Source organism: Gobio gobio (assembly GCF_949357685.1).
Source record: "Gobio gobio genome assembly, chromosome: 5".
NCBI lineage: Eukaryota > Metazoa > Chordata > Actinopteri > Cypriniformes > Gobionidae > Gobio > Gobio gobio.
Genome location: NC_137101.1, coordinates 19381517 through 19525695, shown reverse-complemented (window position 1 = coordinate 19525695; position 144179 = coordinate 19381517). Strand labels below are relative to the sequence as shown.

At 38.0% G+C, this 144179-nt stretch overlaps 7 protein-coding genes across 11 annotated transcripts; 5 read left to right on the top strand and 2 right to left on the bottom strand.

Moving 5' to 3' along the window:
• Window positions 1-40748: 40748 nt before the first annotated feature.
• On the top strand, window positions 40749-47404 carry rint1 (RAD50 interactor 1). Its single transcript, XM_079818303.1, has 13 exons — window positions 40749-40998; window positions 41140-41381; window positions 41487-41660; window positions 41748-41888; window positions 43092-43248; window positions 43420-43530; window positions 43960-44185; window positions 44267-44404; window positions 44485-44684; window positions 45495-45712; window positions 45923-46103; window positions 46688-46806; window positions 46882-47404. Exons 1-13 carry the CDS (start codon window positions 40774-40776, stop codon window positions 47090-47092), a joined length of 2343 nt encoding a protein of 780 aa, XP_079674429.1. The 5' UTR covers window positions 40749-40773; the 3' UTR covers window positions 47093-47404.
• Window positions 47314-79624, bottom strand: cfap54 (cilia and flagella associated 54; the record flags this gene model as incomplete). The annotated part of the gene is made up of 69 exons (XM_079816484.1): window positions 47314-47569; window positions 51227-51313; window positions 51421-51559; window positions 51724-51830; window positions 52096-52191; window positions 52271-52440; window positions 52573-52731; window positions 53021-53147; window positions 53257-53316; window positions 53404-53524; window positions 53972-54083; window positions 54165-54329; window positions 54961-55081; window positions 55278-55424; window positions 55519-55679; window positions 55761-55923; window positions 56062-56191; window positions 57746-57897; window positions 58126-58241; window positions 58328-58478; window positions 58586-58639; window positions 59310-59432; window positions 59528-59614; window positions 59709-59894; window positions 59998-60064; window positions 60138-60308; window positions 60858-60945; window positions 61041-61244; window positions 62126-62281; window positions 62450-62555; window positions 62653-62788; window positions 62937-63130; window positions 63473-63685; window positions 63777-63946; window positions 64205-64395; window positions 64653-64844; window positions 65242-65327; window positions 65531-65627; window positions 65713-65839; window positions 65934-66026; window positions 67464-67590; window positions 67683-67811; window positions 67979-68101; window positions 68290-68445; window positions 68546-68693; window positions 69055-69197; window positions 69275-69460; window positions 69581-69673; window positions 69794-69976; window positions 70076-70197; window positions 70267-70344; window positions 70425-70572; window positions 70681-70806; window positions 71017-71075; window positions 72277-72424; window positions 72576-72713; window positions 72796-72881; window positions 73147-73264; window positions 73340-73452; window positions 73535-73630; window positions 73705-73897; window positions 73988-74089; window positions 77432-77545; window positions 77660-77803; window positions 78561-78619; window positions 78706-78874; window positions 78981-79124; window positions 79255-79360; window positions 79476-79624. 69 exons carry the CDS (start codon window positions 79622-79624, stop codon window positions 47450-47452), a joined length of 9045 nt encoding a protein of 3014 aa, XP_079672610.1. The 3' UTR covers window positions 47314-47449.
• Window positions 79625-81253: 1629 nt separating this feature from the next.
• On the top strand, window positions 81254-84925 carry LOC307126145 (uncharacterized protein). The gene is made up of 4 exons (XM_079816543.1): window positions 81254-81863; window positions 82207-84130; window positions 84249-84438; window positions 84761-84925. Exons 2-4 carry the CDS (start codon window positions 84052-84054, stop codon window positions 84804-84806), a joined length of 315 nt encoding a protein of 104 aa, XP_079672669.1. The 5' UTR covers window positions 81254-81863; window positions 82207-84051; the 3' UTR covers window positions 84807-84925.
• A 6394-nt stretch (window positions 84926-91319) lies between these two features.
• Window positions 91320-94107, top strand: sco2 (synthesis of cytochrome C oxidase 2). The gene is made up of 2 exons (XM_079816894.1): window positions 91320-91381; window positions 92072-94107. The coding sequence occupies exon 2, from the start codon at window positions 92083-92085 to the stop codon at window positions 93001-93003; it is 921 nt and encodes a 306-aa protein (XP_079673020.1). The 5' UTR covers window positions 91320-91381; window positions 92072-92082; the 3' UTR covers window positions 93004-94107.
• ncaph2 (non-SMC condensin II complex, subunit H2) lies at window positions 93378-101914 on the bottom strand. Of its 4 annotated transcripts, none has more exons than XM_079816892.1 (19): window positions 101612-101773; window positions 101073-101189; window positions 100880-100972; window positions 100015-100076; window positions 99853-99928; window positions 99700-99765; window positions 98590-98669; window positions 98241-98407; window positions 96781-96899; window positions 96597-96671; window positions 96385-96454; window positions 96155-96256; window positions 96007-96051; window positions 95844-95914; window positions 95319-95415; window positions 95032-95171; window positions 94841-94942; window positions 94564-94713; window positions 93495-93940 (listed from the first exon to the last, which is right to left on the bottom strand). In XM_079816892.1, the coding sequence occupies exons 2-19, from the start codon at window positions 101184-101186 to the stop codon at window positions 93797-93799; spliced, it is 1773 nt and encodes a 590-aa protein (XP_079673018.1). In that variant the 5' UTR covers window positions 101187-101189; window positions 101612-101773; the 3' UTR covers window positions 93495-93796. The 4 variants fall into 4 exon arrangements, with proteins under 4 accessions (XP_079673017.1, XP_079673018.1, XP_079673016.1 ...); XM_079816890.1 differs by having other exon boundaries at window positions 100880-100981; window positions 101612-101770; XM_079816891.1 differs by having other exon boundaries at window positions 93378-93940; window positions 100880-100981; window positions 101073-101914.
• Window positions 101915-104371: 2457 nt separating this feature from the next.
• socs2 (suppressor of cytokine signaling 2) lies at window positions 104372-116126 on the top strand. 2 transcript variants are annotated; one of them, XR_013816605.1, is made up of 4 exons: window positions 104372-104806; window positions 107700-107954; window positions 109339-110430; window positions 112233-116126. XR_013816605.1 is itself a non-coding variant. In XM_079818238.1 (3 exons), the coding sequence occupies exons 2-3, from the start codon at window positions 107828-107830 to the stop codon at window positions 109803-109805; spliced, it is 594 nt and encodes a 197-aa protein (XP_079674364.1). In that variant the 5' UTR covers window positions 104372-104806; window positions 107700-107827; the 3' UTR covers window positions 109806-116126. The 2 variants fall into 2 exon arrangements, 1 of the variants encoding a protein (XP_079674364.1); XM_079818238.1 differs by having other exon boundaries at window positions 109339-116126.
• Window positions 116127-117394: 1268 nt separating this feature from the next.
• On the top strand, window positions 117395-135593 carry cradd (CARD and death domain containing adaptor protein). The gene is made up of 2 exons (XM_079818237.1): window positions 117395-117932; window positions 131825-135593. Exons 1-2 carry the CDS (start codon window positions 117623-117625, stop codon window positions 132118-132120), a joined length of 606 nt encoding a protein of 201 aa, XP_079674363.1. The 5' UTR covers window positions 117395-117622; the 3' UTR covers window positions 132121-135593.
• The last annotated feature ends 8586 nt before the right edge of the window (window positions 135594-144179 follow it).

Below are 144179 nucleotides of genomic sequence, written 5' to 3'. Positions count from 1 at the left end.
ACATATTGGACATGTCATGATTGTGGAATCTTTGACTTCGGAAGGTTTTAGAAGCTTAAACTATGTATTAAAAATGTCCTTCTGAGGTCCTTGGATAACAGCAGCATGATGTCACAAAAGCATTCGATAAAAATGTCACTGCACATTCCTCAGAGACAACAATGTTTGGTGTCAGAGGACAAGCGCACATGAACTAGACAAATGCTAAATGGAAATAAACTATGGAGAATGTTTATTATAACAGGACAGCAGGACATGCATCAAAACAGCAAGGGTAATAGTAGGAAAATGGGCCAAAAAGCATCCAAACCGAGGCAAAATTCTCAGAAAGCACAGTGTAGATAACATCTCAGTATTTTTTACACCACGGATGTAAATCTACTGTATATACAGTAGGCTGCAGAGCAGGCAGCACATGGCTGAAGGCCTTTATGAGCCTTCTGGCTTGCTCTGAGATGTTTAAGACTAAATTTATCCTCACCAAAACACATCAGTTAAACAATGTTTGCTGTACTCGGAGTCATCCTCTCCACGTTCCATATAAATCATAAATCAAAAAGGCTTAGCGTTTAGTTTTTCCTGATACACATGTTACCGGCAATGTGTGAAAAACAGGTATTGTACAGAATGCGTGAAGTTTGTAGGCAATGTATGAAATGTCTGGTTTTTGTGATTATGTTGCATACTTTTCCTAGGCATTCTATACATTACCTAGGTATTATAAAGAATGACAAGTACACTCTAGGCAAAGTATCAAAACATGCCTTTATTGGCATTGAACATGTTCTTGAAAATTAACGAAGAACTAAGACAGAGCACGAAAGCAGAAGTGGCGTTGGGCTACTTGTTGCAACAAGGAAGGCTAGACTGGCACTTTGAATGGCACTACACTTTCTCCCTGTTCCGACATTGTCACACAGCAACCGTCCGGAAACAAGCCTCTGTAGCGGCAGTGGAAGCTCACGTGTTTCGCTACTGGCACGCCACCGCCGAACAAAGACCCAAGCGTGAGTAGCGGGAGTATTCAATACTCTGCCGGCTGGTCCTCCGGCATTGTATAGAATGCCTAGGAAATGTGTGAAATGTAAACCATTTCATACTTTGCCAACAAACTTAAGGCATTCTAGTTATTCCCTAGGCATTCTATACAATGCCGGATTTCACACATTGCCAGTAACATATACACTACTTTGCATGAAAGTAACAAATACAGGGCAGTAAGAAAGTTGTGACCCTCAGACCCACACCATTTCTCCAGAATGACACGTTAAAACTCAATTACAGTTAATTACTCAATTACAATTACTTATTGACTGTACACATTTAAGTCAACAACGCCCACTGTATGCTCAAATTCACAGTGACATAATGAGGAAGTAGCGTTCTTTAAATACTAAAAAGTCTGCCAAAACTGGTGCCCAATTATGTGTAGCCCTACAGCTCTGCACATCCTATTTAGAAATGTAAACTGGATCTTCTGGTAAAATGTAAGTCTTCTCTCTGATGATGTATGCCAGACTTCTCCAATTATTTCCTCTGCTTCAAGCTTTGTTATAGTCAACTGTAAGCTTGCATTAATATAACGCCCATATCTCAAAACCCAATCAACAACCGTTAAATTGAACCAAGTCCCCACACTAGATTTTTTTCATTTCCGATAACCAGTTATACTCGGATATAAATCAAAATATGGAATAAAAGATCTGTCGCAATGAAACCGAATACTGCTCACTCTTTTCCAAGCAATTACAGTCGATGGGGACTTTCAAGCTTTAAAAAAGGATGCAAATGCACCATATAAGTAGCCCACATACCTTCTTAAAGTCATAGGATAACTTTGTATGGTGAACAGCTCAAAATTTAAGACATGAACGACACGAATAATGACAGACCGACAGCTCTGCACATCATTCTGAAGGATTTGAACATCAGAAAAGAGCAGCTGAAGTGCGATGCTAACAAGTTCCCTGATCATTTCAGTCTTTACTGTTTCAGCAACACATTTCAGCACGGATTGTTTTATGAACCTGTCAAGCAAGTCATCTGAAGTCAATACAATAGCTTGAGTGAAATATTCCTTTAAACGATTCAGTGGAAAAAAAGGTCTGTTCAATTCTAAAAAATAGAGGATGGAAAATAGTCTGGAAAAAAACTAAATGACTGTTTATGGCAAAACTTTGACTAACATTATAAGTGGAAAAAAAAACAAATGAAAATGTACAATATGGCCCCTTTAACATGAAGTCAACTAAGCCCACCTGAGCTCATATTTTAATCTACAGGGAGTGCAGAATTATTAGGCACGTTGATTTTCTGATCATATTTTTTTTCCAGGCACATTTGACCAATTCCAAACCACCGTAATCCTAATAACTACTATTGATTTAGTATTTAATAATGTATAAGTGATATATAATTGTTCATGAAGGCTGGAAATGAAAAACACCTTATATTCACGTGTGCAGAATTATTAGGCATGTTTTCTTTTACAGATAAATTGAGCCAAAAAAGAGATTTAACTCAGACTGAAAAGTCAAAAAGTATTAAATGCCCATGAGAAGGATGCAATACTAATGCAATACTAGACATTGCAGTTAAAGCATGACCATTGGACAGTGAAATGCTCGTTGGGTCAGCAGGGTCAGACAAAAACAGGTGGCGGAGAAAAGACACCGATTAACAGCAAAAGAATTAAGGTGAAGAATTAAGGGTGAAACCATCAGGAACCCTTTAGTCTCCAGCGCCACCATTTTCCAGAGCTGCAACCTACCTGGAGTCTCCAGAAGTGCAAGGTGTCAGGATCTCAGAGACTTCAGTTAGGTAAAGAATCCTAAAAAATGACCCCCACTAGATAAGAATCACAAGCTGAAGTGTTGTAAAATACATGAAGAAGGTTTTTTTATAGGCTTTATGGACAGATAGGTTGAGAGTGACTCTTGAATGACCAGCACCACATCCTCTAGTACCACTGTTTGAAGAATTCATCTTCCAGAATCTGGCAGTACGTTTTGGGAGTTCATTTTAGTCCATCCTGAAGTCCGTTTTGCAGAGATGGACTAAAAATGAACTCCCAAAACGTACTGCCAGATTCTGGAAGATGAATTCTTCAAACAGTGGTACTAGAGGATGTGGTGCTGGTCCTTCAAGAGTCACTCTCAACCTATCTGTCCATAAAGCCTATAAAAAAACCTTCTTCATGTATTTTACAACACTTCAGCTTGTGATTCTTATTTAGTGGGGGTCATTTTTTAGGATTCTTTACCTAACTGAAGTCTCTGAGATCCTGACACCTTGCACTTCTGGAGACTCCAGGTAGGTTGCAGCTCTGGAAAATGGTGGCGCTGGAGACTAAAGGGTTCCTGATGGTTTCACCCTTAATTCTTCACCTTAATTCTTAATTCTTTTGCTGTTAATCGGTGTCTTTTCTCCGCCACCTGTTTTTGTCTGACCCTGCTGACCCAACGAGCATTTCACTGTCCAATGGTCAAGCCTTAACTGCAATGTCTAGTATTGCATTAGTATTGCATCCTTCTCATGGGCATGTAATACTTTTTGACTTTTCAGTCTGAGTTAAATCTCTTTTTTGGCTCAATTTATCTGTAAAAGAAAACATGCCTAATAATTCTGCACACCTGAATATAAGGTGATTTTCATTTCCAGCCTTCATGAACAATTATATATCACTTATACATTATTAAATACTAAATCAATAGTAGTTATTAGGATTACTGTGGTTTGGAATTGGTCAAATGTGCCTGGAAAAAAAATATGATCAGAAAATCAACGTGCCTAATAATTCTGCACTCCCTGTAAGCTGTTTCTGTTCTTGACAAAGCAAACTTTCTTCCCAAGTACAACTTAGACAACAGCAGTAACTGTGAGGAACGTAGCAAACAGATGCTCAAACGTGGCATGGCAGTGACCTTCTGAGCTCTGGCATGTGCCCTTCTCTCAGACATCCTGAGCATCACAGAGCTGCGCAAGCGTGTGTTTGCACTTAAGCTCTCCTCTTATTTCATTCACCCTCAGCCACATTTGTTTTTTATGTTGGGGGACATGGTCAAAGACTGCTCTGATCCGACTGCCTTGATCCTCGTACACTAGAGACAGTGCCGTGCTCGTTTGAACCAGCCCAGAGACGACTTCAAAGCGGGACATTAATGACTAACAGCAAAGGGAAGTATGTCCTCTTTCCATGTATTGTGATCTTTCAGTTGAGAAATACCCAACAGTAGTGAAAGAATGAGAGGGAGGGGGGAAGAGCCAGAAAAATTACAAAAATATATATTTTTTACAAAGAGATAAAGAGGCAGGCCACATCTGTAGAACATTTGTGTTTCCACACCCATTGTCGGACAAACCAACAAACGCTCAGATACAGAAACATACAAAAAATATGGTGAAAATAAGCTATGACTCATTTTCTCACTTTCACACAGGGTCCAAAATTGGATTTGGTGAATAAACCAAACAGAACTACCTGCCAGTTGGCTTCATATAGTGTAAATGTATAAGAAACTAAACACAACACATGGATTAATTAAATCGAATCCATAAAAATGATAATCTGCACCTTGCTGATGTAAGTGACTAAGTAACAGATTTTTTTTTCCCCCAATGGAAAATTTTCTGAAAAGTATCTAGAGTGCTTTTTTTCCTCCATGTGGCGACACATGTGGAATATTGCTCTCATTAAACCGGCAAAACAAAACTACAAGAAACAAAATCACAAGGCGTTTGTGTGAAGTGCAGTTTTCTAAGAGACAGAGGCAAGCTTGTATGGCTGCAATGTCACATATTCAAGAAATAAACAATTAGAATTTAATTTAGATGTTAATATTATTAACAATAACAAATTTTATACAGCAGCAATAACACACATAAAAACATACACTATATTATATTATTTTACATATAGTTTCATAAGTCACTGACTTTCAATTTATATGATTTGTATATTACGAATATTATTGGCTCTTTGACAAATTGGTTTTCCTTAACTTTTGTAAGTCACTTTGTATAAAAGTGTCTGCTAAGTTTATAACTGTAACACCAACATTTCACATTTCCACTTTGACACGTTTGGGAAACGTGAGAAAGAGACAGACAGTGTGAAATACAGAAGCAAGAGCGAGTCAAAGATGGTAAGAAACTTGAGCTGCTTACTTTCCTCAGCAGACAGGTCTACTGCTGACTCAGTGTGAGTGATTCACGCTCCACTGGAGCTCAGTGCTCACCAAAATCAGCGCACGTTCAACCAAAACCCATCCCTGACTCCACCATATTAACTCATACATGTACATCAGTGGCATCTCTGAGAATGATTTACACGTGAATGATTTAATGAGCCTATATTATATAATACTTGTGATTATTAAGTTTGCAGACTTAGCATATCTCTTGATGCGTGTTAATCCGTCAGTAGGCACTTTGCATAAGGATACAAAGCATCTGTGGCTAGAGAATCTGCATAACTGGATACAGAGGCACACTCTTATATAGGGAGGACTGCACAATAAAAATCACACTGAATTGTGGGATACCATTGCTGTTCTGTCCTGGCTCTCAGCACACACTTATACACTCTCCCACATGCCTGACAAAACATCCCATAGGAAGAAACTGGAGATTTCTGTGAACAATGTGATTTTCAGCAAAATGTGCTCGTAAATTGGTAAAAACTGGACTGAATTAATATTATTCTTGGAACAAAGTGTGACATTGCAAAGCATTTTCTTTAAAGAAGTTGCATGTAATGTGATTAAAAGTGGAAACTGTGAACCTGAAACGCCTGTCACAGTTTAAAAAAAATATATCCATGATAACATTATTGTAGGAACTCAAAATGATACTGTGAACTCAACTATGACCTGAGTCAATACATAATTTTTTATTTTATTCAAACTTTGGGATAAATGTAGGTGTTCTTATTGATATTATACATTTTTGTTTGTGAATGAGAGTAAATTAAATCCACAGCTATAAAAATACATTTAAACATGGGAACACATTTTAAGGCATGCGTCAACTAATCCATGCCCAAATTGAGTCTCTCATCAAGTCCATTTTGTAATAAAGTCATCTTGACGGCTTCACCAAAATCCCTCCATATAAAAGTAGGATCCACCCAGCATCCATTAGCTACCCGATCCCTTACAGCACTGTGAAACGGAGCCCGTGCAGGTGAGTGTGAGTCTGCACGGTGCAGGCCTTTGGCTACAGCACGCCCTATTTCTGTCTCATTCGTCAAAAACACCGCAGGAGCTCCGGGCCGCCGGCACTGAAGCACTCTGGAGTGCGGTCAAAAACAATATGGAGCAGAGAGGGTGATGCTGACATAACATACAGATCCTATGCTGAATTTATTGAGGGAGAGGCCCTTCTAGTGCTGTTCATTATTCCTTTTAAACATCAAAATACCCTAATGGAAGCCAAGAAGTGTCTCTTTTTGCTTCAAGCAAAATGTGCAAATATTAAGAAAAGTGGCGTGTTGAGAGAGAGACGGAGAGAGAGAGAGAGTGAAGCTAATCGGAAACATGAAAGAGCAGCATAGTAACACAAATAAAATAAACTAACCGCACAATTAGGGCTAAGCCTTTGGTTTCCTCTCGGTTATAAACAGAAAAACGGCAGGAGAACAGACATAATTACTCAATTCCTTCTCTTCAAAGTTTACATGGCACGTTAAAGCCTTTTCCACCTCTTTATTTTTTTGAGACCTCTTGGATTACCTCTTCAGTATTAATATGAAGGAAGCCAAGCAGAGAGAGCTCTGGGTTGTCTCTCCCTCCCTCGGTTGAAAAATGACGCTTCAACATTAAACTAAGCCATGGATAATATTGTACCGCATCTGATTCATAAATATGCATCCCATAAAAACTGTGTGAAATACAAAAGAGAGAGCTAAAACTCCATGGAATGTCTAGGTGAAAGGATTCTGGGATGGGGATCTGAAATCCCTGTGAGAAGAAACACTGGTGCCACAGTTTGCATGGAGACCCGGCCTGATGCAACCCAGTCCATGACTCACACACTGAGGCTTGTAAACACACATTTTCCCCTTTTGGTACATGCTCAGTACATGCTAGGATTTATTCGAGGGCATGGAAAAGCATGACCAGTGACACATTAAAGGAATCCATTCTTTAGTCTGATGTGTGTCAGAGTCTGGCGAGAGGCCACAGAGGCTGCTAGACGGCCCTGGTCTGACAGTTTAACAGTGGTAAAGGGACTATGGGACTGTCTCACCCACAAAACACTACATCTGCCCACCTCTTGGGCCCCACAGTGCCACTCATACACACTGTAATTTTCCTATAATGGGCTCTGGGGACATCTTTTCATGGGTGGCCCACTTGTATTTCTTTCTTTCTTTCCAATACGTTCCTCTTTTTTTTCTGCCTTGTCCTTGGAATTTTTTTGGTCCACTAATGACTTCCCCATGAGATAATCCTACATGATATTAAAAAGTAAAGATAGATTACAAATAAACAGTGACTTTATACAGGCTTTGTATTTTTCCCTAAAAAAATGTATTAACCTTTAGCTTTTGTGCATGCCTGCATCCTTAGTGATGCTTAATAAGGCAAACATCTACTATTGTTCGTACTAATGGTTAGGAATTTTAATAAACCTCAGTGCTACAGACATAAATGTTACCTCAAACCATGCGGAATTAAAAAATAACACCTAGCAACCACCAGGGTTGTACTTCATTCAGCATTTAATTGAGAATGTCTCAGTTCAGTTCTATAATCCGAACTAGCAAAATTATAACTGAGCAGAATTATATTCATACAACTGATATTTTAACTAGAAAAGCAAACTTTGTCAAGTCAAAATTTTAATGAAAAATAAAAGTAAATAAAAAAGATTTGAGACTTTAAAGTATATAGGGCTGATGGGAAAGTAACCTACTGGGAAATAAATGAACAGATAAAGCGATATAATAATAGAAACTTATATTTGGGTTATATATTTATTCATCTATTAACTTCTGTTGATTGTGGCTAATTCAATTTAACTCATGAATGGACATATTAATTTCTTCAATTCTGCCACATGGCAACCTTTTAAATAGTACACAGAACACATTAGCAACAGAGAAAAAAAAACATCTATAGCTATTTCTCAAAGCATAATACTAGAACCTGCAGCTGCTTTGCCTAAGGGCCAATTATTTTATTATCCTACCTGGGATTCAAACCAAAAGCCATGTGATCCCTTGAGAGGAACCCCCATGTTACTAAAGATGATCATTTCCATTACAGGGCTCTTAGCATGCCAATCAAGCTACAAGTGCTGCTGTGGATGACTGAGATTCGTCCCTCATTTCAAACTAAGCTGAACAAAACATACCACTTTATCTCTCTGCATGAACACAAAGACACACAGGCATAAGGGCTCATGGCAGAGAAGAGCCTATAACAGAGAGCCAGGTGTCACTGCAATCTTCGGTTTAAACCAGAGCCCTTGCTGATGGTGATAAATTATGATTTTTTTTTTTTTATCTTTAAGGGACAGAGCATGTTTTGTTTTTCCTCTCATATTCTGACCAATGACAGACATGCGAAGCTGGATGGAGAAACTCTGCAAGTCTTGAGATGTAACTCCACCCCCAGCCAACTCAGTCTCCACTGACTGAACTCGGTCGGAGGGACAGAGAGTCAACACTGCCCCCTCCTGCCTGCCTGGACGAAACTAGTATCACAACAAGTTCAGACATGCCCTGAGTGGGCGTGTATGTTTTCGGAGCAAGGCAAACCCATGGTGGGTAACAAAACAAAAATAAGTATTGCGTGCCTATCGAGCCTGGCCATTTTATGTTAATGAGTAATTACCTTCATTTGTTGTGCTTGCATGTAAAAATGCTAATACACGCTAAAGTCTTAAACAAACAGAGTCACTAAACTGACTCAATGCAAAGTACAAAAAAATAACAAGAAACTGTAGCCAGCATGCCAAGCAAGACTAATGCAGAGAGAAAGCAGCATTCTATCAACAAGCACCTGAGAACAACTTTCTCAAACATGAAAGATGAAAAATCCTTACCCTGGTCCAAACGTGTACACCCCTAATTGAACATTATATTCTATCCTATTCCCTGTTTTTGTTTTAAATGTGTTCCCAAGTAGAAAGGCAGTACTGTTGATCAGGCATTACCAAGGCAGGGTGGCAATATTACTTCTAGACTTCAGTGCAAACCAAATTTCAGCAAGGATTATCACAAGTTCCAGATTTAATCTCACCACCTCTACAAATCTGAAAATGTCTTGATGGAAGCCGTGCGCGTTTTTAAATTCAGAGGCCTTAACCCTTTAGACTCCTTACAAACTCACTACAGCTGAGTTTAAGTGAGAGATATTTCAGTAGAAATGTGAAAATAAGATTGCAAGATCAGTAGCTGATTTTCATGTTGCACTATAAGCCGCCACTTTCTGAAAGAGAAACATCGGTTTATAGTTGGAAGCACGTCTCAACTTTCTTCCAGAGCACTGCATTGAGTCAACACTGTTCTGTCAACAAATAAAAAACCCTCCGTTTTGTGTGGAGGGACCAAGAGAGACCCTCCCCTGTGCTACTGTTCCGTTATGACAGAAGGCTGGATTTCTCCCTCGTCCTCCACCCAATGCAGACCTGTTGTTCCAGCTGAGGCCAATCAAAGTTCCTTTTAACAAGTACAGTCCATTTTCATTCCGCTATTTCAATCATGAATCCAACTTTCTATACAATGGAAGACTTGACTCAAGAGATGTTGGGTCAAATTGTGGGTGGGGAGTCCAGAAGACAGAGTAAAGGAAAACTGAAAATTCTGCTTTTCTGTTCAGCTCTAAACAGAACTCACGACATGCTTGTGAATGATAATGTGGTTTACGAGAAGGTGACAATAGTCTCACTATCAAACTTTGTCATGACACCCATCACAGCCAAAACACGCAGCTGTCGTGCACTACCACAGCCTCTGCTAAAGATTTCATAAGCATCAAGTCTAGCTTGTAACGTGATCTTCTATTGTCCAGCCCAGCAGCCCGAGAGCGCTGCGGAGTGTTGGTGTGGAATGGTTTACCACAAGGCTTCAAGACAGATGCTTTAGCACTCACAATTTCTCTCCTAACTTCATCCTACCATCTCTATTAATTGCTATGTTCCAAGTAAAACCTCAAATTCATTACTTCTTTGAGTGATGAGACCGAGAACATGAGGGATGCTTTCACAATGTATTATTGTTGACTTTTTCATTCAACAATCCTACAGCTGACATTCAAATTGTAGGAATGATTGAGTCCAATGATCCTGCAGTGAGGAACAAAATGTGCAAGCTTTGTCATCTTTTTAAGGACAGTCTTTGCATCAAAGCAATAGACATTTGTATTCTCCCGTTCCTTTTGTTTGTCATCCACAGTAGTCTGGTAATCACTGGTCTGGTGATCTGGTCATAAGGTCAAGTCTGTGTGGCCTGCGAGGTCCACCAAAAGCTCCTTTCTTCTAAGAGTACAATGAAGATGTGGTGAACAAACTCAGGGTGTCTTCTCCCTCACATCCTGCTGTGATTGATGCATGACTGAAGATGGATCATTTAGGTCTCCCTCTGAATGTATGGTTCATAAGGCCCTGTTTATACCTGGTACTAAAGGGTTAGCTCACCCAAAAATGAAAATTCTGTCATTAATTACTTACCCTCATGTCGTTCGACACCCGTAAGACCTCCGTTCATCTTCAGAACACAAATTATTTTAGTTGAAATCTGATGGCTCTGAAAGGCCTCCATTGGCACAATGCACGGAACACTCTCAAGACCCTTAAAAGGTACTAAAGACGTCGTTACAAAGTCCATCTCACTACAGTGGTTCTACAATAACTTTATGGAGTGACGAGAATAGTTTTTGTGCGCAAAAAAAACATAAATAACGACTTATATAGTGATGACGATTTCAAAACACGGCATCATGAAGCTTCGAAGCGTTAAGAATCAGTGAGTCGATTCAGCAGTTTGGATCGCCAAAGTCAAGCGATTTCAGCAGTTTGGCGGTTTGACACGCGATCCGAATCATGATTCGACTCACTGATTCATAACACTTCGAAGCTTCATGATGCCGTGTTTTGAAATTGTCATCACTATATAAATCGTTATTTAGGGTTTTTTTGCGCACAAAAACTATTCTCGTCACTCCATAAAGTTATTGTAGAACCACTGTAGTGAGATGGACTTTGTATGACGTCTTTAGTACCTTTTAAGGGTCTTGAGAGTGTACCGTGCATTGTGCCAAAGGAGGCCTTTCAGAGCCATCAGATTTCAACTAAAATATCTTCATTTGTGTTCTGAAGATGAACGGAGGTCTTACAGGTGTCGAACGACATGAGGGTAAGTAATTAATGACAGAATTTTCATTTTTGGGTGAACTAACCCTTTAAGATGCGTTTTGGTCGATCAGATCACAAGTCAACGAGGGAGACACATACCCGTATACACCTGGTATACACCTTTCTTTTGTCCACCACTTTCAACCACTCCTGTCCTCAGTTCTTTGAGGGGAGGGTCTATGGGCGGGTAAATGTATTGGGTTTTTTCAGATCTTTCGATCTAATGGACAAAATAAGCTCACACAACTTACATATGAACCAGAAAAAAACTGAAAAACATAAGGATAACAGCATCTTTCATTTCTTTCAATTAGTTTCTTATTCGTAAGACCACGGCAAGCACGGAGGGTACGTGTTATAAATCAGGAATGGTGAGAGAATTCTTTGAGAACATTTTTCGTCTTCAAACAAATTTGTGTCTTCAGCCAACAAAGTTTGAATCCCGTCTGGCTAGCTCGCTTCCCATAATGTTTACGCATTAAGGCAGTAGGCGCAGAGAGTAGGCGGTCTTCTGTGGCTGTTCGAACACTTTCGACCACGTTTACACTATAAAAGACTACCTCTGGAAATGGTCGAAAGTGGACAAGCTCAAAATTTTCGTCCCCGTTTACACCTGTATTTAGCGCCATCCACTTGTCATCTGATCAACCAAAACTCATCTTAATACCGGGTTTCACAGTGGTGTATCCTCTTATCACAATTTTAAATGCCAGCATCCGGCAGCAGGATGTCTTGAAGTTTAATCAGTATGCTTAGCTTGACTCTGCTGCAGGGATTCAAGATGATGACTGGTGGTTTGCATCCTATGCCAGGATAAACTTGAGATGTAATTTGCAAGTGGATCATCGGGTCCACTGAACTAAAAACGCTCTTCATTCCCACCCAGGAGATATCTGTTTCCCCATCCAAACATTCCAGAATTCCCATCCAGTGGAATTAACTGAAGGATTTTCAAGCCAATAAATTACAGATCTTGAACGACAGTCCTGCACTGGTGAAGTCTAGCTCCAGCTGGTTTGCCTGGCCTTCACAATCACTCATAATGGCTGCATTTATAATGGATGGCAGAGAGCATGTGGAAACAGCCACTGGCCATATGTTGGTAATGACCGAGTTAAAGGCAGGGTGGACATGGTCCTTTCACTGATGCATGCTCTCTTCCTCCTCTTCTCCTCCAAACAGCCCCTAAATGGTGCATGAGGCTTCCCATAAACCAGAACCTCACCTCAGCTACCAGATGGCACAGACAGGAACATTGAAACGGATGCACTTACTCCGGCTTGTCCTTTGTCTTGCAGGCAGCTGCACAAACATGAAGCATGCAGAAATACATGCTATGCTTGAGTTAGTAAATGATGTGCTTTGTGATGCTAAATGACAGCACCCTAATATGATGGCATTGCACATGCTACTTTGGCTTGGTAGAAGGCATAGCTACTTCTTCTCCCTTATCAAAGGGCACAGGCCACAGAGAGGAAAACAAAACAAGGGATTACAGGAAAACGTACTATCAATCTAACCACAAAGACCAAGTCATTACATGCCTTTCTGATCAAAAACAGATTTTTCAAATCGCTCCTAATATCATAACAATATTACTTGGCTGTATTGAAGGACAAGAGGCCTTAAAAAATAAAGTAAAACACTGTCGATATTATCGCTACAATAACACGCACATTTATTCCAATAACTATTTAGTGACACTAGAGGGTTGACAAGCAGGTTGAGTTTCCATGACAGAGAAATCCAGGCAGCAGGCTCTGTTTCTGTTTACAAGTTGGCTCAAGAAGTTTAAATCCCTGTCAAACAAAGTGTTTTTTTCTGTCTTTTAATGCTGGTTTTGCAGAAAATTAATTATAGTATCCACCTCGACAGAGTATGGTGAGGGCATTCTTCCCCGCACCACTTTCCATAACAACACTCAGAGGGCTCTAGAGAATACTCTGGGCTGGAGGAGTTTTCATTTGGCACGGATTCATCTGAGGGGAAAAGTTGGAGCTCTTCCAAAGACAATATTTGTCAGAGAAGCCTCAATTCAGACCTAACAGTGTTTATTAAATTGGGAGCTGCTGTACTGCTTTTTTGGTCCTCTGATCTGTATGTACTTTGAATCAGTTTCAGACTGAATATGAGAGTTGTTCCTTTTCCCTTGCTCTGCAGTCTCTTTCAAGTCTGCCGTAAACAACTGATCAAAGGCGTTGCTTTTTAATCAGACACAACAGATGTGAAGTCAGATGACCGTGGGAGTGTTACATTTTGGTTTTGATTCAGTCGTTTGGATGACTACAGATATCGGATCAATAGGTGATATGGGGCACAGCACTTCAGAGGGAACGTTTGGAGAAATATTTACAGGAACATTAGATTACCTTATTTTCATCTCCAAATAAAATGTTATAGGTGCTGGCATGAACTTAAACAGACCTCATAATCTCACCATGCTGGATCTTCAGCTGCCTAACAAACAATAGAGAACAAGTTTTATTGTCCTGTTGACAAATGCTTTAATTAAAATGGGTGCAGGAGGAAGGTTAAAACTGCACTAAATAACCGATCCAGGGCCAACCTCCACAGCACAAAACTTTTGCCCCAGGGGGGTAGAAATCAAACCTGCTCTGCAAACAGGAACCTTCAGCCCACAGCTCAGAGGGTCAGAGTGGATTCTAAGCCATCCTATTGGGTGATGAGTAACCATGGAAACATTTGAATAACCACAGAGACCGCTCAGATACTTGAGCAAGCTGTTAGCACCATGTTCAAACATTTAATGCCCTACACGGAGACCTAAGAGTTGGAGCACTTCCAGGCAAAGACTTTCTGACTCACAGCACCTGCAAAACTCAACCGGGGGGAGGAATAGACAGAGTTTCAAGCTCAAAACTATATCTAGGTCAACAATACTGCACCAACCACACTTCCCCAAACAAACACGATTGCTCAGGAAACACCCCTTCTTATACCAAAACACACGAAGTCTACAGTTCTCCATGTACTTTGTGTCTGATGCACGTTAGGCCACAAGTGTGCATGGGTGTGTCCCACTCTGAGCCGGTATGTTTACTTTTTATGGTACACGTGTCTGTTGTGCGTGTGTGCGGCATGCGTGTAATGCTGTATTTAGAGCCTTTTCATGAGATCACACGCAAAAGGTTGTCGGATTAGGCAACTTGAAGTGTCGTCTTGCTGATTTTACCCCAGCACTACTGTTTATCTCGGGAGAGGTTACAAGGTCATCGCACACTTTTTCACTATGAGCTGTCAGTCACATTCTTACACTAACCGCAAGTGAGTTAAAAACACAAGTGCACAAGTGCTTCCTTGTGCATGATCCAAATTAGTTTTAATCCTCAGATTAGTAAACAGGTTTTGCTATCAAACGGCAAATAAAAAGGGCTGAAACCACATAGAGTGCACAGCACACACCCCTCACAAATTCAGCAATTACTCTTTACATAGAAGACATGTTAGGGTTCTTTAGAGATATAATGTTCCAGGAAGTCTGCTTGATCAATTACCAAAGCAGCATGTCAAAATTATTCAGGAAATTAAGACTCTCTTATCAAAGTGATAAAATGTTGCGTTGCAAAAATGAGAACACCCTCCTAAAAGTTACAAAAAAAAGGCAATTTTTGATCAACAGGTAAGCATATTCAACCAAATCATTTAAAGAGAAGTCATTTCTTGACAATTAAAAGTGTTATGTAATAATGGAACCACTTGGGAGAGAACAGTCAGAAGACTTATTTCTTAGCACAAAGGACAGTGGTACAAGAGGATAACCAAATCACTGTTTTAAGTGTGAAAATATAGCAAAAGTAACAGAAATGGAAAAACAATGGACTTGTGACAGGGCCCCTGAAATAACCAGGCCTTCATTTTAAGCTTTCATTTAGTGATGAGTGATTCTTTGCTAGACAAAGAGCAGGATAAGTACGAAGCGAGTGTCTCAGAGCCAGCAAAAGCTATGAAAAGAGTGAGTGTTTATCTCACAGAGTAAGATGCAGCTTGCAGAAGTGACATGCATGCTTGTTGATCACACTGGAACTACCTACTGTAGCCAAAGCACAATAAAACCATTAGCCTTTTCCAAGGTCCATATTTACAAAATATAGACTTATGGGAATCCATACTCTGGTCTCATGAGACCAAGTCAATCATTTTGGATCTAGCAGCATCCAAAATGTTATGGTGATGTCAGTGAGAAGTGCCTGGTTCCCACAGTGAAGTTCACTGTGTATAGGGTGCTGAGTGCTGAAGGTGGTGTGAGGGAGTTGTGCTTTATCAATGCTGTCTTGAATTCACACACCACTGTGTGATGTAGTACTAAAACTTGAAACTGAATATGCTACCCTCTCTTCATTCCCTACGCTGTTGGGCATTTTTTCAACATGACAATAGCCACGTTTCCATTACAGATTTGCGCAAAACTTTTGTGATATTTTCTAAATGTCGATAAAAAACTATTGTGAAATGACAGCGTTTCCATTAACCGATGTAATGCGACTAAAATACGTTTTTTTTCCTCTCGCTATAAGTCATTCCAAAAATTATGCCACGTATGTTGGTTGGTGTATGTATATTCCATCCACCGCAGTAGCCATTATTTCTAATGGAAGGAGATGTGTGTGTTATCCAAGCATTAATGGCTATACTTGAGCGTATAAGGTGTGTGTTGCCTCTGGCTTGGCGTGCTCAGTTGGGGACACTAAATTTTTCAAATAAACATCGAAATAAATCTAAATAATAAACTAAATTAACCATTTAAACTAAATTACTGATCGAATTATTGATCTAAAGCCCACACTGTCGCTGTGTGATGGTTGAGATGGGCTGATGACATCAGCGTTTTTTCCGGAGTGGCTATGCGGCTGAATAAAATTATGCTGCATTGTTTTCCTGTTTAACACTGTAAAGCTGCTTTGAAACAATCTACTTTGTGAAAAGCGCTATATAAATAAAGTTGACTTGACTTGACGTGTGTGTGTGTGTGTGTGTTTCTCCCTCTGCTTCAAGGTCTTCATAATAATGTGGAATTTCTGTGTTTAGAATCCAGTATTCCTGTAAATCTATTGTCTTTTATGAGTTTAATAAAGAAATCGGTTTCGTCGTCGGTCCAAACACACCGCGTCATCTGTAAACAATGATTGTCTTTTATGTACTCCATTTGTCATGAACTTGTACACTCTGTGCCAAGAAGGGTCAGAGAGCAGTACTTAAAATTATGAAGGACATACTAATTACTAGAATATTATACATTTGTTGAATTAAATCTAGGGTGTACTCATTTCTGCAATCCTCCATTTTAACAAAATTGGCTAAATTTACTTGTTTTACGGATATTAGTGACACATATCTCTGTTTTTATTAAGTATATGTTTAATAAATTTAAATTTTGCCATCTTAACAAGAATTGTATAAGTAATTATTAAGAAAATATATCTTTTGTTCTTGTTCTGAGGGGGGTGTACTCATTTATGCTGTGCATTGTATATAATGCACCAATTTACAGGTCACGATAGCACCGCCTAGGAAAACTTTTACATTGGGAGTTCAACCAAAAGCAAATTCTGTCATTATTTACTCACCCTCATGTCATTCCATCCCTGTATAAATATCTTTCATCTCTGAAACAGAAAAAATGACATTTTGAAGAATGTTTTTAGTCCATTCAATGAAACTCAATGGGGACCCCATTGAATTTCATTGTATGGACTAAAACACAGGCATTTTTCAAATTATCATCAAAAAAGAAATTATACAGTCAAACCAAAAATTATTCAGACACCAGATATAATTTTTTACTAGTGGGTGCAGGACACTGTAGTTCATTTATGTAGGCCTAAGTGAGGATAGCAAAATAAAGTAAACTGTGACATATTATACCCAAAAATTCTTCATACAGCAGACTACCAGTAAAATTGATTAAAAAAATTGGGACCAAAATTATTCAGACACTTTGACCTGACCATGTTTTTTTTCTTGAATTGCTAATGCGACCTTTTACACCATAGACTGAACAAAATGAAGCATTGCTTGGTAATTGGTTGACCTAAATTGGTATTATTGAATTGTGTATTTCAATTTAACAGCTGACAGCTGATTGGTTGATTGTAATCCATTACATACCTTTCTATCAAAGTTATCTGACATTATCAAGATGAATTTGTTCCGACACAGTTTAATCATAGTTCTTGTTCTTGTCATATTTTATTACCATTTTCTAAACTATAGCGAACAAATTGTGATAATGTGTGAAAATGTTGAAGGTGTCTGAATACATTTTGGTTTGACTGTATGTAGACGAGTAAATAATGATAGAATTTTCATTTTAAACAAGCTGATGAAGGCTGTTCGGTGTTTATTCAATGGTATAGCAGATACAATTTAATTTTCATGCAGAACAGTTAAGCTTCACTTGAGCATTTCATTGGCCCCTGAGCAGCAAACACAACCAGACAGAGCTGAGTGAGGTGAAACAGGAACTTCAATTTGACCTATTTCACAGAGTTCATTTCCTGTTTTGCCCACTCGCAGAGAGACGCGTGAAACGAGACACCAAAACACTGTTAATGAATGTGGCCACAGAGAGCGGATGTCAAAGCTCCATATAATAATTGCCAATAATAAGACTCGGTCTGAAACAATAGTCGTCTTAACGGAGTCAGGTTCAATGCACGTACATCCCGTGCTTTTCTTTGAAGATCAAAGCGCCGTAAATGGCAGACTTATATACGTTCTTGTTTAAAGTTTAGCCAGTGTGCACACGCTAAATGAGCTGAGGTGCTCCCCTGGCAGAAAAAAGGCTTTATCTTAAATCTCATCACCCGTTACACCTATGATTTCTGTCGTTGACCCACCTACTGTGCTGCATTAGTGGGGTGAAATGTTCTGTGCTGCGTTAATAGTAAATGAATGGGAGACTTTATGTCATGTTGTTCCAGGACATTATATTTAAGGGAAGCATTTTTTTTAAACCCACTCAGACAGAAACAGGTTCTGCTTTTATTTTCCATGTCCCTTGCTTTCATAAGCATACCTTAATACTTAGTTAAGTAATAAACCAGTATATCTACAAAATAAACACCTCTTTTTCTTGAGCTAAGTATTTTGACTATTACACTATGTAACAATCGTTAAGAGCTTATTTTAATTATATTCAGAGGTCATTTTTAATCGGAGTTTTTTAAAATTCAATTACATGCTGACAAATTTTCTTTCTTCCTTTTTGCTTTCAGCATGTGCTACAAAAGACTTGGAGGGGGCGTAACTCATAGCTTTATCTCCTTTCATTAGTGTAAATGTCATAACAGGGGTGGGATGTTTTAGACAGCACTTTGAGAGCTCTCTGTCTGCACAGAACGGCTCAGTGAGTTGCAAGAATATTCAGAGGATAGGCCCTTTATGTTTCCTGCACCTCTTGCTCAAAGGCAATTCAGTCCAGCGTGGCCAATTCAATTGAAAACCCAGACAGAATCTGTTCCAAGCAGGCCGAGAGCCATTCTATGAGAAAACTGAATAATTAGACCGATTAAAGAGCTCAGATTCTGCGCAGACACTGTGGTAAGGTTCGTCTGAGGGGGGAGGGGTGTTTTCGAGTTAAGGGATTCCTTTAGTAACTATGACTAAGTCTGTCCCGCTTCACCAGCCAGTAAGGTCCATTATACATGCCCAGTGAAATGTGTTTAGCAGATTGCACAGATTTAGATGTCATGAGATTTCAAATTAGAGCTCTGTCTATTTTATTTATAGTGAGAGACAAATGTGTGGAATAACTGCTGTGAAATACAAGCGGTTTATCAATATTTTTGCTCATGTGGCAAAACTCAGTCACCACACTCACTGTAGCTAAATCTAAACACTTCTCTATGCAAAAATTTAAAAGTACTGAAGACTTTAAAACGTTATTTTTTAACACATATCTAAAATGAATTACTTTGGGTAATTTTACTAGTACGCAGACATATGGAACTGAAAACTGTTTATTTTCTGGATTAAAGGAAACTACGGTCTCATGCTTTTGGCCCCTATTTTATTTTCATGGGTGTGATGAAAAAGCCACAGCTGTGTATGTTGTCTACAGGTCAAAGGTCAGATAAAGCAGGCCCACAAAAAGACAAGATAGTAGACTGCTGCCAGATGTCCAACATTTGCAGTTTCCCGCAAGAGAAACATACTACAGTCCTTCACTCCAGTTGGCACATCCCTTCCAGAGAGAGATTAGGCACCATTCACACCCTGCAGAATATTAATTTATAATAAAAACAAAACTAAGAGCATTTCACACAGCCCTTTCCAAATAAAAATGCCTGAGATTATGAAATCAACACATAGTTCCGAAGACCCAGTGAATGAAATTTTGCACACATTTTAGTGAAGCATATCAGGCGTTGCTGTGTAGCATAAGCGCTCCCTTGTGGCAATCACAAAACTCGCAAAAGTGATGAACTTGGCCCAGTGCTTTGTCATTTCATCAAATCTACACTTTTGGGTTTAACTTTCTTTTCGTTAAGAGCCAGACACAATTTGTTTCGCTGATATTACACAGAAGCAGTTTCTGTGGAAAACAGCATACTTTAATTGGACGCCCGTCAGGCTGTGTGAGGTTCTGTGCTAATGCCATGAGGTTCGAGTCACGGTTTGGAGAGGGTACCTGTTAGTTGTAATTACCCTTAAAATGCACAGCTGGATTTAAATGGCAGTAAAACAGCAGCAACAGGTGTGAGGGCTGTTGAGGTCTGCTTCCAAGTCAGTCACACACAACACACCGGGCCAATAAAGTCGCAACCTCACACCAACGTGCACACGCATGCCTCTGAGATTGCAGCTTAGTTACGGTGCAATCACGATCCCCGCAGCTGGCAACAAGCGGTTCCTTTAGACTTTAGACTAAACAACTAGAATACTAGACAAATACCAGTGTCAAAAGACGCTCTGGATGTGACTGGGCTTCCTCAGTGGAAACTAAACCCAGCGGGAAGGACTGACAGAGCTGGAAACGAGTGAAGGAGATGGCGTGTTTGTAGAAGTGTTTGGACCTGGCTGGCCGCCGGACATTTTTCTGAATGAAAGAGGTGACTTTTAAAAATTGCACCTCCCCTCCACAGGCCTCCGATGCGTAGCTTCCCGAAAATGCGAAACGTTCTAATAGCCTGATGCTTCACCCTGTAGGAATCCCTCCAAAAAACACACTGTGCAGGTGCATCTGCTCTGAAGTTTGCAAATAAATGATTTCACTCTTGAGCGTTAAGAAGTCAGAAAGACTATTAGCATTCCAGAGTGATGGAAATATTCATGAGTTTTCCCCATCTTTGGATAACAAATCCCTAAGACAAGAACAATCTAGTGCTAATGCATAAATCAGCCGAAATTAATTTGGCGCAACTACAAAATCTGTATGTAAACTATTGTCAACATTGACGTTGTTATTTATTGGTGCCAAAGAATTATATTTTGCCTCAGTAAAGGTATAATATAATCTTCAAAATAAAGGTTCCAAAAATAAAGGTTCCAAACATTTTCACAGCGATGAAATAGAAAATACCATAGAAAAACCATTCTGGGTTCTCTAAAGAACCTTTCAGTGAACGGTTCTTAAAAGAACTCTTATGGCTCGTTTCCACTGAGCGGTGAGGTACGGTACGGTTCAGTACAGTACAGTACAGTACAATTCGGGACCGTAAACCCTGATCCGGCTTGCGTTACGCTTATGACAGGTGTGGTGTAGCGATCAACGTCATTCTCCCACGAAGAAGAAAGCGACAGTAAACAACAATGGACGACATACAGCACACTCAAAAAAATGAACTTTCAATGTTGTTAGTTGCACTCAAATCCTCCTTGTTCACGTTACTTAAAAAACTCATGTAACAAAATTTACTTAGATTTACTGAGTTGTTTCTACTAAAAATTTGTATTGTCAGCTTTACTTAAGTGTTTGTCCTGTCAACTTAACATTGCTGAGTGAAACGAACAAACTGGGCAGTGGATCTGTAGTTCCCAGCATGCTTTGCAAGGGACTGCATTAGGAGAGTATATTTAGGGATTAAAGTGTTATTTTATGTTTTTCAGTAAAGGGAAAGATGTTGTTAGTTTATGTTAGTGTTATGTGCAGTTATGTTGGACATTTAGAGGAGTTTCTGTAATTTTGTGGTTACCATTATGCAGAAAAGTGGTGCCTGTGTTAAGGCTGTGGCCACTCATACACTCTTTTATTGGATGGACTCTCAATTAAGTTATTTTTGATTTTTGTTTCTAAAAATATGCTTGTTGTTATATTTAATAGTTTTCCACTTACACTTGTAGAGCAAGTAGTTATTTAAATAAGGTAAATTAAATCAATAAATGTATTCACCTAACCTAATAAACTTTTATAAATTTAACATAACATTATTAAGTAAACTGCACATATAAATATTATGTAACAGTGACAAATTCAAATGGTTTGTATTAAAGAAATTTTGTCAGCTTTACTTGACTTACTTTTGTTCAACTAAATTGTTATTTGTAAAAATGACTCAATATAGTTGTGTGGAACCACTTGACGCTGCTTTTTTAAAGTAAATTCAACAAATTATTTTTTTGAGTGCAGATCTTGTTCTTGCTTCTCGCTATGTGGCAGTAGTCACAAGAAGACACGCTTTGTTTGAGCCAAGGCTGCAAGGAAAAACATAGCCAAGAAAAAAAAATGCAGTGAGTCTAGCTCCACCCTTTAGTACCAGACTACTGTGCTAGGTACCCCAATGGAAGGGTGCCAAAAAAAGTGGTAGAGTACGGTTCGGAAATAGGGTACAATTCACATCTTCTGACAATGGAAATATGTGTGAAAAAACTAGTTCCACTACAAAGAACCTTTTATGGAATGGAAAGGTTCCATGGATACTAAAGGTTATACATGAAACTATACACTGAAAAAAAATTTAAGAAATTTTACTGTAAAATACTGTCAAATGTATGGTTTTTGGCAAGTAAAAACTATGAAATCCCATATAATTCACAGTAAAAACAGTAAAAGGACATTCAAAGTCGTTGGTGTGTCTCGTGTTAAATTTTATGTTAATGTTTATTGCATTATTTTAGCGTCATGTGTTACCCTGATGGTATTTTGTCTTTGTGTGTATGATCTTGTACACCATCTATGAGTATCGACCATGTATTAGGCCACTAATATTAACTCCGATTCATCATGTGGCTTTCTAGTTAAAATATAGGTTAAAGTAGATATATGGTAGTTAAAGTAGATATATTAAGATTATATCGCCTAGTGAAATATATGGTTTTAAGTTGTAAAATATACAGGCATCCTGTAAAACTGTTAACATTATCATAGTATTTTTTACAGTGAATTTCTGGCAAACACAACAGTCAGTTTTTTTACTATAAATTTTAATTTTGTCCATACAATGAAAGTCACTGGGGTCCAAAACTGTGCACCGCATCTTGTTTTCCTCATTTGTAAGTAGCTTAAGGATAAAAGCGTCTGCTAAATATATAAATGTAAATGGACCCCCATTGATTTTCATTGTATGGACAAACAAACAGACATTTCCTAAATATCTTCTTTTGTGTTCCATTGAAAAAAAACTAAAAAACTGCCAAACAGGATTGGGACGACATAACGTAAAATAAAATAATTTTTATTTTTGGGTGAACTATTATTATTCAAATGTTTGAGTGAAAGAAAGAATCTGGGGTAACAAACAGAAACATTTCATACATCTGCTTTCACAGCTACATACTATTTTCCAGAATGAGATTTTGACTATATGTCTAAAACAAATAAGGCTTGATGTTTCTGAGCTATTCCAACATATTTATCAATGATATTTTAAAGAAATGGACGTAACTTGATAGCTCCCTGGTTTAAGTCACAAACACTCACCACCTGCTGAGGCTGGGGAGAGGGGCGGCTGGAACCTCGGTGCAAATCAATCAGCAGGCAAGTTCAGGCGAGGACACTGGCAAATGCTCCTCAGGAGCTTGCGTGTCGAGAGGCCTGGCGTGAACTGTGGAACCAAAGCTCCCTGCCAGCCCTCTCCATAACTAAAGCTGATTTAGACTGAGGGCCTAGAACGGGATTAGGTTTCATCCTCTGTCATGCATTTTCATAGTGATGTTTTGAGTCCTGTGGCCCTCTTTGATTCGGCCAAAAAAAGCCAGGTTTTTTTTTGTTTGTCTGAATCTATGTAACGTAAGATGAAGAGCACAGCAGGACGAAATCCAGTCCTCTCGATTTCAGTCTTTCCCTCCAAACACTAAGAAAAACAAACCTAATGTTCACTAAACTGACCTTGGTGTTATTTAGTACGTTAAACGCTCTCCTTGGCATTTTCAATTTGTTATTCCTTTGCAAGCCACTCTAGATTATATAAATGGACAGTAGAGAGAGGCATGGAGATATATATATGAAATGGGGGAATGCTTTTTCACTGTTACATCATGATTTACAGACTGAATAAATAAAAACTATGTTTCCTGCTTCCAAGTATGAAACTGTGTCCCAAAGAGCCTTTCAAAAATTTTACGGTGAGTGCAAAATATTATGAAATGTGTCAAATAAAAGAAATGCAATAAAAAGGAAACTTTGTGCTAGTAAACATCTAATGCCAACTTGCAATGTTCTGACAGAATAGGGAACTTAAATATACATCCCTAGTTAAATTTAAAAGGGTATTCAAAACATGGGTCAATGACAAGTAAGGGAGTCCAAGATAAAGAAAAGAACATGTTCAAAATTCTAGTTTAAAATACAAAGTTCATAGCAATGTAATTTGGATTAATGTTGGTTTCACGCGGTTCTGAAAAAATCTCTAAAAATGTCATGTGATGCAACTTTTACAGTAAGTAAAAAAAAAAGATATTACGTGTTAAAGTTTATAAATATTTTCATGCTACATTTTTTTTTTTAAACATAAATTATTATGAATATTACATTTTTGGGGGCTGTTTTACCATATGACATATAACCTGAACTAATCTTGTCGTGACATAGGCCTAATTGTCTGATATTTTAGGAGACTTATTGATCTTAACGCACAATTATGAGGGTGTCCTCTCTATGGAATCATTTGTTGTGTTTTTTTTCCTCGATATGTTGGTTGCACCAAATGACATTGATTTGGCAGACAAAATTTATATATTTAATATTAAAACTGCTTCACTGCTTTTTTTTGTAAGAAATTACAATAAAAAGATTGTAATTAGATTGTGCTTCAATAGATCTATATTTAAATCATTGACCCAAATATTAAATTATGTTATGTTCTACATTAATTACACCTGAGGAGAAGAACATCTATCAACAGTTACTTTAAGAGTGACGAAGTGTTTATCTAGCCAAGCTCAACAGGTAAACTAAGGCCTGCCTTTCACACATGAAGGAATCTCAGAACACCAATAAATGACCATTATCTGAAATTTCATATGTTTGACTTAACAGTCAAAGTGTCCTTCACAGTTCCACAAAGATAGCTTATCAGTAAAAGCCCTTCCACTATCACTCTCAGGAGTGGATCCATAGTAAACAAAAAAAATTGACCCATGCCAGAGTCGGTCATTATGATCATGTCTTCCTGACCTAGACGTTACATGGCTTGGCCCGATGGGCTGGAATTCTCATAGTAGGAATATGTGATTTTGATGGATGTACATGGTCTGTTTCCCTTGAGGGAATGAAAAAGAAAGGACAATAACGCTCTTTTTGGACTGACTATGAGGAGTCGATTTGCAGTTCATCTTGGTGTCACGTCACTTCCCATTTAACAGCAGCTTATCATGACCGATCCAGTTAGCAGACAACACCTGTGGTCTCAATTCAAAATATCAGCAAACCATAAATGGCAGCTTTTTTCAATCATGCAATGCAGTCGGCATCAGTTAAAAAAAGCAGATAAACGAAATCAAAGATGATCTGAGAGATTACAAAAATTTTAAAAACAGCTGCTTCCAAAAGCCGGAGGCAATATTGAAAGTCTGGGATTCAAATTTCAATTTAAACTTGGAAATAAATAGAACGTTTTTTTATTTTGAAATGACATGAAATGAAAACCACATTAACAGTTAGTCATGTGTGACCCTGGACTACAAAACCAGCCATAAGTCGCACGGATATATTTGTGGCAATAGCCAACAATACATTGTATGGGTCAAAAGTATAGATTTTTCTTTTATGCCAAAAATCATTAGGATATTAATGTAAAGATCATGTTCCATTAAGATATTTTGTAAATTTCCTACCGTAAATATATTAAAAATGTATTCTTTTTAGTAATATGCATTGCTAAGGACTTCATTTGGACAACTTTAAAGGTGATTTTCTCAATATTTAGACTTTTTTGCACCCTCAGATTCCAGATTTTCAAATAGTTGTATCTCGGCATATCGAATCATGCTGGAGAAAATTATCATCATCAGGACTTTTCAAAAACTTTTGGAGTTCCTGCAGCTTGACTGCTGCGGTCATTAATGTAAAAGTGGGACAAACCAAATACTAAGAGATTGAATTCATACAGACCAAATATAAAACTATAGCCTGAGTGTGACATCCAACTAAAGCATTTAAAATCTTTAATGTTCAAAGTCTTTGTTCCAAAACCTAGCATTTCCTCAAATCAAAGCAAAGAGGTAGGCAGGGGTTAAATGAAAAAGCAGCTCTTATTCAAGCTCCCCCCATTATCAGCCCTCCACCCACCTCGGTTGCACTTGAATCTTTTTGCCACGCGCTCGCGGTTCTTCCCTGCCAACTTTTTTTTTTTTTTTGTGCGTTCCTCCTCCTTTCTTTCTCCTCGCCTCAAACCTGTCAAATCCTATAAGCGAAAACATATTGAACACACACTATTTTCTTTCTTAACCCCCCCCCCCCCCTTTTTTTTTCACGGGACTGATGGATTTTCAATCTCCGAAACATTTGTCTGCATGACATCACCCCTGGGTTTTAACGGCATTATTTCACCAGATACTGTACTGAGGAGAGAAACACTTTCATTACCTCCATAATTCACTTTGGAAAATGTACCTCAGACGTCTCCCTTCTCTTTAGTTTAGCTGGTTATTACTACAGGAGCAAAACCCCCATCCTTACTTGTCACAATGGCATGCATTTAATTAACTGCCTCATAACAAACTGTGATTACAAAACTGTGGAGGATGAGATTCTTGGATGCTGACCTTGATAGAACTGCAGTGCATGGTCATCAAATTGTACAGTACAAGTCATTCTATCAGTACATTTTCTTCTCGAATGGTTAAACACATGAAAGACTAAGTAAAATGCATTACCTATTTTTTTTATTTCAAATAAATGCTTTAAATATTTTTTTCATCAAAGAATCCTGAAAAATTTAATCATGGTGTCCACAAACAGATTAACTGATATTGATCAGAAATGTTTATCAGCATATTAGAATGATTTCTGTAGGATCATGTGACACTAAAGAATGGCTGCTGAAAATTAAGTTTTGCCATCACAGTATAACAAATTACATTTTAAAATATAGTAAAAAAAAGTAATAATATTATAGTAAATTGTTAGCCTAGAAATCTACACGTACCCTAACGGCAGAAAATGTATTTTGCCGCGAGTGTAGTCTAGCAACTCTCGGTAGACCTGAGAGCTGGAAAAACCAAACTCTGGTCAGGCCAATCACAGCGTGTGTAGAGTCGGTGGGCGGGCTAAACATAATGACGGCACGTTGCGGAGATTCTGCGTGCTACTCGTAAACAAAGCTGACGAACAACGGTCTTTTGAATCGGCTTTGGCCGCGACTCTGGAAGACTTGGAGTTAAGCTTTTCTTTGAGAAAAGAACGCCACTGAAATCATTCTTAAGAAAAGAAGATATGTTCGAAGTTTTGCCTACCGGATACGGCGAAAGTCTATCAACTAACGCTAGCTCGGCTTCACCTTCTTCTTCGATCTGGTTGGTTGTGGCGGTCATGGTGCTATCCAATTGCGTGCAGAGGGAATTTGAAAGACAACTGTTTATCCCGCCCCTCGGATTGAGCCCTGTCAATGGTGAGTTTCCAGACCCAACATCTTGATGTGGGTCTGGCTTGTCAGGCAAGTAAATTGTAATAATAATTCCCAATATTACTTTTTTCTGTATTTTTAATAAAACAAATGCATTCAAAACTATGTGTGTGTGTGTGTGTGTGTGTGTGTGTGTGTGTGTGTGTGTGAGAGAGACAAAGATCAGCCACAACATTAAAGGGTTAGTTCACCCAAAAATGAAAATTAGCCCATGATTTACTACTACTTTCAGACGAACACAATCAGAGTTAGATTTAAAAAAATGTCCTGGCTCTTACAAGCTTTATAATGGCAGTGAATGTTGCTCTGTTTTTGAAGTACATAAAAGTGCCTGCTATTCGAAAACAAAGAAGCTGGCAAAAAGCGGTCTTTCGAATTGGCTTTGGCCGCAACTCTGGAAGACTTGGAGTTAAGCTTTTCTTTGAGAAAAGAACAAAGAACGGCACTGAAGTCATTCTTAAAAAGAAAGAAAGATGTGTTCAGAGTTTTGCCGACCGGATATGGCGGAAGTTTAATCTATCAACTAGCTCCTCTTCACCTTCTTCGTTGCTCTGGTTGGTTATAGCGCTATCCTATTGCGTGCAGAGTGAATTTGAAAGACAACCGTTTATCCCGCCCCAAGAATTGAGCCCTGCTAATGGTGTGTCCCCAGACCCAACATCTTGATGTGGGTCTGGCTTGTCAGGCTAGCTCCACATGGCTCGGCGGTAGGCTTGCTACGATAGTCGGTGTTGCCGGTGTTACCGGTGTCCAGACTCAACACCGGTTACATCACTTGCCCACCGTGGCACCGCCCACCGTCTTTTTAATTTTTTTATAGTAATAAAATAATTTAGTTCAGTTAGAGAACAGACAATACAAATAAAAACTGAACTGTATCTGCTTAATAAAGCAGGATCCGACCGTGAGTCTCGGCAGCGGCAGGAGTCATTCATCAGATTTAAGAGTGAGGAGCTGACGGAGATGATCGCAGAAGATCTGGTTTCAAAGCGAAACGTAAAAGCGCCTATTTAAGGGAGTTTGTCATTTGTTTTGTTGTTGTGTTTTTCATAAAAAATAATAGGCTAATGAACCCACAATTCAAGCAAACCGCAGCCGAATTGGCGCTAATTCAAACCGAAAGTAAAATGTGCACGGCCGCACAGAGCGCGCATTGTTTACTTTCGCCTGGCTCCACAGTGCGAGCCTCCGCGCTACCCTGACTGCACGCATTTATTTTTGCCGCGCGCACCGAGTATAAACAAGGCTTTACGGACGAACTGTTATTCATTCATGGCGTGCATCTCAATCATAGACTGATCAATGCTTGATCAGTGCCCTGACTACTGAACTAGGGAACTGATTGAGACGCACCCATGGCCTCACAGAGCGCGCATTTACAGACGAGCTGTCATTCACGGTGTGTGCGCACTGGCGCATTTTCAGTTCAGAGCGGTCGTGTGCATGTTACTTTCGGTTAGATAGAATTAGTGATTTAAAAGCCTCCGCCGGTGATACCGGTATTACCGGTGTTGTCACACATCAATTAACCGGTGGGGAAATTTCCTCACCGTCACATCCCTACTCGGCGGGGTTAATAAAGGCCTTCTGAAGCGAAGCGATGCGTTTGTGTAAGGAAAATATCCCTATTTAAAACTATATAGAGTCAAATTTCTAACTTCCGGTGGACCGTCTTCTCTATTCAACTTACGTAAACCTCTCACAGTTCAAAAATGCCTACGCTACGTCTGACGAGTGTAACTGCCGTGCAATTTCGTCAGACCTAGCGTAGGCATTTTGAACTGCGAGAGGCGCGGGCGCTACACTTTTTCCGTAAGTTGAATACAGAAGATGGTCTGCCGGAAGTTAGACATTTTACTTTATAAAGTTTAAATATGGATATTTTCCTTACACAAACGCATCGCTTCGCTTCAAAAGGCCTTTATTAACCCCCCAGACATAGATGCACTTTTATGGACTTCAAAAACAGAACAACATTCACTGCCATTATAAAGCTTGGAAGAGCCTAGACTTTTTTTATATAACTCTGTGTTCGTCTGAAAGAAGAATGTCATATACACCTAGGATGGCTTGAGGGTGAGTAAATCATGGGCTAATTTTCATTTTTGTGTGAACCAACCCTTTAAAGCCACTGACAGGTGACGTGAATATGATTATATAGTTACAATGGCAGTTCATGCAGAGTTCATGCATCTTGAGTCATGCTCAAGTTTCTGCAAAACTTAATGCTGCTCATGATAGAAAGGTGTCAGAATACTCAGCGCAGTGGGTGGGATATATTAGGCAGCAAGTGAATAGTCATTTCTTTAATTTTATGTGTGAGAACAAGGGCGTAGATTTGGTTTGAACAATGGGGGGGTTGAACGTTGGTCTGCAAGTTATCAGCTGCTGAATTTTGACTGGCTGCAGGTGCTTATATGTGCAGTCTTATCTGATATTTTGGGGATACGTTTGCACTTGCAGCAATTGCAGAATTTCTCAATCGAGTGGTTGCAGAGTTATGATAATTGCAGAATGTTTTATCTATCTATCTATCTATCTATCTATCTATCTATCTATCTATCTATCTATCTATCTATCTATCTATCTATCTATCTATCTATCTATCTATCTATCTATCTATCTATCTATCTATCTATCTATCTATCTATCTATCTATCTATCTATCTATCTATCTATCTACATGCTTTAACTGATTACAAATTCAACATATAGGGCCTACAAATATGAAAGAGACAACATTTAGACATTTATTTTAAGATTTTTACATTCCACCTTAATGCATTTTAATTTTTGAAAGGGAAACACATCGGCTCTTGAACAACTGTAAATCATTGATAATTACAGACACTATTGAAAAATGAACTAGCAAAACAGACGGCTGCTTTGATAACTTGTTATACTGATAGTTATAGCTAAATACATTGCAATGGATTAGCTAGCTAAAATATATGTGGTTTGTACTTAGCTATTACACAATATTCTCATACCTCATTCTCAGTACATGCTTTTTTTTGCATCCCTCTCTGACCAGCAGTTAAATATAGTCCGCTGTGCAGCGCTTCTCTTCATTTTTGGCGCTAACGTTACCCGTGTGCTCTCCCATTCAAACACCACTCGCGTTGTTTTGGTGAAAGTGCGACTCCTTGGTTGGGTGTTACCAATCGGTTCAATGGAGGGAGAGTATTTTTTGTCTGATTTATTATGACAAACTCATATTTGATCAGGAACAAAATTATTGTTACTAAATAAACGAATTCTACATATTTTTCATTTGATCTACTGTGATACTGTGATCTACTGTGAGATTTGGGGGGTTGTAACTGATGGATTTGAATATTGGGGGGGGGGGGGTTACCTCCCCCCATCCCCCCCATAAACTATGCCCCTGTATGAGAAGCAGGAAAAATGGGCAAGCGAAAAGATCTGAGTGACTTTGAAAAGGACCAAATAGTGATGGACAGATGACTGGGTCAGAGCCTCTCCAAAACAGCAAGTCTTGTTTCCAATATGCTGTGGTTAGTGCATATACAAAAGTGGTGCAAGAACGAACAAGAACCAGCACAGAGTCATGGGCACCCAAAGCGCACTGATGCATGTGCAGAAAGAAGGCTACCCATCTGGTCAGATCACACAGAGGAGCTATTGTAGCTCAAATTGCTGAAAAACTTTAGTCTGCTCATGATAGAAAGGTGTCAGAACACACAGTGCATCCCAGTTTCCTGCATATGGGGCTACATTAGTCACAGACCGGTCAAAGTGCCCATGATGACCCCTGTCCAATGCCGAAAAGAACCATGGGGCAATGGAAGAAGAAGGCTGTCTGGTCTGATGAATCCCGTATTCTTTTTTTGTGCTTTTTTGAACATAAACATAATTTAGAAATTAAGTTTTAACAATAAAATGTTTTAGTTTTTGATGAATCACATATTCTGTTAGGTTAGGTGGATGGCAGGGTGCGTTTGAGCCGTTTATGTGGGGAATAAATGGCAGCAGGATGCACTAGTATGGAAAGAAGGCAGGCCGGCAGAGGCAGTGTGATGCTCTGGGCAATGTTCTGCTGTGAAACCTTGGTTCTGGCATTCATATGGATGTTACTTTGATATGTACCACCAACTTAAAGATTGTTGCAGACCATGTACTGGACAACCCTTCATAGCAATGGCCTCTTTCAGCAGAATAACACACCCTTCTACTCTGCAAAAATTGTTCAGGAATGGTTTGAGGAACACGGCAAATAGTTCAAGGTGTTGCCTTGGCCTACAATTTCCCCAGATCTCAATCCTATTGAAAACATCTAAGGGAAGTGCGGGACCAACAAATCCAATCCATGGAGGCAACCTGCAGGACTCATAAGATCTGCTGCTAATGTCTCAGTGCCAGATACAACAGGACACATTCAGAGGTCTTGTGGAGTCCATGCCTCGATGCAACTTTAGCAGAACGAGGGGAACCTATACACGATATTAGGCAGGTGGTTTTAATGCTGTGGATGATCAGAATATATTGTTTAAAAATTATATTTTATTGATAGCTATAATATTTATAATTTTAAACTCTTTTTAATAAATTAAAACAACCTGTTGATATTTGTTATAAAACTAGGGCTTCAATTGATTTTCATTTTTAATAGAATTATTAGATGACATTCCAAAGGTAGTTTTAGAAGCAGCGGCCCTTGTGTTGCGTCTCGCCAGTTGACAGCCTTAATAAAGCCCAATACTGGTGAGGGTATGGTGAAAGCATGCTTACAAAGAGATTCATCAAGGCAAAGACTATGCCTACCAGACTCTCTTCCAGCTTGCATGGGAGTGCAAGTGACTTTCCCATCTTTCATCAGCCCCAGAATTCACTGACGACGGCAATTAGAGATGTTGTTGTAGCAGCCTCATTTGCAGTTCTGGAAACCAAATGTAAAAGAAATGAGCTGTTATACCTTTATACATCACAGAAATACATTAGGCACGAGCAAATTATTCCTGCAAAAGGGATTTGTTTAACTTTAAAGGAAGCAAGGGTTAGATTTTAAGGCTTGTTATGTGTGCCAAAGGTCCCTCGACTATAGAAATCACTGTAAACAGTTCTGGTGAATAATTACTGTTTTATCAGTTTTGAAAAACACATCTGATTGGCTCGTGGATGCGGGATACCAGCAGACACAACACACAGCAGATTCAAGGTAAGCACGTCTCACCCCGGCATGTGCGGCGGGTTATTAGAGGGAAGACACAAAGCATGCTGAGAGACGTGGCAGGTCTGAAAGAGCCAGATAAAGCCAAGTGACGCCCGCTGATGACAGACAGCCTCACGCTCTTTAGAGTACCGATGTCCCAGGACGTCTACAGCACCATGGGCAGATGAGGTCACTTGTAAAGAAAAGAGCAAACATAAACACGAAAGTTAATAAGCCTGGATAAGGCCTGCTAATCTTACATTTAAAAGGTAATGAGTGACTATTGGAGCTGATAAAGTCCTGCTTTAAATGGAATTTGGTCATAGTTATTACTGGTACGGCTTTTACCCGCTAAGCTAAAAAAGACACCAGCCCTAACCACCACAGCTATGACAAACAAATGTGGGAAAACAATGCGTTGACAACAGTTAACATCAACTTGAAATGGCTTATCATTCATCATCAGGTGCCATGTAGTCTAGTGGTGTGTCACAAATATTTACAACCTCCTCTGATTCATTTGGTCACCTTTTTGTTGAATCTAGTGTGTGCGGTTGAAATAACTCGATGGGACCAATCTCTCCGGGTGCCAGACATCACCGCAGTCAACCTGTCTGATGGTAAAAGCACTGCACAGTGGGTCACAAACCATTTTAGTAATTTTTTTTATAACTGAGAAGATGAGAGAAGCATATGGCCATTATAAGAGACTGCAATTGTCACTCATGAAGCTTTATAATGTTTCAGGCATTGTAAAGCAATCAGAGAGACTGGGAGTGATTTCACAGGTCTGTCTTATTCACTTGTCTATAAATAAACCTAGAAGACTCCCGTGAAGTACAATAAATGAGTGTCGTGATACAGATGAGCCTAAAGCTTTACAGCAACAAATTAAAGCTAGTGTGTAATCCATACAACAAAAATGTATCAAAAGAATCAAAAATGTTTCCTATCATTGTTTGGATAAGCAGGAAGCCCGATCCTAAACTTACACCACTGCTTGAACCTGAAGTTGACATGAAGGATGTGCGCTCAGTATTTTTGGTAATACTTAAATTAATTAATAATTAATTGAAATTAATATTGAATAATGCATAATACTTAAAGCCTTTATGTAATGCATTATAAAAGTATTTATTTTATAAATCACTTTTTTCCTTATAATGCATAATGCATTGTATGGGCTAATGAATAATTGTAACCAGTTATAATACATTATAATACTTGTTACACCTTTAGAAAGTATAATGCATTAAAACACAAGACAAACAACCAATTTCAGGAGTTTGCAAATATTAACTTTGGTTACAATTATTTATGAAAATATATAATGCATAATAATATATGTATTCATACATTTATATATACATTATATGCCTATATAAATGTATAAGTACATGTATAATCCATTATACATAAAGGCTTTAAGTAAGGCGTTACTGTATTTTTTCTCTCATTAAAAAGTTTATGCAATGAAATTATAATGATAAAGATTAAATTTAAATGGTAATTAATAGAGATTTCAATAAAATTCTGGACAATATGTTCATACATGCTGATATTTATTTATATATTATGGATAACAACTGATAAATAATAAATATTTAAAAAATTATATAATAATAATAATTTGTCCAAATAAATGAAAAATAACGAAATAACTAAATAAATCACTAAACACAATAAAAAAAGACGCAGCATAGAAAAATGGATATTCTTTTTTTTTGCTCAAGAAGCATGTAAAAAGATTGCATTGCAATCTTAATGTTAAATAATGTCAATACATTATTAGTGCTTTTAAAGAGTAACTTTAAGTGAGAGATAAATAATAGCAAAGATATTCTAAATGTGAAAAAGGGGGAAATGAGCATGCACAATTAAATGTGCAATATCCAGTGTTATTAATAATCTAAGAATATTAAAATAATAGTTAATATACTAAATATTAGTTAACATATTAGATGAAAAACAAGTACCGGTATGCTAACTTGACAACTAACTGATATTTGAAGTTTGAGGTTAAGTATTAAAATGACAAACTAGTACTGAAATAAAAATGTATTAAAGCTACAGAAATATAAAACACAAATAATACAAATTGCTAAAGATCCAGTACATAACAAGTACTAAAATCATAACAATTACTAAAAGTTAAACTTAAATTCAAATGAAAACTCAAAATATAAAAATAAAAGCTATTTCAATATATTAAAAAATACTATAATAAAATATAAATTATACTAAAATAATACCAACAATATCGGCCGATAACGATTAAAAAACGAACAATTCTAATTTCAGCTGACTACAAATAGCCTATGGTATTGATATATTGTATTTCTCTAGTAGTCTAGTTAAAAATGACGTACACTGTATTATCAGTGGCTGAAAAAAGCCATTTTATTTTACATGGAGCTGGGGACCACATATATTTAAGATCACAAGACTAGCAGAAACATTTAAAAAAATACACTCAGTCCACTTTCGCTGTGCACAAAAATCCGCATTGAAAATGTGTTGTGAGCGTCACTCTCACAAAAGAGGTGGTGGACGCATCTCATCTGACATCTTCAGACCACACCGACCTCACATTTACGAGCATGCTTTCAGCTGCCGACCACACTTACTCAGAGGGACTTACTGGACCTCTTCACCTATACCCAGGTGGGCTGGGTAAGGTGAGACATTTCATCACTTTAAAAGAGGAGAGGGGGCAAATTTTATCAGCAGATCTGAGATCCAATGACAAGCAGTGGAGCGAGGCGGCTTGGGTCCTGGCAAAGCACTCCGCACAGGCCTGATACTCCCTGGGGCTTCGCTCTCCATGTGTGGTCCCCCTCTCTGTTTCTCTCAGGGCTGTGTGCCTCCATGCACATGGACAATATGACAACACTGACGGGCCGAGATGAGCCAAGACAAGAAAAACAATCAAGCGAGGGCTGTGAACTCGACTGTGAGAGCTGGATTTTCACTGCCCTCCACTCCCTATCTTAAAGCGTCCCACAAACATGCACACACACACAGGATCTTCTCTTTTTCTTCCACACTCGGTTTGGTAACGTAGCTTAATGGAACGATGGTAAAGATCCAGATAAAACATGCCCCCCTTCTTTTACGTCCTCCATATGCTTTGATTTCACTGCTCTGAAAGGAGGGAAAATGATTCATGCCGTTGGCGTGCGCAGCGGAGCTGCAGCTGGACGCTGCACCTGCAACTCCCAAATCTGGGAAAACAAGCTCCCGGGAGCAGGCGAAGAGAAACGGCCAGGTTTCGCACACAAATATATATATACAAAGTCCCTCGTCACAATTTAAGGGCTAATTGATTTTTTGTATAGAGAAGAGCAGCTTATTTTATAGAAATTCCATTGATACATTCATTAAAACAGCCATGTTGCCACAAACACAGGAGGCATCATCACCTTTGTGATTCAAGCCAGTAAAAAGCAATAAAGGCTTTATTTATTAAGAACCAGTTTATTGTTGACTTTAATGATGATTTGGCTTTCATGATGACTTGTTAGACTGTTTATTAACTAAGCTGGAATGTCAAAGCAGCACTAGATCAAAAAGCCACGCTATTAAAGTTCTTTACCGTCTTCTTTTGTCCTGTCCACAGGAGAGCCTCTAACTCATAACACCGTCCTGTGTGACCGTTGCCCCCAAAAGCGAATTTTCCACACAGTCCCTCTCACACACACGTACACACATTCCACAAGATACCCCTGCACATACACAAACATACCAAGAATAATGACCCCATCATTTCTTAATCCTCAGAGACCCGAGCATTGAGATTTATGGTGTTTTTAGGAATCGGTATTATAGCATTTTGTGCACTGAATTTTAGGGAAAAAAGTCCTTAACGTTGCAAAATATCAGCAGTTATAATGAAGTGTACAAGTTTATTTTCTTTGAATTTCATGAGAAGCCTCATGACATCTACAGCTCACACCCCCCTGTAAATTGACCTTAAATATTGGAGCATATTTTAAAAACATAAAACGGGTATATATAGAGGCTTCCATTCCTGCAACATTACTAGATCTAATTGATGTATGTATTTTAACCCATATTTAAAATCATTCATAGTAATAAATATTGCTTAAATTATTTATTACAATTACAAATTAAATAATATGGATATTATTTAATTGCAAAGTGCACATAATAATAATAATAATATATGATAAAATATAATTTATTATTACTTCCAAAAAAACATGAATAAAAGTGAGACAATATTTCTATATTTAAGAATGCTATGCTTGTTGCTTTAATATGAGTGTGAGCTGCTGTTGTAATTGCACTAAACATGGGTTAAAATTATTGATTACAATTAATAATTAAATAATATGGGTATATTATATATATACCCATATAATATATATATATATATATATATATATATATATATATATATATATATATATTATATTATATTATATTATATTATATTATATTATATTATATTATATATATATATATATATATATATATATATATATATATATATATATATATATATATATATATATAAATAATATGGCTACCCCCTCAAAAAAAAGTTGCATGATTAGACCATTTTTCTATATTTAAGGATGTTATTTAAAGTACTTCTGATGTGTGAGCTGCTGTTGTAATTCTAACCCATATTTAATGCAAATATGGGCATTATTTATTTGCAAAGTGATGCTACAGTGTGTCTCTGGGGGTTAAGCATTGATTCATATACATAAGGGATTATTACAGAACTTAAAATGTACTTAAATCAGCAAAATTTGCATGCCAAACTATGACACAGGAAAACAGACACACAAGGACAATGACACACACACACAGACACACACACACACACTCTCTCTCTCACGCAAACTTGTGCAGCCTCTCTATTCACACGAAAACAGCTGGGTGAGGAATGTGGGAAAAACATGCTCCCAGATCTGTTTTGAATAGCGTTAACTTCGCTGGTCACCCACTGCCGCTTTGAAGCATTCAGAGGCACTCTTGATACTTCACAGACAGACTGTAATGCGGGATTATGGAGTGCTGCTGGATGTTTGTATTGCTATGACCTTTGTCCCATAGAGAAAGAGATGACTGTACCTTACGATGGTGCATTTGACTCCATAACATGCATGGTTCCTGTTTAAAAAACAAAAACAGAAAAAATACGTTGATGTGTATACATGACAATAAAAGACAGTTTGACCTGTATCTAACAGTTAGATCAAATAACCTGTTTCAACGACAAGGATGGTGACAGACACCATCCCGTATCATGACCACCCACATTCTTTACTAAATACACCTAATAACATCTGAGAGCAACTTGAGACTTTTTGGAGAGATGAGATACTTAGAACTAAATGGTTCTAAATGTCTTTGGTATGAACTGTACAAAAGGGGCTGATTTGGTTTGGAATGGATGGTGCAAAAGCTTCCCTATAATAAACAGTCCCTTCTCCCTGGTCGATTCATATTTTCCTGGGCTGAGGGCACTGCTCTAGCTTCACTCCCTGACTCAGACTGGGAGGGTCACACTGTAAGACCAAGTGTGTCACTAAAATGCTCAGGGCCCGAGACCAAAATGTTATGGGTGAGCTGCCTTTCACCAGGGGGCTGAATGAACAGTCAACAGTTCTCGATCGTGCATGGTTGTAGTACACTTGACTGACTTATTTTTTTATTTCCTTCATAGTTTGAAAATGCTAATATGTTACAAATGCTTTTAGGGTATATAGATGATTCGACTGGTCCTAGCTTAGCCAGAAAAAAAAAAATTAATATTTAAAAAATACACATATATACTGTATGAACATACTAGCACAATATTACCTATATTTTAAACAATTTTTTGTTCTAAAAATTAACAATGTAAAAATAAAAACACATAATTACATATCCTTAAATATAGAAAAATGTCTAATTTATGCACCTTTGGGGGGGGGGGGTATTGCAATAAATTACATAATTTATTCTTATTATTAGATTTGCACTTTGCAATGAAATAATACCCATATTATTCAATTATTAATTGTAATAATTTTAACCCATGTTTAGTGCTATTACAACAGCAGCTCACACTATTATATTAAGGCAACAAGCATAGAGTTCTTAAATATATAGATATTGTCTCACATTTATTCAAGTTTTTTGGGAGAAATAATAAATTATATTATATATTATTATATACATATATTATTAAACAAAAAAAATTGTATTATTATTATCATTATATGTGCACTTTGTAATTACATAACACCCAGATTTAATTAGTAATTGTAATAAATGTAAGCAATATTATTGCAATGAATAATTTTAAATATGGGTTAAAATTACATACATCATAATACTTGAAAACATATTTAAATGATTAAAAAATTTATAATATATAATTAATATTTTTTAAATACACGTTTACAAAATGAATAATAAGAATATAATTAATATTTCAAAACGTAGGCCTATATGTCTTGTATACATTTGTATACTTTAATATTAATTACTATAGGGGTGAATTCAGGTTGATTGGGACACTTTTTCATCTCAATTTCATCTCAATAGCAAAAAGTGTCCAAATCTCCCTGAATTCCCCCTTATATTATTAATAATAAATTATAATTGTGTGTGTGTGTGTGTGTGTGTGTGTGTGTATTTTTATTTTACTATCCCAAAAACTCTCAAAAGACTCACCAGTATTCATCAGGACACTGTTGCAGAAGAAGGGGGTCCAGGTTTTTTCTAGGGTGCTATACACAAACTTGAAGGCACTGTGTGATGCTGACTGCCATGCTAAGATGGTATAACGTGCCAGTTTAAGAAACTACATACAGCTGCTGCTCAGGCCAGAATTGACTTTGGCAAACACTCAGAAACCTCAAGATCCTTAACAACTTATGTCCTTTCTGCCATCCAAGGCAAGCAGAGCCCTGTCAGAGTCATGTCAGGAAACCTCAAACCAGCACAGTGTATCAAAGAGGCCTGCAGGCACTTATGCCAGCGCCTCCTGCAACTAAATGAGCCAAGAAATAACATTTTGGGCGATTTATGTCTTTTGCACGACCACAATACTAGGAAATGACATGAAATACTGTATAAATGCTTTTACAGCACTAAACGTGGTGACAGTAGTGTCTCCGTTGCTTGCACGCAAGCTAAATATAAAGTTATCAACGTATTAACGCACAAAGCATATGTTCGGCAAATATTTGGACATAATAAAATGCAAATATAGATGCACTTCTGCAGCGAGTTTAATCTAAATAGACGTATCAATCTCATAACCAACCCTAGCCCACGGTTCACACCGTGTCGCTGCCGTCTTTTATTTATATTATATTATACTTTTATTTAAACTATATGGTGATAATTTAGCATACACAGGTTTCTAAACACATAAGTGTCGATTTGTTGTGAAATAAATGAATTTATCCATACTGCCAGTGCCAGGTAGAGAGATTAGACAGACACGCCACAAACAAGGTCGAAGGTTGAGCTCATGAATGGTAATTAGATTAACTTACGTCGCCAACGGTTTTGATTTACGTTTCTGTAGTGTTGAATTACGTCATTACGTATATTAATAATCATAAGCCAGAACGTGGGGTCGAAATTTCAAAATTAAAAACATTTCACAATGTTTTAAAATGACTTTCAAAAAAATTACGACAAATCTGAATAATTTAACAAATAAAATATAACATATCTGCTAAAATATAGGCTCAAGGTCACCTTCTGCAAAATGCTGAATAACAGCTTTATTACTTTTTTCTTTACCCAAAAAGAGTATAGTGTCACATAGTGTATACATGTTATTTATCTGTTATATAAAAAAACCTGATTCAGCACAATTCACGTTTTTTCTGGCATTTGACATATTTTAACAGTAATTTTATTTTATTTTTTTTACAGCTGATTTTTTACAGCTGATTACAACCATGATTTCATATATTTGTATGGTCATTATCATGATAATTATTTGAATGTAATTAAATTAATTCATATGTATTGAGAGCCCTAGATTCTGTAAATGAAAGCAAGCATTTTTGTTACCATTTTAGCTGAAGTAAAATAGAAAAACAACCTGTGCTCAGGTGTTAAAATCATAACATCGATCATATGGGACTTCAAGTAGAACAAAATAATTTCAGTAGCATTTTTCAGCCAATAGAGGGAGCCGCTGAGACAAAATCCACCGATGACGTGTCGAGCAACATGGCAGCGCCTATGATGGAGCATAACAACCACAGCAGCAATGATCTTTCTCATCTAAAACGCATGGATAGCGGTAAATCTGAATCTCCAACAGAGGAGGGAGACTTTACAGATGATGTAGTGGAACTTGTACAGAAAGAGATTGGTGGCGATCTTAAGTCGCTTAAGAAGGTGTCAGGGCTTTTGGAGAAATTGACATTAGAGAACAAGCAGCTGGAGGAGCAGGTAAATACAGTTATAGAGACTCTGTGAACATCATAAAAGTGTTGTAAAGGGATGAAAAAGACATCTTATTTATATATATATTGCATTCATCCTTATGCAAATCCAAAAAAATTATTTGACAGCATTTGTCCATGCATGCAGGTGCTGACCGTGTCCTCTTCAGTGCCGTTGCGTGTGTCCGCTGCCCTGTCCGCAGCAGAGGAATCTCGAGTAAAGCTGGAGTCTTTACTGGAGCAGGAGAGACTTTTGTCAAACACTTTGCAGCAGCATCTGCAGGGCGCCCAGGTCTGGGCTGACAGCATCGGGCAGGTCCTGGGTCAGCTTGACACATTAGAGAGGCATATGAAATACCTGCAGTGTCTGTCTCGTATTGAGGAGCTCAGGTAAGGGTTAAACCCTAAATTGTGTGTCCAAATGTTTTGGAGGGCCATGTAGGTTTATGTTGCTGTCCAACACATTTGCGCTTCCCTGCTTTTGTGTTGCATTAGTGACAGTATCCAGCAGTGTCTGATGACCAATAGCGTGTGGGATGCGGTGGGCGCAATAGACAGCATGGCCTCTCTGGATATGGGTTTGCGGGAGTCAGGCTGTAGCCACCTGCAGGCTTTCCTCAGAGAAACACTTCGCTTTTGGCACAAGATCCTTAAAGACAAACTGGCCAGGTATTACACATGCAGAGTATTTCCAGTTGTGTTATTTAAACGTCTAAATATTTCTAAGTTCACGCTAAATGTTTGGTTCTGTTTCAGTGATTTCGAGGAAGTCCTGACGCAGTTCCACTGGCCGTTCATCTCGCCCCCAACACAGACCCTCTCCCCCCCAGTCAACGCACAGGAGATCAACAGCCAGCTGGAGCTACTGGTCTCCCAACTTCTCTCTCTCCAGACCTCGTATCTTTAATGTTCTGGCATCAAATCCACCTAAATGCAGATTCATTTTCTAAATACAAAAGATGCTGTTAAGACTTTTATTAATTAATTTATGCATTCATTATTTATTTATAATTTGTATTTATGTATTTATTTATATTATTTTATTTAAAGCTGGTAATTGTTCTAGTCATATGCCCAACAATTTGCTTAAAGTGTGAGACAAACTAAACAAGATGCTGTTAAGGTCAATTATTTTATTTTATTTACAGTATTTTTATTTAGTTATTTCCTTTTTTTAAGGTATGAAGCTGCTAGTTTTTCTTAATTTTCAACACCAATTTTGAGACAAGCTACACCAGATGCTGTTATTTATATAGTTTTTTTGTTATTTATTTTGTTATTTTTTTAAAGATGCAAAGCTTGTCATTTTTCTTAAAGGCACAATATGTAATTATTCACCGCTAGAGGTCACTTATTCAAAACAAAGGCATAGCTTGATGACACCTTGATTTCGTGGAGCTTTTATTATACTGCAAACAAACGCTTCTGCTTTTTCCGGTCATGCGTATGAAGGATAACCCATCGCTGTTTTATCATATTAGATACATTTGAGTGTGTTGAAAGTTATGTTATAATGCTTCTCTGTGCGTTCACTCGCCGGCTACTATGAGACACTAGTTACACACTGCAGTAAGCTAGATCAGTATTAGGCATGGTAAAGCATGGCACTCGCGGTAAATCAAGAAAACGAGATTTAAACAAAAACACTTACTGTGTTGAGCTATTTAACAATGATTAGTTTTCTGTCGATGAATGCATCCAAACAGTTGCTCACCTGTCTAATAAAACACATAATATATTAAAGCACCTTTGGTGTTTCCGTGGTTTCTACAAAATAAAACCGGAAATTGAAGGTAACGCAGGTATGATGTACTTAATAGGCGACGGCCGCAACGCACGCACACAGTCCGTGTCCTGGTTAAAATGGTTTATTTCTCTGGATTTAAATATTTTTGGAAATATTTGGGGTAATGTAAGAACACAAGTCAACAAAATATATCACATTGTTCTAGTGGTTTTTGGATATTTTAATCCAAAAATCTTACATATTGTGCCTTTAACAGGCGATGATTTATTTATAATTTTTTCGTTGTTGTTATTTGTTTATTTCAGTTTTTTTAAAGATGCAAAGCTGGTCATTTTCCTTAACAGGTGTTGAAGAGATGATCTTATATCAGAGAAGAAGGAAATATCGCCTCATCAGGGACAGTCCCAGACTCCTCCACTCTCATTGCCCATTCAGATCATGCTTCTTCCCCTCAGTAAGCGGTTCAGGTATCACTTCACTGGAAACCGGCAGACCAACAGCTTAAACAAGGTCAGAAATGACATATTTACTGCTCATTTACCCTGTATTTCATGTCGTTCAGACTAAAATAAGTCTCCTTCATTCTGTAAAAAAGCACACAAAGAGTTAAGCTACTAATAAGTAAACATATGTACAACAATAAGATCTAATATTAACTTAAATCTTCTGTCACCTTTACAGCCAGAGTGGTATTTGACCCAAGTCCTCATTTGGATGGGAAACAGCTCCAACTTTATGGATGAGAAGATTCAGCCTATATTGGATCGTGCTGGGGCCAAAGTTAGCGCTAGGGTATGTTTACCATTGCATTGGTTAATGTTGGCATGAAATAAAAATGTACCTATTTTCCAAATGCATGTTATTGATCTTAATGTTTCTTTCTAAAATAATAATAATTTTTAATCAAAATGTCATAACTCGATCTTCTGGTGAAACGTCAGACATCTCTCTGGTGATGTTTGCCGGATTTCTCCAATCATTTAGTCTGCTTAAACCCCGCCCCTTTCCTACAATCAACTGCAAGGTCACGTTCAGATCGGCCTCCATCCAATCAGAAACTGACGGCTAGAACCAAATCCCTGCCCTACATTTTCATCATATTACTGGATGTACATTACAATACAGAAGAAAATATCTGTCGCTTCTTCCGCTTTATCACGACTTTAAAAATGCTGACAAAGCCATTTCTAGGCTTTAAAGTCTTATCAATCTATCCTCCAGGTGGAGTTGTGCAGAGGACTCCTGACTCTGGCGCAGGAGAAGTTAGCCCAAGACGCTCCTCGATTGCTCTACGACGATGCTCTCTTCTGCCACCTAGTGGATGAGGTGCTGCAATTCGAAAAAGAGCTCCGCAGCACCCACAGTTACCCGCGCGCCTCCCCCGGCGTCTTGCACATACTACTTGAGGAGGCCGTGTTCCAGAAGTGGCTCATTGTGGAGAGGAAAAGTGAGTATAAATGCTGCGTACTTGGGTCACGACTTGATTTCAGTTTTGATGATGAATTAAATTGTGTATGTTGCCCTCTAGTGGCTGTGGAAAAAGTGGATGCCATGCTGTCTGCAGAAGGAGCCTGGAGCTCTCAGTACAAGGACATCACCGATGTGGACGAGCTCAAAGCACCAGATTGTGCAGAGACCTTCATGACCCTTCTGCTGGTCATCACAGGTATCGATGATAATTCATCCTCAGATTTGATTCTTCAAGTTAAAACTTGTTTCTGATCCTCTCCGCCATCCTTTTCTCAGAACGGTACCGCTCTCTGCCATGTTCGCGGGCTCAGCTCAGTTTCCTGGCTTTGCAGAAGGAGCTGGTGGATGATTTCCGTATCCGCCTCACACAGGTCATGAAAGAAGAGTCCCGACAGCCGCTGAGCCCTCGCTACTGCGCCATCCTCAATGCTGCCAACTACATCTACACTGTTCTCAGTGACTGGGGGGACAATATTGTAAGTGTTTTTTAGTCACACTGAGGCTAACAGAATGTTTATTAATGATGCGCATCTTTTTGTACTCATCTGCCATCTTTTATGATCATTTCTTACTAGTAAAACAACTTAACAAACCTACTTTGTTATATATATATATATATGTGTATATATATATAATATATATATATATATATATATATATATATATACAAATTGTTGTACACCAAATCAAGTCATGTGGTGCAACCAAGAGAGGCATAAAAAAAATCAAACAAAATGAAATCATAGAGAAGGACCCTCATGACTAGGACTCCAGGTCAATAAGCCAGCCTCTTAAAATATCAGATATTTTTACCTTTTTATGACAAGGTAAAGTTAGTTCAGCTTATGAAATGCCATGTTAACTTCTCAAAAACGTAATCTTTATTTATAAAATGTAATCATTTGTGATATTAAATATAAAAATAAAGGTTTTTATCTTGAAAACTTTTTTGAAAATAATGACCAAGATGTGTACACTCACATGTATTCAAGGTGAGAGGATATGTTATTACTTTTTACTTCATGGTTAGACCACATGACAATTTTCGAGTTATTATATTTAATAATTTCTTAAAAATGGTAAAAAGTTTGAAAAAACATCTGAAACCAACGTGGTGAATACAAAGATAAGATAAAAAAACACAAGAGTTTTCCTTATTTTTGTTGTGTACATTTATTTATCTTTGACCCTTGAATTAATAAAAATTCTAAAATATTTTTTCTTAAGTCTTGATTGAGAACAGAAATGTGTATATGTGTTGAGATTCACTTTGTGTTTTCTCTCAGTTCTTCTTGCAGTTGCAGCAGGCGGCGGTGTCAGTGGGCGAGGAGATCCTAGGCCCTCTAGGGGCCACGGAGACGGGGCGACTGGCCTCTCTGGAGGGATCATTGTTTGAGGCTCTTTTGGCCCTGCTGGAGAGGCTACGAGGAGACATGCTGGGACGATTACTGGATGCAGTCATGAGAGACGTCAAGGAGAAGGCACAGCCATATTGCAAGGACAGGTATGGGTGGAAATAACCTAAATATGTCAACTGTTGTGTTAATGATACATTTAAATTATTCCTTGTTTTTTGTCAGTGTAGTTTAATTTTAAGACGCAAGCCTTTACATTGTTTTTTGACTAAAGTTAAGATGGCTTCAATCTGAGCCTGGTGGCATTATTTCTGGGATCTCTTTGTATCAGGTTTTGAAATGAATCTGGTCCGTTTCAGGTGGATCTCCTTGCCATCACAGAGCGACCAAGCCACTATGTCATTATCCAGCTCTGCATGTCCCATGATGCTTTGCCTGCGGGATCACCTGCTCCAGCTGCAGCAGATGTTGTGTCTTCCTCTTTTTCAGATGTTCTGGCAGGGCCTCACAGAGAGACTCGACTGCTTTATCTACGAAGATGTCAGTCTCTTGCTTCAACGTTTTCATTTTGTTGAACCCTAATTTAACGCAAGCTAATATTGACACTACCATTCAAAAGTTTGGGATGTGTACGCTTTTTTAAATGTTTTTGAAAAGTCTCTTATACTCAAAAAGGCTCCATTTATTTGATCAAAATACAGTAAGAACAGTAATATTGTGAAATATTATTACAATTTAAAATATAATTTCATCCTGTGATGCCAAGCTGAATTTTCAGCGTCATTACTCCATATTTTTATGGAAAGTGTGATGCGTTTTTTTCAGGACTCTTTGATTAATAGTAAGTTCAAAAGAACACTTTAATTGAAATAGAAATCTAGAACATTATAAATGATGTCTTTGATCCATTTAATGCATCCTTGCCAAATAAAATTATTAATTTCTTTCCAAAAAATAAAAAATCTTACCGACCCCAAACGTTTGAACAGTAGTGTATCTTTAAAAGCTTTAAACCTAAAAATGTAAGATGCTTAAAGAAAAAGACATCCATTTAATATAATAACTTTACGATAGGCAGGATTGACTGTACGTAAAGTGTTTATGTTTTTTGCTCTCGCTCACAGTTGATCCTGTATAACCATTTCAATGAAGGCGGAGCTGCACAGCTTCAATATGATATGACCAGAAACCTCTTCCCTCTGTTTGCACACTACTGCAAGAGACCTGAAAACTTCTTTAAACAGTAAGTCGGTTTATTCAGAGCTAATACTGTATAAAGAAACTCCCCGGTTTTCATTTCTCTCTTTCCTTGTCTCAGTGTGAAGGAGGCCTGCATCATCCTGACTCTTAAGGTCGGCCCAGCGTTGTTGTTGTGTGATGTGCTGAAGCAGTCAGAGGAAGATGATGTCCTTCTGAACCATCAGCAGCCCAGTCCAGAGTCAGCGCTCAATGAGATGGGAGTCTACAAGCTGGCTCCCAGTGACGTGCAGATCCTTCTCAACCTCCGCTCAGCCTGGCTCAACCAATGAGAATGATCACACCAATCCCTTATTCACCCAAAGCAGCATTAAGGATGCTTTACCGAGCACAAATACACTACTCATACTCCAGATATGAATGAATGAAATATCCTACATCGGATGAGCTACAGTACTTAAAGTGAACTGAACCTCAGAAGGGAAACATCAAGCGTATGCAGATGCTGATGTAAAAAATGAAAAGGAAGAATAGAAGCTTTTGCTGACATTTCGAATAAATTAATAAATGTTTTAGTGCTTTCCTCTTTATTTGGTGTTACAACATTAAAATATTTGTATAACATATTAAATATGTGTAGTTGGGGTATTTTGTTTTATCTCATCCAGGGCAGATCAAGGCTGGAGGATTTAACTTAAAAGAGAGAGGAGCCACGTGATGAGGACTGTATCTTGCAGCATGCCTCCTGTTTCAGGATTAAAGCAGCGTTCCAGGTTCTGAAGAGTCTGCATGCTCGGGTCACAGGGCATCTGCATTGGTAGAGTCAAACATTAGAGACAGAAGCACACACACACACATTAATATATATATATATATATATATATATATATATATATATATATATATATATATATATATATATATATATATATATATATATATATATATATATATATTACTCGCATCCAAAATAAAAGTTTGTGTTTCCATAATATATGTGTGTGTACTGTGTATGATTATTATGTAATTAATATGTAATGTTATATATAAATACACACTCCTTCATGTATATATTTAAGAAATATGTGCATGTATATACTGTATGTATTTATATAATTTATCTTAAATATAAATATTTTTTCATATTAATATTAAATATTTTGTCTTAAATATGTACACTGCGTGCAGAATTATTAGGCACATTGATTTTCTAATCATTTTTTTTTTTTCAGGTAAAATGTGCCTGGAAAAAAATATGATCAGAAAATCAACGTGCCTAATAATTCATGCATGTGTGTTTATTTATATATACATAATAATTATACACAGTACACACATATATTATGCAAACACAAACTTTTATTTTGGATGCGATTAATCGATTGCCCAGCACTAATGTATATATACACTGATCAGGCATAACATTATGACCGGTGAAGTGAATAACACTGATTATCTCTTCATCACGGCACCTGTTAGTGGGTGGGATATATTAGGCAGCAAGTGAACATTTTGTCCACAAAGTTGATGTGTTAGAAGCAGAAAAATGGGCAAGCGTAAGGATTTGAGCAAGTTTGATGTTTGAAATTGTGATGGCTAGACGACTGGGTCAGAGCATCTCCAAAACTGCAGCTCTTGTGGGATGTTTCTGGTCTGCAGTGGTCAGTATCTATCAAAAGTGGTCCAAGGAAGGAACCGTGATGAACTGTCGACAGGGTCATGGGCGGCCAAGGCTCATTGATGCACGTGAGGAGCGAAGGCTGTGTGGTCCGATCAAACAGACGAGCTACTGTAGCTCATATTGCTCAAGAAGTTTATGCTGGTTCTGATACAAAGGTGTCAGAATACACAGTGCATCGCAGTTTGTTGCGTATGGGGCTGCGTAGCCGCAGACCAGTCAGGATGCCCATGCTGACCCCTGTCCACCACCGAGAGCGCCATCAGAACTGGACTACGGAGCAATGGAAGAAGGTGGCCTGGTCTGATGAATCACGTTTTCTTTTGCATCACTTGAATGGCTGGGTGCGTGTGGGTCACTTACCTGGAGAACACATGGCACCAGGATGCACTATGGGAAGAAGGCAAGCAAAAATGGTTTAGGAATGGTTTGAGGAGCACAACAACGTGTTTGAGGTGTTGACTTGGCCTCCAAATTCTCCAGATCTCAATCCAATCGAGCATCTGTGGGATGTGCTGAACAAACAAATCCGATCCATGGAGGCCCCACCTCACAACTTACAGGACTTAAAGGATCTGCTGCAAACATCTTGGTGCTAGATACCATGGCACACCTTCATGTTCATCTTCACCTTCAATGGGGCGGCAGTGGCTCAGTGGTTCATGTAGGTTGGCTACAAACCTGAAGGTTGGTGGTTCTATCCCCAGTTCCACCTGACCAAGTGTCGAGGCGTCCATGACCCCAGCTGCTCCCAACGAGCTGGATGGCGCCTTGCATGGCTGACACCGCTGTCGGTGTATGAATGAGTGATTGAATGGGTGAATGTGAGGCAATATGTAAAGCGCTTCGGTGGCCATGGGTCTGTTGAAAGTGTATATAAATGCAGTCCATTTACCACAGCACAGCTTCAGGGATCTAGTGGAGGCCATGCCTCAACAGGTCAGGGCTGTTTTGGCAGCAAAAGGGAGACCAACACAATATTAGGACATAATGTTATGCATGATCTGTGTATATAAATGATGACAACTCTCTGAATAGTTTTAGCATGTTATTGAATATGGCAATGTTAATGTTTTTGGTCTTAGCTACGCTGCTGCAGAGCAAGTATGGACTTGTTACTTCTAATAGCTGCATCTCATTTCGAAGGCTGTGTCCTCCGGAGGTCACATTTGAAGGCTACATACGTCATCGAGGTGGTCTCATTTAGGAAAAGTAACTGTTAGATTGCAAAATAAGAAAGAAATTACAGTATTTTACACCTCACAAGGAATAACACTGTTTTAATACGGTAACTTTTCTTAAATAAGACATCATTAATGATGTATGCAGCCTTAAAATGCTACCTCCGGAGGACACAGCCTTCATAATGAGACGCAGCTACAGACATGTGTGAGCATGTAAGATATGCTGCTACTGCATAAATAGGCATACATAAATCCAGTAGCAGATCTAGGCAGGTGGAGCTGTGGGAGGTGGAGGATTTCAGAGGAACTTTGATAGCGTGCTGCAGAACTAAGCAAACAAGGAACCAGACTATTTAAATGTTAAGCAAGCAATCTCATTGGCTGCAGGATCAGCAGAAGCCAATCAGCTTGTGCCATGTGGTAATGATGGGATTCTTGCAGATTTCATATAAAGGACCTATCGGCCTGCACCTTCTAGAGCAGGGTTATTCAAATCTTGCCCTGGAGGGCTAATGCTCCAACCCTAATCAAACACATCTGAACATGCTAATCAATGTCTTCAGGTTCATTAGAAAATCACAGGTAGGTGAGTTTGATCAGGGTTGGAGCTTAACTCTGCAGCGCATTGGCCCTCCAGGGCAAGATTTGAATAACCCTGCTCTAGCGTTTCATGACTAAAAAATTTGCCTACTTAAAATAAAAAAAACACAATTTTTGGGATAGTTCACCCAAAAATAAAAAAATAAGCCCATGATTTACGCACCCTCAAGGCATCCTAGGTGTATATGACATTCTTCTTTCAGATGAAAACAATCAGAGTTATATTAAAAAATGTCCTGGCTAATCCAAGCATTATAATGACAGTCCAAAATTTGAAGCCCAAAAAAGGCATTCACCCATTATAAAAGTAATACACACGGCGCCGGGGGGGTTAGTAAAGGAATCAATGGAATCAATGAAGCGAATAAATGGGTTTGTGTAAGAAAAAGATCCATATTTAAAACTTTATAAAGTAAAATATCTAGCTGATGCTATGTCCGGCGTCATGCTTCGCACCAGTTAGGCTTTTTTCGTAAGTTGAACATGGAAGCCGGTCTGGCAGAATCTAGATATTTGGATATTTTAATAATATGGATATTTGTTCTTACACAAACGCATCGTTTTGCTTCAGAAGACCTTTATTAATCCCCTGGAGCCGTGTGGGTTATTTTTATAATGGATGAATGCACTTTTTTGGGCTTCAAATTTTGGGCTGCCATTATAAAGCTTGGAAGAGCCAGGACATTTTTTAATATAACTCAGATTGTATTTTTCTGAAAGAAAAATGTCATATACACCTAGGATGGCTTGAGGGTGAGTAAATCATGGGGTAATTTTCATTTTTGGGTGAACTATCCCTTAATTACTAAAACTATAAAGAAAATCAAGCTAAATATAAAAAGGGAAAAACTAATTAAACTGACAAAAGAACAAAACTAATCAAATTAAATAAATTATAAAGATCAAATATAAAAATCTAATACAATTTAAAATATTAATAAATACTACAATAGTATATAAATAGTTCTAATATGACAGTAAAAAATGTCTGTGTGACACTTCACCTCTGTGACGGATGCTGAATTGAAATCAGGCTTCAATAAATTCCTGATCTCAGTGCAGACATGTTTGGCCTTCTCCAAAAATATGTCCTATAAGAAACCATTGCAAGAGAATGAAAAAAAGAGGTTAATACAGTGTATTCAACATTTAGGGTTTGACTTAATGTACTTCATGGCAATTTAGGGCTCAGATGGACCTGTTGTTTTGGGGTGGAGGTAGCCGTTCTGTTCTGATCTTCTGGGCTGATGGAGGAAGAGGCTGAGCTGGTGGAGGGTGAAACATGCCCTTCAACCTCTACACATGTTGAGCTCAGTAGGGCATGAACAGCCTTCAGCCTGCCAGTGCATTAAGCCATAAGAGAAAATGTGTTTGTAATAACTAGCACTTAAATGATAAACAGAAACAGAAAGGTCAGACAATAATACACTCCACATTGCACCTAATGTTAAAATTCTTTCTTTATTACACTTGTCTTTGGATAGATGAACATAAAGCCTACCTGTCCAAACAGATTGTTCTCTGTCCAGCCTGTAGTGCAGCCATTGTGTCTGCAGTAGAGTTTATTGCTGATATAGGAGCTTTATTCACAGTGAACAGAAGCAGAATCTGAAGAGATCAAACACAAATCTACTGCTTAGGAACTATAAATGCATCATATAAACAGACTATCCAGCTCTTTTGGTCCAAACAATGAAACGGAAACTTTCCAAAACAGTTTTTTTTTACTGATGTTCATTGACAAAGAGAACCAATTAATCCATACAGTATACAAGGATAGTTACTGTAGATCAAACGCATACTCTAAATGACTAAATGAAAAAACTGATTTGTGAAAACAATGACAAACAGAAATAGACAAGGGTCTGACTACCATGTTGTCCTCTGAGGAGGGTCTGTACCACTGGATGATCAGTGCCTGGATATCCGTGTTGGCCCAGGGGAACAGATCTGACAAGGGCTGATCAAGCTGGCACAGAGTAATAGAAAAATAATGGTTTTATTTTTTTCTCATGATTTAAAATAGTAATAAATGTGTGAATATGAACCTGTATTTGGAGAGGCTTCTGTATTAGAGCTGCAGGGGGATCAGGAATGTCCCACTGCTCTCTGTAAGATGGCTGGTGACAGCTGAAGAAGGTGTGCAAATGTGAGAGTCTGAGAGCAAGTTTGGGGTCACCGGACATGGACAGCAGTCCATCAACACCCTGCATCGCACCTGAATAACACACCATCATATAAGACTGGATCACATTAAAAACATATACAGTACAAATGCATTCACAGGGTAGATTTATTGATTGATTAATGAATTGAATAACCTAGTTTATTAGAGTTACTTGTGCTGTACCTGGTTGTGAGGAGACCTTTAGAAGGTTGATTAAGTGCATGTAGTAGCGGGACATATGAACCCAGGTCAGCTGAGGGCAATTCCTGCTGTGTATCTCACGCTCAACGTCCATGAATGCTTCAGGACTGGGTATACAATTCTCAAGGTTTCCTAGCCCCCCTGCCAATGACATCAGCAAGAAATTAAAGAAATTAATACTTTTATTTAGCAAGGATGCATTAAATTGATTAAAAGTGTCAGTTTATAATATTACAAAGGATTTATCATTCAAATAAATGCTGTTATTTTTAACTTTCCATTCATCAAAAGAAATGTATCAAGGTTTCCACAAAAATATTAAGCATTGTTTTTCAACATTGATAATATCATAATCATCAAAAAAATGCAATACAGTACTCCATAAAATCCTATGTCTAATGAAAAACTGTGATTTGGGGTTAAAGGTTACCACAGGGGTGAAAAAGATCATTCAATGCAAAGTCAGGCAGGGCTTTTATTGAAGAAAGGGCGACGGGGCCTTCAGTTATTCCAGTGGATCCATGCGAATGGCCATATTTGCCAACAACTTCTGAGGTCTAGGAAGCAAAAGGATATGTTAACTAATGAAACCTTATTGTAAAGTGTTACCGAATAATGTATATTGAACACACTCCATACAGATGCGTGGATGATGTCAATACAGACCTTTAAAGCTATTCTCAAACAAATCCAGCAGAGCAATAGGCAGGTCTCTCTGACTGTTTCCTGAGAAAATTACACACACATTTGTACATAGATATTACGATATTAATAAATAACTCTGCTGTTATACCCAAACACATTTCACAGCACCTTGCTGGTCTCAGCAGGTGTTGGTGATGGGGGAGGAGTCAGATGTCCAGGGGGAGGGGTAATCTGCACAAACTCTTGCAAGTATATCAATGCCATTTCCAGGTAACACCTATGTGCCAATCTGAAATACACACATATAAAACAATGTGAGTCCTGTCTACACACTGTCCAATCATGATAAAAGGCAAAAACACCAAAAAATAAATATTTAAACTGATGCTGGTTATGCTCCATGCACATAGAATCCAGGATAGAATCAGTATCTTTTAAGTCACTACATCAACATTCTGACGGTTGGACCGTTTGCCGTCAAATTCTGTTCTCCCCATGTTTCTTACACAATGAGGTTCTAATATTTACAAAACTGATGCTGGCTAGTTGGCGCCGATAGCCTTGTTGGCAGTGTGCTGACATATAGCACTGTTGTGCTTTGGGTGACCCGAGTTCAAATCCTGGATCGTGGACTTTTCCTGATCCTGAGAACACAGAAATTGGGCTGCACACGGACAGTGCACAACACAAACGGGGATGACCAAAGTACACTTTGTGCTTTAGTTAAGCAACTTACCGCAAGCTTTGGCCATGAGTGTGCTTTAATGTGGTTAAACACCCAAACAAGGCCTCTAGGACTTCCTGGGGACCAGATTTTTTTATGGAAATGAGATGTCTACCCACCACTCCTGCAGACACAAATCATAAACCATCCACAACTGGTTCACAAGATAAAGAGCCCAATATAAATAATATTCCCTTTTGATCACCTGTGCAGTAGAGAATATCAGCCTCCAGCTGGCGGTCTCTGTTGGCAGAGGCCTGAGAGATGCTAAGTGCAGACTGCAGAACTTCTTGAGCAAATATTAAGGGCCTCCAGGGCTCCTCACCTCCCCCAGAAGAACTTGACAAGGCCTGGAATGCTAAAGAGCGACCTGGAACAGAAAGAATCACAAACATTTTGAGCCTTCAAAATTGTAGTACAAACTAAGTTTGCATTTTTAGAAGGAAATACCCATGCTTAGCAAAATAATTGTTTTAAAGTTTTAAGTCAAGTGTAGATTTGAGATTTAAAATTTGATTCAGACGTGAGGAAGAAAAGACCAATAACAGCGTATTATGCAAAATTATATGAGATAGAAGACCAATCACAATTTAGTACTCATGTTGAAAGAATGTTCAGAATTATATATATATGTCAAATTTAAGTCAATAGGAGAATTCTGTGCATTCATCCAAAACAAAAAACAAAATAAAGCAAGAAATAACAAAATAAAAAACAATACAAAGCATAGCACACGCAAGGCTTTTTACAAAAACTTTCTATACATTAAGCAGTTCTGGCTGAATTAACTGCATGAGTTTAAGTATTCAGATAGAAATTTGTTGCCCATTCTCAATGGGAAAGTGCCCAAGCAACATCGCTCAGCAACATTGCCCGGAAACATTACTCAAAAAAGTTGCCCCCGTGTATTATCACCTTTAGGTTTATTGGTTTAGAACAAACACCTAACCAAAATGTTATAGGAATATCCATACTGAGCTGCCTTATTGTTGTTGTCATACCAATCCGCATGGTTGTCTTGGCAAGCAGGGGAAGCTGTGGAAGATAAATATTCTTTAGACCCGCTCGTAGTTCCACCTCGCCTCCTTTTTTTAGGCCTATAGACTCTCCAGTGGCACAGAGCTGAAAGCAAAGAATAATATTACCACTTCAAAATATGTAAAACACATGCATGTAATATTTTTGTTCTTGTATGTTCAATATGACCATGTGATCTGGGAGCTGTATATCTTTACCAGATCTTTACTGTCCTAACACATTTTAGATAACAACAAATTTCACATAAATATATTTTCTTGAGCATGAAAGTGTACAAAACCTGCTGCTGCAGTAGTTTCTGTGTGAGCAAGTAGAGACTCTGACTTCCTGTTCCTCTCAGTTCACTAAGTAATAACGCAGCCTCAGCTAGAGTCATTTGAGAGCGCAGAGATAGAGCACTACGCCCAGACAACAAGCTCACAATTTCCTAAACAGGCACACATGTGATTGGCCAACAGGAACAGTCAAGTTCAGGTCCAATAGCACTAAATCATGATCAACTGTCATAACTATCTACTGACCTGTAGCATGGCCGTACTGTCTTCTCTGGGTCTGCCACGGTGTGTGTTGAGTTGGACGCCTTGTAGGAGTAGGAGGGCTTTAGTGTCAGGGTCTTTCCAGGCCTCGGCCTCCGCCAGACCCTCTTTCAGCAGCCGGAGCGCCTCTGCACTACTGTCTGTACCTGCACAAACACGTGCAAGAAACATCAACAAACACCATTCAACGATATTTCCAGCATATTAAGCTTTGCAGAGCAGCTAACCAGAGTAGATTGCAGTTCCAGGGATATGGCCTACGAAGGAGCGAACCACTGCCAGCCTACAACGCAGCCAGAAAAGGGGATCCATGCGTTCTCTCGCTTCCACCTGTTCTGGAAGATCTCCAGTGTGGAGATCTAGAACAGACTTTGCATCCAGGGAGCTTGTCTGTAGAGAAAAGAATGATAGATCTTCTTTGAAAGTCTTACAAATGTATTTTTTTAATGAAACTGAATCTGTTCTTTAGAACATGAGAGACAGAAGATCTAAGTACTGAATTTAAGTAAATTAGAGGTTGATCATTACCTGATATGCTTTGGCTCTGGGTCGTCTGAGAGCAGAGGAGGGTGGTTTAGGAGGAGGCAGTGGGCGGAAATCACTTTGAAACACAAAGGAACTCTGGAGGAGCCTTAAAGTAGACACTGACAGATCTGCACTGCAATAGAAATTAGTTTTTATTTTATTTTTATTAGATTCAATCATCCAGGCACATACGCTACTGTTCAAAAGTTTGGGGTTGGTTAGGTTTTAGGTTTAATGCTGAATCAATGTTGGGCAGCTAAATATTTTTTGTGGAAACCTTGATACACTTATGTCAGGATTCTTTGGGGAATAGAGAACAGCATTTATTTGAAATAGAAATCTTTTGAAACATTATACACCGATCAGGCATAACATTATGATCCTAATATTGTGTTGGTGCCAAAATAGCCCTGACCCATCGAGGCGTGGACTCCACTAGACCCCTGAAGGTGTGCTGTGGTCCCTGGCACCAAGATGTTAGCAGCAGATCCTTTAAGTCCTTTAAGTTGCAAGGAGGGGCCTCCATTGATCAGACGTGTTTGTTCAGCACATCCCACAGATGCTCGATTGGATTGAGATCTGGGGAATTTGGAGGCCAAGTCAACACCTCAAACTTGTTGTTGTGCCCCCCAAACCATTCCTGAACCATTTTTGCTTTGTGGCAGGGTGCATTATCCTGCTGAAAGAGGCCACAGCCACCAGGGAATACCGTTTCCATGAAAGGGTGCACATAGTCTTCAACAATGCTTATATAGGTGGTACGTGTCAAAGTAACATCCACATGGATAGCAGGACCCAAGGTTTCCCAGCAGAACATTGCCAAAAGCATTACACTGTCTTACCTTCTTCCCATAGTGCATCCTGGTGCCATGTGTTCCCCAGGTAAGTGATGCACGCGCACCCGGCCATCCACGTGATGCAAAAGAAAACGTGATTCATCAGACCAGGCCACCTTCTTCCATTGCTCCGTGGTCCAGTTCTGATGCTCACGTGCCCACTGTTAGTGTTTTTTGGGACAGCAGGGGCACCTTGACTGGTCTGTGGCTATGCACCCCATACGCAACAAACTGCGATGCACTGTGTATTTTGACACCTTTCTATCAGAACCAGCATAAACTTCTTCAGCAATTTGAGCTACAGTAGCTCGTCTGTTTGATCGGACCACACGGGCCAGCCTTCACTCCCCACGTGCATCAATGAGCCTTGGCCGCCCATGACCCTGTCGACAGTTCACCGTTGTTCCCTCCTTGGACCACTTTTGATAGATACTGACCACTGCAGACCGGGAACACCCCACAAAAGCAACAGTTTTGGAGATGCTCTGGAGATGCTCATCACAATTTGGCCCTTGTCAAACTCACTCAAATCCTTACACTTGCCCATTTTTCCTGGTTCTAACACATCAACTTTGAGGACAAAATGTTCACTTGCTGCCTAATATATCCCACCCACTAACAGGTGCCGTGATGATGAGATAATCAGTGTTATTCACTTCACCGGTCATAATGTTATGCCTGATTAGTGTATATGCCTCTACTGTCATTTTTGATCCTTTGAATGCTTCCTTTCTAAATAAATAAATTTCTTTAGAAAAATCGTAATGACTCCAAATTTTGCAACAGTATTGTGTACACCCACACAACTACAAAACGTGCACTCTTCCTCATGATTTATAATTCTGCACTACCTGGCAGCCATTCTGCCCTGCTGCATGTTGATATTGGACATTAACAGTCTGATCTCCACTGCCAGCTCCATTTCTTCAGGATCGATGTTCAGCGGATATGGGGTGAAGAGTTCAGGACTAACCAGAGCATGTGCCTCTTTTAGGAGTAGGGCCTGAACAGGGCAAAAGAGAGACATTATATTAACTTTGTCCTTCATTTTCTTGGCATTTGGTAGATGCTTTTACTGTATATTTTTATGATCTCATACTTCATAGCCATTATTGCTATAGGGTCAAATTATGTTAAAAACATTTTCATAGGCCTAGATCTGGAAGAACAATTTAACAGAAGGGATAGTTGGACAGCTTTAACGTCATAAAATGAAGGTAAAATGGAGTACCTTGACTTCTCCTAATGTGAGTTTCCTGGAACTGAGCTGGAGACCCTTGGGCTCATCACTGCTGGAGGCATCAGGCAAACAGGGAGTGCTAGACCTTTTCTTCTGAGATTCTGACTCTGTGGGTTAAATTAAATAATTCAGTAAGGTTTTATGTAGATTGATCATCTGGATAATCCATAACAAACTAGTAATGAGATGATACCTGGTGGCGGTGGCTCAGGCAGGTCTTGTATGGTACTACATATAGCCAAGATGAGTTGAACTCTGGCCATCAGGAGCCATCTGGTGAATCTTGAGCCATAAAGAGCCACAATGTCTTTACTCGGCCTCCTATTCACCACTTCTTCCAGAACCTAAGAAAAGGATCACATAAGCATTATATTCATATTCAACATTACAGTATGTTGCAAACGATGATCATTTTTGTAAACAATACAGCTGTGAAAAGAGGTAAACTTACTTGAAGATTGGAAGGATCCAACAGGGTTTTCCCTTCAGAAAATGTTTCCTTTGCCTGTAGGGTTTAATATGCATTTAAAATTTAAAAATGACAAGACATAAAAAAGGATAATTATTATAGTTTATACATAGCATTCAAAAGTTTGGGGTCAGTAAGACTTTTTTTATGTTTTTGTTATTAGCCTCTCAATCTCACCAAGGCTACATTTATTTGATCATAAATGCAGTGAAAACAGTGATTTTAATTTAATTTGTAAAACTTATATATTTCTTATTATTGTCAATGTTGCAAACAAAAACCATGATATATAGATTTTATAGGATTCAGCATTTCAGAAACAGCATTTATTTGAAATATATATTTTTTGTAATAATGGGAAAGTCTTAACTGTCACTTTTTACCAATTCAATGCATCCTTGCTGAATAAAAATATTAATTTCTTTAAAAAAATCTTACTAACCTCAAACTATTGAACGGACATTCAATATTATGTAAAAAGCAGAAAGTGTTGAAATGAAAAAAAAAATTTAAATAAAAAACGGATTACGGTATGTTTTAAAGATATTCAAGAAGCCTTTTCTCTTGAATATCTCTGAAAGTCTTTTTGCTTCAGATCAGATCCTTTATCAAGACAAGGCAGCTGAACACTTCACTATACAGAAGATGATTGCATGTCTAAATATATATAAGCTAAACATATTCTATATTGTTTATGGTGTTTTACCCAAGACGGCTTCTCCACTCTGTGGTAGCATCCATGAGGCACAGGGATTTCCTCGCCAAATGTGAGACTACTGAGTTCTTTAACAGCTTGAGTGAAGGCCCCTAATTCTGTCAATACCTTTATCTGTATACACACAAAACACTTGATCAAAACTCACTGCAATGCAGATTTTCAATACATACACGGATAACAGAAAGACACAACAAATTCTTTCAAACCTTCAGGATTCTGCATCTGACAGTAAGGTGTGGATCCCGACACACAGTTCGGGCAATATACAGGTACAGAGCCAGAACAGGAAGAGACTGAAATAAGCAGTATGACAGGTGTTGAATATTAAGATTTGATCAGACATCAAATGCACAAAGGCTGCTCTTAATATGAGTGTGGCTCTAGTACCTTGAGAAGGTGTCCTGAGGTATACAGCCAGTGGCAGAGAAAAGACAAACTGGCAACAGTGGTGCCAAGATTCCCCCGATCCGGTTCAGAGAAGAGGTCGATGCCTGGGATCAGCTCTGTTTCCACAGAGTATGTGGAGTATGACAGGTCTGTCATCGGATGGGGCATAGAGGCCATCAGTAGGCACTGCAAAGCACATGCCCTTAGTAAACTTTTTGTGTTGGCTTAGTTACAAAAACAGAGGTCCTTTCTTTCAACTGTAAGAACATATCAGTGACTCAATTCTGACCTTGAAGAGTTTGGCAGAGAGAAGGCAGCATTTTGTGCGCTGGTTGATGTTGGAAGTCAGGATGTGCCTGTCAATAGAAGAGAAATCTTACTGCTGTAATGGAGCACCATCACAAAAACACTTTATGGTTTCTCACTCACTGTGCAATCTTGGCGGAAAGCAACGCTCCCTGGAGACAACCCCATAACCCAGCATGCCGCAGGGTTTCCTGAGAGGAGCTGCTGCCCCATGAGTCACCATCCCAAGATTCCAGAACTCCAGAGCTTTGCAGAGTACAGTCCAGAGCCTTACTCCAGAAAAATTGTGCAGATCTATACACAAACATACAAACACACTAATACAAGATGCACTTCAACCTCTTACAGTGTATATGCAAAACATTAAATTACCTCCTATATTAACGTTCAAAAGTAAAAAATATTTCTAATAATACTTTTGAACTTTTTATTCACTAAAGAATCCTGAAATAATTTTTTTTTTTTTAAAGTATCAAGGTTCAACAAAAATATTAAGCAGCACAACTGGTTTCAAGGTTGATAATAAGAAATATTTCTTGAGCGCTAAATCAGCATTTTAGAATGATTTCTGAAGGATCATGTGACACTGAAGACTGGAGCAATAATGAAAATTCAGATTTTACATCACAGACATAAAATAAATTTTATAGAAAACGTTATAATATTTCGCAATAATAATGTTGATTTATTGAATAAATGCAGCCTTGGTGAACAAAAGAGACGACTTTCAAAAACATAAAAAAATATTGGCAACCCCAAACTTTTGAACGATATGTGTAAACAGTATGTAATGGCTCAAACTAATAAACAACGCAGAAAAACAATGCAATGAACACATCATACTTTCGATTTCCATTGTGGAAATGCAGGTTTCCAAGGTCATGGAGTGCTTGCACCTGGAGGGAGTTGTTCTTATTTTCTTGAAGATATTCTGCATGAAATAACAAAACAACATATCTCTACTGGAAAAGCTTGTTCATGAACAAATTCAGCTTGTAATATGTTAGAGTTCAAATCGGTTCTCACTGATTGCATTGTTGTAGGAGGAGAAAACAGTCTGGAGCTGTGATGGTAGCAGGGTGGTGCTGTAGATGGAGCCCAGAGAGCTGAAGTCTTCTGTGGACAGGTCTGGAGGGCTGACACCTGGCTGGATGCTTGCTGCCATGCTGAATTCCACTTTCCCCTGCAGAATGCCGCTGGTCTCTTTAAAGAATGGCACTTCAACATACGCTGAGGCCACATATAAAGGGTGTGATTGAAAGTGCAAACAAAATAAGAAAGTGCAAACAACTAAAGAGTTGTTTAGTTTGAAGTTCTAAAACACCGATACGAATTAGAATGCCATGGGTTTCCAAAAGTGTTTTTAAAATAGCGGTTTTTACTTATTTAGAAGTAGAATAAGGTTTGCATTTATAACTTTTTCTAATTTATGTATAATTTGATGTCAAAGTCTCATTAAAGGGTTAGTTCACCCAAAAATGAAAATTCTGTCATTAATTCCTCACCCTCATGTCGTTCCAAACCCATAAGACCATTCATCTTCGGAACACTAATTAAGGTATTTTTGATGAAATCCGAGAGCTTTCTGACCTCCCCATAGAAAGCAATTTAATTAACACTTTCAAGGCCCAGAAAGGTAGGAAAGACATCGATAAAATAGTCCATGTGACTCCAGTGGTTCAACCTTAATTTTATGAAGCGTCGAGAATATTTTTTGTGCGCAAAAAACAAACAAATAATGACTTTATTCAACAATTTCTTCACGTCTGTGTCAGTCTCCTTCGCTGTTGACGTAGTAAATACAGTCCAGCGCTTCCGAGTTACGTCAGAGCAACGCCAGCTTACCATTGGCCGATGCTGATCACGTTATCCTTCAGAAATCATTCTAATATGCTAATTTGTTTCTCAAAAACATTTCTTATTACTATCAATGTTGAAAACGATATTTTTGTGGAACCCATGATACATTTTAGTCATGATTCTTTGAGGAATATAAATTATACATGTCACTTTTGATCAATTGAATGCATCCTTGCTGAATAAACATTCATTTGATTTGCAAAGACAAAAATCATACTGACCCCAAATTTAGCGCTGTGGGTCAGACTTACAGTGCTGTGTGTCAGCCACTAGCAGCAAGAGTAGAGTTCGGCTGTGCTGAAAGGCCAACAGTGCGGGATGTCTCCTCTCCAGAGTCTCTCTGAAACACTGCAGTGTGTCCTCCACATCCAACGGTACACACACCAGACACATGGCTCTCTTCACATCTGCAATAAAGATGAAAATAATTATAAAACACACAAGTAAAACTTAAATATGGTCTTTTTAAAAAATAAATACAAACCATTATACATGGTCCAAACGTGACACGCAAAACACACAAAATGAATCAGAAAATAAAAAGGGACCTGGCAACCCTTTTCTGTAGTCTGTACCTGCAAGTTCCTTGGGCTCTGGGTCGGTATTAATTGCAGTAATCATAATCTGACCTTCTCTATAGGGAAACAGCAACTGTCTGCTTGCATAATTCCTGCAGGTCACCTATGGACATCAGTCACAAAACTTAGACATTTTACCCAATCTAATGGATGCACATCTGGAATATTCATTGCAAAGGTTTGTGTTCATTTCTGTCTACCTTCTCTCCAGAGATCATCTCAGTGTAGGTGAAGTGAGGTTGAGGGGATGGAGGCCCACCGAAACAGCTGATCCTGTCCAATAGCCTCCTCTGTGCATGCACCAGAACAGGTGTTACCATGTGAGAGTAGCGCTCCCTGAAACCCATGACGCATTGCACCTTGTATTTCAATAGTTACTCTTTTGTGAGAGGAATTATATTCATAACCTTTTCAGTTACTTGTATACTTTCAGCAAGTACACAAACCAATGCCGCCAGCATCAGTGAGTTATAAGCGTACGCACCTAGTGTATGTGTTGAAAAGTAGTGCGAGGTGGGCGAGACTCTCCCACTTGGCCTGGTAGTACAGGAGCTCCAATGTGTGCAGAACCATAGCCCTCAGCCAGCGCAGATCTATCACTGACCCATCATCCATTGGAGCAGAGAAGTACAAGCTGGCCTCAAGCTCCCCATCTTCATCATCATAAACATTCCACAGCTAGAGAATAAAAAAACAAGTAAATAACAGTTATGTCAGATGACTTTATCATACAGTTTAGTGGTCAATACATGTGTATTTGAATTATAATTCATTATTGTTTAGATAATATAATATAATTTATATAATAATATAATATAGAATTAATTAATATATATTAATATTTTAATATTAATTTTAATTCTAACTAAATTTAAATGAAAAAATAATTATTGTGGTTAATTAATGTACCTATACTGAAACTCACAGATTTTTTTATGTATATAGTAAAAAGTTAATATTATATTGTGCAGGGGGCCTTGGACAGTGGGCCTTCAAGTCAAAAAGGTGATGTGGATTAACCTTAAGCTTCTCCATCATGTCCATGAGAAGATCTGAGGCCAGCACCAGTAGAGGAGTGATCACTGTATACAGCTGCTCTGTCGTCAGCTGTCTGGCTTGGGCATCAGGGCCTTGGGCTCGCTCTATCATCAGGGCCAGTGTGCTGGTTTGGTCCCACAGAGTCCGACACGCCCACTGTAAAGTTGTCCAGTGACTCCAGCGATGTGCTAGCACCTGATGTTAAAAAAATAAAGAGATTCCGTTGATAGGATCACAAGATAAAGAGTATATCAAATTAGGCCTATTAAAATGAAACTGCATTTACCATAGCTCTGCGCAAGTATATAGAGGCTTTGTCAAGTGAGTCCAGTAAATGATAGGTGGTTTGATCACCAGGAGCATCTTCAGCTTCAGGGTTGTGGGTGTGTGAGTCCACTTCACCTTCCACTTCACTGTCTGCAGAATTCAACTCCTCATCACTGGTGTTTGGTGCTCCTGAGAATGTAGAGGAAAGTATGACAATCCTTTACTGCATCTACATGAAATTTAAGTTTGGAGTCACAAAAGTGACAGTAAAGACATTTATGTTTTAAAAAATGTATCACTGATACCACAAAAACATTAAGCAGCACAACTATTTACAACTTTGATAATAATAAGAAATGTTTCTTGACCACCAAATCAGCATTTTAGAAGGATTCCTGAAGGAACATGCAACAGTGAAACTGTCAAGCTAACAAAACTTTAACCCACCTTGATTAGTGCGTTTAACTTTGCGCTTCACTTTTTTTTTGTTAGCACGGCGTCCAGGATGGGGTACAGATTTGTGACGTGGAAGAGTCAATTCAGGTGGCCTGATTTGCTGTGGAACGTTCTTCCACATAATCAGCATTCCACAATGAGCGAGACTGACTGAGAAGAAAGACTGCGATAGATGACTAAAACTGGAACGGATAGAAAAAAGCTCAAGTTTTAATCGAGCAATAACCTAAGGGTTATTAACAGGACACATAAAAATAGTAGTGCTGGGCAATCAGTTATATACATGAAGGAGTGTGTATTCAAATATACATAATAATGATACACAGTACACACACATATATTATGTAAACACAAAATTTTATTTTGGATGCGATTAATCGACTTGATAGTCAAGACGAAGACCCAGACATTATTCAGTTTTGCTGTTGGATCTGAGTACCAGAGCTGGGGAGGTGGTCCCAGGTTCCTTCTCAGCATGCCTAGGTGGGCACGAGCCAGGCTCAGATTAACATAGCAACGCCACAACGAATCGCCAGAGCGCATCTGCCTCAGCTTCCAGAGACGCTGGTGTCTTCTGATAAGAGTAGCCAGTTGATTTAGCAGGATGTCCACAGCTTTAGCTTTAATCTCTCTGAGAGACACAAAAGCAAACACAGACAAAGTTTGAAAGATGAAATCATGTACACTACCGTTCAAATGTTTGGGGTCAGTAAGATTTTTTTTTAATAAAACATTACTTTGATCAAAAGTGACAGCAAAGTCATTTATGTTGTTACCAAAGATTTCTATTTTTTTTTTTTTAATCTTTCTGTTCATCAAAAAGAATCCCAAAAAAAAATTATCACAGATTTTTTAACTGTATGTTTAATCAAATAAATGCAGCCTTGGTGAGCATAAGAGACTTAATTCAAAAACATTTAAAAAAAATATACAGACCTAAAACTTTTGAACACTCGTGTACACTTCAAAATACATTTTAAATATGGAATATTTCAATATTGTTCAAGCTTGGCTGAATATTGCTTTACCTTTCAGAGTTCTGGCTCTTGAATGTAGTCAGTAGTCTTTTCTGTAGCAACTTTCTGTCACTCCAAAAGGTGCCACCTTTTTTTTTCTAAAATGTAGTTTAATGGCATTTATAAACTGAAAGAGATAAGAAGTCTGTGCAAACGCAGGCATTTAAAGGGATAGTTCAGGGACACTTTCTTCATATACACCTAGGATGACTTGAGGGTGAGTAAATCATGGGGTAATTTTCATTTTTGGGTGAACTATCCCTTTAAGTATGTTAACACGTTTTAAGTGACAAAAGCTTACCTCGGTGTTGTACTCTATCACAGAGGTTGTGAACTCTTTAAACTCCTCTCCTGGTAGACCTGAGAGTTTCTTTAGCCCAAACAGAGCCTCATCACGTCTAGCAATATTACAGACAGCAAAGAAATGTAACACAAAACACCTACACACATTGCAAATATGGACCCAAACGTACACACACTCACCTGCTGAGCCAGTTCAAGATGTCCTGCTCCCACCGCAACACCAGATCCAGCTCATCCTCTAGCAAGGCTTTCTGGAGAATGTGCACAACAAACTCCAGAAAACAAGACTTCTGCTTGAACTTCATCACTGCATCAAACATACACACAAATACAGAAAATGAGTGTATGATAGCTCATTCAATGAATCAGATTTTCTTTAATATCCGTTATTTGTGTTATACCCTCTTGAAAGGCATGCTGGAGGGGACTGTTTTCAATCACCATGTAGAGTACGATAGGGTCTTCCTGTCCAGTTAGCTCACATCCATGAGATCCTGCAACAAATGCCACAACAAATTACAAAACGATTTCTTCAAAGTATACTGTACAATACCGTTCAAAAATGGGGGTCAGTACAGTTTTTTTTTAAAGAAAATTATATTCTGATCCAGCAAGGATGCATTAAATTGAACAAAAGTATTAGTAAAATCTGTTACAAAAGATTTCTATAAAAAATGCTATTATGAACTTTTTATTTATTAAAGAATCCTGGAAAAAAATATATAATAATGATAATAATAAGAAATGTTTCTTGGGCACCAAATCAGCACATTAGAATGATTTATGAATGCTCATGAGACATTCAAAACTAGAATAATGATGGTGAAAATTCAGCTTTGAATCACAGGAATAAATGATGTTGTAAAATATATTACAATAGAAAACTTTACATTGTAATAATATTTCACAACATTACAGTTTTTTCAAAATTTTTGATCAAACAGCCGTAGCCAGCTATGAGGTCACTGAGGTCTTGACCTCGGTACATTTTTCAAATTGAAAATGGGAAATTCTCTGAATTACTAATTTGACTTTTAAAACTCCTCCTAGTGTCTTCATGTATAGTTCAAACAGTTAGATTTTAACTGTTTGATTGTTTAGTGTCTGTGTGAAAATTATGGAGCGTGATTCTTGTCGCTGAGACGCTGGTGGAGTGAACAGGGCTTGGGAGAGATTTGTGATGATCCAGCTCCAGATCATGTTGCCAGAACCAGCATTTTTGAGTTTGTTTTTTTCCACTTAATGTGACACTTTAGGAAGTTAATAAAGTGGGAAGTTGCGAGTTATGGATAGCAATATCTTTACCTTATTTCCAAAACACAAGATTTGAACTTATTTTGATTTAATTTTGGGGATGGGCCTGTTTTTGTTTGTTTTCAGTATAAATATCTGGCAACAGACCCATGGACAGCGCTTGCAGGTTATTGCTGCATTTTTACTATATTCAGTAAAAAAATGCAATGATCATCATGATATTATCTGTAAAAAACTGTATCAACAATGCTATCAAAAACAGTAGCACAATAACACTAGGACACAGGTCTGTAGAACAAGTAGGTTACAGAATGAAATAAGCCAAAAATGCAAACACTGGCCATGAAGGAGGCTATGCTATTTCATTCAGTTTTGTAGTTAAAAAAACAACTCATGCTAAAAACATTGTGCACAGACCAAGTTCTTATTACTTATCATCCATATAGCAATGCTTATTAATGAAAACTATTATAGTAATAAGTATTGTTGCATGAATAATAAACAAAAATATTAAATTACCTTGAGTAAAGTATTAACAAATTGTGATGCAATAAATAAGGTCTAATTTAAAAATGTTCAGACAGAACAGAGAGAGTGAACCCAAAGTTTAGAATGGCAAAACTGTATATATGGCAAAAATGTATATATTGATTTGAGATATATGAAAAAATATGTACCTGTTTTGTTACAGGAAGTGACATCATAGTTTCCTAATGTTTCTGCTTGCATGTTTTTCATGACAATGGCCTCTAAAATCTGTAGCTGTTCACTGGGCTCCTTGTCGTATGTGGGAGCTGTCTTCTTCTGGAAATCAAACACACAGTCATTTGCAGCGCAGATAGAATATGTGGCATATTATCCAAAAGGGTCTATGATAAACAAGAAACATCACATACCCCAACCTGCTCTATTAATGCCGTTTGTTTGGCAGGTTGCAGATGGGGCTCAGTGATCTCCTGAAGCAGCTTCTTTCCTGACTCAAACACAGATGATGCCATGCCACTCTCCTGAGTGGAGCGCAAGCTCTAAAAACACACAGAAATGCATCATATACATATAAGACATGCAAATACAATCATTTCAAAAGTGACATCTAGACTCTACAGGATGCTGGATTAAAGACTAAAGTTTTAGCTTCTTCCTTATATATTCTTTCTTAACAGGTGAGCAGTTTGTTATATGTAAATACTACCTTGGCTAAATAATATGTCATACAAGCGACCATGTGCTGCAGGGACTCTGTGGTGGCAGCAGGGCGCTTCTGCTTGAGGACTTCTGGAATCTCCAGCAGTACTGAAAAGCACTTCAGCAGCATCTGAAACATACAGAAGCACCTAAATTCACATTTGCTATACCAAAGCCATCATGTAAACAGCCGATTTAATAATGGAATTAAGGATCTCCGGATAAAATGTTACCCCTAAAGCAGATCCAAATCAAATAGACAGACAAGCTTTGCACTGACATATAAGTATTATCAAGCACATTTCAAAAAGTAGTGACCTCTATGACAGGCTCTGAAGGGATCTGACTGAAGATTAATGGAGCCAGAAGGCCGTAACAGTTTACAACAGCCTGCAGGGTGCCAGCGCTGTCATTGAGGTGCAGAGCAAGATCAATGGCCACCAGCATCTGTTCACATTCTGCAAGCCTGGCCTCCTGCAATGGAGATTTATCAGAACAAGGGTGAATTACATGAGAACAAGTCATATGATTATATAACCCATTTTTAGGCAAATGTTCCTTTGTTGGCACTAACCTGGCCCCAGATCAAAGGCCCCCCATCACAGAGACTGTCACAGAATAGTGCCCTCTCTTGGATGTGAATATCTGTCTGGATGAAAATAGTGGAGAAAAACAGCTGCTGTAGGAGAGGAGAAGAAAGCTGTAGGGTCTCTGGGCGGAGTCTGCATGAAGTAAAAATAGAACACAAATGGAACGGATATATAATAAGACACATGATCTAATATTATAATATTATATCATATTATAATATATTAAATTATTATTTAGGGTGTCTGCAAAGTTTTTAAAATCAGACTTTTTAAGACCTGCACAAATAATAATTAATACCAATTTATACTCAAAATAAATAGTGTATTTCAGATTCTTTCACATAATTACCATACATATGTATTTAAAATTGGATTTTGTACGAATATATCTATATATACGATATTCAAACCTGAATTTAAGACTTATTATAAGGAATTCAACTTTGACTTAAACTTTTTTGAAAAATCAAGAAAAGCAGGCTCTTTTTTTCACCTTGTTTGAGCCAGCCTTTCAAAACTGGCTTCTTGTTCCGGCTCTGAAACCTCAGGATTTGAGCTTGAAGGAAGGGTAAAGTGGCTCCATAGCTCATTACAAGCTCTTTTGGCAAGGCCGTGGAGTCCTGTCTGATAAGCCACCTAAACAACATAAAATCTGGCATTAAGGAATGTGGATGGATATTTTGGGAGACACAAAAAAATTCCAATCCATGTACCTGAGCTATGTGGGCCCAGGTTGTTAGCAGTGGTAGAGGCAGGGAGGCCAGTAGAGGCCTGGTGGTCTCTCCAATGGCTCCGCCCACCATTTTGCCCTGAGCATCAAAAGCAGCCACTGCAAAAATGTACTTCTTATCTGGTTTCAACCCGCTTACGTGAAGTAAACATTCACCTTTGGCAGGTATCTGATTGAAACACAAATTTCATTTTAGTTACTGAGTATAAATGAACAATACAGACATTAAAAAGGTACAGTAAGTAAGATTAATTTATGACCTGATGTGTCAAAGTGGCATTATCCCTACCATTTCTCCAGTCCCACAAAGGTAGCAGTCTTTAAATCGCACTTTTAGGTTGACACCCTCTGCATCTCTTCCATAAATACAATACCAGCAAACCTAGATCAAGATAAAAGTGAATTGATGTTTTTCAGCATATACACCTGAATATCACAGTGAATACATCCAAAGAGCCATTGACTGATTTCAAAATTCTGTTTATAGAGAAGACGTGACAACCTCCTTCTCCAGTGCATATGGTGCAGGTGTGAAGGTCATGGAGCAGTTGGATCGTGCCAGAAGTATTGGGGTTGGTGGTGGCTGTTTCTTCTCAGCCACTCCTAAGCTGTTCTCTGAAGGAAATGTACAACTAACCAGCCTCCTCTCTTCTAGCTCGGCTTTCTCCATCAGCGTTATGGCCTCCTGGAGAGAAGAAGAGAGAGTTTAGATTATCTGAAAATCAAAACCAGCAGCAGGATGTGATGTGACACAAAATGTTTGGAGTTGACATCAAATACTAACCTCGAGTAATTTCTTGGTCTCTCTGCAAGTCAGGTCCTTCCTGAATGCCAATAAGGCCTTCTGTGCCAGGAAAACACTCTTAGAGATCTTGTTCTTCTTGATTTTTTCAAGTACCGTAGAGTCTGTTAAGGAGTAAATCTGGGTAAAACTGACATACTGTTTTGTTTGCGATACACTGTTTTGAAACTCACCGTCCATAGGTCTGTTTGTTTCTGAGGTCTGTGCTCGATTAGTATGTGACTTCTTACTGTCTGTCAAACTCATCTCTTCTGAGGAGAATAAATATGATGCATTCAGTGCTTAAAAATGTAATTCACCCAAATAATGAAAGGTAGCACATCTCTCTGACCTGGCCAGGAGTCGGATAGTTTGAGAGCGAGTCTGTGCTGGAAGACCATTAGCTCTAGGTGTAAATCCATGGAAAGGGCAGTAAGGTCAGTGGTAGTGCTGCTCTCTGGGACTCTGCTGCTCTTGGAACTTTTGTAATTACCAAACTTCTGTGGTTAAGACAGCCATCACATCTTATTAAGCATGCTTACTGTAGCTATTCTAAAAGGAAGTAACAGAGCTTGTGTTGTAGGAAGTAAAACTCTGTATGTTCTTGCCTGCATGAACAACTTGTCAAAGACAGCAAAACCCCCATTAAGTGACCTGGCCCTTCCTTTGGACACACAATCCACACCTCGTTCCACCAAATCCAATGCAGTCTGCAGCTGTTCAGTTCGGGACATCTGCAGACATGTTAAAAATATAGTTTTAATATGGTTAAATCCTGACACAATTCCATAAAACTGCATAAGATTTTGTTGGTTTAAAAGGCATTCTCAGATTCTAAGATCATTTAATTTGTTTAAATTGTTCTAAATGTTGAATCTGATGATGCTGAACCGCTTATAAATTTCAGTAGAGTTCTTTAATTTTTACTTTGTAGGACAACATACCATGAACAGGGAGCTTGCAGATTTTCTAACAGGGATGGACTCTTCATCTACAGTGGTGGCTACAGAAAAAAAAAAACAAAGAAAAATACTTAAATATATAACTAAAAGTGCATAAAAACACAATAAAAGTTTTTCAGTCTTTCATGCTCACAAACGCTGCATTTATTTGATTCAAAAGACAGTAAAAGGAATAATATTGAGAAATATGACAATTTAAAATGTCCATTTTCTAATTGAATATAATTGAACATTTATTTTATTTAATTCCTGAATTTTCAGCAGCCATTACTCCAGTCTTCAGTGTCACATGATCCTTCAGAAATCATTTTAATATGCTGTTTTGGTGTTCAAGAAACATTTTTTATCATTATCAATGTTAAAAAGCAGTTGTGATGCTTAATATTATTGATCAATGTAATGCATCCTTGCTGAATAAAAGTATTCATTTCTTTTAAACAAAAATCTTACTGACCCCAGACTTTTGAACGATAATATATGTAGTACCATAAACACCACTGTCATGTTTACAATAGCTGCGTCCTCTGGAGGTCGCATTTGAAGGCTGCATACGGTGGTCTCATTTAAGAAAAGTAACCGTTATATTGTAAAGTAAGAAAGACATTACAGTATTTTACACCTCACAAGGAATAACAGTCAATTTTATTACGGTTACTTTTCTTAAATAAACCATCATTAATGACGTATGCTGCATTCAAATGCAACCTCTGGAGGCCTTCGAAATTAGACACAGCTAATATCTGCTGTAATAGTTCAAACTGTGTGTATAGACGGGGGTTGTGTGAAACCTCATTGTGGCACATATGGTGTGTTTAATTTGCCCTCGGAAGTGGAAAATCCCTAGTGCCCAGTAGGAAGGTTTAACTGGAAAACCCCCTCAAGTCAGAGTTGTGACTGGGAAACTCGGGGAAACCGCAACAACCCAACTTCAGAATCCAATATGGCTGCCCAGCGCATCAACCGTAGTGAAACAGTTGTAACATGTTCTGTTTGGGTGTCTCACTTCTGTTTGTCTGTGTCTCAATAAACTCAGTGGTGCACACAGTACTATCCAACCTCTATTTGTGGACATGTTTCTTCGCCATTATCTGTGCAAAATACCTCTTTTTATGTATTTCGAAAGAGCAAGCACCACAAAGGTTTGTCTGGACACATCCATCTTATTTTTCCAACCTGTGTACTGAAACGCGCTGAACTCGGGTGTGGTTCAGGTGTGAGGTAAATGGAATGCAGCAATGGTACCTGTTTTTCTCCCGGACTGCGGGGCATCCATGCTGCTTTCCAACACCATGGCAATTCTGAGAGTCATTTCAGCCACTAAGAAGAAGTCTACTTCAGCCAGCTGGTGCTCATGGGCCACTTCACACAGCAAGAGCAGGGTCTCCACCCACTACAGAACAAAACATGTTTTGGATTCAGAAATTGATGTTACAAAGAAGCAGCTCCATGAATGCTTTTTAAAATTTACAAACCAAGTATGTCAAAGCAATCAAGTCACTCATAATAAGCATTTTAGATTTACTGTTTATTGGAATAATAACCTGGTCTTGGTTTGCCATCCTTCCCCGGTAGTGCACACGGTCATTGTGCTTCATCTGCACTCTTTGAAAAACCGTTTTGCATTTAGCCCAAAAGAAAAGCACGATGTCCAACACCAAGTCTGCATCTGGCTGGATATCCTGTTTGCACATACATACACAACATCAAGTTACCGACGACAGCTCCATGACGTATTCAGACAGTGTGAGAGAAAGATCTGACCTTGTCTGTCCGGCAGACACAAGTATGAAGTGTCTGAATAAGATTGAAAAATTCTTCTGTCATGATTGCTGGCCCAATATTCTTGTCTGTAATGAAATAAAACAAAAAAAAAGAGGAATTATATTTATTTTTGGTTTAAATTAAAATAAAGATTTTAATATAATATGAAAAAAATAACAAATAATAATAAAATAAATTGTTTAAATATATATTAACATACATACAGAATAATTGAAAAAATAAAATTAATTCATCAATTAATACAAATCTTAAGTCCACTTTCTTTAAATATTTTTTCTATGAGTGCATTTATCAAATTCTACGTAAAAGAATGATTAGTACCAGCTTGACCATCGAAAGCAGCATCTTTCATGGTGAATTTAACTCTTTGAGTGGACAGCAAACGCTCCACAGCCTCCAAAAGCCTCAGTTCCTGCTCATACTTCCTAAACGGGTGGCCCTCCATTTTCTGTGACGAGGCCAAGAAAGAGAACTAAGAGAGCAGTCTGGCTGACTTTTTAAGCCGTATCACAGATGTACTCACAGCTAGCGCTGACATAAGTGCAGAAGGGAGCGAGCTGAACGTGCTCCACAGTTCATATCTGAAGATCTGCTTAACAAACTTCACCGCAGCATCTACTGCGATCTTACTATTTCCTGAGAGACACAAAATAGAGACCCTGAGCAAACACAAATTAGAGTGAAGGAAAATAAATGGTAAGGTGAGGCAAGGACTCACCAGTAACAGCCGTGTCAAAGAGAGAGGAAGTAGGGGTGACTGCATTCACAGCGGGAGGCAAGCTCTCATCAAAAGTGTGTTCAGAATCACCAAATCCTACAAAAAAGAGCTATTTACACTCCACAATTGATATTTAGTTGCACATGGGCAGAGAGGACGAAAAAGTTTACCGGACAACAAGCTAGCGCCAGCCCGAATGAGCTCCAATACCACGTCCTGGACCTCGAATTCTTCAGGCATGCCGGTCTGCAAAGGCCTGACAGAGCTGTCCTGTAGAGCTTCCAGCACAGCCAGAAACCGAGCAGCATTTCCCTCGAACATCTCCATCAGGATACGCTCGGTTGCCGTGCGAGGCCATGGAGTCTACAGAGAGAAATAAAGGCACAGACAGAATAGATATTAGAGAAGAACTAGGGAAAAGAGGCATTGTACCTTATTAAAGTGAATACTCACTTGCTGGGGCTCTTTCAAATTGCACTTCTGTTTGGGTTTGAAGAGGCCTTTCGGTTTCCTTCGGGGTTCATACACTGAACGCTTAAACACCATCACTGCAAGCTTCTCTCCGTTAATGGAGCAATAACATTCAAGACAGGCATGAAAATATAATAGTTATAATAGAGTGGTGTAGGTATTACATCACTTTGTTTTTTGAGCTAGCATTTTAACACTTTTTAAATGGGGTTTTGGTTAAATGGCTGAAGAAGAAGAAGTTTTATTTATATAGCGCTTTTCCATAGCTCAAGGTCGCTTTACATGGTGCTATACAGTACAATTGCACACCCACATACACAATACAAGCACAGGCCTTACATAGCCACATTATTCAAAATACATAATAAATAGATACTTTAGCTGAGTCTTGAAGGTAGACAGAGATGATATATTACGTAATGGTAGAGGAAGTGTATTCCATAATTTAGGAGCATTGACACTAAATGACCTATCACCTACAGTGGACAACCGAAAATTAGGAATGGACAAAAGACCAAGCTCAGATGATCTGAGGGACCGGGCAGGCAGATAAGGAGGTGCAAGGCCATTTAATGTTTTAAATGTTAGAAGTAATATCTTAAAGTGAATACGTGATGCCACAGGTAGCCAGTGAAGATCATGCAGTAGAGGAGTTATGTGAGCAGAGCGCCTGGAGAACTCTGACTGCTGAGTTTTGAACATACTGTAACGTTGCAATACGTTTTTTGAGGAAGACCAAGTAATGGAGCATTGCAATAATCCAGACATGATGTGATTAATGCATGAATTAAGATGCCAGCATCCGCCAGAGTGAGAGAAGATCGAAGTTGTGCAATATTACGAAGATGGAAAAAAGAGTTTTTAACAACAGATGAAATATGAGAGGCGAAAGATAGAGATGAGTCAAATAAGACACCAAGATTACGGACAGATGAGAAGGCTTGACATAAACCCTGTCAATTTCAAAGGACAGGTCCACCGTTTTGACTGAGGTAGCAGAGCCAATCATCAATATTTCAGTTTTGTTATTATTTAGTTATAAATTCAAGAACATCCAATGCTTGATAAGTGAGTCAGGCAAGAATGGCCTATCAGAGCTGGTGGTGAGGTAAATTTGAATGTGTTCAGCATAGCAATGAAACTGAAGTCCATGCCTGCGTAAGATGTTACCAAGTGGATATATATAAATGATAAACAGAAGTGGACCAAGAACTGAGCCCTGAGGAACACCCTGTGAAAGCAGAGCAGTGGCAGATTTATACCCTTGTATGGTGATATAATATTTTCTGTCACTGATGAGACAGGAAATGGCTGAACCAGTGATACAGATATCAGAAAGGCGAGAAATTAGTATTTCATGGCAGACTGTGTCGAATGCAGAGCTTAGATCCAGAAGAATCAAGATGTTTATTAACCCTGAATCCATAGAGAGAAGAATATCATTAACCACACAAAGAAGAGCAGTTTCAGTGCTATGTGACGAGCAAAATCCTGACGGAAAAGGTTCAAAAAGGCCATTAGCATTTAAGTATGATCTCAATTGTGAAGCCACAGAATTTCAAGAATTTTACTTAAGAATGGTAAATTTGAGATTGGCCTTCAATTGTTCATGTTTAGATGGTCAAGGCACGTTTTTTTTTTTAAAAATGGGGGTCACCGCAGCCAGTTTTGATTCTGCTGGAACAATAGCAGATGTTAAACTAGAGTTTTTCATATGTGTTATGAAAGATTCAACCTCAGGAACATACAGTACATCTTAAGCAAAACAGTAGATGTAGGATCAAGCTGGCAGGATGTAGAATTAGACTTCACAATTAGATCACTTATGGCACCAGAAGTAGTTAAGAGTAAAAGCAGAGAGAGAGAGTTTGTGGAGTAAGTGAACATTTGAGTCAGTTGTATGAGGGGTGTATTTGGAAATGGATGCAGTGATTGACTTCAATTTGTCTGAAAAGTAATGAGAAAAATTATTCACAAGCTCCTCAGAGCCAGAAATAACATGTTGTGGAGGATTAGTGAGATTGTTGACTATAGCAAACAGGGATTTTGGCCTGCACATGGAATTCTTAATAGTAGAAGAGAAATATGAGGATCTTGCAGCGTTGAGGGCTGTACGGTAGTTGAGAAAATGTTCTTTCATAGCCAAAGAGTGGACAATGAGTCCAGTTTTCCTGTACAGTCTTTCCAAGCAACGACCCATAGCTTTCATTGCTCGGAGTTCCGGAGTGAACCAGGGTGAAACATGTGCAGATGGAACCAGTCTGGTTTTAACAGAAGCATGTTTCACAAGTATTTGGGAAATTGTATTATTATAGATGCTGCAGATTTCTGATGGACAGTTAGATAGTAAACAATCTGACAAGGTAGAAGCCCTTAGTGAATTAGAGAAAGCAGATGGATCCACAGAACAGATTTTAGCTTTTTTTTTTTACAGGCGATATAGATGCTGGAAAACTAAAACTGAAGTTTAGGAGTTTGTGATCCGAAAAAGCAAAATCGGTTCCACTAACAAGAATATTATATAAGCCAGATGTACATATAAGATCCAATGTATGACCCTTGGAGTGAGTAGCAAAATGTACATGTTGAGCTAAACTGAAACAGTCCAGAACAGACATCAATTCGTTGCATTGTACAGTGTTTTCATGCATGTTGAAATCACCAAGAAAGATTACAGATGAATAACTAGCACAGACTCACTGATCTCAGAGAAAAAGTCTGAATGAAATTTTGGAGGTCGATAAATTACAGCCACTGAAATAAGGTCTGTGGTGAACACAAGCTCAAGACACTTTCACGTTTTATTCTACGACATAAAATAAATCCGTATTACCCCACTCGTGATTTTTTTTAAGCTGTTCTGTGTCTTGAAAATGGTGGTTGCTAACAAGTGGCTAAATGGAACAACAGAGGCTGTGGGGGAGATTAAACGCCATCACGCCGAGCAGGTAAACTAAACTCAGTCAGCTTTTACAGTCTTCTTATGCACATAATTGTGCTCTTATGAACTATTCTAACTCAAACGTTCTGGGAAAATGTTTTGAGATAAAAACTGAAAGAGTTATCGGAAGCTTAGTGATGGTGATGGTGACGTTGAAGTTGTAGGACCGTGGTGTAGTTTTTTTTTAGCCTTTTAGCTTTTTACTTCTGGCGACTGCATTTAGGCTTCAAAATTCATAAAAGTTGTATTCATCTGTGATAATTATCTTGATGGACAAAACGTGCAAGTATCATAACTTTTGTTAATCACAGAGCTTGTTTTTTAGCAATAATCCAAAAGCCTATGGGGAAATCCTGTTGGGTTTTTCTCGAGAGAACCAGTGTGATGCAAACTGCCGGTTGGCCTACAAAGTGATGCACAACTGCACCACTCTATACAAGAACTGTAAAAACAACAGCATGTTTCTTATAGGCTACAGTTCTCACTTTTATTGTGGCCTCCTTGTAAGCTTGCTGGGTCTCAAATGACACTTGGGAGCCAGTAATCTCCTCTAGCTTGGCCAGTTCGCTGATCTTGCCAAGGGCTCGCCGCGCAAACACCTATCGCCAGGTAACGGCACAACAAGAGACAAGAAGGACAGAATGCCTATGTGGTCTCTGATATGATATCATCATAAAGCTATAAGCAACTTTAGTTTTTTGTGTCAAACCCACCTCTGCCTGAACTGAAGCACAGTCATAAAAGTAACATTCGCACACAGCACAGTAAAGTGTGGCCCTCCATGGCAGGAAGTTGGCAGTCAGCAGAGGAACAGAGGTCTCTAGACATGTGCAAGCCCAAAGTAAGTACTCTAAAACCTGAATGAAGACAGAAAAAGACTTAAAAAACAAACCAAAATGTACAAAAAGTACATGTTTTGCATGAAAAAGTTAGGTACTTGCTCCAAACATGAAGGGGTTAGATTTATAGAAATTAAGCAAGTATGTTGCTGTATTTTATACATATCCACCTACATGTTTATTATTATTTCAATTTTGTTTCCTTTTTCTGTATTTATGCTTATCTGTATTGTATAACAACCTTAAGTAAACAAATTTAGACCAGCGTGGTAATATTGAAATATGAATACGTTTTAGGTACACTATTATTCAAAAGTTTGGGGTCGGTAAATGTTTTTGAAAGAAATAATGCTCAAAAAGGCTGCATTTATTTGATCAAAAATATAGCAAGAACAGTATGTGAAACATTATCAATGGTTTTCAATTTTGTTTTAAACTAAAATGTAATTTAGTTTGATGGCAAAGCTGAATTTTCATCATCATTACTCTTCAGTCTTCAGTGTCACATGATCCTTCAGAAATCATTCTAATATTTGCTGTTCAAGAAACATTTGCTATTATTATCAGTGTTAAAAACAGTGGTGCTGCTTAATATTTTTGTGGGAAAAAAATGTCAGGATTCTTTGATGAATAGAAAGTTCAAAAGAACAGCATTTATTTTAAAAATAGAATCTTTTGTAACAATGAAAAAGTGTAAATAATCGTACAGACCCAAACTTTTAAACAGTAGTGTATATCCTTAAAAGTGTTACATTTAAAACTCATCAATAAACACCTGTGAAGCATGGCCTGCTGACATCAGGAACCTGCATATGTTATACATGTGTAACGAGCCTGAGGAAATATAGAAAACAAGTCACATCACCATGTATTTGTCAGTGTTAAATGCACAGCACCCAACATATTGCTGCTGAAGGTACCATTGTACAGGATCCAGCATAAACTTTCATCAGGCAGAACCGCCTGCATCAGAATGCGCACAAATCCCAGGATTCTCAGCAACTTTTGAACCCCACTCTGGTCTGGCAGTGCACTTTTCTCCTTCTCCAAATAGAAGATGCACTGACATTCTCCCTGAAGAGCACGGAACTAACAGACACACAGATCAAAGGTCATTCATTATGAATCAAACCATACAATTTATTAAAAGAAACAAAAAATTATATTGAAATGTACTTCAGGGAGGATCTCTAACCGTAAGTCGGGCTCTCTTTGAATCAAAGCCATCTGAGAAGAATGACTGCTTGAAGTGCTCCACATCTCGTATGCTTTCCAGGCTTATTGTGCAAAACTGCTGCAGATAGAGTCTGTACCCTTGCCACAGAGCAAGCCTGTATAGCTTAACAAATGATAAAAAATAATATTTATATAAAGATATTTGAAAAATTCATGAAAATGGAATGCATTAGCATAATACATTTTGAAGTAACTGCGGCAAAAAGGGTAAAAACACAGTTGTCCTTCCTTACCTTAGTGTCAAGGAGGAAATCTGCAGTTTGCAACAGGTGCTCTTCGAAATAAGAGGGAGGAAGGCGAGATTTGTACTTGTTCCATGTTTCAAACAGTTTTATGGACCTGTCGGTTAACAAAGTACATTAATTATACACTTAAACATAAATAAAATTATATAAACCCTAATACAAAACACCAATGACATTAGAGTCTGTTAAAGACTTCAGTTCTTGTTTACCCTCTGGAGTAGGATCGATAGTCGTAATTCGGCGAGCCTGAACATTTCTTTATATGCGCTTTAAACTCTTTTAGGTCACTTTGGAAAGCTGACAGGACAGGGTTGCTTTTATCCAGGGATCCGTAGTAGGATGCCGGTGAAGGGTCCATGTTTCCAACAGCGCGTGCGAGTTACTGTGTTTGAATCCGTTGTTATGGAAATTACGCGCTGCACTCACTTTGCTCCGAGCACGACCGTGCGCATGCGTGTGTATACCGTGTGATGGCAAGAAATGGTGGGCAATCTTCTGCCTGGAAGTTAAAATGCATTTTATACAAAATCGACGTTAACACGCATCTACTATGATGAGCAGGAAGACAATTTCTGGATTAGTTGTGTTTGCTTTCCTTGTGTGTTGGATGTAAAACTATGTATAGCCAATGCTATACAATTTCTAAACCATAATGAATACATCTTTCTTATTTTACACAAATCCACTCAACTATTGATCTTTGTTATCCTGCCATCACTGCAACATTTTTGATGACGAATCAAAAATGCATTACTGCATTACTGCACTACCAATGTGTGTATGAAACAAAATATTAATACTTGTATTTGGCCTATATATGTAATATAATATTTATATACAGATGGCAGTAATGCAACATTTTATTTAGTCAAATAATGTTTTGGATGGACTGTACAAAAAGAGGCTGAGGATATAGGATTGACAAGAATAGATGTAAATCCTAGAGAGGCAATTCCTACAACATACCTCCGTGGTTATTTCCAATGCATAGACCTTCACATTTAGGAAGAAATTAATAACAAAAAGGGATATGTTCCTAAGAATGAGATTGTACAAACATATAGGCTACATGGACCAAAATAATAGTCAGGAGATAACATTTTTTATAGATGGATCATAAGAAGCTGATTCAGGAAATACAGCAGCTTCAGTGTGTATCCCATTTTAAAATTAGAATTGCTAAAAGGACAAGTAACCATTTATCAGTTTACTCAGCAGAAATGATTAGGTGGAGGAAATTCAGCCAGTAAGTAGGCTACAGTCATTTGCTCAGACTCATATTCTGTTTGAACAAGTCTACATCTAGTCTGGACAAGACTTAGACTTATATATTATATGATTTTCTACAAAGCATGTTCAAAATTCATCAATATGGATTAGGCTAAGTATCATTCCTGTAGGTACCGGCACATGTTGGGATAAATAGAAATGAGGAGGCTGATCAAATGGCCAAGAAGGCAGTAAAACACACCAACATAGATATAAACATATCACTAAGTAAAGCAGAAATGAAAGGGATAATTAGAGGGGCTATGTTTAGGAAATGGCAAAATATGTGGGATTGGGGGGTAAAATGTTGTCATACAACAGCCAAATGGAAGGAAAAACTTTGGAAGTAGGGAGGACACTATATCTAGACTCCGAATTGGTCACACAGCTTAACCATTCACTGTTTATTATTGGAAAACATGAATCAGGCAATTGCTACAAATGTTGTTTACCAGAGACTGTGGTACATATTACATGTTATTAAATTGTGTAGCATATGAAACAAAACAAATTCAACTAGCTAATAGAAAAATGTTGTTTAAGTGTGACATATGCATATTAAGTGTGTGAATAATTTGAAAGCAATAGGTTTAATAGATAGGATTTAAGGTCACACTGTAACGAATATAAATACATTTCCTTGTTTTGTTTTTTATTTGTTTCCACTTTTTTGTTGTAGTCATGCTCCATACTCTAGTCCAGTAGGTGGTGGAAATGCACCTTTAAGTGGGTTTGCCAACCACCATTAAAAGTAAAAGAAGAAGTCAACGTAGGGCTAGTAACATTTAAATTTATTTTAACTGTGATTTTGCTTAGGCTATAACTGCACCGACCTAGATAGTGGTTAAAAAAATTATTGCTAATATAATCAACGTGTTGGATGCAGGAGAAATGGGCAAGAATAAAGATCTGAGCGACTTTGACAAGGGCCGAATTGTTATGGCAAGGCGACTGGGTACGAGTATTTCTGAAACAGCAAAGCTTGTGGACTGCTCCCGGGCAGCAGTGGTGAAAATATACCAACAGTGGTGCGAGGAGGGACAACCCACAAACCGGCGACAGGGTGTTGGGCGCCCAAGGCTCATCGATGGACGAGGGCAACTAAGGCTATCCCACCTGGTCCGAGCCCACAGAAAGCCTACTGTGGCAAAAATCACAGAAAGTTTTAATAATTGTAATGTGAGGAATGTGTCTCAATACACCGTGCATCGCACTCTGCTGCGTATGGGGCTGAGTAGGTCGATCCGCGGCGCCTCCTCCTCAGAACCGTCAGGACTTGATATATCTGATTCGGCAGCATCCGAGGGAACAACGGGAGATAACGTTAGGTATAATTACGTATTTATTAATATTTGTTTATTTATTGGTTCTTGCACAGATAGATAACTAAGCATTGTTCAAGTGTCCGGTGAATAAAGAGTTTTGTACATTCTTATATTCACCTGATACATACTGGTATAGAGGTGTTAAAGTCCTGTTTCTGGAGATTGACCTGCTCAAACCCTGAATAAACACCTGATGAACCAGATAATCAAGGTCTTTTCACTTGAAAATGAAGGCATGTTGGTCTGTATGAAGGCAGATCCCCAGGATTCAGAACCTTGATTAATATTGTAGTTTGTGAAGCACATTTGTTCTTAAGTGCTCAGCTCACTCCAATCTTTTTTTCAGTTGTCCTGAGGATGTTGAGACTCAGCTGCCTCAGAAGACTGAAATGGCATGTGACGTCATGGAGCATCCTGCGGTCAACAATGAGAAATAACTAACCTTTCACATCATATACCGAAGGCCACGACCCCCTAATGTAGAGCTCTCAAAAAGACACATCAGTCCCACTTTTGAACATCAGCTCAGTGTTTTCCTCCAACACAAATATGGTGCATTCAGTGCTTAAAAATGTCATTCACCCAAATGATAAAAGGTTGCACATCTCTGCAGGAGTCAGAGAGTTTGAGAGTGAGTCTGTGTTGGAAGACCATTAGCTCTAGGTGTAAATCCATGGAAAGGGCAGTACGGTCAGTGGCAGTGCTGCTCTCTGGGACTCTGCTGCTCTTGGAACTCTTGTAATTTCCAAACTTCTGTGGTTAAGACAGCCATCACATCTTATTAAGCATGCTTACTGTATCAGGAAGTAACAGAGCTTGTGTGGAAGAAAAACTTGGTATGTTCTTGCCGCCATGAACAACATGTCAAAGACAGCAAAACCCCCATTAAGTGACCTGGCCCTTCCTTTGGACACACAATCCACACCTCGTTCCACCAAATCCAATGCAGTCTGCAGCTGTTCAGTTCGGGACATCTGCAGACATGTGGAAAAAATAGTTGTATTATGGTTAAATCCTGACACAATTCCATAAAACTGCATAAGATTTTGTTGGTTTAAATGGCATTCTCTGTTTCTTAAGTCATTTCACTTGTTTAAATTGATGATGCTGAACCTCTTATAAACATTCAGTAGAGTTTTATCTTCAATTTCTACTTTGTAGGACAACATACCATGAACATGGAGCTTGCAGATTTTCTAACAGGGATGGACTCATTCAGTGGTGCACTCTACAGTGGTGGCTACAGAAAAAAACACAAAGAAAAATATTTAAATATATAACTAAATGCACAAAATACACAAAAGTTTTTCAAAGTCTTTTATGCTCACAAACACTGCATTTATTTGATTCAAAAAACAATAATATTGTGAAATATTAGGACAATTTCAAATAACCATTTTCTATTTGAATATATTTTTAAATTAATTTCATTTAACAAATTCCTGAATTTTCTGCAGCCATTACTCCAGTCTTCCTCAGTGTCACATGATCCTTCAGAAATCATTTTAAAATGCTGTTTTGGTGTTCAAAAACATTTCTAATCTGATTTGTTAAAAAGCAGTTGTGCTGTCAATCGATAGAACAAAAACAACTAGTGGGGGGGGGTATCCAACGTCTATAAATAATGTGGCTTATAGTGAAGTAAATATAGAAACACAATATGAAAGCATTAAAATGGAGGTGTGGACATCACTAGGGAAAGTAACAATAATAAACTAATACAATCCATGTGAACAATTATCCCTGCAGGGATTTCAATGCACATAGTGTCACATGGGGAAGTTCAAATACAGAGTTTATGGAGGACAGTTTATTGGTATGCTTAAATGACGGTAGAACCAGGTTTAGTATAAGGATCTTTCAAACTCAGGCTTATAGTTCTAGCAATAGTTTCAGTAAAATTTGCAGTAAAATGTTAATGGGAAATATTAGGTCAATCGACAATTGGGAGCGATTCTTATCCAATAATCTACATGTGTAGGATTAGAAATGCAAAGGAGTGTGTTAACAATTCAACAAAGATGGAAGTTTGAGAAAGCAGATTAGGAGAAATACCAGAGGCAATACAAGAATATCCAGTCGGTGGCGATAATACACCGTTTTGTTGTTTGTCGCCCACCACTAAAATCTCAATAGAAGAAGAAGAACTGCCGTAAACAAAGAGGAAGAGCTCAAGTTCTTGCAGTGAGGGATGTCAATGCAAGATGATGCTGATTTGCCAATTGTCATTAAACATAACAAGAAGAAGAAGAAAAATAAGTCAACGCAAGGTTAGTAACATTTAAACGTGTGATTTTGCTTATAATCCTGAATTTGCCCCGACCAAAATAGTGGTAAAAAATCGCAGCGAGCTTGTCATTGCTAATACAATCAATGTGTTGGATGCAGGAGAAACGGGCGAAAATACAGATCTGAGCGACTTTGACAAGGGCCGAATTGTTATGGCAAGGCGACTGGGTACGAGTATTTCTGAAACAGCAAAGCTTGTGGACTGCTCCCGGGCAGAAGTGGTGAAAATATACCAACACTGGTGCAATGAGCGAGAAGGAGACCTACAGGAAGCACCAACAGGAGATAGGCAAGTTATAGTTATGTATTTATTAATTGTTTATTTATTGCTTGCACAGATAGATAACTAAGCATTGTTCCAGTGTCCAGTTAATAAAGAGTTTTGTCCACTCTTATATTCTTTCCTGATACATACTGGTATAGAGGTGTTATAGTCCTGTTTCTGGAGATTGACTTGCTCAAACCCTGAATAAACACCTGTTGAACCGTATAATCAAGGTCTTTTCACTTGAAATTGAAGGCATGTTGGTGTGTATTCAGAACCTTGTCGAGCACATTTGTTCTAGTGTTCAGCTCCGCTCACTCCACTCTTTTTTCATTGTCTCCATCAGTTGTCCTGAGGATGTTGCTGCCTCAGAGGACTCAAATGGCATGTGACGTCATGGATAATCTTCTGGATTCATTTTGTTTGCTTTCTTTCTGTGTTGGATGTAAAACTTTTGTATATACAATTTCTAAACCATAATAAATTAATAAACCTACACATTTCCACTCAACTATCAACCTGTCATCTAGTGGCTTTTTGGCAACACTTTTAATAACACATCTAGTGTGTATGTAACAAGTATTACTGCTTATTAACAATACAAATGCAGTAGTTCTACGTGATCAACATTTTATGCTGTAAATGAATATTCGAAACAAATATTACGCCGCTTGCGTGTTGTACAATGTACATGTCATGTTGCTTGGTTATTGCCACAGCCAGAGATATATCTTAGCCTCCTTGAATTGATGGGAGATGAACATGGGGGAAATTATAAGATCTTTAATTCATACATCAGAAGAAATTACTACGGTTATTTACAAATGTATACAGATGGTTCTAAAGACCCTAAGATGGGTAGAACAGCAGCAGCAGTAGTAATCCCTGAGTTTAATGTTGAGTGTAGAAAGAGACTTACTGATAAAATATCTGTCTTTGCATGTGAAATGATGGCCATGGTTATTGCCTGGCAATGGGTATGAGATCAGGCCAGAGAGGGTAATTGCATCAGATTCATGTATAGCGACTTTATGAGTAGAGATGATTTATTGTATGAAATGCTACATTCAGAATTCACTAAATGCATTTGTCTGTTATGTGTGTGGGGGTCCATGCACATTTTGGAGTTGATGGGATTGAAAAGGCAGATAAAGCGGCAAAATGGGCTTTGAATAGTGGGAAGACATGTAAATATTAGTGAGTCATTTTTTTTATCCTACCAGTTGGTTGTTGATCATAGACTGTAAAAAAGGTAACGTTAGTCCACACTCCAGATCAGTGGGTGGCGGTAATGCACCCGAGAACTGTTTACCAACCGCCAATAAAAACAAAAGAAGAACTGCCGTACACAAAGAGGAAGAGCTCAAGTTTATATCTTGTGAGGAATGCCAACGTAGGGTTGGTAACATTTAAACGCATTTTTAGTGTGATATTGCTTATATAACACGAATCCTGTATTTGCACCGACCAAAATAGTCGGTTAAAAAAATCGCAGGTTGCTTGTCATTCCTAATATAATCAACATAATATATATATAATCGTGTTGGATGCAGGAGAAATGGGAAAAAATAAAGACCTGAGCGACTTCGACAAGGGACAAATTGTTATGGCAAGGCAACTGGGTACGAGTATTTCTGAAACGGCTAGGCTTGTTGGCTGCTCCCGGGCAGCAGTGGTGAAAATATACCAACAGTGGTGCGAGGAGGGACAACCCACAAACCGGCGACAGGGTGTTGGGCGCCCAAGGCTCATCGATGGACGAGGGCAACTAAGGCTAATACATCTGGTCCGAGACATCAGAAAGAATACCGTGGCACAAGTCACACAACACTTTAATGATGGCAGTGTGAAAGATGTGTCTCAATACACCGTGCATCGCACTCTGCTGCGTATGGGGCTGAGTAGGTCGATCCGAGGCGCCTCCTCCTCAGAACCGTCAGGGCTTGATATATCTGCTATGGCAGCATCCGAAGGACCAACGGGAGATGGGTATAATTATGTATTTATTAATATTTGTTTATTTATTGCACAGATAGATAAACAAAGAGTTTTGTACTCCCTTATATTCTTTCCTGATACATACTGGTATAGAGGTGTTATAGTCCTGTTTCTGGAGTTTAGCTCAAACCCTGAATAAACACGTATGAAGGCAGATCTCCAGGATTAAGAACCTTGATTAAAATCATAGTTTTTCAAGCACATTTGCTCTTAAGTGCTGCTCACTCCACTCTTTTGTCTTTTTTGTTGTTGTCTTTATCAGTTGTTCTGAGGATGTTGAGACTCAGCTGCCTCAGATGACTCAAATGGCATGTGACAAGGATGAACAGCATTAACACGCATCTTCTATGATGGAAAAAGAAAAAAAACTTTCTATGATGAACAGGAACACAATTTCTGGATTAGTTTCGTTTGCTTTCCTTCTGTGTTGGATGTAAAGCTCTGTATATGCAATACAATTTCTAAACCATAATAATTTAATAAACCTACACGTTTCCACTCAACTATTTATCAACCTGTCATCTAGTGGCTTTTTGGGAAAGCTTTTAATAACAAATCTACCAGTGTGTATGTAACAAGTAGTAAAACTTATTACCATTTATGTATTATTTTTTGTGATTATTTATTTATTTATTTATTTATTGCAAGGCTGAAGATGGTCCACATGTGCGACCACAAATAACTATATACAAGACCAGGGTTTGCTTGTGTATATACATATAAAAAAAACATTTATTTATTATTTAAAATAATATCTCAAATTACTTGCAGTAATTCCACACGATCAGCACTGCTTGCACGTTGTACAATGTACGTCACATGGTAAGCTCAATTTTTGTATTAAACAAAGTCATGCACTAACACATGGCAATATCAGTACATCTTTGCATTAGAATACAGAACAGATGCATGAAAGAAATACAAATACGCCATGAAAAATCATAATTGTACAAAAAAAAACATTAAAGGAGCTAGGGTTTTACTTGTAAATCATATTCTTCTATAATGGAAAAAAAGATGTAATGCATTATTCTTTTTCAAATAAACTCTTTATGAAATGCACAAAACATTGGTTTCAGTGAAGCTCAAGTTTGACGAAGCATCAGCTACAGGAAATGGGTACAGCAGGCTAATGTAAAAAAAGTATAATAGAATGTGGGAATCATGACCAAGGAAGAAAATATTTGTTTAAATTTGGGTACATTTTTAAATTTGTTTAAAGGAGAAGACAACAGCAGATGGCAGTAACGCAGCATCTTGGATGCTAATTGCTGTAAAACAACGAGGAAGAGCTGAAGTTTATATATTGTAGTGAGGAATGTCAACGCAGTGTTAGTAACATTTAAATGTACACTATATTGCCAAACGTTTTGGGATGCCTGCCTTTACATGCACGTGAACTTTATTTGCATCCCATTCTTAATCCGTAGGGTTTAATATGGAGTTGACCCACCTTTGCAGCTATTACAGTTACAGCTCTTCTGGGAAGGTTTTCCAGAAGGTTTAGGAGTGTGTTTATGGGAATTTCACTGGAACTAAGGGGCCAAGCCCAACTCCTAAAAAATAACCCCAGACCATAATCCCCCTTAAAGGGTTAGTTCACCCAAAAATGAAAATTCTGTCATTAATTACTTACCCTCATGTCGTTCGACACCCTTAAAAGGTACTAAAGACGTCGTTACAAAGTCCATCTCACTACAGTGGTTCTAAAATAACTTTATGAATCGGCGAGAATAGTTTTTGTGCGCAAAAAACCCTAAATAACGACTTTGATGACGATTTCAAAACAAGGCATCATGAAGCTTCGAAGCGTTATGAATCAGTGAGCCGAATCATGATTCGGATCGCGTGTCAAACCGCCAAACTGCTGAAATTTGGCGATTCAAACCACTGATTCGACTCGCTGATTCATAACTCTTCGAAGCTTCATGATGCCTTGTTTTGAAATCGTCATCACTATGTAAGTCGTTATTTAGGGTTTTTTTGCGCACAAAAACTATTCTCGCTGATTCATAAAGTTATTTTAGAACCACTGTAGTGAGATGGACTTTGTAACGACGTCTTTAGTACCTTTTAAGGGTCTTGAGAGTGTAAAGTGCCATTGTGCCAATGGAGGCCTTTCAGAGCCATCAGATTTCAACTAAAATATCTTCATTTCTGTTCCGAAGATGAACGGAGGTCTTACGGGTGTCGAACGACATGAGGGTAAGTAATTAATGACAGAATTTTCATTTTTGGGTGAACTAACCCTTTAACACTTGGTACAATACATTCAGGCAAGAACCGTTCTCCTGGCAACCACCAAACCCAGACTCATCCATTGGCTTGCCAGACAGAGAAGCGTGATTCATCACTCCAAAGAGCACGTCTCTGCTCTGGAGTCCAGTGGCGGCATGCTTTACATCACTGCATCCGGTGCTTTTAATTGCACTTGGTGACGTAAGGCTTGGATGCAGCTGCTCGGCCATGGAAACCCATTCCATGAAGCTCTCTACACACTGTTCTTGAGCTAATCTGAAGGCCACACAAAGTTTGGAGGTCTGTAGCTAATTACTCTGCAGAAAGTTGGCGACTTTTGCGCACTGTGCGCCTCAGCATGCGCTGACCCCGCTCTGTGATTTTCGTGGCCTACCATTTCATGTCTGAGTTGCTGTTGTTCCCAATTGCTTCCACATTTGTTATAATACCACTAGCGGTTGACAGTGGAATATTTAGTAGTGAGGAAATTTCACGAATGGACTTATTGCACATCACAATAAACTGCTGTTCAAAAGTTTTCGGTTGGTAAACATCTTTAACTTCCTGGGTGCCACTGTCCACGTACGAGGACATTATATTTTAGTGAATTTCTCTGACATACATGTCAGTTTTAAGTCTGGATGTCCCGTAAAGAGCACATTCAGGGCTTTTCAGAGATGCCATTTGTTTTGAGGTTTCACCAGGACAACAACTTCTCCTTCAAAATGGTCAAATTTAGCACTCATGGAAATATGATAATATTTTGTAATTATTATTTTCGGACAAATTGATTGTTATAAATCAACATCTAGGTAAAATGTATCATGTTTATCAGACATTTTGGGAGACACGCAACAAGTGAATAGGGAAAGAAATGACATATCAATGTTCCTATAAAATATTAGATATTATGAAAATGTTGCCAGCTATTACTCCAATTATTACACTACATGTTGCTCCAAGAACACATTAATATTAGGGCTGTCAAAAGATTAATCGCATCCAAAATAAAAGTTTGTGTTTACATAATATATGTGTGTGTACTCTGTTAATTATTATTTATATATAAATACACACATAAGCATGTATATATTTAAGAAAAAAATATTATTTTTATATATAAAACATTTATATGTATATATATTATAGATTATATAAATGTATATACAGTATATACATGCAAATATTTCTTAAATTTATACATGAATGTGTGTGTATTTATATATAAATAATAATTAACAGAGTACACACACATATATTATGTAAACACAAACTTTTATTTTGGATGCGATTAATCGCGATCAATCTTTGGACAGCCCTAATTAATATGCAAACTAGATCCAGTGTGTAGATACATTGTATTGAATGGGAAAACCCATATGACCATTTTACTTGCATATAAGGTATATCAATTAATTCCGTCATATTTTTCATAACATAGTTGAGAATCATCTTTAAACAAAGTTTGGTTTTAAAAAAATCCTAAAACCTGAAAATGGAGAGGTGAATGAAAAAAGATACAATTGTTTTTGCCTATACATGTCGAGTCCCGGTGTGTCCACATACAAGGACATACCATAACATGAATAAAATATAATTTTTCAGGAAAAAAAAAAATATATATATTTGTTTCTTATGCTCTAAACAATGTAATGACATGAAAAAATACTAAATTTATTTAAATGATACATAAAGTACTTTAGTAATTGTGAAATATTATTATAATTTTAAATAACTAATTTCTATTTTAAAACAGGATTTAAAAAAAAAAAAAATCCTGTGATGGAAAAGCTGAATTTTCAGCATCATCACTCCAGTCTTCAGTCACATGATCCTTCAGAAATTACTCTGATATGATGATTTGCTGCTCAAGGAACATTTTTTATTATCATCGTTGAATCAATTTTATCAATGTTGAAAACAGTTGTGTTTTTTTCCACAACCGTTACAATTTTTTTTTCAGGAGTGAAATTTCAATCTTTTGTAACATTATAAATGTCTTTACTGTCACTTTTGACTAATTTAATGCATCCATGCAGAATACAAATTATTTATTGAAAAAAAAAAAAAAATTACTGACCCCAAACTTTTTAACATCAACTTCACACACGCACAAACGCAAAATTGTACTGATCCATTTCACTCATAAAGATGTGATTGTGTTCTTAAGTAAGAAAAAAAAACATAATTTGTATAGTGTAACATATACAACTAGCATAGAGAAAGGTCTCACTCTCATAGCATTACCAGGATAAGTAGGTTCCTTCAATTAAGCTTGCGATCCCCAGTCTCAATAAGAAAATAACTTTCAGATTCACAAGGAAAATATGTAGTCTATTTTTGTTTGTTTTTCTTGTTTGTTGGATTTAAAACAACGTACATGCTATACAATTTCTAACCCATAATAAATAAACCTTTCCAATTTTGCACATTTCCGCTTAACTGCCATCTAGTGGCTTTTGCTTTTCAGCAACACTTTTAATGACGAATCTACCTAAATGTGTAATATAACCAGAGCAACTATCATCTAGTGGCTTTGATATAACATAACATATAATATCAATATCAAATATTTTATATTATTTAAAATCTATATATTATTTCTACACGATCAACATTTTAGGATGTCAATGAATCTGCGACCTCGAAACACAAGGTTTAGGCCGTTTGCTTATGTCACATGTGAAGCTGTATCTTGTAGTGAGGACACACAGACGACTGTAACCACAGGGTAAGTAGCATTTAATTGTATTTAACTGTGATTTTGCTTATATAACACCTGTATTTTCACCGACCCCAAGAATTTATTTAGTTTAATATCCAAAGAAAGATTTTTTTTCTCTGGCAGAGCTAACGTTAGCTTGCTATTGTCATTGACATGCCATAGAAGGCTATTGCGTTTACACTAACGTTAAGTTGTGTAAATTTCAGTGAGAGCTTAAAATCCTTCGACGGTTTTAGTTTATTTTTATATTGTATAATTATTAGTTTATATATATATATATATATATATATATATATATATAAAACAACACCAGGTAAACTACCATTAACAATATAAGAAAAAATAATATTAAAAATGTTATTTTTATTTTATGTTGTTTATTGGTTCTTTCACAGATAGATAACTAAGCATTCCAGTCTACGGTGAATAAAGAGATTGTGATGGGGTTTTTGTGCACTCATATATTCTTTCATGATACATACTGTATAGAGTTAAAGTCCTGTTTCTGGAGATTGACCTGCTCAAACCCTGAATAAACACCTGATGAACCAGATAATCAAGGTCTTTTCACTTGAAAATGAAGGCATGTTGGTCTGTATGAAGGCAGATCTCCAGGATTCAGAACCTTGAGTAAAAATTGTAGTTTGTGAAGCACATTTGTTCTTTAGTGCTAAGCTCACTCCAATCTTTTTTCAGTTGTCCTGAGGATGTTGAGACTCAGCTGCCTCAGAAGACTGAAATGGCATGTGACGTCATGGAGCATCCTGCGGTCAACAACGAGAGAAATAACTAACCTTTCACATCATATACTGAAGGCCACGTCCCCCTCATGTAGAGCTCTCAAAAAGACATATCCGTCCCACTTCAGAACATCAGCTCAGTGTTTTCCTCCAACACCCTTCCGTCTACCACCTTTATTTAGAGAACAACGAGCCTTTTACTCTCAAGGCTCCTCTAAAAAGCCAAACTCTCTCTCATCGGCAGGGATCAAACTACGTACCCGTTTGGTGGTGACGCTGCTTTTCGGGGGTGGTATTATTGGTACCTGGTGGTATGTGGCCCGGGAGAAACAACACAGGATCCAGATGCAGAGACTGGAGCAGTTGAGGAAAGTGGCTGTCGGACAGGGAGACTTCCATCTGTTGGATCACACGGGACAGCGCAGGACCAAACGTGACTTCCTGGGCCGTTGGGTGCTCTTGTACTTTGGCTTCACTCACTGCCCTGATATCTGCCCCGACGAGCTGGATAAAATGACCAATGTGGTGTGTATTCTGGATAAAGACCTGAGTCTGCCCCCTGTCCAGCCACTTTTTATCACTGTGGACCCTGAGAGAGATGACGTGGCCGCTATGGCCAAGTATGTAAAAGATTTCCACCCACGGCTGGTTGGATTGACAGGCACTGCAGAGGAAGTGAAGCAGGCAGGACGGGATTATAGGGTCTATGCCAGCGCTGGTCCTAAGGATGAGGATGGGGATTACATTGTGGACCACACAATCATCATCTACCTGGTTAACCCAGACGGACTCTTCCTGGACTACTACAATAGAATGAAAAATGATGCCCAGATTGCTGAGAGTATACGTAATCATATGAAAAATTATGTTAAATTATTTCCCGATTAATCTGAGGAGAAATATACATTTGCACTTGGCACAATAAAGCTCTATTTCACAAGGATGATCAACCACACCCTGGTTCCTTATTTGCCTAATCAACAGTGTTGTTACCAAGTAAAAATATTTGTTATTGAAATAAAACTAAAATATAAATATTAGATATAAACATTGAATTAGAAACGTTTGAAAACAAAAATAAAAGCAAATTCAACACATTCATAAATACTATAATAGTATAGATTAATAGGAGAAATGTGTTAAACATGTTGTGCAGTCAATTAAAACAGCACATATAATGGCACAACCCAGGGAATGTTATTTATCCAAACTCACACAAATCCAGAAACAGATTGTATACTTCTCACTGCTCCTAAATGTTACTTGCAAACACAAATTACTTTATTTTTGTGATTCTTCTAGAATTATATAAAAATGGCATGACGTGCAGTTTGCTTGGAGATGACGTGTCCAGAAAATACATAGAAACAGACCGTTTTAACAATTGTACAGACTTTTATCATAATTTTAGACATGACATTAGCTTCTTAAAAGGAAAAGCAGGTCCCATGTGCATTGCAGTTTGTCAAAACACCAGTTATTTCTTCATCTCAGGACTCATTCATCCATGCGTGTTTAAAAGAATATCAGTATACATGTTTGAATTACCAGACTAAAAAGGCCTAGAATAGAAAAGCATAGAAAGTCTTTTTGTGTTTTTTATCTTTTTGATGTTGTCTGTGATAAATAGCTTCTGTTTGGGGCCAAAGGGAAGAGATAAGCAATAAACAAAAGTAAAAGGTCAGGGAATATCTGTAGCAGAAGGTGCGTTATAGGTTTTGAGGCGTTCATGGGCCCTCTGTGTAGTCAGTAATGTGAGCTCCATTGTATCTACGCTGTCTTCTAGTCCCTCCTTCTTGTCAATTTCCACTGTATAATCATTGGCCTGCAATAGAAAAGTAATGTCAGGTCATAAACTGCCATTTTTGTTTTAAACAATGACATTTTATCTTATAGATGTACGGAGCCCTGCACATTACATGCAGACAAAAACATATATACCATGGCCAAAAATTAAGAATTTATTCCCACGAATAAAGAATTTGTGCACTCATTAGGTAATAGTTGCCATGATTTACCATTTCATTCACTTATTTCAGTTAAATTATGGCCACGAATTAAGAATTAGTTCCCACAATTTATTCATTTGTTCCCTTGTTTTAGTAAATCGCCTGTTTGAACTAATTCATTCCCTCGTTTTGATTTAACTAAAACAAATGAATTACTACAACATGGCCACGATTTAGTAAACCAAGGGAACAAATTATATTGTGCGCACAATTTCCATTAAAAGAGGGAACGAATTAGTAAAACGTGGGAGCGAATTGTTAATTAGTGGCCACGATATACATATTTTCCTTCTTGTATGTCATGTGTGGTTTGCAGTGCCTGCAAAAATGTCAGTCAAAGAAATAGAAGTTGTTCAAGATGGCACAGACAACCTGGTAATGCATAACTAAACTCAGACTGAAGTTAGTAGTACCAACAGTCATTACTCTGTGAACCCACCAGCTGTAGCGTAGCCAGCATGTATCTGCAGGCTTCTGTGTTCTCCTTGCCTCTGACAACGAAGGCAAATGATTTTTTCACCCCCACGCCAGAGAGTGCCTGGACAATTCTGTCTCCATACTCGTGGATATCAAATACAGGACAGGTCTCCTGTACACAAAAATCCAAAATATTACATACTTAATGGGGTTAAACTGCAACCAGTAGTTCCCTATAATTATTCTTTATGCTGTACATGTATGAAAACATTAGAATCTGTTACATCATGCAACATCACCTGGGCAGCAAGATGAGGGCTGATTCCATCCTCCCACTCTTTGACTCTTCGAGACAACGCCGTCTCCTGTGCATACTTCTGAGAGTTCACCAGAAACAGATCCTACACAGAGAGAAATCAGAATGAATAAACTACCACTGTCCAATTCATGTAACATTATTCTAGTGGAAATCGGTTGCAAGCTTTCATACCACGCTCTTCTTGACCAGATCTTCATAACTCATCCGGCTCATATGCAAGTCGTGGAAAATGTGCTCCTGTTCTCCAAGGTTCTCCGCAGGTTCAAGTTCATCAGCCAAGTTGTCATGTTCCTGATCTGAAAAGTCCTCACCTGAATGAAATTGAAGGAAAACCAAAAAATGGTTTACATTTTAAATAATAGTTCTATTATATATTGCAATTAATAAACAGTGAAGCAGAAAATAAATCTAGGGTTGGATGATTTTGAGTGCATGTATTTTTAGTGTGTGCATCTCACCGTCTATATCTGGGTGCCGGGCCACCTCGACCTGGTCCTCAAGATTTTCTGGTTCCAAGTATGTTTTCTTTAACTCCTCATCAGAGACGAAAACACCCTAAATAGAAAATACCTTGTGTTACATGACATTTATTTGGTATGTAAAATACAGTCCAAACAAACAGTAATATTTTAAAATATTATTACAATTAATTTTTCTATTCTAATATATTTTAAAGTGTAATTTATTTCTATGATGGCAAAGTTGAATGTTCAGCAAACATTACTCTAGTGTCACATGACCCTTCATAAATCAATCTAAAATGCTGATTTGGTTTTCAAGAAACATTTCTTATTCGTATCAATGTTGAATATTTTTGCAGAAATTTGCAGAATTTTTTGATAAAAACAGCCTTTATGTGTCTTTACTGTCACATTTATCAATTTAATGCAACCTTTATAAAATTATTAATTTAAAAAAAATCTTACTGACCACAAAACTTTTGAAAATCAACTTTACGCAGACAAATGCAAAATTGTACTTACCCTTTTCCTAAGAATCTGCTTCTGTACTTTCAGATGCTGAGCCATTTTACTCACAAAGATGTAATTAAGGTCTGCAATAAGAAAAAAAAAACATCTTTTTTTTTTATATATTACAACAATATATAAAAATATATTTATACAGCACAATGCCTCAGATTATTACCAGGATAAGTAGGCCCATTCTTAAGCTTGCGATCCGCAGTCTCGACTGTAAAAGAAAATAACTTCTCTCAGATTCACAAGAAAAATATGTCCATTATAGTCCAAAATATAGTCCATTCCTTTTCAACAGCCTGATAAAAATAACTTACAGGCTTTAGAGTACCAGCTGCCAAAGTCCTGCAGTTTTGAAGGACCCTTCCTCTTCCTTTTTCCAGACTCTTCAAGACCTGCTGGCACGTTATAACACTTGCCTAGAGAGCAGAGAAGAAAATAAAACTACAACAGCAAGAAGTCATATTGAAAAAGAATAATCAATGGAGTTATTTTTAGAGGAAATGTCAATATCACTATCCTGAGGAACACCAGATTGAGCACGCACCTATTTTGAGAGGTTTGTCCTCCCCAAACACAGCATATGAGTCATGCCATTTCCAAGGGTCCACACTTTCCTAGAATATGCACATGCAATTGTTTTGTGAGGCTATGATTGTGCAACATCATGAAAGGATAATTTAACAGGCACTACATGTGAACATGGTTACTTGATTAAGTGTAAGTGTGAAGAAAAGAGGACATTTTATGTCAGTGCACCTTAGGCTGCTTAGGTTCCTCTGTAATTGGCTGTACTTCAGGTCTCGGTCTCAGCATCCTCCCCTCACTGGGGCCCTAGAACAAATAAAAGTGAAAAACGTTACATTGAAGTACACTGAACAGACCTTTTCCTGAATGCCAAACATAACTAATGTCAACATTCAATCACAAAGTGTTTGGGTACCTGATGCCTTTCCACCCACTCCTCAGACTCCACCTCCATCCCATGATCTTCCAGTGGGGGAAGAACCTCAGCACCACCATCTTCTTCATCACAACCACCATCAACCTTAGCAATACCATCTAAACAACAGATGACAATAATTAGATAAAAACAAAATAGACCTTAATAAGGTTTAGGTGCACTATCATTCAAAAGTTTGGGGTCAGCAAGATTTTTAAATAGAAAGAATTCTCTTATGCTCACCCACCCAAGGCTGATTTATTTTATATAAAATACTGTAAAACTAGTAATATTGTGAAATACACCGATCAGGCATAACATTATGATATTGTGTTGGTCCCCCTTTTGCTGCCAAAACAGCCCTAACCCGTCGAGGCATGGACTTCACTAGACCCCTGAAGGTGTGCTGTGGTATCTGGCAATAGGATGTTAGCAGCAGATCCTTTAAGTCCTGTAAATTGCGAGGTGGGGCCTCCATGGATCGGACTTGTTTGTTCAGCACATCCCACAGATGCTCGATTGGATTGAGATCTGGGGAATTTGGAGGCCAAGTCAACACCTCAAACTCATTGTTGTGCTCCTCAAACAACGGCCATCCACGTGATGAAAAAGAAAACGTGATTCATCAGACCAGGCCACCTTCTTCCATTGCTCTGTGGTCCAGTTCTGATGCTCACGTGCCCACTGTTGGCACTTTCAGCGGTGGACAGGGGTGGGTCAGCATGGGCACCCTGACTGGACTGCAGCTATTCAGCCCCATTCGCAACAAACTGCGATGCACTGTGTATTCTGACACCTTTTTATCAGAACCAGCATTAACTTCTTGAGTAATTTGAGCTACAGTAGCTCGTCTGTTTGATCGGACCACACGGGCCAGCCTTCGCTCCCCATGTGCATCAATGAGCCTTGGCCGCCTATGACCCTGTCGCCAGTTTACCACTGTTCCTTCCTTGGACCACTTGTGATAGATACTGACCACTAGAGACCGGGAACACCGCAAAAGAGCTGCAGTTTTGGAGATGCTCTGACCCAGTCGTCTAGCCATCACAATTTGGCCCTTGTCAAACTCGCTCAAATCCTTGCACTAGCTCATTTTTATAACTTTGAGGACAAAATGTTCACTTGCTGCCTAATATATCCCACCTATTATTCACTTTACCTGTCAGTGGTCATAATGTTAAAACTGATCGTGTATTATTACACTTAAAATAACGGTTTTCTACTTTAATATATTTAAATTTTTAATTTATTCCTGTGATGGCAAAGTGAAACTTTCAGCATCATTACATCTTTAGTGTCACATGATCCTTCAGAAATCATTCTAATATGCTGATTCGCTGCTCAAGAGTTCTTATTATCAATGCTGACAAAGATTGTGCTGCTTAATATTTTTGAAATTCGTGATACGTAAAGCAAAACATCGGTACAGATTGCCATACACAAGAAGTCTGTGTCCTCACCTGTCTCTAAGGGCACAGGAGCATGTACAGAGAAGTTGTGCTGGATTTCTGCAACCTCCTTGAGGAAGTGAACATGGGAAGAGCCCAGACGCATTAATCCCGCTTCATCCATGGTGAAATTATTAATCCGATAATCCTTACAGCTGCCAAGAAGCTCCCCTTTAAGACTAGAGGATAACAATTAACAAACATTTAGGTATGAACATCATTTCCAGCAACTGAGCCAGACAATATTCTCCTGAAGAGCAAGAGGACTAAATTGGTACTATTGAGCTGTACGACCAATCATATTATAGATGTAAAAGTGTGCAAACTTGTTATTTGTCTGTGTGGGTCAGAGTGTCTTTACCTGAAAAGGGGGTATTTCTGTTTCTCATGTGATTCTGCAGGAATGAGAGATTCAGGAGGGAGGCGGATAATCTTCACTGGCTAAAGAAGAATAAGGAAAAATTAAGACCCAGAAAAACCAATTGCATACCAATTGCTATGGAAGCAAAACAACAACTATGGGCCAGATTTACTAAACAGTGCAAATTAGCACGAGGGGGCAATTGCATAAAAGCGCCGATGGGAGTGGAAAGTTCTGCACTTGATCTACTGACGACATGCAAACTAAAGAACATAGACGCAGCCGGATCATTTCCATAATGACAAACGCAATCTACCAGGAGCAGCGCAAAATAGCGTTAAATGGCACAAATATCAGTAAATTGATGAGCACAAAACTTAAAATTTTAAATACTCCTTTAAATACTCTCCTCCCATAAAGTTTGCGTCTGAAAGGGGAAACTCCTACAAATACATATGCAATTAACCTTAGCCGCAAAAATAACCTTGTTCACGCCTTTTCAGTGCTAATTTTTCACTGCGTGTCTTTAGTAAATCAATGATATTGCGCGGAGCCTAAAAATAGTCCCCAGCCAGCACGCTCTCTGTGCAAGCAGGTTACGTTGGTTATGGTGACGGAAGTTAGCCTATTTTCAGGCGCTGTGTAATATCATTGCACCTGCTGCACCGATGGTACGGCAGCAAAGTTTATTGATTATTACGCAGGAATGAGAGTAGCATGAGAAAAAATTAGAAAATCTCAACTTTTTATTTTCCGTCGGTCATAGCACACGATGTAACTACAGAAGAGTCAAGTTTTAAATAGGAAAAATATCGAAAGTCTTTGGTCATTTTTGAGCGAGATGCTAACGGTCTAATCCGATTCAATGATCTATGCTAAGCTATGCTAAAAGTTCTACCGCCAGACCCGGAGATCATTGGAATGGATTCGAAAACGGTAAAACTTTTTTTTTTTTTTTTTAAATGGACTGTTCCTTTAATCTGCAGAGCATTTACAAAGTTAATAATATCAAAATCATATCTCATATTTAAATTTTACCCAGTCAAGAGATGCAAACTAACAATAATGTGGATGTCCAGTTTACACTATAAATTGTAGAAACAAACTCACCTCTGTTGGATCTTTCATTGTTAGATTCTGAGAGTTGTCATTGTCATCCTGTTCAATCTCATCAAACTGCATAAAAAAAACTTATTTACTCACAGATTTATAAAAACGTTAAGTTTTGTTTAAGGTAACAAGTGTTAATGCTCATTTACACACCTCACAATCCTCGCCTTCATTGCCTGAAGGGGCTTTTTCTTGGTTACCATCTGATGAAGAACCTTGTTTATCACGTCTGTTGAGATAAACACAAATAGCATGTCACAAACCAATTAAAAAAAATTAACAGAAATTTGAGGTGAAGGAGACAATAACACCTACTTCTTGTTTTTGTTAGAGATGTAGTCCAATGTTTGAAACACCAGAGTGTGAAGGAGCTCCACCTAAACATTCAGAATAATTTTGTAAAGAAAAAAAAATCTTTGTTAACAAACAGAACTATTGTAAAAGTGTTACCCTTAATTCTTTCTGATACACATAACATTTGCTTGCACTATTAAAGGGATAGTTCACCCAAAAATGAAAATTACCCCACAATTTACTCACCCTTAAGCCAATCTAGGTGTATATGAAATTCTTCTTTCAGACGAACATATTAAGAGTTATATTTAAAAATGTCCTGGCTCTTCCAAGCAATATAATGGCAGTCCAAAAAAGTGCAAAAAAGTAATCCATACAGCTCAGGGGGTTAATAAAGGCCTTCAGAAGCAAATCGGTGGGTTTGTGTAAGAAAATATCCATATTTAAAACTTTATAAAGTAAAATATCAAGCTTCCGCCCATCCGCCTTCAGTATTAAACTTACGGGGAAAAAAACGTAACTAGCGCGATATATGACGTAGCATAAACGTTTTGAACTGCGTGAGGCGTTACTCTTTCTGCGCAAGTTCAATATGGAAGGTGGTCTGGTGGAAGTTAGATAATGGATGGACGCACTTTTTTGGGTTTCAAATTTTGAAACATAGCCATTCACTGCCATTATAAAGCTTGGAAGAGCCAGGATATTTTTTTTATATAACTCCAATTGTATTTGCCTGAAAGAAGAATTTCATATACACCTAGGATGGCTTGAGGGTGAGTAAATAATGGGGTCATTTTCATTTGTATTGTATTGAACTTATTGAAAATCAGTAAACCTATATTTTAGTGAATTAATCACAGTAATGCACACATAAAGTATCATTTACCTTCCTGCCATAGATGCACGTTGATCCTTGAATTAGAAGTGCAGCCTCTGCAAAGTTCATCATGGTTTTCCCACCATCAAATGAAATGGTCATCTGGTCCAGCTGTCAACAACAGCAACAAAATGAGACTCTGGGATAGAAAAGGTGCATTTAAATCATTATGGTGGTGCTTAATCTCAGTGTGTTTTCTCACCTCCTCGAGATACTCTCCGAGCTGGCTGGCCAGGTCAATGTCCCAGTTCTTGGTGAGGTCCCGCAGGGGTTGCAGCAGATGAGCATATCTCGTCTCTGCAGAATCCATGGCCATGTACTTCCAAAATACCATCGTTTTAACATGCATTATAGTACATTTTTATCATTCACAATAATAAATAATTGCCATCTACCAAAAATATCAAGAATGGATTTAAAGTTATGAATGAAAGGGAGATGAAAGTGAATGACATCATTGTATCTTTGATTAGCAAAGTTGTGTTTCATTATGGTACTGTACTGTACTGTACTGTACAGTCACAGACAAAACAAGAGTTTACATAATATGAATCACAGGAGATTTGTAAGTTAGCTAACTAACTAACTTACATGCACATTAATAGCTCAGTATCGTTAACATTACATCTGGAGTTTATCATAACCACTCAGAAAAACAGCAAGTTATATTTAATTTAAACCGTTTAAACATTAGTAAAAGCTTCACAGCACTGGAGCGATAATAAACATCAAAATGCTCACCTTTAGTATGCGCCCTTCTTGTGAAAATATATAAATATCCCCCTTCTTGTGAATTTCAGAAAATTATAGCGTTTGGGTCACTAAAAGTGTTCAAAAATAATATTACTCTTTGGTGAAAAGCCGCGCGTACGTCATTTTTGTTTTTGCCGCGTGCGTGACGTCAAATCCGGATGTCTGCTGAACCGCTGCCCCCTGTCGGCCTGGAGGCCTGTCGTCTGTCTCTTCTTTGCTTTTAGTTAAAAATCCATTCAATCTATTCTATTTTCAGATTTGGGATTTATTAGCATATGCTTTGTTTTTCATATATTACATAGTCAAAAACAACAACAAAAAAATTCAGAAATATCTTAAATATGGTCAGACAATTTAACAAATAAAGCATTATGTCAAATGGCTCATTATTTAAAAAAAATGACAACAGTAACAGTTCTTTGCACTTCATACGTTTTTTTTCTAGAAGGAAAAAATAAAGTAAACTTTACATCCTCAAACTACTGAGACTTTTAAAAAAGGACTAAAAACATTTCTTTTTAGGAGAACTTATGACTTTTAACCATTCAATCTATTAGTATTTTATCCTTCTTAAATGATCTTAACTGTAGCACTTTGAGATTTGTTTCAAATGTAAAGTGCAGTACAAATAAAATGTATTATTATTATTATTATTATTATTATTATTATTATCCTTATCCACACTGCTCCTATACAGTGTGAAGGTCTTCAATGACCAGAAGAGGAGGCTATAAGGCAGCCAAAATTGTCAATTCTGATTTACAGTACATAATTTTAGGATTATTTAATCACAATATTTCATAGCAATTTCATTCATTTTGTTCTCAAAGTTTTTATTTCGATTTTTCGATACAAATCACATTCAACATCTCCAACCTTCACCAACTATTTCCCAGGACTACATCCATGCTAAAAAATGCTGGGTTAAAAACAACCCAAATTGGGTTGAAAATGGACTAACCCAGCAATTGGGTTGTTTTAACCCAGTGAATGGGTTGTTTCAACCCAGCAATTGGGGTGTTTTAACCCAGTGAATGGGTCATTTTAACCCAGCGGATGGGTTAAATGTTTGCTTAAAACAACCCCATTGCTAGTCCATTTTCAACCCAACTTGGGTTGTTTTTAACCCAGCATTTTTTAGAGTGGGCCTGTAATTTTCACAGGATAATTGCAAAATAGTATGTATACGCATACACTCCCTTATGTAAAGTATATACATGTATATAGACTATATATACTAATATTTAAATAAATACAATACACTGATTTGACTCTCATTTAGAGAAGAGATATTCAGTCAAATATAAGCAATAATTAGAACAGAACAATCGAAATAATCAGTAATGTTTCAGAGCCTCTTAATGAGTCTGATCATTTCAAGGTTGAGGCAAGACATTATATTTCTGATCCACCGGATGTAAGTGGGTAGTGCAGCCTTCTCCCACTTTAGCTAGATATGTGTAACAAAAGGCAGAAAAGGCAAGGACTTTACCCATTGTTGCTGATAACCATGACTCTTCTGGAGCAACTCCAAACAATGCTATAGATCTGGCTCTGTGCTGGAAAACTGCTGAAAGACAAGAGGCTTAAATACACGTGAACATAGACATATGCGGCCAGTTCCAGGGCAGATTTCAGCTTTAACTTTTGACATATGAGCATCTGAGATTGGTCTGCCAATATCTTCCTCTCAGGTTCTCTTAATTTTAAAAAGGAAGATGTTCAACGTCAATTTCGTACATTTTTTAAAAGTGCAAGTTGGTTAATTGGTTTCTAATTAACATGACCTCGTCCCTAAAACTAACAAGCAAACGAATTGTCTTCATGAGAGAAGTAGCCTGTGAGTAGCCAAGCAAGGTCATCTGAGGCATCAGACCTACAGTCACTCTGACTGCTGTAATCCACTGTTGTCTTTATATAGGGACTGTAATGCCCATGTTCCACATGTGGGCAGGTTCTGCCAGTTATATATATAGACATTCTTAATGCTGAGTAGACCTAATACATTTTAAACTGTACTCTATCTATCTATCTATCTATCTATCTATCTATCTATCTATCTATCTATCTATCTATCTATCTATCTATCTATCTATCTATCTATCTATCTATCTATCTATCTATCTATCTATCTATCTATCTATCTATCTATGTTTTACTCACAGAAAAAAATCATACAGCCACATACAGTTAAATCATACAGCTTCTTATATTGTTTGTCATACGTAGGCACTTTAAGGTGGCACATGTCACGCTGTGACTGGCTCGCGGATCAAGAAAAGCAACAACTGTAAATTACTTTTTAGTGAACCCTAAACAAAATATAACAGATATTTTACAAATAGATAGGCTAAACATGTTTTATTGCAGAAGTGTAATGTAGCACATAGAAATAAAGATTAAACAATAATACACAATTTGGGATTTGGGGTATATTTAATACCCCATTATATTTAATTGCCTGTCTCTGTTATTTCATTGCTGATACGCTTTTGTATAAAGAAATAACAAATAGCTAATTTTGGTAGTAATGAAAAATATTATTTATATAAAAAACCATATAATAATGATAAAATACAATTATATTGAAATGACAATTGTGATACAAATATTTGTCTGGCAGATCTTAAAACAAACAAAAAAACAAAACAAAACAAAAAAATTGATTTTTGGCACGACCTTAAGAGAGTGCTCGCGTTTCTGACCACGTGATACGATTCCTGGAAAGTTCCTGGAAATCAGTCTTTTGTATACCAGTCATTTTAAATGAGGATTAACTCGTTAACGACGAGCGCACACACATACACGCAAAGCAGGAGAAAAAAAAAGATTCGTTGGAATATCGCTAAACTGCTGGAGAGAGTAATTATATGTGTCCAGCTCGATTGGCGCGCGCTGTAACGCGTTTGGACGCACGGCGCGTGCGGTGCGCCTGTAGACAGAGCGAGACAGACTGTCGCTTTTTGTGGAGTGTCGCTGCCGAAAGAATCAATGCAAATACAAGGGAAAACGCGTCCCGACCTGCTGAGCATCAGGGCGCGCTGGTCGTTTGACAGTGAACCGATCAGTGTTTCCCATTAATAAATGATGGGTCTGAATCATGGTGCCATTGAACGTCTGTAACGCGAAACGCGTTGGACTCAGGTTGGACTTAATTGCTTATCGCTTTCACTAAGACAAAAGGTAAGTGATGTGCGCTTTCTCCGACTGTCGCCGTTCGGGTTCAAGTTTATGTTAAAAATATGTTCTGCTTTATTTTTTGTCTCATATATCAGCTGAGCTACGTCAAAGGATTCGCGCGTGTAGAACTATCTTCATTTACACGTTTTATAGAAAATACAGTCGCTTGTCTTGTTTGTCACACTATCATTTACCAGAAGCTGTCAATGCAGTTTCCTAGTAAAGGCGGTTCTGCGTATTTGCCGTCTATTAAAGGCAGCCTTTGTTTTTTATTCCTCATGCACGTGCGCTATGAACAATTCACACAGAACACGGACGTTTATAACATATATGTGGCTCGTGACGGTTGTCATTTCGTTATTTTATCCCATTAAAAAACAACAACAGAAAAAAATAGTAGTTAAGGCTGACTGTTGTATTATTTAATGTAGATTAACAGTTTCATTTATCACTTTATGAGTGTATTTCAAATAACCAATTAGAAATGAGCTTCAGTGGTGAAATCACTATCAAATGTGAGCACCACCCTCCTGAGGTGACAGTAGAAGCTGTAAGGCTGTAATGTAAAGGATTTAAAGGACCAAAAAACAAGTTGGAGGTAAGAAGAAAGAGTGATTTCATATCTTTCTTATAACTTATTTTGCGAGCATGATAATATGTTAAATGGCAGAACTGGCATCATGGTTGTTTAGTCTAACAGCTTCTATAATGTTCACACAAGCTTTTCATCTACGTGTTAAACACTATAAATATCATGTCTAAATAGGCGGGAAGTGTTGTAAGGTTTTCCATTCCGCTGGACACACAAACACTGAACAAAATGCAGTGTTGCTACCATAATTGTGAGTGACTAACACACACACACACACACACACACACACACACACAGTGTCTGTACTGTTGAGCTGAAATTAGTTTAACTGTTAACTGTGTTTAATGAATTTCTATTTGTTTCCAATTTTATACGTTATTTTGAGTGTTTCCTATACGTGTTAAAGGGGTCATGAATTGAGAAATCTAATTTTCCTTGATCTTTTGACATGTAAGAGGTCATTGTACTATAAAAACATCCTTTCGTTAGTCCAAAATCAGCTTTCATTGAAACCAAGCTCCGAAAACAACTCATTTCGGATTTTGTCACATAACGCGGTGCGATGTCAGACCGCCTCAGCAGAATCAGATCAACGCCTACTTCTACATCATCACATCTTTGGCCCCGCCCACTGGCACATTATTGAGATGAGGAAAGAACATACAGGATAACTGTTCGGTACACTTCAATGTGGATTCTTTGGTATAGGCCTAAATCAAATGCAATTTCGCCGCAGGCTTTGCGAACAGACATTACAAACGTTCAACTTCACATTGTTTCACATGGTAGCATGAAAATAATCTGTTGTTTAAATTGTGATTAAATTATATACAGAAAGCGATCAAAGAACGCTTCCTTTATAATCGCTGGAGCTGTCAATTAAACAGCACAAGTTTATCAGTGACTGAGTAGACTCTCACCAAAACGCTGTCTACACTGCACAATGAATTTGTTATTGATGAAAGCATTCGTGAGAGTGCAGAAATTGAGATCACTGCATTCATATGCTCAACGGGAGTAGATCGAAATATGACAGTGTCTATTTACACTAAGTGCAAATAGCCCGCCTTGTTGGCAAATGCTATTTGCACTAACTTCGCCCACTGACGTCTGGTTCGGCCAGACAAAAGGACGGAAGATGCTAGTCTGAATAATACAGCAACAATAGTGTATGGGGTAAAGCGTGTGACAGAAAGATGACGCAAATCAACCCGAGGTTCGAATCCGCCTTTTGCCGAACTCGCTCTAATCCCTTTTCCCATCACATATCAGATCGGAAAGCCATTTATTTTCAATGAAAATTAAGAAAATATTTGAAAAGTGGAAATAAAGTGTGTTTATCGGTTAGGGGTAGGTTGTAGGGAGGGCTTTATTGTCCCAATTTGGCAGCTTTCATTTAATAATTTAAACATATATAATAATTTACACTCTGTTATTATTGCATTTAATGTACGACAACACTGAGGTGCAAATAGTATCTGCTACTATTTATAAGTATAAATATCATCTAATTACTATTTACAGTTACACTTGTTGCAAAGAAAATACACGTGTAAATAGAATCGATCACTATTTTCGCTTAGTGTAGCCTAAATAGCAGATCGCTAATAAATCTTACTATTTTACTTAATGTAAATTGAATCTAGTGCAAATATTATATAATAGTTCATCTCGGCAGCTGTAATTGTAAAAACGTAGTTAATTTTCAAGAGAGTTCCACATGTAATACTTATTTCATATTTAAAGATGTAAGCCAATCACAGCAGTGGGCGTTTACACTGAAGTCTCTCAGCAGACACGCCCCTTAAAACAGAGCATTCAGAGGTTAAATTCAGGGCAGAAAATAGCCATTTATTTCTAAATGATGACAATTTTTTATGTACAAATCATACTATCATAAGTGCACCAGGAGACATAAAGTGGTAAAAAAAAAAAATGCAGTTTAAATGTTTAAAATAAAATGAGGGTGACGTGGGATGGCATAATTTTGAACAAGTAAATTTGACTAGCACAATAAATTCACGCGTAAACATTTAAAACGGCCACGTATAGTGTTATAAACAGGTGGAAGATTGTAACAATAACACTCTTTGTACCTGACATTCATTTTCACAGTTTCACCTTTCATTTCCAGCTGACAAATAGCCTAAGGGAATATTATAGGTATTATCAGTGTTTGAAAGAAAAAAAAATCGCGCCATCGTTACAGACCTTGAAACAAAGTATGTTAGAAGAACACTCCCTATATTTATTTCTTATATAATGTTACGCGTTCTGTCGTCTAAAACGTGTTTGTATTTTCAGGTCGGCACAGCCAAACAAAATCCACGGACGCTGTGGAAGACTTCTCACATGTTTTGGTCGATTGTAAGAGCCAGTCGTCTTTGAGGGATAATTATAGACATTGACTGGATGCAGAACGCGGTTCTCCAATGACCTGTCACTCATCCGACTCCACGGAAAGCATCGAGAATGAAAGGAGATCGCAAACCGAAACCCAAGTCACGGAGTCCGAACAGAGTCGCCTTGCCACTGCCATGAGAGACCTTAAAAACACCGGTAAACGTTTACTGCTCGTTTCCATATTCTATTCATTTGTTCCTGTAACACTGACTGTGTTACACTGTGTTAATGTAGTAAACACAGCACCAGGCAGTGATTTATATACATAAAAAAAGAATCATTATTTTAAATGCGTCAAATGTGATGTTTAAAGTGATTATAACACATTTTAAAAAATGTGTTATAAAAGTTCAATAAAATGTTTAAAGGTCGTTTTAAGTGCACTTTAATCTCATAAATCAAACTGGCAGCAGGTCTGCACTATATCATGCTCTTGGGATGAGTTTGTTGATGTATTCAAAGCAGCTATGATTTAAAATGGTTGAAAATGTTGTTTCAGGATTGCTGTTTATTTATTCCTTTGTGTCATATCATTTGCATCTGGTGTATTTTTGGTATTGTTATATCAGAGAAATATAAGATGTCAGCATTTTTTTAACATCATAAATGAGGGCATTTCTTTTCCATCCATATAAAGTATACTTTTTTATCAGTTCGTCAATTTATTTAATAAATTAATGAATCCAAAATGGTAGATTTGGAATATTACATACGAAGTGTATATAAAATGAATTCAACGCCAATTAGAACAGCATAGGCAATATTAAGAACTATATCAGATGTTACAAATACAATGGTTTTTGTACCCCCACCTACTGAATTCAGAAGGCATTTTTGTCACTTTCTGTGGCTTTTTTCCCCACATGCCCCCCTTTATGACCCTGATATGAAGTATGTAAGTGAATGCAAGTAGGAACTATGTTAATTTCCTGACAAAAGCCTTAACTGTTTACATTTTCTGTTTGCTTTTGTGCAACAAAAGAATGACATTATCATGTCTAAGCTTTTGTTATGTTTCCTGGCCTGGCTGGAACATTTTGTCATGAATTGCTTGCATCCCTTTCTGGTTTCAAGTGCACTATAGTTGTATATGAAAGAAAAGAAAAATACAGTAATTAAGATGCTGCAACGATATCCATTTTTACGTTTGTTTGCTGCTGAGAAAAACAAATTGTGTAGCTTTTTTTGAGGAACATCTGTCAAGCATCTGCCTGTAAAAAAAATGATGAAATAGTCAGATGGTCTAGTTCAGTATTTCAGGAAAGATACGTCATTTTTGTTGACATATTTGCCGTGTTGTTTAGTCTTGCTGTGCCGCAGTTGCCATAATGTTTTCAATTAACGTTCATTTAACAGCTCATTTCGGAAGTGCTTGGTTTTTGCTGCATTATCAGATGAATTCGCTCAGTAAGTCATGGTTTTGTGAGCGTGTCCTTTGAGGGAAACTCTATGGCTCTCATATTACACAAGCAAACGACTGAAACATACTGTGGAAGAGGATACGTATGACCATCTGTGTGTCTTCTTTTCTTGGAAGCAGGCTGGTATTGGGGCAGCTTGACAGCCAACGAAGCCAAGGAGATCCTGCAGGACACGTCGGAGGGCACGTTTCTGGTCCGGGACAGCTCTCAGAGGGACTACCTCTTCACCATCTCTGCCATGACATCTGCGGGACCAACCAACCTGCGTATCGAATACAAGGACGGCAAGTTCAAGCTGGACTCCGTGGTGCTGGTCAAGCCCAAACTCAAGCAGTTCGACAGTGTCGTCCATCTCGTGGAGCACTATGTGCAGCTGTCCCGGACGTCTTGTAAGGACAGGACTACCTCTCTCGCCCCGTCCAATGGCACCGTGCAGCTGCTGCTCACGACTCCGGTGTACAGGGCAACACCGTCTCTGCAGCATCTGTGTCGTATTGCCATCAATAAAACAACACGGCGAGTACAAGAACTTCCTTTGCCGAACCGGCTGAAGGATTACCTGACAGACTACACCTATAATGTATAGAACCGTGGACGACAATGACCATAAGTGCTGAGGTTCTATGGATCATAGACCCAGTGATTATGGGGTGCTAATGTCCCGTTTAGGATCATTTGCCTGGGATCCCTCTCTTTGTGCCCAAGGACTACTCTAAAGGGATTGTTCACCCAAAAATTTTAATAACTACATGTTGTTCCAAACGTTCTTTCTTCTGCGGAACACAAAAGAAAATATTCTGTTTTTGTCCATATAATGAAAGTCAATGGGGTCCAAAACAACACTGCACTCCATTGACTTTCATCGTATCAACATTTTTCCAAATATCTTCCATGTTCCCCAGAAGAAAGAAAGTCTTGCAGGTTTGGAATGTCTTAAGGGTGAGTAAACAATGACTGAATTTTCATTTCTGGGAGAACTTTTCTGGGAGAACTGTACTGATAATACGAAGGATATCATAATGTTAAGTGTCCTTCATTGAGCACTTAAAGGAGCTGTATGTAGGACTGTGGCCAAAACTGGTACTGCAATCACTTTCAAATTACTGTAGAGCGGTGTATCCCCTCTCCCCCTCCCCTGACTCGAGGTTGCCAGATAGGCTGCAGGATCCAGCAGGAACGTAGGCTACTAACGTTACACGGAGCTTTCAATGGCAAGTGACGAGTCGTACACAGTAAGATTTTTTTCTTTCTGTTAATTGTGTTTATGCTTCAAGAGCGATGTTTTGTGAAGTAATTATGAATCGCAAAAATGTACTAATGGCGATTAGCCAAATATAATCGTAAATATGAACGCTCGTATGTGACAGTACATTCCCACATGAAAAAATACTATAGTAAAATTACAGCAAAGCTAAATAACATTAGCAATGGTCATACAGGTCAACTTGCAGCATGTTTTGTCCACTATATATGCGAAGAACGAATGAGGAATCATTTTTACTGAGGTAACGTTAGGCTACTGTCTCAAATACGTTTACACAGTGCTAATAGGCGTGCTAATGTTGTTTTCCTCAGCGTCCCAGCATAATGACAGAGAAACGGGCTCTGATAATGCATTACTAATGTTAGCAATGACGACTCGCCGTTTTTATTTACCAAACAATTCCTTAACGTTACCTTTTCAATTCAATGACCCACCTCCTCCATCTGCGCTAACCTAACGTTACTTTGCACGAACATGCATATCTTTGTTCGACTGTCATAAATATTTGAAATGTCCATTTACAAGTTACATTAAGTACAAGTTAGCCAAACATAGATGAACCTTACCTGTCCAGGAGAAAATTAGCAACGTTGGCATCAGTCTTCAAATTATTCTCCGTTTTCAGCCGTCTCTATCTTTCAAAGGCATCTCAAATCCTTGTTTTATTTCGGACACTGTCACAACTTTTTTCTGATTCATAACGAGGTCGTTTAGGTTTCGTAAAGTTAGACATTGTTTATCCAAAAAGTTTGTAGCTGCAGCTGTGGTAACTAGAGCAGAGCTGGCAACCCGAATGCAGAAACACTACTGACTTCGTGATTGGTAGATAGGTGGAGGGTGGCGCTTCAGGCCAAAACACAACATGTCAACATCAACATCAGTTGAGGGCTGCAACTTCACTTTTAAAATGACAATATCTTGGCCGGACAACCGTTGTCAGTGATATAAATATTTGAAATTAACATGATTTCTTAATGTCTAGTGACATATCAGGGCCATTTTATGATTAATTGAAATACATTTCTTACATACAGTTCCTTTAAGTTTATGACCTGTAGATATTCTACGGTCAATTTTTAAAGAGCGAGTGAACAGTATGTGTGAGGCACACTGGCCTACACCAAAATCTGTGGGTTTCTACCAGTTATACACCCATCAGATGGCCGTTCTTCTCTTTTAAGGGACCAGTTCACCCAAAAATGAATAGTTCAATAGGTACTATTCTTTGTTCTGTAGAACACAAAAGAAGATATTGAGAAGAATGTTATCCATATATTCAATGGGGTCCAAACCTATCAAGCTCAAAACTAGCAAAGAGACTCTTAAAAATAAAGGTTGCAAAAGTTTTTTTATGCCATAGAAGAACCATTTTAGGTTCCCCAAGAACCTTTCAGTGAATAAGTCTTAAAAGAACAATTTTGTTCTTAGTGTGAAGAACATTTTAATAATTGAACCTTTTTCCACTATTAAGAACCTTTTGTCCAATGAAAAAGCTTCCATGGATGTGTTAAAGGTTCTTCATGGAACCATTTATTTTAAAGAACCTTTATTTTGAGTGTGAAACGAATCTATACAACCCAACTGGAATATTCCAAGTCTTCTGAAATGCAAGGCTTTTTTTACTTTCAAATCATTGATCAAAGCACACATACACAGACCACATCAACAATGGTGATACGGACGTCAACTGACGTCAAACCTCATTGTGATGTTCACTGACATTTGAGGTATCTTTTTTGTGTTCCACAGAAGAAAGAAAGCCATATGATTTTGGAACAGCGTGATGGTGAGTAAATGATTACAGAATTTCCATTTTTGGGTGAACTATCCCTTTACTGAAGCAGGTGTCTGAGATGTTTTGCATCCTGTGTTTGAGACATGGGAGTGTGAAACTGAATGCTTTTTGAGTATGTTTTATTTGCTCATTATCCATGTTATATTTTTGTACTGTAGTCGTAGACGATCATTTGATGTCATGGTTGCCCAAGGAACTGCTGGGAATTGGCAAGTACCTTGCAATATGATATACTGTATACCCTGATGTGTCATCATGATAATGTAATACTTACTGGAAAATTACATTTAAAATAGCCCTTTAAAAAAAACCAGTCAATTTTAAACAACAAAACTTATATATTACTGTTAAAAAATGTGGGGTTTGTAGATCGGCAAATCTTATGAAGCAGCAAATCAGCATATTAGAACGATTTCTGAAGGATCATGTGACAGTATCTGGAGTGCCAACTACATAAATTGTGATAATATCACTGTTTTTACTGTATTTTTATCAAATAAATGCAGCCTTGCATATGAGACTTCTTCTAAAAACTGAATTGCCCCTCTGAATTGAATCTGATTGACCCCCAACCTTTGAAAGGTAGTGTATATTTAAAAACAAAACTTGCTAACACAGGTTCTTGCCATTCTCCAGGCTTTAAGGGTGTGTGTTTATGTTATGAGTTTTTTATTGGGTGTGCAAATGAAATACACCACCGGCTTAGTATTTTGTTGCACATTCTGAACCAAGAGGTAATTTAGCAGCATGGTTTGTTTCTGCTTTTGTTGCATATGGTCAACAAGTTATGGCCTGTGTTAACCCTACCTCAGGAGGGCGTCTTAATAAACCTGCATGCTGATTGGTCGTATTAAGAGAATATTTGATTCTATACTGAAGTGTCATTTTTGACACAGACCAAAAAAGACATTCTAGGTCAGAAGCCTTTTTTCTCCTCACTGCTATTCATGGAGAGATTTGTAAGGATTTTCCTTTCAAGTACCATACTAATCTGACCTCCTTTTCTATTTTGGTCTAACCAAACATACATAATTCTATTCCTTGAAGAATGGGGTGCTCAATGTCCTATTCACCATTGTGCTTGAGTGCTAAATTCCTGCATTTTTTCTCCGTTCTTAGTCTTTCAATTAAAGCATTCGGATAGTATTATCCCAAAAGCATTGCTTTGAAAATGATTACTGATTGCTGGGTTGATTTAGCAATTTTTTTTAATTCCTATTTAAAGGTGCAGTGTGTAATATTTATGAGGATCTATTGCCAGAAATGCAATATAATATACATAATAACGATGTTTTCAGTGGTGTAAAGTCCTTACATAATGAACTGTTGTGTTTACAGTGAAGTCGCCATTTTGCGCCTTCATGTTTCTACAGTAGCCCTAAACGGACAAACTGCTTTACAGAGCGATAGCTACTCTCTGCTGTCTCAGACGATGACATCTTTGTCCTGTGTCGGCCACCGTAGCTTCTCTATTTGAACGGTGAGTGGTGGGTGGTTGCAATTCGCAACCTCACCACTAGATTCCGCTAAAATTTACACAGTGCACCTTTAATATGACTGAAAATGAAATCAATCTACCAAGGTACACCAAACTTTTATCATCAGGAAACTATTCTCAGATCAACATAAAAGATCATTCTGCCAACATCTTTCAGATCCAATATACTAATGTCATTTTTATTTTCCGTCTTCCTTGAGGACATGGTATATCTAGGGTGGGAATCATGCATAAGTCTGATATGATCTCTTTGCCACTACAAAATTCCACTGATATCATTTTACAACTTTTGTGCTGCATCAGGAGTGAATGGATTGTCTCCCAAAAAGTGAGAAATAAAAGCAATCATAGCTTTAATTCCTGTTTTGTGACTGTCTTTTTGGGTACTATCTGAAATGACATGCCTGGGAGATATAAAAATGTATTTCAGTGCAGAAAAACATCCTGAAACAAACTTGTACTGAAAACATACAACCCAAGTTTCTAGTGTTTGTTTGGTTGTTAAGTTAAAGTGAAGATTCACCCTGGAATTTGATCATTGATTCGTTAATCCAACAGTGCTTGGATGGACATTTTTATTTTTATATGACATTTCATACATGCTAGCACTATAATATTTCATATATAAGTATTTTTGTTGTGAACATTTTCAAGTGTTTGTCTGTGAAAGTCAATTTGCCCAGTACATGTTCCATTTCCACAGCTTTTCTTGTCCCCTCGATGTTTTTTTTTCTCTTTTCATAGCTCGCATCAAAGCATGGAAATTCTGAGCAACATTTTGAGTCACTTCATATTTTCCAGGGATTTTTTGAATAAACTGTGTGTACAAAGGCTGTGTATTCACGGACGTTTCCTCGAGAGGCAACTGGCTACCCGATCAGCTCAAGAAAGTGACTGTTTCTCTGTTAAATATTGACACCATTCCCAAGAAAGAGCTGCTAAATGCTGGAGTTCTCCTTGTCACAACATAAAAGAGTTGTTCAGTTAAAGATAACGTGGAGATATCACTGTTTTCCAGGTAATCTTAACTTCATTGGATTTTACATGGAAATTGGATGTAATTGACCCCACAAGTGCACCGTCAGTTTCTGCAGTCACAAACAGAATATTAGATGATCAACGTAATCCTATCCAAGTTCTCCTTATTTTCACTATCCCTAAAGCATAAAAACTACATCTTTAGAAACCATTAGCTGAGTTCAAGGGAATAAAGACACAGACACCATGTTTTATGTTACACCAACAAAACTGTTAACTTGACATTAGGCACCAAATAAATAAACAAAATATCAGAAAACACCTTACACTTTTTGTATGAGATCACTATTCACTTAAATGTTATTTAACATATTTTAAATATGAGAAAAGAACAAAACAATAAACTTTAAGGTATCTGACAAAATTATTTGGCCCAAAAAAATGAAAACATGAAAAAAGCCACTGAAAAATACATACATTGTCTACAACATATTCAGTCATTCATATTTCGTTGCTTCTCTCATAAATTCATAATTTCTGAAAATATGTAAATGTTTCTAGGCCGGACATCACTTTTGTCCATACTGTAGCAGGAAATAATGTTACCGATTTAATTTCAATAATTACAATGTGTTTCCTAGAAAACGTAGCTTTAGTTATAGCTTTAATTTATTTTTATGACATTTTGACAAATTATTGGTTAAAGTTAAGTTACTAAGTATAACTATAAGATATTTTTTGTTTGTGATCATTATTTGCACTCACTGATTAACTTAATTCAATGTATTTATTTACATGTAGAGCCAATGTAATGGTATAGATACATTTTTATGAATATGTTTTTAATATTTATAATTAGTTTCTTTTCTTAAGACACAACATGAAATTAAAGGTAGTTTTGAATGCAATTCCAGAAGAAATCTTCCAAGAATCCCTGACATCCAAACATGTTGACCTGAAACTTGTAACCAAGATGACCTGAACTGACCAAGTGAAGAATATTCTTAAGTTCATATCTCGTTTCATGACCGGACCTGACATTGGCTTGGCGAACGTCTTAACAGCTCAAGTAGTCAAGTAAACAGGATTTAAAAGGTTGCTTCAGGGGCAAGTGATATTGAACTCTCACACATGCACAGAAAACAATTCAATGGACGATTGCAGCATAAAGTCTTCATGCCATGTTGTACTGTACATCTGATAAACCAAGCCTAATGCAAAGCAAAAGCATGTGACACCTTTTGTACCATTATGGTATTACCATGATAATATCTAAACTGTTCATTCAAATTTGAGACAGGTGTGGCATCACGAGCAGAAGTACAACATACAGGACATTACTCAGAGCTAATTATGAAACAGATTATAAATATGCAATAATAAAACATGATCAATTCTAAACTAAACTGAATAAAAAATGAAATATGTCTGAAACTATACTATACAGGTAATTTTCCGACAAATATCCATGTCCTTAATCGACACTGAGACTTCCAATTTAGCTTGAAGTCCATAAGCCTCAAAAATAATGGATTCTCCGAAGAGAAAATCCTTGCAAACAGATTTTAAAAGGCTTAGTGTAAAATGTGCTTGATGGTTAGACCAGGGTCTTATATGCCGTTGTATAAGGAGGAGCCATACTGTAAATGTAATTAATTGAAAATAAAGGGCATTATTTGTGTGAGGACATGCTGCAAGAGGCAATGATGGTATGGACCCTCAGGATTGATGCAAATAATACCAAGAGGGATTTACATTTACATTTACAGTTTCTTGCAGCTCCTAAATGCCATGATATTCAAATAATCCACTCTTCCTGGAACAATTGTTGCTCTGAAAGATCAGAACCAGCGTTTGAAAGACTAAAGCCACTTTATGGGCAAAACAAAAGCTTAGCGTTTCAAACAAAACGTCACGAGGACAAGGAAATATATATACAACAGAACTTTCCTAATCAGGGGACAATGTCATAGGCAGCTTAATATAAAATGTTTAATTGTTACTACAATAAAATTGTGTTAACTTGGCATTAGGCAAAATAAATAAATAAATATACTGGACATTTTCTGCCAGGACACTCTCCAGTAATTTTACAGACAATTTCCATTAACCCTTAAATAATATATTTATATTAATATATTTATACAGTACATTGTGTCCTATTTTTACAGACCTTTTTTACAGTATATATATATATATTCTGTAAATGTATGTATATATAAACCATCGAAATATATTAAGGTATCTGACAAAATGATTTGGCATTAGGCTAAATAAATAAATATTCTTATTTCTTACATTCTTTGTATGAGGCTCCACATTTCCATTTTCAGTGGATTGTCTGCAGTAAAAGACATGTTAAACATTAGATTTTCTTAATAAAATAAAATAATAATTGTGGTGCTTTAATAATATACAGTGTATTTTTAATGTATTACCTACAAAATCAAGTGAGGGTCTGGTTGAGTCTGGGGTCCATTTGTCTGAAAAAAGTTTGAAAACCGGCTAAAATAAGGCTTGTCAGGGTATTTTGGTTCGTGATCATTATTTCTGCACAATTAATAGCCTAAATATCCCAATTTATTTACATCAAGAAAGATGTCTAAAATTAGTTCCTCCTGCACCTCGTTTCCAGCCGGTAGAAATAAATGTGACATGACGCGGAAAAGTCGTGTAATAGAGAAAACATGCACAACAGCGCAAAGTTGAAATATTTCTGTGCTATATACAAACACATATGCATTTAACAACAATTATTGGTAGGTTAACGAGGATTCGTCGCTAATTCCCCTGCTGTTGTAGTAATATCGTTATAGTTAAGTCAGTTGTTGTGGTTATCATTCAGCATAACTCGGTCATCGGGTTCAAATGGACCCAAAACACAAACAACTGCTCCGATCTCAGCGGCTTTTTTTGACCGAGGAGCTTATAGTGGACGACATGATCGTACAGTATTTATACCAGGAGGAGATATTAACGGAGAGTCATTTAGAGGAGATTGAGTCTGAGTCGTGTAATAGGAAAAAAACGTTAAAGCTGCTGGATATTCTGCCCACTCGCGGCTCGCGCGCCTTCCATCACTTTACACAGTCATTAGAGAAAGATTTCCCCTGGATAAAAGACAAATTACTGCGACTAAGTGCGGAAGACACCGAGTCTCCTCCTCCGCCGTTCACAGGTGAGTCCTGCTGTGTCTGCATGTATTTCGCTATCGTTTGATCTGACAGAACAACTTCCTGTCACAAGGACAATAAATAAATAAATAAATAGTAAGCGCGTGTGTGTACAGGTTCAACCTACACTGAAATAACCGAATGTCCCCAGACATTGAGCTATATACTGTAATAAATGAATAAATATGTAACCATTTTAAATAGAATAGATTTTAAAAAAAATAATAATAATAATAATTTGTGTGTGTAAATTATTACACACACAATAATGTGTGTAATATATAACACCCCCCCCCCCCCCCACCTTATTGTTTTTCCCCTGACCATAGATGACACACAATCTCATCTCAGCACAGTTCCGCTTTTTAATTTTGTCATTTCATCTGAACATCAACATTTGTGAGATTTAGTCAATTGAAACAGTTTTGAGGTTAATTGATCTAATTTTGTGTCTCTGGAAAATAGTGATCTATCACATTGTAATATATTGAATATCAACGTTTGTGTGTGTGTGTCTATTTGTTAATGGGGGATTTGTGGACCCTTAAATGTTTTAGATTTTTTTAGTTAAAGTTATAGTTTTTATTTTGAAGTATAAAGACACTTGGGGTGCCAGAATGGCACAGAAGGCTCAAGTGGCATGTTGTTAGTCTTATTATTTTTAATAGAGCAATTAATGGGGTTATTTCCATGAATTAGATGTCATAGAATAATTTTACTTCTCAGATGAATCTGTTTTACTGGGATTCTGCTTTGTCTGTCTTCAGTTATTCAATTATTATCAACTAAATTGTCAAAATAAAATACAATAGTTTTAGTATTTTACATGAATCACACTTTAAATTTTTTTATATTAATAATAATTATATCAAAAGTAATTTATAAATGATTTTAATATTTCACATTTTGTGCTATAGTAACAAAATTATGTTTCTATTTCTTATAAAATATTGGCTGATGCATCATCATCATCATCCATCATCCTGCACATGCTAAACTGAGGGCATATTCCCCCATGTTACCATATACCTATATATATATATATATATAATTACAAAATTGTATCGTTTGTAATTTAATTATATGTTTTATTTATTTAACAACATGCATTGTTATTCTAAGCCATTTCAAGGCACTCAGCTCATTTTGCCAGTTGCACTACATGTAAAGCATTTTTTGTCAGATAATTGTGTTTCTGTTCCCTCATATTCCCTCCCTCTTTCTCCTGATTTCACTCTCATCCGCCGGAAGTTAGTTATTGTAGTCTACAAAGTCTTAAATTTGGATAGATGCACTTTTATGGACTTCATAAACGAGACAACAATTCACTGCCATTATAAAGCTTGGATTAGCCAGGACTTTTTAAATATAACTTGAGGGTGAGTAAATCATGGGCTAATTTTCATTTTTGGGTGAACTAACCCTTTAAATAACATGTGGTTTAATTGCCATGAATCCCTAACACCAAACCCTCTGTAACTAATTCTAGCAGAGAAACTGTAACAAATGCATTTAAAGCATAGCAACTTTCCATATGATTTGAAAGCCAATGTTTGCATACCGTTTGTGAAATGCATTATTTACCAGTCTTGTTGCCGCTGCACAGATGTTTGTGGAAAGAAAAGTCCTCACTTTGCACTATATATATTTCAGCTGCTGTTTTGCTGAAAGACAGCTTATTATGTGCTTTCTGTAGTGAACACCCACTAACAACCCCACGTTCACACTCCGCATCTCCCATTTTTAGTCATACAGTCAACCAAACCCCAGGACACCTTTAAAAAAAAAAAAAAAAAACCTTTCACTCATAGAAAAACAAGACGTAAAAAGAAAAACAGAGGGAGAGCAAGGTATAAAAAAGAAAAAAAAAGAGTTGTGTTTTGAGTCTCTCAAGGCCAGGCCGGATTGGTGCGCTGCCCTGGTTTTCCATGAAAGCTGCATTAATTCCTGGCACTAGCGCTGCGGCCCAGCACTCTCACTGAGCATCCTCCTTTCTAGGAAAAATATAATAAAAGCCGTTTGTTGGCTGCTCTCCCTTTCTCCCGTCTCCAGTTACTGAGCTGGGGATTTTATTGACTTACTGTGGTTCAGATGGTAATATATTGGGGGATGGGGTGGGGTTAGGGAGAAAGCATAAAAGAATCAGGGGGGGGGGGGAAGAAGCATGCTTGCAAATTTCTAGGAAGTCAAGGACAAGCGCTACTCTTAGCAAACATTCTTCACACTTAAGTACTTGCTTTAATGTAAAGCTCTGCTTAGTGCTTAGCCTTATACGTTAGACTGTCAAAGGCTGTTCAGGGACACAAAACACTTGTGGTGCTTAGTTCTTCCTTTCCCGCTTTTATTTTTGGTCCGCTGCTCAAATTATTAATATTCATGTCCCTATGAATTTGGATCTTGACAGCAATGATGTCATTCCGTTGGCATGGGAACGTGTTTTTCATTCCACTTGCTTTTATCCTCCATCATGACGGGCGCTGAATCTGCAGTGTCACGAACACATTAATAAAGGAGACACATGCACAATCCTTATCATCTTATTAACTACTTTTGAATGGAAATCAGTCCAAGTGGGGAGACGATATCCTCATTTGTCAAGTCCATTTGCACACCTGCGGGTCATGCGTATTTGCATGTTTATTTTTCTGAGATGCTCGCTTTAAGGAAAACTATGCAAATTGTACCTTAAGCTTTCACTTACGGGTTCTGGGAATTATCGTACCTGAAGCCGTAAGGCTCTGAATTTTAAGTTGTTTACAAGGCAAAATGTTCTGTGGCAGGCCTTTAGACAAATTTACCCCAACTGACTTCCATTATGGCTTAAAGGGATAGAGCTATCCCTTTAAGTTAGCATGTTCAGATTCCCCGGTGACTGCTTAGTGTAGTTTTGAGTCATTTTTGAAGTTTCCCTGTCCAAACTGGCACACAAATTAAACACTGTAAAAAAAAAGAGGGTTGGGGTTATTTCATGCATTCCAACCAAGTGGCAACCTCCCACAGTTTCTCTTGAAGCCAATACGGAAGTGACATATTCTATGATTCATCGACTGGCCACTAGGGTACAGGCTCCAGAAGGGAGCAGAATCTCATTGAGCCCCATGTTAAAATGCCCAACTTTACAGCAGAATACAACATGTTTACAGTCTGGTACAAATTGTGGTTTTGGTGTATAAGGCTAATTTTGCCCTTCTTTACAACTGTGAGGGGGGTGAATTTTTTTATAACTCATTCGTTTGCATTATATAAAGCATTAAAGTTCTGCATAATTTAGGGCGTGGCAACTTCGAGTGACAGGTGGATAGCCATTTATCTGCTGTCTGTTAGTCACTTCAGCTCCGCCCACGTCCCGCCTTTTTGCCCATTTTCTGGGAGTGACGTGCGATGTCGCGCTGCCAAGATGGCAACGGCCATCTCGTCCATACTTTGCGCTTCAAAACTGCTCATCAGAATTACAGTCTATGATTCCAACTTATTTAGACTGTTAAAGAGTTGGATTTTCATGCTAAACATGGCCAACATTTCAAAAAACGAGTTGGATGTATGACTATTAATATTTAGTTTAGAGTATTTCTGTGCCAAGTATACTCTGTATAATGTATGCCCTGTATGACGTCATAAAGAGCTGAGTGAACGAGAACCATGAACGAGCTTTGTTCGGGTTACGGAAGCTGTCGTCAGCGCTGTTACTTTAGACCACGAAAATCAACAGTGTCACTAAAGAAGTGTGTTTTTGGTTGTGAGGGAAAGATAACTTTGTTCAGCTTCCCAAATAACCCAGCGTAAAGGAAACATTGGATGGAGTTTGTTTTTCCGGAGCAGCAACGGAGTTCTGCAAGTGTGTTTGTTTGTTCCCGATCATGAGTTGAAACCGCAGGCAGTCAGTGAAACTGCATCAAATGTCTGTGTTTTGTTGGCAATCGGCGTGTAAAGGCAAACAATGTAAACAATACGAACGTGTAGTGAATCTAAAGTTATCCAGGGATAATGCCATGATGTATTGTGTGTGTGTGTCATAGGCGTGTGTGTGCTCGTGACTCTTTCTGCACGCCTTCACGAGTTCGGCTGTTTTCAGAAAGAATCGGTACAGCGTATCTGTCTTTCATAAATATGATAAAACTAAAGAATCTTCGGAGATATGAAGGATGCAATACTACTCTATAGGTACTCAAGATTAACATGAGATTGGCAGAAACTGTGTGTGTTATGCCCCCTTTAAACTTATTTTAAGTTAAAGCAATGTAAAAACATATGTTGTCATAAATTATTCTATAATTTTTTACAGTGTATTAGACCTTGATCATGAGGTGGAGATGAAAACCATGCAGATTTTATGAAAAGGTCATAATTTTAGGAAGCCGTGCTTAACCGAACACTTTAGAAATCTGTTAATGGTAAAAGCATTTAAGCAAGTTAATCAATAATAGCATGCAAGATACCCCACTTGTATTCCTAGTAACAATCGCATTAGTGTCGGACTCTTCTCCTCCTTGCGACTCGCCCCCACTGTCAACGGGTGGACGGAGAAAGGCACTTTCAATCATTTGCTTTTGAGACAAGCCAGCACAGTGCTGTTCACTTGTTTTTGTTGGAACATCGCATCGATTCTCCTCCTCCGCTCCCTCCACCCATCTCTAATACAGTCTGATTTCCAGGAACATTGGCTTGCGGAGTCTTCCTGTCAGAATGTGGAAGCAGGCTGCAGCGCTAGGCCGTTCCAGCTGGCCTCTACACTCGGATGTACACAGCCAATTTAGCCACACAAGTGCGCCGCTTTATCTCACTGTTCATGTGCCCAAAAGCCAAGGCTTTCAGATGGGGTCTATTAAGGACAATTAATAGTTCTTAGATTTATGGTCCAACATTAGAACATTTTGAGCCACTTCATAACACGAAGACTTCATAACATCTGTCTCGAGTTGAAGAGCAAATCTTTTACAGTTCGACAACAGAGAGATTTTGTGTCTGCCTTTATTTATGTGGAGCTGCAATAATGACTTCAACTGACTCTGTCAGTCATCTGAAGAATAACCAACCACAATATGTACTTTTGCGCTGGCACAGTCACTTCAGATTTGTAATTTCCCTTCCTGTGTTTTCACTGACGCCACCAGAAAATATTATGCAGTTTATTTTTTTGGGTAACACTTTACAATAAGATCTTATTTGTTAACATTAGGTCATGTATTAACTAACATGAACTAACAATGAGCAAAACATATGTTACAGTATTTATTCATCGTTGTTTATGTTACTTAATAAAATACAGCTGTTCAAGTTAGTTCACAGTGCATTAAACCGTGTTAACAAATCTTTTGGTTTAATAATGTATTATTGTTCATTCTTAGTTCATGTTTAACTAAAGAGGTTAGCTGTTAACTAATGAAACCTTATTGTAAAGTGTAACCGCATTTTTATTGTCAAAAAGAAATATAATTCTTTTTTCATTAAAGGAGCACTATGCAAATTTTTTTCAGTAAAATGTCCAAAAACCACTAGGCCTATTTTGTTCAATTGAGTACTTACAATATCCCAAATGTTTCCAACTATTTGTAAATCGTAAGAAATTGCTATTTTAACCAAAGAACTGGGACGTGTGAGGGAGTCGCCTGTCGATTGCGTCATCTGCGTTACCGTCAGATTTCCGGTTTTATTCTGCAGAAACGCTTTACTCTCACTGCAGTGTGCAACAAGTGTCATAGCAGCCGCCAAGCGAACACACAGAGAAACGTCATAACTTAATTTTCAACACACTCTAAAATGATAAACAGAGCTGCGTTACCTCATACTCATGACCAGAAAAGCGGAAGTGGCGCCTGCGACTGTGTCATAATAAAAGTCTCACTGCTCGCGAGGCGTGTGTTGCCTTCATCTTATTAACAATCGCTCCAGCTCCGGCTTTTGCTTGAATATGCTCATGTGTCATGTTTGCTTGCTTGACGATTTGCGATCGTATTGTCGTTCACTTCAGCAATGATAATTACCCATTCATTTCCATACCGTAGCGTCTAAACCTAAACTACTTTCTGTTTCAAGCGTCAGCTCCCAAAGTGTGTCCGAAAAGTATGATAATATACTCCTAATATGTTTGTTTCCTTTGGTTCCTCTTTTCGTGATCGATATAACGTCTAATCTTGTCATAATTGTAATATGTTTGTTAAGCCCTATTCGCACGGGATTAGTATTATCTGGGGACCTCTGGTGATTTGTAATAATTGCAGAGAATGTCTGTGATCTTAATCACGTGCGAATCGGCCATGTCTGTAATTTGTAAAGTAAAAATTCCCCCGCAAATGACCTACCATATTCCGCCAAACACCGAGGTCCTGTGGTAATAGTAGTCCCGTGCGAATCGGCATCTCTGTGATTTGGCCAGGATTAGGCGGATCGTATATAATTATTGCAAGGTTTTTGTTTCCTGTGCGCATTTCTATATTTATCTTTCACGAAGAATGGAGCTAGGCTCCATATGTGCGGCCGCGGGGATTATACTTTCACTTTAGAATGAGCACCAATTTGGGAGTAAATTGCTTGAATGGTGTTTAATATTATTCTTAATGAAAAACACAAAAACAGAACAGTACAATGACAAACTCGCTTAAATGGGCACTTTTACATTTAGGTTTGAAACTGAATCTTCCGCCGTATATTGTTATTATATTGCTCAGTTCAGTTTTTAATTGTAGCGTCTGTTCTCTAACTGAACTACATTATATTTATTACTATAAAACAATCAAAAGGAAATCGATACGACTGTTTATAATTTCATACAGCTATATCTATTACGAAAAAACATTTACAAGTCTTGACATCATATCCGGGAGATAGTCAGTAAATTCAAGTAAATTCACAGGCTTGCTTATCCCGTGCGAATGCGCCACGCAAAATTCAGATGTGGGGGACTAATTTCTAAATCACACGAGGTCCCCAGATAATACTAATCCAGTGCGAATAGGGCTTTTGTTGAACTGTCATGCTCGTGCTATTAAGTTGTTCATGAGAACTTTGTTTGTGTTTTTGGGATGGAAGAGGTGACTTTTTCCCTGAACATTCGACCTGGATTGCCATAGTAACACACATTGCTTTCACTTATTGATGATGACATCATACCCTTGGCCGGCTAGTCGTTGCCTGGGTTACGTATGTGTGGGGCGGAGATATCAAAATAGGGGCGTGTTTGTTTTGGTGATTTAAAATCAACATCGGTTACCAGAAAGCACTTACCCCACCTTTTAATTCCATTATTTTTTTTTTGGAGTGAACACATAAGCCGCATATTTTTGACCGGTCTTTTCCATTGGAAAGAGGTGTAATCTTATCTTTCAGTCTGCATTTTTTTCAATTTAGAGCAGTTATCTAACTGTAATTCCTTCCTTGAGAAGCAGAATTGTGGTCATAAGTAAAGGAATGTGGTGGAACATTTGAAGCCTGATAAAAACTGGAATGTACTAAAATCACGTTTATGAACTAGACAGATCATAGAAGAAGCCAATCTATTTTAAATAATTAAAAATGATGCTTATATACACTTGAGTCATTTGAGACTTGTTAACATGATGCCATGTTTGTCCTGTGTTCACATGTGTGTCTTCACATTGAAGACCTGTAGTGAGTCTAAGGCTGTATTTCGGTTATGACCCACGAACGTGTACAGGAAAAAAACACATGGATTAGGATATTCTCGGATCGATTTCAGGCCTCATATGGAAATAAATCCACTATGAATGCATTTGCATCTGTCATGTAAGTGGACAGATCGGATATTCCCCTGTCGAATGCCATTGTAAAACCGACTCAGGTAAAGTGTGAGTGAGCCGAATGAAAGTCACAGGACAAACGCAGCAGGAGTCAGATTTCATTCAGCACGAGAGGGAAATAAGATCTGAGCAGCGCTAAGGTAAGCGCACTAGTCATTCTTAGCGCATGTCCAGTCGCGCACGTTTTCTGATCGCATATGGAAAGCTAAACTTCCATATGAATTCATTGAAAAGTTGAAACACTCACTTTGCTTTTCACCGCTCCGGTTATGAATGCCGAGCCGAGCCGAGCCGAGCGCATGTATATTCTGTGCATGTGATCTCTCCCCTGTGGGCGGGTTGAAAACATGCGGAACAGCTCCCTCTACTGGCTGTAGTTTTTAGTCTCTGGCCAAAAAATCCTCCGATGACGCAAAATGACGATATTTGCGTCATCGGAGGATTTTTTCCAGAAATAAAATGCATAATTATCTCGTCTCAGGGGGATATGAGGGGGGGGGGAGTACCATAATTCAAATATACTACGGGGTTCCTACTGATACAAAGCTTAATGCTAAATCAATGAAGTGACCCTTTAAGAGACCAATGTTTTGCTGAACTTTAAAGATGCAGAAATCTTGTTTTATCATTTCATCTGCGTCCATTGCAAATCGCAAATCCTTTTTGGCCTATGCTTTTCCGGGTCAGTGCGTCTACCGTGGGTTTTTTCGCCAAGTGTATAGTGCAAATGCAGATATCGGATATGGGTCACTTTTAAAAGAAGCTGGTCATCAAAAAAGATTGGATATAGTCAACAAATCAGGATTGAGAATCATGACCTGTAGTGTAAATGTGGCATATATGCCCTCAGTGAACCCTCCTCTGTTCTCTTTTCAGGAGGAAACAGGAACATTACTGTCACATAATGATGGTATCCTGCAGGTTTATGTTAGGTTAGATGTTAAATAAATGATTATATAAACCAATAAGTGGTTTATATTGTATATTGTACTGATTTATAAGCTCTCTTTTTAACTTCAGATAAACAAGCCTTGTCCTATGACGTCAAGCCTGTTGAAAAGCAGGGTTTTTTGTGAGATTTCGTGGAATTTTCTGGAGATACGGCACAGCTTGCTGTTCCCTAGACACCATGTGGGGGTGGTTCACGATCACCCTGCCCAAAATTAACAAATTTACTTTTCTTAGAGAGAGAGAGAGAGAGAGAGAGAGAGAGAGAGAGAGAGAGAGAGAGAGAGAGAGAGAGAGAGAGAGAGAGAGAGAGAGAGAGAGAGAGAGAGAGAGAGAGAGAGAGAGAGAGAGAGAGAGAGAGAGAGAGAGAGAGAGAGAGAGAGAGAGAGAGAGAGAGAGAGAGAGAGAGGAAATTCAAACGAACACATACACACACAAACTAACACACACACACACACATACTCACTCACGTCTGTGTGCTTTTATTGCCTTTAAAAACAAAAACAAAATATATTCGTAATCCTTCAAATTTACAGCATACTCTCACAGGGATGTTTAATTAATTTTGTAAACACTTGCAGCTGTTAAACACACACTCACAGACTTATTAAAACAAAAGCGTGATGGATAGGCTATATATACTGTACATCAGAGCTTCACGTCTCCATAAACTCTCTTCAGCCTAAAGATACTGTAACCTCAGATCAAGGCTTCTTAACATTCTTAAAGTGTACGATCTGTTCCCTCCAGCAGCCTGAAGTTAAGCGTCACATGTACACATGGAAATTGAAGCTGGAATGCTCCATCCTATAAAAAAGTAGCAATTCTCAGAAAAGTTAAGCATTTTGCTGAAACACAGGCAATGTTCTTTGCAGAGCACCCTTTCTTTCTTTCTTTCTTTCTTTCTTTCTTTCTTTCTTTCTCTTTCTTTCTTTCTTTCTTTCTTTCTTTCTTTCTTTCTTTCTTTCTTTCTTTCTTTCTTTCTTTCTTTCTTTCTTTCTTCTTCTTTCTTTCTTTCTTTCTTCTATGATAATTTATTCATTTTATATTATTATTTTTTTCATTTTGCTTAAACATTTTTTAAAAGGGAAACCTATTTAGTTTACCATTGTTCTTTTTTCTTTTGTTTTAACCAACTTTAATTATACAGTACATTTTGCATTAGTGTGCTATAACATGAGTGAGTAAAATCATGTTTAGTGTGAGTTACAGACACTCGAAATAAACCAAAATAAAATTTTTCACTTCCATTTTTCACTGCCCTGTTGTTAGTCCCATGGCCACTCAAATGCTACTTTTTTTTTGTTCTTGATAACCACTATATTAGCATACATTTTTGCCTGCTGAATAAATAAATATGGGTGATAAATATGCCTGTGAATAGCATATTGTATACAGTGGCAAAACTGCACACATAAACCAAATGTGACCACGATTTACGGTCAAATAATTCTTATGTGTCATTCTTTTAATGAAACTGTTCAAAAGAATCCGTCACTGAAATAACTAATTGTGAGTCTTAGTGGATTATGAATCAATATTTGATTCACTTACTGAACTGCTTGTTGTTATTTTCTGTGATTTCTATGTCAAAATGAAGCATGTTTTGTTTGTGCACTTGAAGATCATGAAAGTAAAATAAGTTTAATTACTAATTTACTATTCATTGTACAGACACACAGAGAAAAAGGGTGCCAAAATTGTACTTTTACTTAAAAAAATGACATGTTTAATTTACTCAAAAAGCAGCATCAAGTGGTTCCACGTAAACTGTACAAACTGTCAGTAAAGCTGACAAAATGAAATAGTAAATACAAACCATTTGAATTTGTCACTGTTACTTAACATTTATATGTGCAGTTTACTTAATAACGTTATGCTACATTTATAAAAGTTTATTATGTTGGGTGAACACAAAATGCAAAAATAACTCTTGGACAAACTTAATGTAATTGAGGGCAGGAATTCCATCCAATAAATGTGTCCCCACACCCTAAACACAGGCACCACTCTTCTGCATAATGGTAACCACAAAATTACAGAAACTCCTCTAAATGTGCAACATAACTGAACATAACACTAACATAAACTAACAACATCTTTCCCTTTACAGAAAAACACATAAAATAACACTTTAATCCCTAAATTTACTCTCCCCTTATGCAGTCCCTTGCAGAGCATGCTGGGAACTACAGATCCACTGCCCAGTTTGTTCGTTTCTCTCAGCAATGTTAAGTTGATCGAACAAACACTTATTACGTAAAGCTGACAATACTCATTTTTAGTAGAAACAACAGTATATTTAAGTTCATTTAGTTACATGAGTTTTTTAGTAATGTGAACGAGGATGATTTGAGTGCAACTAACAACAGTGAAAGTTTTGAGTGTAGGGGTACAACAGCTTGTCACTGGGGCAGTACCCATAAAAGGACATCTTTGTTTTTACCACAAAAAGGTTCATGGTAGTACATTAAGGTACATATTTGTACTCTAAGGTACTAATATGCACCTTTTAGGAGTAAAAAGGGTACAAAGATGTCCTTTTAAGGGTATTGCCCCAGTGACAAGCTGTTGTACCCCTAAAAGTACAATTTTGGTACAAAGTACAAAGTGTGTATGACAATTTGTACTTCATTTTTTTCATCTTTATTCATATGTTTGTATTATTTTATTATGTATTTTATTATATTTTTGAATATATTTGAATAAACATGAATGTTAATATATTAAAATATTAATATTTTTGAACATTTATATTTTAATGAGAAACATTACACACACACACACACACACACACACACACACACACACACACACACACACACACACACACACACACACACACACACACACACACACACACACACACACACACACACACACACACACACACACACACACACACACACACACACACACACACACACACTGTTTTGACCACTGTTTCAGATTATTTTTTCCTGTTCCCTCCCAATGTCTTTTCAACACTTTCTTCTTTACTCTCTTTGTCTCTGGCTGTCTCATTTTTTCCTTCTTTTCTTTCTATACCTCCATGTGCCATTAATCAGATAAAGTATTGCCACAGACATTTTATGGATCTGTTTGCTAAACCAGCACTCGCTGCATGAAATCCTCTTTGTGGTGTTTATCGCTGATTGTCGGGGCACCTCAACACATTAATCTTCTTTGTCTCTTGGGTCTAGAAGCTTTAAAACCGTGAAGAACTACCGCAAAGTGTCCAAATCCATGACATGGATAAATGCCCTGGAAGTGACTATTTTCTGAAGTGTGCCATTTCTGCACCTGTTAGTGTCACAAAGCGGAATTGCACAAATAATGACTCTTTTCAAACATGTTTGCTGAACAATCTGGATCTTTAGATTATTCTGAGAAGCAAACAAAGTGACAAATTATAGAAGAAAATGATGAAATGTCCATCGCAGGAGTGTTAGATTCCACTCAGAACAGAAGACGAGGATGTCCTGTCCTATAGAGAGTTGTTATTATCATGGCCCGGTGTGGCTGCTCTTGTCTCTTGACGGCAGAAATCAATGGACGTCCTTGATTTTGTGAAGAATTTTGGAACACTCAAAACAAACTCTCAAACCGACCTTTGCTCCAATCATCCCCACTGCTCAAATAAAACACATCTCTATTCTCTTCGCACAAAAACATTGACATGTCTTTATTGCGCATGGGATGGAAAGAAAAGATTGGATGTTGGTGTCGCCACCTTGAAATTAATTTTAATGGGTTGAACATGTTTTCCTAGTCCTTCTCTTCTAATATAATTCAAATGATGTTTGCGTTTTTAATACTTCTAATGCTTTTTCTGTCTTGTATGTAAATGTTAAGTCAATCGGCTTTGGCTTACTGATGCTTCACATAAATATTGAGACGTATCACTACTGGATTATTGTCATTATCATATTTTGTTCAGCAGTATGAGCTGTTGCACTCAGGGTCATGGTACAGTTCCAGTGCCAGTTATTCAAATAAATATGCTCACATCATATGAGATGCTGTTTTCTCACCCATACGCCCCCAGGGTTACTGAGGTCAGAATTACACATGCAAAAAGTAACTGGTCTTGACTAAGAAAAAAAGTTAATATAATAATATATTATTGATATGGATACTTTTAAATTACAATGCCGTGTTGATGATGATAATAATTTATAATCATTGTATAAAACATTTATAATATATAATAAATATATATAAATTGTTCAATAATGTTAAACCCCAGCATAATAGTTCCTAACTACATTCCAAATACATATATGACACAGATCAGGCATAACATTATGACCGGTGAAGTGAATAACACTGATTATCTCTTCATCACGGCACCTGTTAGTGGGTGGGATATATTAGGCAGCAAGTGAACATTTTGTCCTCAAAGTTGATGTGTTAGAAAGCAGGAAAAATTAGCAAGCGTAAGGATTTGAGCGAGTTTGACAAGGGCCAAATTGTGATGGCTAGACGACTGGGTCAGAGCATCTCCAAAACTGCATCTCTGGTGGGGTGTTCCCGGTCTCTAGTGGTCAGTATCTATCAAAAGTGGTCAAAGGAAGGAACCATAGTGAACCGGTGACAGGGTCATGGGCGGCCAAGGCTCATTGATGCACATGGGGAGTGAAGTCTGGCCCCTGTGGTCAATCAAACAGACAAGCTTCTGTAGCTCAAATTGCTTAAAAAGTTAATGCTGGTTCTGATTGAAAGGTGTCAGAATACACAGTGCATCGCAGTTTGTTGTGTATGGGGCTGCATAGCCCCGCAGTCAGGGTGCCCATGCGGACCCCTATCCCCTGCCGAAAGCGCCAAAAGTGGGCACGTGAGCATTAGAACTGAACCACGGAGCAATGAAAGAAGGTGGTCTGGTCTGATGAAGTTCAAAAGAGTAATTTCTTTGTGAATTGGATTGCACTGGTCATGCTGTATATTAGTTGTTGCATGCAACCAGAAAGGTCTATGCAAGAAAAGATGTCAAACCACTAACAGAACCGAACGTCACGAAAATCAGTCACAAAAAATGTAACCAGTTCTGAATGCGAACAAATGCCCTATTTTCCTTACAGTATTTTTTTAAAAACTGTAAATACTGTAATGTACGCTGTGAGATGTGCTTGAGTAACACAGATCACAATGTTTGACTGTATTTTGAAAATCATAGGTTGTTTCTTTGTTTTCAGTTCAGTGTGGTGTACCTGACCACATCCTTCCGACTGTTCCAACCATGCTGCATCTGAACCAACTGGCCGCTCGTCTTGGTTCGGAGTGGAAGTCTGTGCTGCTGGACCTGGGCCTGTCCTCTGCGGATCTGTACCGGTGCTGTGCCGACCACCCCTTCGCGGTTCAGAGTCAGGTCCTCGCGGGACTGGTGATGTGGACGCAGAGGAACGGAAGAGAAGCCACAGTGCGGCAGCTGCTCCAGAGCCTGCAGACCGCAGACGTCCCGTCATCTGTCCTCCAACAGGTGTTTGTGTGATGTCAAGAACCCTGTTTTTCTGGACTTCACCATACTGCTCTTGAGCTGTGGAAAACACATGACAGACAGTGTCCTTGCATGACATTTATATTTTTTTAAGGAATTTTTAAATCCATCTCTACAAAAATTATGAAATTGATCATGTTATACTGTTTTTATTTGCCTATTAATATTAAATGTATCATCTTTTAAAGTTATGCTTCCTAAATGTCACAGAAATGACTGTGACAAAATGACAATTTTTTTAATGCAAATATTGCCTCCAATGGTAACCTAAAAGTCAACATTTTGTGGCAGTTGTACAATAATTTCATATGTTTATTCATGATAAAAACACTGTTTTATAATGTTTTGGTAAACAATGTTTCATTTGTCCTTGATGAGGTAAGACGAGTTTATGCAACTTTATGCAATCTTTATTTGAAACTATTTACCAGCTGCTTGTTGATACATGTGACGTACTTTTCATTTCTCATTCAGAAACAGGTTGCTCTGCCCACTGCTTCCACCCAGTAATAACACTGGAAGTGGAGGTGTGTGTGTGTGTGTGTGTGTGTGTGTGTGTGTGTGTGTGTGTGTGTGTGTGTGTGTGTGTGTGTGTGTGTGTGTGTGTGTTTAAGAAAGGGAATGTTGGATTTGTTAATTCTACTTTTGGAGCTTTATACAAGTGTAACACTTTCATAAGTTAAACAATGATTAATCTTTGAACATTTTATAGTATTATGATAAGGGAACTACTGAAGTAGTTTTTAAATCTATTTCTAATCTCATTTCTATTATACCATTGTCTGTTTGAATGCTCGATTCTGATTGGCTGGAAGGTGTTTAGTTTAGTGCACAGGTTCCAAGTTAGTTAATGCAGAGTTCACACTGCCCGATTTTAGCCCCGATTTTGACTCGCCGACAGGTATTGAGAAACTGCAGACAAATGCCCGAAGTCCTAGGCAAATCGGTGCTCGATCACGCAGTGTGAAGGATCAAAGACGCGATCTGAGAGAATAGTCGATGAGTCGCCGACGCCCGTAAGATATTTGGCATGCTTAAAATCATGGACTTGTCGGCGATTCAAAATCCTGCCGTGTGAAATGAGTTCTGACTGAAAATTACATCGGCGATGACCTACAGCCAATGACAGAGCAAGATACAGGGCAGCGGGAGGTTCAGGGAGGAGTTACAATTCTATCAAACACAAACAAAGCACAAACATTTGCTTGACCATTGCAAAATTATTTATTTACCTCAAACTCTCTTTGCAGAACACAATCATTGCTCCCTGTGTCTCCCCAACCATTTCCTCCGCCATAATCTTTTTTTATTTTTCTCCTTTTCGCTGAAAATCAGCGCACAGACAATTTGGATTGCAAACTTTCTGCCGTTTATAATTTTTAATAACAATTCCAGTCTCGCGTGAGAACTCAGGTCTGATGCAAGCGTGATCTTGCGTTGTTTACTTGTCACATCTCACGTGTGTTTTAGCCTGACGTCATCATACTCAGATTCTAGTCAGAATATGTGTCTGATACTGCTCCATTGCGCTGTGATTTTTAGGGCGTTTCAACCGAACCAGGAAAGAAAATGCCTCTGCACTCAATTGGATAGACCTACAACCAATCAGAGCAACGGAGTGACGTGTTGAGGGACGCATAGATGTCAACAGAACTCAACTGCACGCACGCTGGAAGAAGTAGAAGAAAATGAGTGTAAACGATCTTTGCCGGTGTTGAAAAAAAGAATTTAAGGATGCACGGAGTACTCACCAACACGATCATCATTTTTGAGAGAAATTATAAAGATGAATGCACATACCAACAAGTTCTCCGTTTAAGATTAGAACGAATTCAACCCAAGCGCTCTTTGGTGACGTGATGGATTACGTTACTGTTGATCATCTGTCCATCATCGTATAGAGCCCAATTTGATTGGTCCGAACAGCTCTGGTTGGAGCATAGTTGCTCCACAACGGATCAAGTCCAGACCGAACTTAGCTGGGCTAAGTTCGTCTGGCATCCAGGCTACGTGTGTTTGGTTGTGAAATGTAGATTGCGCACCGGAAAGAGTTGTCTGTGATTCTTCCTATTGCAGTCATTCAGTGCGAAACCCCCTGTCGCTGATCCAACGTGCAGTGTGAAAAGAGCAGTGATCCGACAAGTTTGAAAATCGTGCAGTCTGAACTCGGCATTAAATCACCGGCGTTGAAGAACACACGCATGTGTCATTCGCGCTGTTGTTTTCATTGAAGCGCACACGTCACTTGGAAATCGCGCTACGAACAACAAACATTCAGGAACACAGAAATGTATCAAGGCTGCCTCGCCCCTTTTAATAATAGCTTCGCTACTGAATAGCTACATTATATTGCTCAGCAACGAGGGAGTAACATTGCTGGTTTTGAAGTAATGAAACTCACAGGTTCGTTGAGAGAAAGAGATGGTGAACAGACGAAGGTAAGCCACACCTCTCTCTCTCTCTCTAATGAATTCAAGTAAATGCTTTAAGTAATTAATTCAAATAAATGTACGCACTACTTTACCATGGTGTCTGATTCAAAACGGGCAGAATGCTAGATCTAACCATCCGCAACAGACAAAATAACTAATACTTTACGCTTTCCGGTCAAATATTGCGCTGAAAACATCAAAAACAGTCTTAAGTTGTCAATGCTAACAAATTACCATGGTATAAACTGGATAATCCATGGCAAACTGTGCTTTCAACGACTTGAAACGTCGGTTGGTTCCTCCACGTCGCACATTAAAATCGTTTAATGGTATATATTCATTACAGCATAGCCTACTTGTTACTATTTCTTTTTAAATCACATTTTTATTTAGTTCCACATATTTTCGCAGTGTGAAAACTGCATGCATAATAATTACACAAAACTTGGGGGAAAATATATTCTGTTGATAGCATTTGATGTATAATAATGTTTTAAAATGCTGTTTTCAACAATCTAGGGCTACAACATCTGGTGTGCTTTTTCTTTCCATCTGTCACTTGCTGTTTTTATTCAGTGCTGTTTACTCAAAGCGTAATCAATATTTACAGACCAGGTGTTTGTAATATGACACAGGTCATTTCCTAATCTCTCACTTATTAATCAGAAAGTGTTTGTGTGTGCCTTCATTCGTAAACATCTGTGCGCTTCGGTTTCTCTGTTGTGTTTATTACGCGCTCATCCGCTCCCTCTCTGGTTTGTTTTCGGCTTTGTCTCCCAGGTGTTACTGCCATGTTTCGAGACTTTGAATGCTTTCCTAGAATCTGAGCATGAAAGAGTTTACATTGATGTATAATTGACTTGCCTAGTTAAATATAAATGGCCATCACCAGCCCTATTGTCCCTGAGGTGATCCAATAATGTAATGTTTATGAAATCCCAGACATTTTTGTGCAATTAAATTGATAACTGATCATTTGTGATGAATGTTCATCTTCTTCTAATGAGGAACATCCATAAAGCACACTACATACGTACCCATGTTGTGTTTTTTTCTGTATAACGGACTGATATTTTCACTAAACTTGCACAAACACTATCTGATGCGCGTGCACGGGGCCTCGGCCCTCTGAGTTCCATAATTCCAGGGAAGGGTTTGAAATTCAGCTTGGTGTACTTTTTTTGTTCCGGTGTTTCTCAGAAATGTGCAGGGTATTGTAATCGCAGCCTTCAGTTGGGACGGTTGGGAACAATTCATACCCACAAAATGATGTGTGCGGTCCAGTGGCTCAGAAAATGCACATGTGGTGCCAAAAAACGCATCAGTGCCCGTAAAAGCTTCTCCTCTACAGATAAAAATGCCCATGGGATTTAAAAGTGGCCGAAGGCAAAGCGTTAAATCAGCTCTTCAACAAACGATGTGTCGTACTTCATTGAATTATAGGGGTGGTCACCCGCCTCCTGAACTCTAGAGGAAATATAGGCTATACTTGAGGTCTGCTGTAAATGCTGTGGCGGGCTTTTCGGCTCAGGTTGCCATGGAGACGGGTTTTGGATGGTGTGGCATTCTATACCCTGTGGGATCTTGATAGGTTGGTCTGCATATCTGCTCCTCTTTTGGTTTCAGCAAATGAATATCTGTACAGGAAGGCTGACACGAATGGTGTTTTTCTGATCCTGTTCATGAGTTATGTTATGCATATATTTTTCTTATGCATTCAGATGTGCATAATGTTAGCATAGTAGATAGTAGCTCTAGCCTGACAAGCCAGATCCACATCAAGATGTTGGGTCTGGGAACTCAACATTGGCAGGGCTCAATCCGAGGGGCGGGATAAATGGTTGTCTTTCAAATTCCCTCTGCACGCAATAGGATAGCGCTACAACCAATCAGAGCAACGAAGAAGGTGAAGCGGAGCTAGTTAAACTTCCGCCGTGTCCGGTCGGCAAAACTCCGAACACATCTTCCTTTCTTAAGAATGACTTCAGTGCCGTTCTTTGTTTTTTTCTCAAAGAAAAGCTTAACTCCAAGGGCCCTATTTTAACGATCTGAAACGCAAGTGTCAAAGCGCGAAGCGCAAGTAACTTTGTGGGCGGGTCTCGGCGCTGTTGCTATTTTCCCGGCGGGATAAATGGCTCTTGCGCCCGGCGCAAATCTAAAATGGGTTGGTCTGAAGTAGCTTCATTATTCATAGGTGTGGTTTGGGCTTAACGTGAATAAACCAATCCGAGCGTCATCCAACATTCCCTTTAAAAGCAGGTGCGCAAGTTCCATTATGGATTGCTATTATTATGGCGTATTTACCAGGCGCACGCCAGGAGCGGTTCACAGCCGAGGAGACTGATGTTCTTGTAAGAGCAGTGAAAGACAGAGAAGTGAAGTTGTAATGTTGTACATTATGGTAAAGGTGATTTCACAGTCTTTTTTTTTTTCAGTCTTTCAGTTTTTTCAGTTTTTCAGTCGATTTTTTTTTTCCTGGTTCTTGACGGACAAACCAATTTGTCAGATGTCCTTATATACATATATGTCTTGCCACTATTGGGCAAACAGGTCTTATCCTTAATTATTACAATTAGCCTGAATCATTTGTAAGCTAGATTTATGCCTATTTTTTCACATCTTCGTGGCACACCACAATGATTTCCGTCATCTCATGTGTTAATATTTTTTTAGTGTAACAATTTATGATTTGCAAAAATAACTGTTGCATCTGTGTAGATTACATGAGCAAAGTGTATGCGCGTTGTGCACGCTATACATTATGGTCAAGCATGCGCCCTTAAAATAGCATAATGAACAACGCGCAACGCGCCACTGACTTTAGACTAGGTTTTTTCTGGTCAGTGGCGCAATTGTTTAATGGAACAGCAAAATAGCACCAGGGATTGTTTGCGCCGGAACACGCCTCCTTTTTTGCGCTGAACCGCCCAGGGAGCGCAAGTTCATTCACTAGTTTAGCGACGTGCTTCTGTGGAGGGAAAAGCGCGCTTTGCGCGGGTGCAAAATAGGAATGACACATGCGTCGGTGTACAAAGTCAATTGCGCTGGGTGCAAGATAGGGCCCCAAGTCTTCCAGAGTCGTGGCCAAAGCCGATTCGAAAGGCCGCTGTTTGCCAGTTTCTTTGTTTACAAGTACCACGCGGAACCGCCGCCACCGTCATTATGTTAAGCCCGCCCACCGACTCATTACACACACACAATGTGATTGGCCTGACCAGAGTTTGGTTTTTCCAGCTCGCAAGCCAACGGAGAGTTGCTAGACTACCCTGGCTGCAAATAAGATTTGCTGCCGCTACGGTGCATTTAGATTTCTTGGCTATAGTAGCTCAAGATTATTTCTCCAAATGGTGAATGTGCCATCATGAAATCCCAGTTATGAAAAACAAAGTCGCAATTGTGATATATAGCCTAGTCAAAATGATGAGATATAAAGTCACTTTGTGAGATAGTTGCAATTATGAGAAACAAAGTTGCATTTGTGAGATATGAAGCAACAATTGTGAGATACTGCAGATGCAATTATGAGAAACAAAGTCACTTTGTGTCTGTGAGATATGATGAAGTCGATATTACTAGTAGAAACAAAGTTGCACTTTCAAAATATAAAGTCACTTTGTGAGATAAAGTTGCTTTTTAAAGTCGCAGTTGTGATATATAACAATTTTGTAGCCTATATAAACTTTCGTCCAATCAAATACTCTATAGAAATAGCAAGTAGTCAGTCATGGTTCACGGCTGTGACAGCCTAAACTAAAGGCTATTGGTTACCTAAAAAATAAGCTTCCATATGCCTTATAGCCAAACATCCTGTTTCAATAAACATAAATACATCAATTTCAACTTGAATGTTTAGAATTGAATTTGTGGAAGTGCTGAAGGCTGTAAAGGAAGCAGTCTGAGTGAAGGTGCGAGGTCAGAGATTTTAGCAGTCAATTATATGTACATAAATGTACAATAGTAAAATGAAGGGGTCAGGAAGAACAGTTAAACCTGTGCATCATCCATCTCTAGTCAACTGTGTACAGTAAATGCACAGGGGAGACTTTATCAGAACAAACCATCACAGCTCCACACCTTCAAATCCGGATACCTCTCTTATCGTTTCCTGATCCTGTGTTTGTATGGCTTAATGGTTCTATTCATGAATGAAGCATACAGATTAGTGATAAAGGTCACAGTCTCTCGTCTGTTGTCTGGATCACGGTCAATAGCACCTTCAGGTGACCTTCTGAAGAAGTCTTGCTTATCTCTTTGTATGGATTAACACTGTGTTCCCATAACATGATAAAAGCAAAATGTTGTGTTTACTTTTCAGAAATACCGCTGTCTGACTTGTTTTAAGAGAATATTGGTTCCAATCACCTTTCAATTTTTTTTTCCAGGTTTATCTAGAGAAAGCTACCTGTTAGAATTCCTATTCATCTCAATAGAAGTTGATCAGCTGGAGCAGGACTCTTCTGTATGTACGTGGCATTTGCTATCTTTGCTAGGGCATTTGAAACTTTTTAGTAATGAAATAATGTGTGAATAATGTTGCAACTCAAAACATTTAGCTAACCACATATAGAATACTATGTCTGCGTCCAAAAGCTGACAAATGCTCTCACAGAGAGGCAAAAAATCCCTTTCCAGAACATTTTCATTCAACGTTTCCAGCTGGTGGAACAATCTGCCCACCGCCATCCGAAATGCTGATTCGTTGACAACATTCAAAAGTCAACTAAAAACTCATCTCTTCCATGAGCACTTAACCTCTTTATAAAAAAAACAAAAAACAAAAAAAACACTTTCCTTTCCTCTTTCTCCTCCTCTTTCCCTCCCTACTCTAGCCTGTGCTACACTGAGAAATGTACACGGACAAAGTATTTCAGGCACTTGTTGCGCTCACTCGACTCTTCACGATCAATCGCTTATTGTACCCCCAAGTTGTAAGTCGCTTTGGATAAAAGCGTCTGCTAAATGCATAAATGTAAATGTAAATGCTGCCTTCAGAGCATGCATTCAAAGACAGGAAGGCATCAAGGCATGTCCAAATCCAATGATAGCCTTCACTTCCTGTTAATATACTTTCATCTGATTAAAACCCTCTGAGGGTCTTTTGGGTCTTTTTGACCCCAAATGACATTTGCTAAAATATATATATTGTTGTATCTTTGTCCAAATGACATGGAATTGTGTACAGTTGTCAACACTTTCTAGAGCTACAAAAAAAAAACCCACTGGAATATCTGTTTTTATGTTAGTGTACCAGAGACCCTGCTTAGAAAACAGGCAAAATTCATCCTCAAAATCAGAACACAAAGACAGAAATGAAATGCAAAAAATCCAACAATGCAAAAAACCTCCACAATGCAAAATGATCACACACACACACACACACACACACACACACACACACACACACACACACACACACACACACACACACACACACACACACACACACACACACACACACACACACACACACACACACACACACACACACACACACACACACACACACACACACACACACACACACACACACACACACACACACACACACACACACACACACACACACACACACACACACACACACACACACACACACACACACACACACACACACACACACACACACACACACACACACACACACACACACAGTTTACGTTATAAAATCCAAAACATTGCAGCTTCCGCGTCATCATTACACGCATGCGTTGTGGTGCTCACGTGAACAGCATCGGCTGCCGTAGAACTCGAAATCGCTGCACTATTTACAACGTAAACGGCGTAGGCCTATGACACTGACACAGGCTAGAACGAAATTGTTGAAAAAAGTCGTTATTTTTTGTTTGTTTTTTGCGCACAAAAAGTATTATTGTGGCTTCATAAAATTAAGGTTGAACCACTGGAGTCACATGGACTATTTTGACTATGTTTTTACTACCTTTCTGGGCTTACGGAACGACATGAGGGTGAGTAACGTTAATTAATAACAGAATCTTCATTTTTGGGTGAACTAACCCTTTAAGAGTGTTGGTTCAATAAAATGCTGTCAAAAATTATTACCACACTGCAATTTTCAGTTTATTGTGATGCTTATTAGGGGTAACGTTAAGTTTAAGTTTACATTTCCTGGCCATGTAACATTAGCCAAGTACGTTAATTAGGTATTCTTTTGTAGTAATTTAGAAGTAAATGTATAGCCTCTTAAGTAAACATCCTATCATTGTACTGTAGAAACGCTATTACGTTAATATCTGATACCATCACTGTATTTGTTTTAATGGACAGAACAACAGAAAGTATGTCAGTGCTACTTTCTTTTCTGGCTGCAAGCGAGATCATACTCAGCTTGTCCAACATTATGCTGCTCTATTACATCCTAGCCTTAAAGCCAGACTAACAGCTGCAGTGAATGGATGCAAGAACAAAGAGTTGTGTCTGAGCTTTAGATTTAGCCTGGCGTACCCCAGTCATCTGACTCTGTGCATTACCGTGGAAATGAGCTCACCCCTGCGATCGGCAGTGTAGCGTTTCAGGCCACACAGTGTTTGCACACAGATGTCAGTTTCAATGACATATAAAGCTCTGGTAGAAGGGGATTGTGTGTCTGTGGGAGACTGTGTGGAGGCAATCTGATTGGAAGATGTGGGGAGACCGTGGACGTGTCAAACCAGAACTTCCATAGATACACTGCATACTAAATAAAGTGATAAACAATCACTGGGATTTGAATGTATTATCAGCTGTTATGCCCATGTGTGACATGTTGAACAAGGAATATAACCCTTTTGAGATTTATACATAAGCCGTGAGCGGTGTAGGCACTGTTTTGAGACTAAAACATGCCAGAGATGTTTCTCAGAAATGCAGACGTGCTACTTACACAATGCTATGCAAAATTATGCATTTTGTAAGCATGGTATTAATCTCATCATACTGTAAGAATTACTTTACATACATTATATGTATAGTTTACATATAATTATCTATACATATAATTATAAAAAACATTATAATAATTCATACAAATACTGTGAATAAACTGATGAATAAAGAAATAGGCCTAAAGATAAAATGTCTGGTATAACCATTCAAAGGTTGTCATAAAGAATAAAAAGGCTAATTACAAGACTGAAGTTTTATTATTAGATTTTATTAGATAAATGTATTAAATAATTTAATAGTTTTGGCAAAATTATTATTGATTTTATTATATATTTTAAAGAGTAAGCAGTGGAGCAATTTATTTTTTAAATATGATTCACATTATTATTTTATAAATATTATTTATACATTTTTGACATAGTCAGTACAAACAAAATCCAAGAAGACATTTTGTTCTTGACCATAAATCATGAAACAGAAAAATTACATTACCAAGAGGACACCTGAAGAGTGTCGAGGTTAAGTCTTTATAATATCAGATCATCTGTCATTTACATGGCAAGGTTGTCAAATATTATAAAATCCAAGAAAACATCATGACATCTAAAAATTATATATTATTATTATTATTTATAGACATTTTTCACTTCATATTTTCATAGAAAATCTTTGATTAAATTAATATATATATATATATATATATATATATATATATATATATATATATATATATATATATATATATATATATATATATATATATATATATATATATATATATATAATATATATATATATATAATAAAACCAGTATAAACACAACGATTAATTTGGCAGCTGCATTATAAACTAGATTTGTAAAATATTTTCCCTTTTTTTTAATTTAATATATTTTTCCCATAATTCAACATATTTTTCCTGTGTTGTTCCAGACTGCTGAACCTCCCTTGTTTCCTTACAGTTGTGTTCACAGTTTCTGATTCCTCCCTTCAATTCACGTCCTGTTATTCTTAAACTGTGGTTGTTTTTGCTTGCACAGTAATAAGCGGGTGGGGTCTCTGCGATCATATCCTTTGCGTGTGTGTTTGTGTATGTGTGAGACACTTAGCATTTACGCTAGGGGTCAATGTGGACACTGTGAGCTGAGGGTGTTTGTGTGTAGGGAACGGTGTGTTTTCCCGTGAGACTGTATCCCAAAACCTCAACATTTTGTGTGAATGTGTGTGTTTGGCCCATAACTTGCCCCCAAATGACATGGCTGAGAGGTGTCTCTCCCTATCCTGCCTGTTTCTTTGTCTGTCTAGAGGGGCCTACAATTATGGTTGTCGGGTCCTGTAATCTAACCTAGTAAATCATGTTTTACAGCAGTTCTTCCAATTTCGCTGATCCAGGTATTTGAATGCTACAACATTCAGTTACACTAGGAAAGGTTGTCAATTCAGAATCACATATTAAGCCTAAAATAAATACTATCAATAATAATAACTGATTTAAATATTGGAAAGTCTTGACATTTTTTGTCTGAAAATAGACAGAATATAAGACAGTGGTTCCCAACCCTGGTTCTGGAGTATCCCCAACTCTGCACATTTTTGCTGTGTCCCAATTCAGAGGAAGGCATCCTTGGAAGGCCGCATTCGTAGGCCGATTGCGGCACGATGAAGGCTGCCCCAGTTCCGAGGCTCCTTCAAATGCGGCCTCCAAATGTGTCATTCTTTCCAGTGAAATGAAGGATACAACAGATGAATCCTTTGCGGCCTTGCCTACCCCAGAATTCAATGTGCGCCAGTGACAACAGGCTTTTTTAAAAGAGAAATTGACGAATTACACTTTTAAACGCAAGTATTGGGTTTCAGCTTACTCAAATATCTATTGATACAAATGAAAAAAAAAAACTTTAAAGCAGTAAATAATGTTGACATATATTACTAAGATACGATGATACTCCTTATCATATACAGAAATGGACCATATGAACATATTTAGACAGTTTGTGAACCCTGTTTTGTTTTCAGACAGTTTATATAACTTTCAAAATGGTCTAGTACAAACATTACTGTCACTCATCAACGGCAGTTGTCACAGGTGACAAGAACAGTCCTTCGCAGGCGAGACCATCTCATTTAAAGGGTTAGTTCACCCAAAAATTCTGTCATTAATTATTCACCCTCATGTCGTTCGACACCCGTAAGACCTCCGTTCATCTTCGGAACACAAATGAAGATATTTTTGTTGAAAGCTGATGGCTGAGAAAGGCCTCAGATAGGCCTCCATTGGCATTCAGTACATTTACACTCACAAGACCGATACAAGGCACTTAAAACGTTGTTACAAAGTCCATCTCACCACAGTGGCTCTACAATAATTTTACGTAGCGACGACAGTAGTTTTTGTGAGCAAAAAAAAATCAAAATAACGACTTTATTCAACCTCTTCTTGTCTTCCGTGTGTGCCTCCACAACGCATGAGCGAGAATATGACGTAACGCCGGCGTTCAGGAATCCATGAAATGCACACTTTAACCCCATTTTGAGCACTACGCCGAGACCTAAAGCACGATCAATGTAGAATTCAACAGCTTAGATACGCGCATCTTCCTTTGATTGTAAACAAATCGCTTCTGGGTCATGTGTCCGAACGCCGGATCTGCGTAATATTCTCGTGCATGCGTCGTGGAGGCACACACAGAAGACAAGAACAAGTTGGATAAAGGCGTTATTTTGATTTTTTTTGCGCACA

What these genes read in the sequence shown, in the direction of transcription:
- rint1 (XM_079818303.1), top strand. Translation starts at nt 40,774, where the DNA reads ATGGCAGCGCCTATGATGGAGCATAACAACCACAGCAGCAATGATCTT. An exon ending in GTGACTGGGGGGACAATATT is followed by an intron (nt 44,685 to 45,494) that starts GTAAGTGTTTTT and finishes GTTTTCTCTCAG; the next exon opens with TTCTTCTTGCAGTTGCAGCA. An exon ending in CAGCCATATTGCAAGGACAG is followed by an intron (nt 45,713 to 45,922) that starts GTATGGGTGGAA and finishes GGTCCGTTTCAG; the next exon opens with GTGGATCTCCTTGCCATCAC.
- LOC307126145 (XM_079816543.1), top strand. Translation starts at nt 84,052, where the DNA reads ATGTCAATGCAAGATGATGCTGATTTGCCAATTGTCATTAAACATAAC. An exon ending in GAAAAATAAGTCAACGCAAG is followed by an intron (nt 84,131 to 84,248) that starts GTTAGTAACATT and finishes TGTTGGATGCAG; the next exon opens with GAGAAACGGGCGAAAATACA. An exon ending in GAAGCACCAACAGGAGATAG is followed by an intron (nt 84,439 to 84,760) that starts GCAAGTTATAGT and finishes TGTCTCCATCAG; the next exon opens with TTGTCCTGAGGATGTTGCTG.
- sco2 (XM_079816894.1), top strand. Translation starts at nt 92,083, where the DNA reads ATGTTGAGACTCAGCTGCCTCAGAAGACTGAAATGGCATGTGACGTCA.
- ncaph2 (XM_079816891.1), bottom strand. Translation starts at nt 101,219, where the DNA reads ATGCATGTTAAAACGATGGTATTTTGGAAGTACATGGCCATGGATTCT. An exon ending in TCGGAGAGTATCTCGAGGAG is followed by an intron (nt 100,982 to 101,072) that starts GTGAGAAAACAC and finishes TGTTGTTGACAG; the next exon opens with CTGGACCAGATGACCATTTC. An exon ending in TGCTGGCTACGCTACAGCTG is followed by an intron (nt 93,941 to 94,563) that starts GTGGGTTCACAG and finishes TTTCTATTGCAG; the next exon opens with GCCAATGATTATACAGTGGA.
- socs2 (XM_079818238.1), top strand. Translation starts at nt 107,828, where the DNA reads ATGACCTGTCACTCATCCGACTCCACGGAAAGCATCGAGAATGAAAGG. An exon ending in GAGAGACCTTAAAAACACCG is followed by an intron (nt 107,955 to 109,338) that starts GTAAACGTTTAC and finishes TCTTGGAAGCAG; the next exon opens with GCTGGTATTGGGGCAGCTTG.
- cradd (XM_079818237.1), top strand. Translation starts at nt 117,623, where the DNA reads ATGGACCCAAAACACAAACAACTGCTCCGATCTCAGCGGCTTTTTTTG. An exon ending in TCCTCCTCCGCCGTTCACAG is followed by an intron (nt 117,933 to 131,824) that starts GTGAGTCCTGCT and finishes CTTTGTTTTCAG; the next exon opens with TTCAGTGTGGTGTACCTGAC.